The sequence below is a fragment of the Balaenoptera acutorostrata genome, chromosome X (assembly GCF_949987535.1).
Source record: "Balaenoptera acutorostrata chromosome X, mBalAcu1.1, whole genome shotgun sequence".
In the NCBI taxonomy this organism is placed as follows: domain Eukaryota; kingdom Metazoa; phylum Chordata; class Mammalia; order Artiodactyla; family Balaenopteridae; genus Balaenoptera; species Balaenoptera acutorostrata.
The window spans coordinates 99,414,458-99,558,636 of record NC_080085.1 but is presented as its reverse complement, the minus strand read 5'-3'; the positions used below and the strand labels follow the sequence as shown (position 1 = coordinate 99,558,636).

Genomic DNA, 144,179 nt, shown 5'->3' with positions numbered 1-144,179 from the left:
GTTATAGTTGTTACACTTTGAACATGGGACCGGCTCAGTCAGTGGGATAAGAAGGGTTTTAACTTTTTATTATCTACACTGATGTATTGTTTGAATTTTTTTCAAGGAACATATATTATTTTGTGTTAAAATTAATAAAAACTCACAATCTGTGATGGTAGTAGTAAAAGCTATTATTTTCCCAGATATATTCCTTTATCTTAAGATTTCATTACTTTGAAGAAAAGTTCACTTTAAAAGTATTATATTTTTGAACATTTATTTACTGTTTGCAGAGACTTACCATCTTGGTTCAAAAGATCTACTTTTTATGTATAATGAATGTAAAAAGTCTATGCTTGAGACTTCAAATCCAGAACAATTATTTTCAGTTTTAGGGAAATCACTAACTGTAGCCCACATATCATTTGAAGGCAGCAAACCAAATCACAAGGGCAGTTTTTGAAGAGTGGCATAACCTTATCTGCAGCCAGCACTAAAGAGATTGACCTCTAATAGGGGAAGCACCTGTGAGGTTAGTGAAATAAAGGGGATTTGTCTAAATGGGCACAGTAAGTGAGGCCAGTTTGAAAAGGGACAGAAAGTTTTAGGTTATAGACAGTGACCAAGGCCAAAACTAAACCAAACGTGAAAACGGAGCCATAGTCAGGCCAGGGCCACTGCTGGCCCATATAGTGCTTTTGTGCAAATTATTTAAAAGCTCCAATTCCTTCAAGGCAATAGAGCCCCATTCCAGACCCCATTTTTCCCGTCATCCTAGTGCTTTAATGCAGTTAACAATCTGTACCACTAAATAGGCAGTAATGGTGAGTCAGTCTCAGGAAAGCAAAAAAGAACTGGGGTGTGAGAGCTGGTACATGAAATTTAGATCAAATTAGGCTCTAATAGGGTTACCTACTTCTGATGTGACACTGTGCTAAGCCAGCCTGAAGCAAAGTCGGGGACAGACATAAGTCTGATAAAGGCCAAACACACCTGATACCCTGTATTAGTCAGGGCTGACACATAAAATTAACCATCATAGACCCTATCAGAATCTGTAAGATAATAATCATAAGGAGATAGTTTTGTTATATTTGTATAGAAATGATTATTAAAATGGATCAAATGAACTTATATTGAAACTAAAAATATACAGATATTTGAAATTTTATAAAAATAAAAATGAATAAAACCTATCCTGACAATAAAAAAATTCATTTGATAAGGTTTGATCACATTTTATTTTATAAATAAATAAATGTAAATATATATAAATATAAATATATATTACTGACACTTCTATGTTCTGAAAATAAAATTTTCTATTGCACTAACATTCATGCTGTATGTCTGCTTATCAACGATGAGAAGATGATGAATTAAAGTTTATCCATTAATCAGACATCTGAATGGCACATTCTTCAAGGCATCCAAGTGTTACATTTGTTTTCTCAAATTTGTACAAGGTCCATGTCGCTCTGAATCATTTTTCATCAAACCACATTATTAATCAATCAAGCACTTTCTACATGCCCAGAAGTATGCTAGATATTGTGGGGAATCATAGGAAGTTGAGAAAGAGAATCCTGTTATTGAGGCACTTGAAACCCAGCTGAGGAGACAAGGCTTACACTCATAAACTATATAAAGAATGTGTGGGCTTCCCTGGTGGCGCAGTGGTTGAGAATCTGCCTGCCAGTGCAGGGGACACGGGTTCGAGCCCTGGTCTGGGAGGATCCCACATGCCGCGGAGCAACTGGGCCCGTGAGCCACAACTACTGAGCCTGCGCGTCTGGAGCCTGTGCTCCGCAACAAGAGAGGCCGCGACAGTGGGGGGGCCCGCGCACCGCGATGAAGAGTGGCCCCCGCTTGCCACAACTAGAGAAAGCCCGTGCACAGAAATGAAGACCCAACACAGCCAAAAATAAATAAATTAATTTAAAAAAAAAAAAGAATGTGTAAGTATAAAGGGCTAAAGTCTCTGATATCAAAACTAAACAATAAGGTCTTATTTGTGACATATACAATAAATGCAAAAAAAAAAAAGAGTAAAGAAGGGAGAATTCATCAGAAAGAGTTTCACCACAGAGGATATAGGACTTGAATTGAGCCTTAAAGAATAGGCTGGGTAAGCTTAATTTTTCTGTGCTATAAGCCTTTTTGAAAGCACAAAAATTGCATGAAAAAGTATATTTTATCCTATGTAAACTAAATGTCAATGCAGGACTTCTAGAGAACACTAAATATGTTTCTGGCCCTCAGATGCTTTGCTAGGGAAAAGGGAAGGGGCAATGTCTCAGCTTTTGGCATAGAAACTTGCTTATCCCTTGTTGAGGGAGACAGTCCTAGCTTCCACCTTGCTTGGTCATTCAGACTTTAGATCAGTTCTGTTTCATTGTGATGAATTTTTTAAGTAATTAGAACATTCAAAATCTCCATTTCCTTGTGACCAAGTTCTTTCTGCCATTTCTAAGGTTATGTCACACTTTTATTAAAAGCCTTTGGAATGATTTGAAAATTCAGTATGCATTCTCTTCTATCTGTAATAATAGCTCTTCTTCATTGTTTTCTTAAAGAGGAAAATAAGACACAATTATAAGAGGCTGATCAGGGTATTCCATTCTTCAATTACCTTAGCAATAATTAATTATCCCAATTCTCATACCTGACAACTTTGCAGTAGGAGGCATGCTCCCTAATTACCACGGGGCATTTATGCCTGATTATTAAAGCAGCAGTATAACTAAAGAGATATGCATGTACTGAAGATAGACATCATTTACTGAAATGACTACAAAGGACAATGATAAGTTTCTGACTTCTTATGATGTCCCACTTCTTCAGCCATGGGTTTCCATTTTCAGTTTTCTTTAGTTCTAATTGTAAATGCCATGAAAATATATTAAAAAACTAGTATCTTTCTAGGACTAAATATATACTCATAGGATCAGAGAATATCATTGTTTGAGGACATATTGGAGACTATCCCTCATTTTATTGAAGAAATAGCCAAAGAGGAGATAAGTAGCTATTGAAAGAGTCAGAAATGGAATTAATGTCTCTCGATATGAGTTAATCTAGAGTATTTTTTTTTGGTTTGTTTTTAAAGAGGGTGGTTAAATTGAAAGTGTTGGCAACCTAGAAAGCACTGTCATAGTTCTCCTACACATCATCAATGGTTATAAGCTCTTCAAAACTCTAAAAACCTTGAGGCCAACTTAAGGCTGATCTTCTGCCAGAGTCAAGACACCATGAAACAGTTCTTGGGATAGGTCTACAGCTGAGCCCAGTAGTAGACTCCATAGGAGACACCTACATACTCACCAGTTTCTATAGGTCATTTTTAAATATGCTGTGCTTCCTCCCCGTTGCAGCCCCAAACTCAGGCCTGAATTGACACACTGCTGACACTCTAAAACTCTTTTCCTGACTCATGGTTGTTGATTAATTATTGGCATATACCATATACATATTGAAAAAGAAATCTCGGCAAGGAAATTTCTAGTAGCTAAAAGAAGATCAGTATGGGTGATTGGCCCAGAAAAGCATTAAAGTGTTGACCCAAAAGCCATATTGAAAAAGACTCAGTAATGGAAGACCAAAACTCATGCTCTTTTCTCAGGATCCAGCATCAAGCACTGTGCTCTGTATGTAACAGGTGCCCAATAAATAATTTTAGAATGAATAGACTCTAGTGAGCCATGTCTACAGGGATGTTGGATTGGAGTATACACTAGATTTTGGAGTTATAATGACTCAGGAGAGAAAGAGTTTGTAAGGAGTAGGGCATAAAGGTAAAATGGTAAGAGAAGCACCCGTTATATTAAATAAATAGAACTGAGGACTTCTCTTGAATGGCAGTTAGAATCAACTAATAAACTAGATTTATGATGCCATGAAAGCATAACAACAATTACTAGTAATTGGTTGAAATAGGTCAAGGTACAAAAGCACAGGTTATAGTAATCTGAACTTCAAAGTAAAGCACGATCCCTAAGGATTATATTTTAAAATAATCATAATAGTAACTGTTCTAGATCAGCTAATATTTAGCACATATGAGGTATAATCTTTGTCTTTCACACTTACCCATGGTGTGTGACATTTAATAAGCAATTCAACCAGAGCAGTAAAACCTCATTATCCATTTTCTCCTCCGACTGTCCCAGGGGATCCTTCTGGAATGACCAGAGATTCATGGGATGTGCAGGAAATTTCTCATCATTCATTCCTATGTGGAATAACAACCTGATTCCTGGATATAACTATCCTAAGAGTCAAAAATAAAAGTGGCATCAAAAGTCATGGGGCCTATGACTTCCTAATATAATATCTCAACATTACAGAGGAAAAAATAAGTCAAAAGTAAATGAAAGATTTGCAAACTGTGAAATAAGGGACATAGTGCTATTTGTTCTGTGATTGTCACAAAATTTTTCGTTAACATAGAAAATACAAACAAATCATAAGAGAACTATCTCATGGAAAGACCTACTCTTACTATACCTACATTATCTTTTCTCTTCCAACCATTTTCTAGCATGGTCAGGAATTGCCTTAGTTGAAGGAAACTGCATATTTCTCCACAGCAAGGCTTTGGGAAGGTTTTTAGAGGGAAAATAAAGTTCATAATGCAAACTGTGACAAGTCATGAAATCTGACATTTCCCCTTGGTTGACAAGGTTCATTATCCTACCTCCCAAAACATAGGATTCTGCACTAATATTGGAGGACAAAAGAGGTGGCCAAAGGATCCTAAATCAAGCCTTTTCCAAATCTCCGTGGCCTGACTCTCGTTCATTTCTCAATAAAATGTTATTGAACGCCTAGTATTTGCCAGTCACTGTGATAGATTTTGACAATTACAACAAATATCTGTATGGTACTTTAGAGCTATTAGTAACAAGATCAATAACAAAGGGGCAGCACCTACCCGGGGAAAGCTCTTTCCATGGCTCTATCAGGAAGGGCAAGAGTGCCTGACTGTGCAAACACATTTTAAGTCCTCTTGATTATATCTGCTTATAACCAACTGGCCAAATTAGTCATAACAATTCACCTAACAACAACAACAAAAAAAACAATTCATCTAGCCAAGCCCAACAACATTGGAGAAAGAAAATATACTCCTCCAGTGGAAGAGAAGTGGTAGAAAGTATTTGCTGAGCAATCATCTGATCTTCTGCATAGGATATTACAGTAGAGTATGACTATGGAGGCTTCTTTAGTTAGGATGGTTGGGGACAAATGCTCCAAGGAGGTAATATTTGAGTTGGATCCCCAATGTTGAAAAGGGAAACTATTTGGAGGAAGAGCATTCCAAACAGAAGAAAAAAAAATTCAAATACTCGGAAAATGAAAAGAGTTCTGTGTGTGTTCAAAAACGAAACAGTCAGCAGAGTAGCTGGAAGGTAGTGAATAGGGGAAAGGGTAGAGAGAGATTAGTCAGAGAAGTAGACAAATCATGTAAATCGTGTAAGGTCTCTATAAGGGGTTTGGATTTTATTATATGTGATTTTAGGAGCCATTGGAGATTTGTTTGCTTTTTAATGAAAAATTCCAAACACATACACAATAGAGAGAATGATATGATAAACTCCATATAACCATGACTCAAATTTTTTTTAACATCTTTATTGGAGTATAATTGCTTTACAATGGTGTGTTAGTTTCTGCTTCATAACAAAGTGAATCAGCTATACATATACATATATCCCCATATCTCTTCCCTCTTACATCTCCCTCCCTCCCACCCTCCCTATCCCACCCCTCTAGGTGGCCATGACTCAAATTTAATTATCAAAATTTTGCCATATTTGCTTCATATGTCCTATTTCTTTTTCTTTGCTTAAGTACTTAAAGCAAATTCCAAACTTCATGTTATTTCACCAGTATATACATAATTTAGTATACATCTCTGAAAATAATGAGTATTTTAAAATTGAAGTACAGTTTATTTAGAATATTATATTAGTTTCGGGTGTACAACATAGTGATTCAATATTTTTATAGATTATATACCATTTAAAGTTATTATAAAATATTGGCTACATTTCTTGTGCTGTACAATATATCCTTGTAGCTTATTTATTTTATACATAGTAGTTTGTACCACTTAATCCTCTACCCTTATCTTGCCACTGCCTCCCTCCCCTCTCCTCACTGGTAACCACTAGTTTGTTCTCTATATCTGTGAGTCTGTTTCTATTTTGTTATATTTATTCATTTTATTTTTTAGATTCCACATATGTGATAACATACAGTATTTGTTTCTCTGTCTGACTTATTTCACTAAGCACAATACCCTCCAGGTCCATCCATGTTGTTTAAAATGGGAAAATTTCATTCTTTTTTACGGCTGAGTAATATTCCATTGTGTGTGTGTGTGTGTGTGTGTGTGTGTGTGTGTGTGTGTGTGTACCACATCTTCTTTACCCGTTCATCTATTGATGGACACTTAGGTTGCTTCCATAGTTTCCATATTACTTAGGATACCTTGCATATCTGCATAATATTCCATTGTGTGTGTGTGTGTATGTATGTATATGTATATATCTTCCTTATTCATTCATCTGTTGATGGACACTTAGGTTGCTTCCATATCTCGGCTATTATAAATAATGCTGCTGTGAACTTTGGGGTGCATGAATCTTTTTGAATTAGTGTTTTCCTTTTCTTCAGATATATACCCAGGAGTGGAATTGCTGGATCATATGGTAGTTCTATTTTTAGTTTTTTGAGGAACCTCCATACTATTTTTCATAGTGGCTTTACCAATTTACATTCCCACCAACAGTGTAGGAGGGTTCCCTTTTCTCCACACCCTCTCCAGCATTTGTTATTTGTAGACATTTTGATCATAGCCATTCTGACAAGTATGAGGTGATATCTCATTGTGGTTTTGATTGGCATTTATCTGTTGATTAGTGATTTTGAGCACCTTTTCATATGCCTGTTGGTCATCTGTATGTCTTCGTTGGAAAAATGTTTATTCATGTCTTCTGCTCATTTTTTAATTGGACTGTTTGTTTTTTGATATTGAGTTGTATGAACTCTTTATATATTTTGGATATTAATCCCTTATCAGTCATATTATTTGCAAATATTTTCTCCCATTCAGTAGGTTGTCTTTTCATTTTATCAATGGTTTTGTTATACAAAAGCTTTTAAGTTGAATTAGGTCCCATTTGTTTATTTTTGCTTTTTTTAAAATTTTTATTTTATATTGTAGTAGAGTTGATTTACAATGTTGTGTTAGTTTCAGGTGCACAGCAAAGGGATTCAGTTATACATATACATGTAATCTATTCTTTTTAAAATTATTTTCCCATTTAGGTTATTACAGAATATCTAGCAGAGTTCCCTGTGCTATACAGTAGTTCCTTGCTTGTTATCTATTTTAAATATAGTAGTGTGTATATGTAAATCCCAAACTCACTATTGATCCCTCTCCCCAACCTTTCCCCTTTGGTAACTGTAAGTTTGTTTTCTAAGTCTGTGAGTCTGTTTCTGTCTTTTAGATAAGTTCATTTGTATCATTTTTTTTAGATTCTGCATATAAACAATATAATATGATATCTGCCTTTCTCTGTCTGACTTACTTCACTTAGTATGATAATTTCTAGGTCCATCCATGTTGCTGCAAATGGCATTATTTCATTCTTTCTAATGGCTGAGTAATATTCCTTTGTATATATGTACCACATCTTTATCCATTCCTCTGTCGATGGACATTTAGGTTGCTTCCATGTCTTGGCTATTGGAAACAGCACTGCAATGAACATTGTGGTGCATGTATCCTTTCTAGGTATGGTTTTCTCTGGATATATGCCCAGGAGTGGGATTGCTGGATAATACTGTAGCTCTGTTTTTAGTTTTTTAAGGAACCTTCATCCTGTTCTCCATAGTGGCTGTACCAATTTACATTCCCACCAATAGTGTAGGACGGTTCCCTTTTCTCCACACCCTCTCCAGCATTTATTGTTTGTACACTTTTTGATGATGGCCATTCTGACCAGTGTGAGGTGACATCTCATTGTAGCTTTGATTTGTATTTCTCTAATAATCAGCGATGTTGAGCATATGTTCATGTGCCTCTTGGCCATCTGCATGTCGTCTTTGGAGAAATGTCTATTAAGATCTTCTGCCCATATCTTGATTGGGTTCTTTTTTTTTATATTGAGCTGCATGAGCTGTTTGTATATTTTGGAGATTAATCCCTTGTCAGTCGCATGGTTTGCAAATATTTTCTCCCATTCTGTGGGTTGTCTTTTCGTTTTGTAAACCCACGCACCTATGGTCAATTAAGCTATGACAAAGGAGGCAACACTCTACAATGGAGAAAAGACAGTCTCTTCAATAAATGGTGCTGGGAAAACTGGACAGCTACATGTAAAAGAATGAAATCAGAACATTATTTAACACCATACACAAAAATAAACTCAAAATGGATTAAAGACATAAATGTAAGACCTGATTCTATAAAACTCTTAGAGGAAAACATAGGAAGAACATTTTTTGACATAAATTGCAGCAATATCTTTTTCAATCAGTCTCTTAGATTAATGGAAATAAAAACAAACAAATGGGACCTAATGAAACTCAAAAGCTTTTGCACAGCAAAGGAAACTCTAAGCAAGATGAAAAAACCCGCAGGATGGGAGAAAATATTTGCAAATGAATCAACGGACAAAGGATTAATCTCCAAAATATATAAATAGCTCATGCAGCTCAATATTAAAAAAACAAACAACCCAATACAAAAATGGGCAGAAGACCTAAATAGACATTTCTCCAAAGAAGACATACAGATGGCCAAGACGCACATGAAAAGCTGCTCAACATCACTAATTATTAGAGAAATGCAAATCAAAACTGCAATGAGGTATCACCTCACACCGGTTAGAATGTGCATCATCAGAAAATCCACAAACAACAAATGCTGGAGAGGGTGTGTAGAAAAGGGAACCTTCTTGCACTGTTGGTGGGAATGTAAATTGATACAGCCACTATGGAGAACAGGATGGAGGTTCCTTAAAAAACTAGAAGTAAAATTACCATATGACCTAGCAATCCCACTACTGGGCATATACCCAGAGAAAACCATAATTCAAACAGACACATGCACCCCAATGTTTATTGCAGCACTATTTACAATAGCCAGGTCATGGAAGCAACCTAAATGCCCATCGACAGACGAATGGATAAAGAAGATGTGGTACATATATACAATGGAATATTACTCAGCCATAAAATGGAAAAAAATGGGTCATTTGTAGAGACATGGATGGACCTAGAAACTGTCATACAGAGTGAAGTAAGTCAGAAAGAGAAAAATAAATATCGTATATTAGCACATTTATGTGGGATCTAGAAAAATGGTGCAGATGAACTGGTTTGCAAGGCAGAAATAGAGACACAGATGTAGAGAACAAACGTATGGACACCAAGGCGGGGAACATGGGGGGTGTGCGGGTGGGTGGTGGTGGTGGGATGAATTGGGAGATTGGGATTGACATATATACACTAATATGTATAAAATAGATAACTAATAAGAACGTGCTATATAAAAAAAAAATATTTAAAAAAATAAATAACTAAAAATAAAGTGGTCTCAGAACCACCCTCCAGAAGGACTCAGAGCCATGCAGTACACAATAAAGAGAAGGAGCCAAAGCAAGAAACACATCCCCATGCACGGTTTACAGCCTTTAATAAAAAGCAGCACAGGCCAAAAAGAGGACTCGACCCTCAACAACCCCCAAACCTAGACCAAGACCTTCCTTTAATAAAAGAGTGTTTATTTGACCCAGTTTCAGGGATAGAATTATGTGTTGTTATTTTCATTAAGTATCTAAAATTGATGACAACACTCAAGTATTAGAGAAAATATCTAGTCATTGTGTATGGAACATTTATGGAATTCAGTTGACAATACTTCTCTAATCTTATTTTATTGAATTTAAAATAAGGTTAAAAAGAACATTAGAACCAGAGTTTAAAAGGAGAGATACGTAAGAGCATTTATTTTCTATTCTTAAGTTATAAAAACTACAAAGTCCCAAATTCTTTACATATTATTTTATTTTTTGGAATATCTGTTGAAAAATAATCTTAAAGACAATTCTGAAAAGTTGTCATTATCCCATCATCCTAACCTATTGATTATTTTAACACATTTCTGTAAGTTGGTGAATGCATGAATGTAACAAGACAACTGCAGCCAATAAATAAAATTAATAAAGAAATTTTAAAAAAACAAAAAACAAAAAATAAATCTTTGCCTACTCCAAGGTAAAAATATATTTTCCCATGTTTTCCTCTAAAAGCCTTTATTAATTTAGCTTTCACATACAATACATCTGGAATTGATTTTTGTATGTGGTGTGAGGTAAGGGTCAAGATACAATTTTCCCTAATTGAATATCTGATTGAGCCAGCACCATTTATTCAAAAAAGCATCTAATGCACCATGGTATAATTTTGCCATGAATCGGATGACTTAGAATGTGTGTGTGAATATTCTACTCCATTCTTCTCCATTAGTCGGTTTGTCTACCCTTTCACCTGTTTTAATTACTACAGCTTTATAATAGGTTTTAGTATCCAGTTAGTATAATTCTCTAGCTTTGTTTTCTGTTTTTTATGATTGGCATGGCTATTCCTTGGAATTGTAAATTTGAGTCACTGGCTTTTAAATGATATTTAATGCTCTATGATTACTTGCAATGACCAAGGAGAGAGTGTAGATACAGAAGAGAAGAAGGCCCAGATATAGCTTAAGCGTTTCAACAATTAGAAGTCATATAAGAGAGGATAATCCAGAATCAGCTTCAGAAGATGCAGCTAATGAAGTAGAAAGAAACCAGGTAAGTGTAGTGTCATGGAAGCCAAGAAAAGAAAATGCTCCAAAAAGGAGGAAATGGTCAATAATGGCAAATACATTTGAAAAGTTAAGGGAATTCCCTGGCGAGCCAATGGTTAAGACTCAGCACTCTCACTGCTGGGGCCTGGGTTCGATCTCTGGTTGGGGAACTAAGATCCTGCAAGCTGCATGGTGAAGCCAAAATAAATATAAATAAAAAAGAAAAATTAAAAAAAGAAAAAAATAACATGACAGAGAATTGGCCACTGGCTTTGGCAATATGTAAGTCATTGCTGTCCTCGGTAAGAGCTGTTTCAGTGGAGTTCTGGCGAAAAAAATCCTACTAGAATTACTTAAAGTGAGAATGAGAAGTGGAATTTATATTGCTGATATTAAAATAATATAATATAAATATGAAATAGAAGAATAGTGCTAGTACCAAAACATAAAAATATGAAAGAGAACAGAAAGCTTAGAAACAGACCAGATATAAATATTTTGTTTAACTGTGAACAAATAATGGTGGCATTTCAAATCTGGGGTAGAAAAAAGGAAAGAGTATCAATAAATAGATCTAGGTTATTTAGAAAATAGACATTTTATGTTGTACAACAATTGGGTTAGGACCATTGGAGGTTACTGAGAACATTGCAGAGGGTTCACGAAATTAAAGACAATTTCCTTAAATACACCAAGGCACTATTTGCCAATTTTACTCTTTTTCTCTCATCTGTATGGTGGAGTTTTCCAGAGGCTACCTAATGTGTCTTCCATTAAGCTGGACATTATAAAGATTTGCAAAAGTGTAAAATAATAATACCCTTCTCACTAAGTTTATTTTCATTTCAGAAAAGATAGTAATTTTCCGTTAAATGTATATACTAATATTATTTTTAAATGACTAGATAAACGTTTTTTAAATTTCTCAGTTTTAATAATAATAAAAATCTCTAATATGGTAAATATTTATAGGTGTAACCTATATAAACGAAAGCTTTTAGGCATCCTCAATAATTTTTGAGTGTAAAGGTGTCCTGAGATCAAAAGTTTTGAGAATCATTGAGTTAAAAAGATTGAAATTGTAAAAAAATAAAAATAAAAAAAAAATAGGAGAAAACATAATATTGAGATAAGAAAGATCTTTTAACTAACAGCAACACAAAACAACAATAAGCATTGATCATTTACAATATGCTAAGTGTTTTACATACTTTCTCCTCAAATCTCATAACAATCTCATGACATAGGCATAATCGTTGTTTTCATCTAAAGATAGAAATACTAAAACTTAGAGCAGCTAATTTGCCCAGAGTTGATAAGTAAATGAGTGGGTTACGAACCCAGATCTACACTCTTAATTACTATTCTATATTGCCTTTCCCTGATTTACTATTGCTCCATCCAATACATTTTTCACATATACACGTTTTTAATTTAAATCTACAAAACATGTGAATTTGAAGAACATTCATTGACCTTTCTTAAATGATAAAAGCCAAGGGAGACCTCCCACCAATCCCTAAATACAGCATCCAACAAATGGATCTGGTTAAAGAGTAAAAAAAAACTCACTCAAGTGAATAACTCTCAGAGAAATGAGAAATCTCTTGCATCTGTGGATCTTTGTTGCTGTTGTTGTTATCCTTGGTATGGGGATATATGTGTACATATAGCTGATTCACTTTGTTATACAGCAGAAACTAACACAACATTGTAAAGCAATTACACTCCAATAAAGATGTTTAAAAAAAGTCTAAGAAAAGTGTGAGCCAAGGATAAATAAATAAATCTCTTATTAGATTAAAAAAAAAAGAACTCTAGCTTAGATAAGCTTCATCTGCTACGGACTCAAAAAAAAAAAAAAAGCTGAAATGAAGGAAAAAGACAAACTATATTCAATGAGAAAAAGACAAGTACCAATCCATTACCTAGGATAGGAAACACAAGAGGCTTGAATGATCTTGCAGGCAGGAGCAAAACTAAGGAAATTGACTCGAATACCTTAGCAAAGCATTCAGAGTGTGAATAGTCAGCTCAGTTCATTGACACTATTTTGATCAGAGGGTAAAGTCAAATTGTAAATTTAGCTCAGCTATTGACATTCAATGATGAACTACTACAGCAATTTCTTTTCTGAAACAGTGCTAAACAATATCAAACAATATACATAGTCTCCCCTTATCCTCAGGGAATACATTCCAAGCCCTCCAGTAAACGTCTGAAACCACAGATAGTACTGAAGCCTATATATACTATGTTTTTTTCCTATACATACCCACCTATTACAATTTCTAAATTAGGCACAGTGAGAGAATATCCAAATTGCCAACATCACTACTCCTGTGCTTTGGGCCAATATTAAATAAAACAAGGGTTATTTGAACATAAGTGCTGTGATGCCACAACAGTCAACCTGATAACCAAGATGGCTACTAAGTGACTAACTGGGGGGAAGGGGTGCTGGACTAAGAGATAATTCACATCCTGGGCAGAACAGAGTGGGACAGCGTGAGATTTCATCACACTACTCAGAATGTCATGCAATTTAAAACTTATAAATTGTCTATTTCTGGAATTTTCCATTTAATATTTTTGGACTGCAGTTGACCACAGGTAACTGAAACTTCAGAAATCGAAACCACAGATAAAGGGGCACTATTGTATATTCAAATAATCATGCTTTTGTGAATAACTATGGTCCTCTACCATGCCAAAATGATGAAGAAATCATCAAAGATGTCCAAACTGAACTCTGAAGATCCAATTAAGAATTTTGCATTTCCTACTAATGCATGAATAGCAGAAAGGATGGGGAAAAGCCTCTTACCAAGGCTCTTTGCTTTCCAAAGAGAGCTTTCTTAGATCATATCACTTAAGCCACATATATCGAGAGAGTAATATACAAAACAGAAACAGGGGAAGGAGGCATTGAAAGAGAAAGAAGGAAAAGGTGAATGAACAAAGGAGGAGAAGGAAGTCTTCTTTAACATCCATAGAAATGCTCTGAGTTCTCAAATGAAGAGTTTCAAACTTCTAAAGGGATGAAATAATTCATTTCAAAGTTTCACCCAAGAAAAATCTTCCCTTTGATTTACGGTAAGTCCCCTACATACAGACCTTCAAGTTGCGAACTTTCAAAGATGCAAACGTGCATCACTGGATCAGTTTTTCAAGAGGATAGATAGAATTGAATCCAGCAAGGAACCAGAACCTGTGCCATCAACATCAGGTGTGAGTGTAATTGCAGCTTGCCCTCCGTCTCCTATTGCTGATGATCCTTCAGCTCTACCATCTCCCACCTCCTCTCCCTCCTCCAGTCAGTAACTCTTCTTGCCTGTTCACTCGATGCCAGCCCCTCTGTGCCAGCTGTTGTACTGTACTACTGTACTTTTCAAGGTACTGTCCTGTAAGATTAAAAATGTTTATTTTTGTGTTTGTTTTTTATGTATTATTTGTATGAAAAGTATTATAAATCTCTTACAGTACAGTACTACATAGCTGATTGTGTTAGTTGGGTACCTAGGCTAATTTTGTTGGACTTATGAACAAATTGGACTTATAAACGTGCTCTCAGAATGGAACTCATTCATATAGAGGGGACTTACTGTATATCCTAGGAGCTTCTATAATCTCATGCTCTGCCCAGTGGCCTGGCATTCAGCCAACACAAAGAGTTAATTCAACCTGTTTCTATACACCTAGCTGCATTTCTAACTACTGTATCTATTACCTTCTCTCTTACCACCTCATCTAAAAACAAAGCAAAACAAAAAAGAACATTGAATGAGGCCAAAACTTTGGCCAGAACTTTAATACATCAAAATGATACGCTAAATTTCTTACTTTAATCTTTCATGCTGAATTATACATTTTAGGATTTTTTAAAAATCTCTAATAAATGGTTAAGTATCTGTCAAAAATAATGAGTTTGGGTATTAATTCAATTTCTGTTTCCTAATGCAAAGATTTAATACTATAGTTCAAGTGTGTTAAATCCCTATCTGGGGGAACTTTCCTAAATAGACTCACCAGAACATTCTTGATCATGCATATCTAGTATTTTATAATTTACCTAAAGAGAAACATTCAGTGTCCATGACCTTTGAGCAGAAGTACAGAATCAGGACAACTATTCCTTAATCTCCAATTGCCTTTTTCCTCTCTGATATACCTAGTACACCAGAAATCAGTGGGGAAAATCTCTCACAAAACGCACGGAAACCTAGTACCTTTAATCCTGTGGCACTGCCCTGGTTTACCTGTCTATTGGGATTGGATTGGATTGAGGCATACTGCTAAACGGAAACAACTTGTCTTTAAGCCCTTTCCATCTACCTTCATTTGTCCCTCTCTTGTTTCTTGATGACCGTTTTGAATCACCATACAGGACTCCCTGCCTTCATATTGCATTCTAAGTGCTTTAAAGACGTCTCATCACTACCAGTGCAGAATTTCACTTAGATTTTCTCCCTTCCCTAAGTACTCCACTACCAAAATTATCCCTTATCTCTGACTAAAGAATGCCATGTTCTCAAAACAGCTGCTCAGTATTATAAGTAAATTGATTCAATTGAAATTATTCACCTAAAAGTGGGAGTAAATAATCTAATACCCATTTTCCCAGTCTCACCAGGAGTATTTGCACTTGGCAATTTAGATAAATCTCAGTCTGGTATGATTTCAGACTATGGAGCAAAGTGAAGAAATTTCAGCAAGTTAGGGGATGAACCAAAGGTAATAAAATGGAGGAAGTGAGAATACAATGCTCTCTCAAGAAGTATGTTAGAGACGGGAAGGCTGCAGCCTATAGAAGAAGTTGGGCCAAGCCAATCTTTCTTTTTTGTTTGTTTCTTTTAGCTATTGGAGCCTGCAGAGCGAGCCAACTTGAACTTCTTTGTTGGTTGAAAGAAAGCAGCCAATAACGGGGAGTGGGTGGAGAAGTAAAGAGATTTGACAATTGATGGATCAAGATTCTGGAGAAGGGATAGAGTGACTGGATGGTGGAGAGAAGACAAAATCAAGGGCATAGATTGGCCTTGGAAAAGAATCAGGTATAAACAGGTAAAGCTATATATAAATTTGGAGGAGAAAAGAAAGAATCATTGAGGTACTTTGTCTTCTATGGCACAGGAGTTAAAATAATTTGCATATATTGAAGTGGTATGGATGGGAGAAAAGGAGGGTCTGAAAAAAGTGATACGGTTTGAAACAGCAACAGTGGAGACTGGAAAAGGAAAGTCATTAGGGATCATAAAAGGATTGGTAACCAATACTGACAGCTGCATCAAGGTGAGAAAAATACATATTTAATAGTGCCAAATTGTTATGCAATGTAGTCATCAAAAGCAACTCAACCAAGATGGGGAATTTGAGAGAAGAGGCAAAATAAATAGATAATTGGACTGATCTAGGTGTGAGAATGTGTAGGGTAGCTGAGGGAAACGATAAAAAGACACAGGGATAGGGCGCTGGTGGGAGTATCAACACTAGGTAAAGAATAATGTGAAATCGAAAGTAACTGATCTTTTGGCAGAATATGGAATAGCAAGGATTGGAGTGCTCAGTGAAGCTAAGGATCTGCTTAGATGAAGAGGTAGAAAAATTGAAACAAGGAGTCATAATTTAAAATTGCAGAGTTGGAGCAGAGTGGTTAAAGTGTACGGACTTTGGAATAGGTCAAATCTTGGTTCATGTCTTTAGTTTCTTCATCTACATGTCTGTGTTACTTTTGGGTAAATTTATTTGACCTCTCTAGCATCAGTTTCCTCATTTGGAAGACAGTGATAATACTAGTATTTACTCCAAGTGTTATCAGAAAGAATACATGAGTTATATAAATTGCTTAACACAGTGCCTGGTACATAGTATTATTTTTAAATTATTATAATTGCTAAAATGTTACAGATTATTTTTTGTTGAAGTATAGTTTACAATGCTCTGTTTCTGGTGTACAGCAAAGTGATTCAGTTATACATAAATATACATTCTTTTTCATATTCTTTTCCATTATGGTTTATCACAGGATATTAGATCTAGTTCCCTGTGCTATACAGTAGGACCTTGTTTTTTATCTATTTTATATATAGTAGTGTGTATCTGTTAATCCCAAGCTCCTAATTTATCCCTCCACCACCCTCATTATAAAGATTATTGTAAGTATTGTTTTAGGGGGCAAAGATGGGTGTGACCTTTAAATTGGGTTGCTGCAGTGGAGTAAAGGTGGTTAACTGCAAACTGAGTGAGGTGTTGAGTGAATCATCTGTATGGCTGCTTAAATTGTATAATTTAGCCTCATATCATAAAACATCGGTATCAACTATTGACTTCAAACAAGTAGATGAGTATTATTTTAATATAGCCAGAATTTTCGACCTATTACATTGCATAAAAACAGGAAATTAAATGAGGGAAAGAAAACATGACTCTCTGTCATAAATTTCTTTTTCCCTTTGAACCAAGCAGAAATCCTTTTCAATTCTTCCTCAAACTGAGCTACTCACACATGTGAACATTATCATATCATAATTCTATTAATGTGGACTTATAATTAAAATCATCTTGAATTTAACCATTTAGCTGTACTCATATACATTCATCATAGAAGCAGTGTCTAGGCACTTAAAAGACACATGCTTGCACTTAGAAGAAAAGTTGATCTTTTATCTTCAGAGTAATAACAGCTTTTCAGAAGAGAAAGAATGGATGTAGACAGGAAAAGGCAGTTTTTAGTGATAAAAATTCTGTTACTCCTACTACTTCCCTTGACTTAATGACTAGTACATGTTATGTGCAGAGAGAGCTGATGTAGGTATTCAATTAAAGGAACATCTGCTCTGTTTTATGCCTGACAGGTAGTCATGACAACAAGAATATGGAATCACTATAAAAGTCCAAAAAATGTACTCCAAACATGCACTTACTCCTTTCTCATATCTACATACGCAATGAGAAAGCATCAACTGACAAATAAAAATTCAGTCAAGCCAGCTATTTGTCATCACATAGACCATCGGACACATCTGAAATGAGCCATTTCATTTTTCTTAATTCGCAGCCTTCATTTAAAACTGAATGCTCAACTATTATGTATTATTAGTGTACTAAGAGTAGATTTAAATATGTCACTCATGAGATTTTATTGGACCTCTTTAATGAAAGAAAAATAATAATCTCACTTAATATTTGCAGGCTATGGGCCATATTCATATCAAGCATTTGTCTTCTAATTACTGGATCCAGATACCATTACACAGATTCAAAAAAGATAAAAAATAAAAAAGACTTCTCACATCCTCATCACTATATCTTTGCTCATGGCATGCCATCTTTATTAAATCCCCTCTCTCATTTTTGCAGATTGAATCCTATTCTTCCTTCAAGTTACAGGTTCAATGCAATCGTCTCAGTGATCTCCCCACCAGTAGATATGCATTCCTCTTCCTCTGAAGCTCCATTAATGTGCTTCAACGTCTTTTATGGCACTTATACTTTCTAGCTAATGTATTATGACATTTTGGAGAGATGCCTTTTTCTCCCTACTGGATTTTAAATTTTTTTGATAAATAATACATATTAATAATGTTTTACCCCACAGCATCTAGCTCAGTGCTTTACACATAGTACGTCCTCAATAATTATTCACTGATGAGACAATGAAGCAATAAAAATTTCATTCTGCAATAAAAATTTTCGCTCTTTTTGTTTTTTAAAAATATTCTCTAGATTATTAATTTACAGTTTGTAGTTATGACAGATATAGTTCAGTCTTTTTTTTTAATAATACAATTTAAGCTGGATACCTATCTCTGTCTCCTTTTCAGTGGTCCTCTAGCCTTTTCATTTATCAAGCTGCCAAAAACCACTGCTTGAATTTTCAAGATGCCTATCATAGATGTTTTGTGTGTGATCGAAGAGGAGAAAGCATGAAGCGATATTTCATACATATAAGACCTTGTGTCACACGTCAGGATATTTGGTTAGTCACCTCCTGTCTATCCATGAAACCACTAAATGAGATGATTTGGTTTACCTGTGGTCAAAGTGACAGAAAAGAGATAAATAGCTTTATATATTGTCAACTCAATATTTTATCACTGATAATTACCCAACCATCACTTTGTAAAATGTCAGCATATGAATACTGAAATAAAATAACAATGAGCTAATATCCTATAATTTTATGCTCCATATTTTGTTTACCCTTTTTCCTGTCTGAAATATATTTATTTCTAAACCATATCCAAATATTTACCCACCATGTGTCAAACACTCTCTTGCCTATGATGTCTACTCTCGTGCCATCAGCCAAAAATGTTTTCCCCCTTTTAATGCTCATAGTACTTTATATGTATCCTTTTTTCTGAATTTTTAATTTTTACCTTGTATTAAAGTTATTTTTATGCATATACTATCTTCCCCACTAAATGGTTCCTTGAGGGCAGACATGACATGGCCACATACGATTTATTTTGTATGCCCCAGGTGCTTAGTACAATATCTTACATATAGAAACAGCTCAATAAGTTTTTGCTCATTGAAAGAAGAAATGCTCTGCTTTCAAATAACTCATTTTAGGCCTAAAAGTATTTAGCATATTATTTCATTCATTCATCCACTCATTCATTCATTCATTCATTCAACTAGTATTTATTAAGTACCTATTATGTTCTGGGCAATGTTTTAGGAACTCTGAATGTGGCAGTAAGCAAAGCAAAGTCCTTGTTCTCATAGATGTTAAACTTTAGTGAGGAGAGGCAAAAAATAAAGAAATAAATATATAATATGCCAGGTTGTAATAAGTGATGTGAAGAAAAATAAACCAGGGTAAAGGGAGAGAGAGGGCTGGTAAGGTACTACTAAAAATAAATTGGTCAGGTAATGAACCATGGTGACTATAATTAATAATCCTCTATTGTGTATTTGAAAGTTGCTACGAGAGTAGATCTTAAAAGTTCTCATTATAAGAAAAAAATTACAACTATGTGTGGGGAGGTATGTTAACTAGACTTATTGTGGTGACCATTTAGCAATAAATACAAATATTGAATCATTATGTTGTATACCTGAAACTAATATAATGTTATGTTAATTATATCTCAATAAAAATAAAAATAAAAAATATATATCTTAATAATATTCCTTAAAGATATCATATCAAAAGTAGAGGTTTGAATTAGAACTAAGAAAGCAGATTTGGATTCATCAGTTCCAACGAAGTAAAACTTAGATTGAAAAAGTTTAAGAACCTTCATTTAATAGCATTCAGAAAAAATTTAGAAAATATATTCCTGGAATAAGGCAATCCAAAATCCAATTATTAGATTTGAAATATTCTCTTGGAGCTTACAATCTCATTAAGAGAAAAAACATTTTTTGATAATAGGTACATTAAAAACTCAATATGATGGCCTACAAACTAATTTCACACTATTTTAATGAGTTAGAGCTAAAGAAAGATAAATGCCAATTTAAGAAAAGTTTTGCTTCTCTGTTGAGGAATACCTTTCCTCCAATGAGTTCAAAGGACTCCCTCTACATTTCGAAATGTAAGGACTAGAAAACTTGGATTAATGGCCAAGAACAGGGGTCACCTCTAGTACTTGAATTTAAGAAGACCATGTTTATAGTTCTATGGAAAAATATTTTATCAGAAAAAAAAAAATTGGGGAAAGGAGGAAGATTCTGCTTTCATGACAATACTTAATCTATAAATTACTAAATTTCTGTTAGGAAATACAAAGTCAATGTAATTCAAACATGAGCCTTAATAATGTGAATTGCACAGGTCATTTAACAAATATTGACAGACATTGGTGACTCTAATAATGAACAGAGACCTTAATTTAAATCGATATATGTTTTGTATGTTTTTGTTACTCTTTGTTAAATCCTGCTTTTATCCTAATTTAATCCTTTAATCAACAGCCTTTAAACTATTATACTTGGCATTCAAAGATTTCTGTAATCTGATACCACTCTAACTACCAACTTTAGTTATTTCTATTCCTCAGCATCCATTATTTTCCCTGACCATTTCATTAACATGCCAGGATAATGCTTAGCTCTGTCTTCATTTAAAGTGTTTACCTTATACAAATCCTACTTATCTTTCAAATTCTAGTTCAAGACCTACCTTCTCTATGAAACTTCCCTTTATTATTCCAGTCCTCTTTGATACCATTTTTTGAAATCTTATAGCACTTAGTATGCAATATATAATTCAGGCTTTATTTATATATTAGCTTGTATTGGGATAATGATTTCATGTATATTCATGCAATGAACATTAACTGAATATACCCCTAAAATACCTGGCATTATGCTAGGCATTCATGATAGGAAAGTGCATAAGATGTGGCCCCTTCCCTAAGGAAGCTCCTAGTTTACCAGGAGAAGAGGCAGACACACAAAATGTGAGAAGGAATATTAAAGGGTAATACAAGCAAAGTTTTATGATGACATAGATAAACAATTAATTTTGCCTTAGGGAAAAGTGTATGGTGTGACAGAGAAGGTATTATAGGAGATTAAACATGAGCTGGAAAGAATATACAAATCAATTTTCACTGCAAAGTAAAGGAGCTGTTACAGTGGAGGATTACTGGACTGAATGTCAATATTATGACATAGTATGAGTGTGTTTCATGTTTGGTAATTGCAATCATTGTTGCTTTTTTTGTGGTCATCCATGTACAATGCTTGGTGTCAGTCTATTTATCTCTTGTAAAAATAAAATACAGTGTGTGTGTGTGAAAAAAAAAAGAATATATAATAATATCTTTCCACATCAGTACATGTAGATCCACCTCATTCATTTAATGGCTTCTTCATAGGATTGTAAAATTTTGAAAAGTTTTTTTAGGACTTGTTTTCAATTGTTCAGTGTTAGACATAATATGGTAATAAATATCACTGTGTGTCTAAAAAAAAAAAACATGAGCTGGGCTTTGAAGGATAAGTAAGATTTCTGTGTTGGTAAGAAAAGAAAAGGCCTTGTAGGGTTTCCACTTCCAGATGAATCTCCCCCACCCCATGCTAAAAATTGAAAAACGTGGTTATTCAGGAAACTGCAAATAGTCCCACATGACAGAGCAGCATTTCTCAAAACCTGTTCTATGAGAGAGTTTTATGCTTTTTAAGAAGTGTTCTTCAAAAATTGGTTCCATGGTCAAATAAACGGGGAAACAACTGATTAATGTTAAATAGCCCTCTTTGTTACATTATTTTTTCAGAGCTCTTAACATATTAATATATTGCATGCATTTCTAAGAAAAGAATATATTATACAGTACTTCCCAAAATTATATAACCATGGAAACTTTTTTACCCCAGAGTTAATGGAATTAAAGTTCTATAGAAAATTCTTTGGAAAAAAATTAGACTACAACATAATTTGCATTGTGAAGGGGGTGAGGGTGTAAGTCACAGAGACTAGAGTCAGATTTTGAAGATCTTAAACTTTTTAAAGATATTAGATTTGTTTTTTCTATAGGCAATAAAGAAACATCAAATATTTTATAAAAGGGGGTTGTATAATCAGACCTATAAAAGGATACTTCGGGAAGCAAAATAAAGATTGGATTCAAGGGAACAATGTCTGGAACCAAGGATATCAGTTGAGACATTATTGCAATGGAAAATAAGATGGAGGCCTGCACTGGATTAATAGTAATGACCGAAATGTTGGTATTGTCTCAACTGATGGTGATTTATTTGAAAACTAACGCTATGTTGAATGTTACTTTTCTTACACCCCTCTCTGCCAACCATAGGATCTAGCACAATGCAGAGAATGTCAGAAGTGTCTGAGTGTTTTTTTTTTTTATTCATTGTTCATTAAATATCTTCTGAGATGTAACTGAGCGTGACAACTCCGGGCTCCTGGGGAACACTGGGCAGAAAAGAAACTATTCTTTAAATTAAAACTTCTAAGTATAAACTTCATTTTTCAGGTGGCTATTCTAAGACTACTGTAGGATCCAGCCTCCAAGCTAGCCCCAATTACCACCATCTCCTAGCATTCATACGTGTAGAGTCTCAAATTACACCAGCGTTCATCTGGGTGACCAACAGAACATAGCAGAAATTATGGTTATGTCACACTTCAGCTTAGGTTTTTGAAATCTATCTTGGTCAATCATACTCTTTTTCTCTTGGATCACTCACTCTGGGGGAAGGCAGCTGGCATATCATGAGCAGCCCTATAGAGAGGTCCACATGGTGAGGAACAGGAGCCTTAGCCAACAGCCATATGATTAAGCTAGGAAGTGGGATCCATGCAAACAGTGAGCTTAAGAAGCCTAGAGTACCTATACTAATACCCAATAAAATACATTTTAAAACAAAATGTATTACAATTACTAGAGATGATAATATTACCATAATAATGTGTCAATTCAATAGGACAAAACAATCACAAGTGTGTTCCCCCAATAACAAAGCTCCAAAATACATGAACAAAAACGGCAAAATTACAGGAAAAACAGACCATTCTTCAATCATAGTTGGGGATCTTAACACTCTTCTCTCAGAAATTGATAGAACAACCAGACAAAAACTCAGCAAAAAATTAGATCTGAACAAAACTATCATCACTTCAATTTAATTGATATTTATAGAACACACACCAAAAATGGCAGAATACACATTTCTTTCAAGTACACATAGTACCTTTCCATACTTTTATTCAATTGTTATTTGACAAATGTGTTAAGGTAATTTCATGGAGGAAAGATACTCTTTTCAACAAATGATGTTGGAACAACTATATAACTGTATAGGAGAAAAAGAACCTTGACTCATTGCACACCAAACACAAAAATTAACCCAAAATGGATAATATATCTAAATGTAAGAGCCAAAACTACTAAACTCCTAGAGAAAAACATAGGAGAAAATTTTTGTGACATTAAGTTAGGTAAAATTTCTTAAACAGGATACCAAAACACAAAATATAGAAGAAAAAAGTGATGAAATGGACTTCATTAATATTAAGAAAGTTTTCTCTTTGAAAAACATAATTAAGAAAACCAAAAAATAAGCCACAGACTGGGAGTAAGTATTTGCAAAACATGTATCTCACAAAACACTCTTGCATGAAGACTATTTAAAGAACTCTTACAACTCAACAACAAAAATACAAAAAACTCAACGTAAAAAGAGGCAAAGCAAAGCAATCTTGAGAACGAAAAATGGAGCTGGGGGAATCAGGCTCCCTGACTTCAGACTATATTACAAAGCTTCAGTAATCAAGACAGTTTGGTACTGGCACAAAAACAGAAATATAGATCAATGGAACAGGATAGAAAGCCCAGAGATAAACCCACACACATATGGTCACCTTATCTTTGATAAAGGAGGCAAGTATATACAGTGGAGAAAAGACAGCCTCTTCAATAAGTGGTGCTGGGAAAATTGGACAGGTACATGTAAAAGTATGAAATTAGAACACTCCCTGACACCATGCACAAAAATAAACTCAAAATGGATTAAAGACCTAAGTGTAAGGCCAGACACTATCAAACTCTTAGAGGAAAACATAGGCAGAACACTCTATGACATACATCACAGCAAGATTCTTTTTGACCCAGCTCCCAGAGAAATGGAAATAAGAACACAAATAAACAAATGGGACCTAATGAAACTTAAAAGCTTTTGCACAGCAAAGGAAACCATAAACAAGACCAAAAGACAACCCTCAGAATGGGAGAAAATATTTGCAAATGAAGCAACTGACAAAGGATTAATCTCCAAGATTTACAAGCAGCTCACGCAGCTCAATAACAAAAAAACGAACAACCCAATCCAAAAATGGGCAGAAGATCTAAATAGACATTTCTCCAAAGGAGATATACAGATGGCCTACAGACACATGAAAGAATGCTCAACATCATTAATCATTAGAGAAATGCAAATCAAAACTACAATGAGATATCATCTCACACCGGTCAGAATGGCCATCATCAAAAAATCTAGAAACAATAAATGCTGGAGAGGGTGTGGAGGAAAGGGAACACTCTTGCACTGCTGGTGGGAATGTAAATTGATACAGCCACTATGGAGAACAGTATGGAGGTTCCTTAAAAAACTACAAATAGAACTACCATACGACCCAGCAATCCCACTACTGGGCATATACCCTGAGAAAACCATAGGTCAAAAAGAGTCATGTACCAAAATGTTCATTGCAGCTCTATTTACAATAGCCAGGACATGGAAGCAACCTAAATGTCCATCGACAGATGAATGGATAAAGAAGATGTGGCACATATATACAATGGAATATTACTCAGCCATAAAAAGAAATGAAATGGAGGTATTTGTAATGAGGTGGATGGAGTTAGAGTCTGTCATACAGAGTGAAGTAAGTCAGAAAGAGAAAAACAAATACAGTATGCTAACACATATATACGGAATCTAAGGGGAAAAAAAAAAAAAAAAGGCCATGAAGAACCTAGTGGCAAGACGGGAAGAAAGACACAGACCTACTATAGAATGGACTTGAGGATATGGGGAGGGGGTGGGGTGAGATGTGACAGGGTAAGAGAGTGTCATGGACATATATACACTACCAAATGGAAAATAGATAACTAGTGGGAAGCAGCCGCATAGCACAGGGAGATCAACTCGGTGCTTTGTGACCACCCAGAGGGGTGGGATGGGGAGGGTGGGAGGGAGGGAGATGCAAGAGGGAAGAGAAATGGGAACATATTGTATATGTATAACTGATTCACTTTGTTAAAAAGCAGAAGCTAACACACTATTGTAAGGCAATTATACTTCAATAAAGATGTTAAAAAAAAAAAAAAAGAGGCAAAGGATTTCAATAAACATTTCTCCAAAGAAGATATACAGTTGGCCAATAAGTACATGAAAATGCTCAGCATTATTAGTCATTAGGGAAATGTAAATCAAAACTGCAATGAGATACCACTATGCACCCACGAGGATGGCTATAATCGAAGTGATGGTCAATACCAAGTGCTGGTGAGTATTTGGAGCATTACTGGTGGGAATGTAAAATGGTGTATCCACTTTGGAAAACAGTCTGGCTTTTCCTCAAAAGGTTAAGCACAGAGTTACCATATAACCTAGCAATTCCACTCCTAGGTATTTACCCAAGAGAAAGGGAAACATTTATCCACACAAAATATATATGTGAATGTTTATAGTAGCTTTATTTGTAATATTCCAAAACTTGAAATAACCCAATGCCCATCAACATTTGAATAAAAAATAAACTGTGGAATATCCATAAATTGGAATACTATTCATCAATAAAAGAGAGTGAACTATTGGTACATATAACAACATGAATAAATCTCAAAAACATTCTGGGAAATCTATAGTTCTCAACCAGGAAAGATTTTGGCCCCCAGGGAATAATTGGTTATATCTGGAAACATTTTGATTGTCACAACTGGGGATGGAACGGGCATCTAGTAGGTAGAGATCAGCAGTGCTGCTCAGCATACTAAAAATCACAAGGTAGCACCACACAACAGAGAACTACACAGCCCAAATGCCAATAGCGTCAAGGTTGAGAAACCCTGTGCTAAGAGAAAAAAACTCAAACACAAAATATCACATACTGTATGATTCTACTCATATGAAATTCTAGAAAAGGAAAACTATAAATGACATAAAAGAGATAAATGGTTACCTGGGGCCAGGGATGGGGAGAGGGGGTCAAGTTAAAGGGACATGAAGAAATTTTTTAAGGTGATGGACTGACCATTCTATACATTGATTGTGGTGGTGCTCACACAATCATATACAACTACCAAATTCATCAGAATGTGAACTTAAATTGATTGTAAAAATATTGCATGCATATTAGTCACACTTTAACATAAAGGTACCACAATGGGGAAAAAAGCATTAAAAGAAAAGGTAAGGGAACTCCAAAGATGAGCTTTGCCAACCTCACCTATGTGATTGAGAACTGACCTCAAACTTCATTGACACTTCCGGATCACTGACGTATTATCCAGTAGAACATCACACTGAAGGCACCTTGGTATCCTGAAAAGAGAGTTAAATCAGTTTCTTACCAGGTTCTACAAGGGACAGTGAATAATGAAGAGATTTTATTCTCTTCTAGTTTGTTTAATTCTTCAAAGAATATTCCCATTAACAAAATCTGATTCAATATTATTCCACCAAGTGAGAATTTTTGAGAGAGCATTCACTATGGCAAGTAGAGTGTTACACATAGTACTTTTGTGAATTTTTTTTAACTTTTACTATAGTTTCCTCGATAAATGAATGAAACCTTTCCTGGAGCTCCTGAGTTGAAATTATTCTTTTGAAATTCTAGGAACACTGAAGCTCTCTTCATAATAGAGGCTTACATTTGCTCAATGTCCCCTCCCCCACAAAAAACAACCATCTATTACACTTCCTTAAACAAATGCTGCTTTGAGAAGTAAAGGAGGTAGAATTACAGCCGATGAAATGTGATCAACAAGGAGTCAGTTACTTCTCTCCTGGGGTTAAATCAGAAGTTTTCCTTCATTTTGAGTCTTGTTGAGACAGTTATATAGGAATAGCCTCTTATCTCTGCTACTCTGAAAAAGGTTATTTCTCCCATATGTCTCATTAAATCCTTGGGAAAATCATCTTAGAAGTAACAAAAATCATTACATTCAGCTCTGTGTAGAAGATTTCTTATGAAGACAGAGAAACACATAGCCAGGTTGCCTTCAGAGTCCCTGGAGGTTCCAGAGTTCTATGTGAAACCTGGCAATCCTACTACAACTATTAAGAAAAGGAAAAACAAGAAGATGCAGAAAGCTCTTTTCTAGAGATGACGAAATGTTGAAAAATAAGTTTTTAAAGCTGACAGAAAATTACTTAGATCTACCACATTCATTTAAGTGAAAGCCTTTCAATGTCAACAACTTACCCTTGCATATCCCTCAGGTGCCCTGCCTGACCTTCTAGGTCTCATTTCTGTTGATATGACTCTAAGGGTTTTTAATTTGGGGCTTCCAAATAACCACTCTAGGATGATGCCACAGCTAAGAATGCTATCAAATAGTCCAAGATGGCCAGTCTAATGATATGGAGTCTCTCTATGTCTACTTGGCATACAAAGCATGGTTGGGGGAAGCAGAAAAAGAGCTTATCGTTAGGATGTGGAAGGGGGCTTGATTTGGTATGGTAGAAAATGAGAGTTTGGGGGAAGGGTATTCAGAACTATTCAAAATTAGAATTCTTTCAAAATATTATTACTTAATAACTAGGTTATAAATGAATGTGTTTTATGCACCAAATTGCCTAGCTACCCTTAAAGGTATCTTGCTACAGAGAAAGTATAGGAATTGCCTATGTCATCATATATAATATAGTTACTAAGCAATACATTTTCAAAAATATTCAATTGTTTTTGAATTACACTATTTTCATACCTTGAGTAGATCCAACTACTCCAATCTTGCAATAGCAAGAATGAATACAGCTCTGGAACAGTCTCCTTTCCTGTGATTTCAATGAATTATATGTGGCAGACATGGAAAAGGAGGAAAGGTCTTTGGAGAATCAAACAACATTTTATATGTCTAGATGATGCAGTTTTATTTGTCAGTCATGTCCTCTACCCACACTCTCTGTCCTTTGAACAATCATTCTCCTGAAACACCAAGAATACGTTGCTCTATTGCCTTGTCAATGATCCAAACCCAAGTATGTGCAACTCTCTCTCCCATTCTGTCATTAATTCATATTATTCCTTTCTCTGTTTCTCTCTCTTCTTTTCTTTTCCTTTTCTTCTCTTGTAAGTCTCATCATCCCCTAGATCTTCTTCCCTCAGGCCCTTGCTCTCAACCAGGCAACATACACAGAATACACTGAGCTAATCTTAATGTGTACTTATAGGTTGATAGGCCAGACAACCTAAGGCATTTTAACACTATTCATGAACCAGATCTTCTTTCTATCCCAGCACATTTCCTTCACCGTCAGAAAAATGATTCCAAAGCACAGTTTCCCTTTACAAAGTTACTCCAATTTATCCCACCCATTCTCAAATCTGCCAACAAAAACTCAGCATCCTCAAGATATTTCTGTGAGCATAGGCACATATTTATTGGCACAGAAAGCAAACTTCATCGCCAGATGTGACTGCAGCACCATGAGAGATTCCAATTCTGTCTCATTAATCTACAGATGGAGTAAGCACATTCACTTCCTGCATAACCCTACAGTCTAGACTTCAAACCAAAATGAAGTTGCTGTATGTATGCACTCAGATAGTATTTTTTAGCGAAAAACAAATCCCCTTAATTGTAAGAAAAAAAATGGCACTTAATGAAAGGACAGCTCAGCTACTTGGAAAAAAATGTTATAAAGGCAGAACTCAAAAATAGGAAGAAAAAGCCCATTTGGGAATGATATTTTGATATTGAATCCATTAACTGTCAGTTCTCATTTGTGCTCATACCAGATCTGAGAAACTCATAGATAAGATACAGAAAGTTGATTTAATGTCCATACATGCACACTACCGTGGGGCTTTGGGTTCTGTTTTATAATGTTGAGTAATTATTTCAGTCAATTCTTACAATTGTCTGGGCCACCTATTTTAGCACCTAATCATACACATCCCATATTGCATTTAACAGCTCAATATGGTTTGTTCATTTATTGTGTTTATATGTTTATGTCATATGGATAAGGCTTTGTGCCTATGCAGTCCATAAATCCCTGATGGGTGTGTTCAATAAATAATCATTGAACTGACCTCAATTGAATTGAGGAGACAGTAACAGATATTATTCCCAGTTCATCCCTATTTGGCATTTTTGATGTGTGTTTGTATTTCCATTTCAGTAAGGATCTGTCTCGGATATTAGGACTTTGCATAATTTCAGATAATGAAGTCAAACTAAGAAGAGGTGATTTTGAAGAAAATGGCAAGAAACCCAGTTTACACTCATGCTGAGGACTGAAGCAAGGCACCAAGCCCAGACTTAGGGGCTTTTGACAATTACAGGCTGAATGACTCACATCTTCCCCAGGGAACAGAAGAATGAATCACAAGTCTGTTTTAAAGATCTCTCCTGACCACTGAGCATGGATGGAGTGGGGGTGGGGGGGCAAGAAGGTAGGGGGAGCAGTACAAACACCCTGAAAGTCTCTCCAACTCCCCCTGAGCAGCATGCTGAATTAGAAAAGGGGAGAATTAAAATAAATTATGATAATGCCAACAAAGAAATTGGAAAAAAAACCAAAAAGAAAAACAGCGTGGCTTCTTCGTTCCCTATTCCAATCACTTAGCAGAGAATTTAAAGATTTGCTTCTGATAAGCCTTAATACAATAACTAAGAGTTAACTCTTTCACTGATCCCACACCCATCCATCACTTGCCACACACAGACAAACAAATCCTTCCTGAAAAACCACTGCTGGATTAATCTTCTTAAGGTGCTGCTTTCAGCATGTCATTCCCCTACAAGGGCATCCACTTGCCTGTAGGATCAAGTCAAAACTAATCAACCTGACATTCCAGATCTTCCATTAACTGGCTCCACCCTACCTATTCATCCAGCTCCCCCCCCCCCCGCTAATCCCCCACATGATCACTGACCCCAATTCTGTCAAACTGCCCTCCTTAAAATCACGTAGCATATTCCTGCCTCCATACCTTCACTCATTCCTCTTCCCTATATCTAAAATGCCTTCTCTTATCTCTCCACCATTCAAAACCCAAAATTTAATTTTTTCAAAGCTCTAAGTTCAAGAATAATCCTCTCTATAGAGCTGCCCAGTCTAACCCCGTCCCTCAGTGACCATTCCCTTACTTGAAATGCCTATAGCATGATATGTACATCTGTATCAAGTGACTTCCACATACCTTTATACCCTCAGTACATGACTTGCTTCCATAATTAGATTCAAATCAGAGAACAAAGGATCTTTTTGTCATCACCAACATCCCTTAACACAGTGTTCAAGATATATATGTATTTTAATATTAATAATCAATAAATAGAAGCCTGTGGTTTTATTAGTCAATTTAGTGTTAATTTGACATGGGAATGCAGGCTTGTTAGAACTTTCTTTTCTTTTCATAGTTATATAGCCATTTTTAAATGCCCAAATCCTCTTACTTGCTTCATTTTTCTAAATTGAACTCATTTTCATTTTACTTTCTTTTTAAAAAGAACCTGTTCTTCATGTTCTATTTTTAAAGCTCTGTTTTTCAGTAAGGCATGAACAACCATCAGGCTTTAAATGCTCCAACTGAGGTACTGTAATTTAACCTTTACACATATCTTGGTCAGTAACCTGGACTGATGAAAGAGGAAGATCAGTAGCTCAGTAACCTGGACTGATAAGAGAGGAATATCTATCCCACCAAGAAGCCTTGAGGAAAAGATTTTGTTCTTTAGAATTGAGTTTCACGGGGAGAATGACTTTCTCTCCCAATTGGATATAAACTCTTCTTGGAGCCTGGAGGATGATTTCATGACTCAAAACAGATGAATTTTTTTTCCCTTTATGTATTATTCTTTACTTAGACAGGTAAAGAACAGCTGCTTCAATTCTTGTTTTTTAAACTATTTTCTAAATCACACTACTTCTTTTATCTCTTCTGGGTATTTGGAATTCCAATCGGGGGAATGATTATTTTATATTCTTAAAAACTAAATTCATTCATTTTCTTGCCCCTTTTAGACAAAGTACTGCAGGGAGAATTTAAAATCCGCTAGGGCAGTGAGTAGACATGGCAGACAGAGACCATGATGGTATGATTTTTAAGGGCAGGAAAGCTTTCTAGGAACTCTTCAGTTGAAGTCTGATCTATTTGCCCATGTCAAAATTCTGCTAGCTAATGCATTTTCCTCTCTAGGCAGCCTCCTATAAAATTTAAATGTCTCTGAGAGCAATAACAAAGGGGTCATGCACACTGTAATTTAGACTGGTTTATCAAATTTCCCTCTTAGTTAGCTGTCATTGTGGGAATGGAATTTGCAATGATGTATTCTCCTTTATTTTTTTAATAGATCTTTATTGGAGTAAAATTGCTTCACAATACTGTGTTAGTTTCTGTTGTACACCAAAGTGTATCAGCCATATGCACACATATGTCCCCATATCCCCTCCCTCTTGAGCCTCCCTCCCATCCTGCCTATCTCACCCCTAGGTCATCGCAAAGCACCGAGCTGATCTCCCTGTGCTATGCTGCTGCTTCCCACTAGCTAACTATTTTACATTTGGTAGTGTATATATGTCAATGCTACTTTCACTTAGTCCCAGCTTCCCCCGCTCTCTCCGTGTCCTCAAGTCCATTCTCTATGCCTATATCTTTATTCCTGCACTGCAACTAGGTTCATCAGTACCATTTTATTTTTTTTACATTCCATATATATGTGTTAGAATATGATATTTGTTTTTCTCTTTCTGACTTACTTCTCTCTGTATGACAGACTCTAGGTCCATCCACCTCACTACAAATAACTCAATATTGTTTCTTTTTATGGCTGAGTAATATTCCATTGTATATATGTGCCACATATATACATATATATATATACATATATATTTAGGTTGCTTCCATGTCCTGGCTATTGTAAATACTGCTGCAATGAACACTGTGGTACATGTCTCTTTTTGAATTATGGTATTCTCAGGGTATATGCCCAGTAGTGGGATTGCTGGGTCATATGGTAGTTCTATTTTTAGTTTTTTAAGGAAACTCCATACTGCTTTCCATAGTGGTTATATCAATTTACATTCTCACTAACAGTGCAGGAGGGTTCCCTTTTCACCACACCCTTTCCAGCATTTATTGTTTCTAGATTTTTTGACAATAGCCCTTCTGACCAGCGTGAGGGGATACCTCATTGTAGTTTTGATTTTCATTACTCTAATAATTAGTGATGTTGAGCATTTTTCATGTGCCTCTGGGCCATGTGTATGTCTTCCTTGGTGAAATGTCTATTTAGGTCTTCCACCCATTTTTTAATTGGATTGTTTGTTTTTTTTGATATTGAGCTCCATGAGCTGTTTGTATATTTTGGAGATTAATCCTTTGCCTGTTGTTTCATTTGCAAATATTTTCTCCCATTCTGAGGGTTGTCTTTTTTATGGTTTCCTTTGCTGTGCAAAAGCTTTTAAGTTTACTTAAATCCCATTTTTTACTTTTGTTTTTATTTCTGTTACTCTAGGAGGTGGGTCAAAAATGATCTTGCTGTAGTTTATGTCAAAGTATTCTTCCTATGTTTTCCTCTAAGAGTTTTATAGTGTCTGGTCTTACATTTAGGTCTTGAATCCATTTGGAGTTTATTTTTGTTCATGGTGTTAGGTGGTGTTCTAATTTCATTCTTTTACATGTAGCTGTCCAGTTTTCCCAGCACCACTTATTGAAGAGGCTGTCCTCTCTCCATTGTATGTTCTTGCCTCCCTTGTTGTAAATTAGGTGACCATATGTAGGTGGTTTTATCTCTGTGCATTCTATCCTGTACCATTGATCTATATTTCTGTTTTTGTGCCAGTACCATACTGTCTTGATTACTGTAGCTTTGTGGTATAGTTTGAAGTTGGGGAGCCTGATTCCTCCAACTCCGTTTTTCTTTCTCAAGATTGCTTTGGCAGGCTTCCCTAGTGGCACAGTGGTTAAGAATCTGCCTGCTAATGCAAAGGACACAGGTTCAATCCCTGGTCCGGGAAGATCCCACATGCTGCAAAGCAACTAAGCCCATGTGCCACAACTACTGAGCCTGCACTCTAGAGCCCTTGAGCCACAACTACTGAAGCCCGCATGCCTAGAGCCCATGCTCCACAATGAGAGATGCCACCGCAATGAGAAGCCTGCGCACCACAAAGAAGAGTAGCCCGTGAGCAGCAACAAAGACCCAATGCAGCCAAAAATAAATAAAATAAATAAATTTAAAACAAAAACAAAAAAAAAGACTGCTTTGGCTATTCAGGGTCTTTTAAGTTTCCACATGAATTGTAAAATTTTTTGTTCTAATTCTGTGAAGAATGCCATAGCAGTTGGTTAGGGATTGCATTGAATCTGTAGATCGCTTTGGGTAGTATAGTCATTTTCACAATATTGATTCTTCCAATCCAAGAACATGGTATATCTCTACATCTGTGTATGTCATCTTTGATTTCTTTCACCAGTGTTTTATAGTTTTCTGAGTACAAGTCTTTCACAACCTTAGGCAAGTTTATTCCTAGGTATTTTATTCTTTTTGTTGCAATGGTAAATGGGAGTGTTTCCTTAATTTCTCTTTCAGATTTTTCATTTTGGTGTATAAGAATGCCAGAGATTTCTGTGCATTAATTTTGTATCATGAAACCTTACTAAATTCATTTATTAGTTCTAGTAGTTTTCTGGTGGCATATTTAGGATTTTCTACATATGGTATCATGTCATCTGCAAACAGTGACAGTTCTACTTCTTCTTTTCCAATTTGGACCCCTTTTGTTTCTTTTTCTTCTCTGATTGCCATGGCTAGGACTCCCAAAACTACGTTGAATAATAGTGGTGAGAGTGGACATCTTTGTCTCGTTCCTGATCTTAGTGGAAATGCTTTCAGTTTTTCACCATTGAGTATGATGCTTGCTGTGGGTTTGTCTTATATGGCCTTTATTATGTTGAGGTAGGTTCCCTCTATGCCCATTTTCTGTAGAGTTTTTATCATAAATGGGTATTGAATTTTGCCAAAAGCGTTTTCTGCATCTATTGAGATGATCATGTGGTTTTTATTCCTTAATTTGTTAATGTGGTGTATCACATTGATTGATTTGCATATATTGAAGAATCCTTGCATTCCTGGGATAAACCCCACTTGATCATGGTGTATGATCCTTTTAATGTGCTGTTGGATTCTGTTTGCTAGTATTTTTTGAGGAATTTTGCATCTATTTTCATCAGTGATATTGGCCTGTAGTTTTCATTTTTGTGACATATTTGTCTGGTTTTGGTATCAGGATGATGGTGGCCTCGTAGAATGAGTTTGGGAGTGTCCCTCCCTCTGCTATATTTTGGAAGAGTTAGAGAAAAATAGGTGTTAGCTCTTCTCTAAATGTTTGATAGAATTCGCCTGTGAAGCCATCTGGTCCTGGGCTTTTGTTTGGGGGATACTGGCCTGGGAGCTCAGCAGGCTCCCTGGGCCGAGTGGACCGGGCGATCTCCCTCCGCTCCTCTCCCGCTCTTCCTGGAGGGCCCCTCCCGCCTACCTCTCCTGATCTCCCTGGCCTCAGGGATGCCGATCCTGTCTGGCCTCCACTTTTCCTCCTCCCTCTGTCCCCCCACGTCCTACCGGTTCACTTGGGGGTTCCTCCTGTCTCCTTGGGCATCAGCGTCCCCCACCAGTGGCCAGCAGGCACCCTAGTTGTGGTGAGACACTAACTCAGGATCTTCCCACACAGCCATCTTGACTCTGCCATCTGTTCGTAATGATGTATTCTTTTAATTAGTCACTCTGGTAATCTCAAAATCAGCTTCGATTAGCTAGATTAGTCTTATCTTCCACTTCTCCCAATATACTCACATTATTTGCAATCATTCAAACAAACCATGTTTTTTTTTTTTAAATCATGTGTCTCTGTGTCTTGCCCATGCTATGTCCTCCTCCATAGATTCCTTTTTATACAATCGTACCTTTTTCTATGGCCCAGCTCATGCACCACATCCTTCAATAAAACTTCTCTGCATATTTTGTCTGGCAATGTGACTCATTCATCCTTCATCTATCATATCAAATTCTACCTCCTCTATGAAGCATTCTCTGACTTTTTCAGGTAGCTGTAGACACTTTTTCCCTAGAGTCCGACACTGCACCTTGAATTACATGCTAGCATCACATTGTATTGAAATTATCCTATTATGTGCCCGTCCCCATAAGACTGAGTTTCTCAGTGGCATGGACTGGACCTTATTCGTCCTTATTTCCAGCCTATTTTCCCCTAAATATTTAGTATTTGTTAAATGAATAAAGCACAAGGTTAGCCTAAATAGAAAATTAAACAAAATCCAAATTCATTTCTATGGGTATCAGATGGTTACTTCATCATAAACAATGAGGACTTCCTAACCACTAGCATGTACTTTGTCAGGGTAAAAGAGCAGAGCAGTTAGCTGAGTGTGGAAACAGCAAATTTAAAAGGTTGTTATTCTGTTATACTAAAAATGAGTTCCCAAATATATTTCTCTTTTTTGACCTTTAAAATCACTCCAAGTCATCCTTTCCTTGCTTTAAACTTTCAGAGTTAAACAAAAGAGCCAGATAGTGAGCAGTGATTGTGAGATCAAACTCATTTATTTATTCACTGACTATTTATCAAATATCTGCTACATACAAATCTACAATAGTGAGGAAAACAGACATAGTCACCCCTTACCCTAATGAAACTTATCATCTAGTGGAGGAAAAGATAATAAATTAGAGAGGTAGATAGATAATATCAGTTAATGATAAGTTTATAAAGAAAAATCATCAGGATAAGAGGATAAAATGTAATGGGGTAAAGATGTGGCTATTTTAGATAAAAAGGCATCTTTGAGAAGTTTATATTTGAGAAAAATCTAAAGGTAGAAAGTGAGTAATGCCACTGTTGGGAAGAAGAGGGGCAGGGTCAGCAAGTGCAAAATCTGAGGATGGAGGAAGAATTTGTGGTAACCTAACAACAGCAAAGTAGCCAGAGTGGCTGGAATGCAGTGAGCCAGGGGGAGCCTGGTAAGAAATATCAGAGAAATAGCAGGGATCCAGATCATATTGAATCTTATAGGTCATGGTAAAATCTTTGGACTTTATTCTAGAATTTACATATTTTTGGAAACTATCTTAGTTATCTCAGGCTGCCATAACAAAATACCATAGATTGGGTGGCTTAAACAACAAGAATCTATTTCTCACACTTCTGGAGATGGGAAATCCAAGATTAAGTTGCCAGTAGGGTAGGTGTCTAGTGAGAGCTCTCTCCTTGGATTTCAGACAGCCACCTTCTTTTTGTGTCTTTATATGGCCTTTCCTCAATGCATGCAGGTAGAGGGAGAGAGAGAGAGGAAAGAAGAAAGAAGAAGAAAGAAGAAGAAGAAGAAGAAAAGGAGGAGGAGGAGGAGAAGAAGAAGAAGAAGTAGAAGCAGCAAGCTCTCTGGTGTCAGTTTTTATAAGTTCTTATCCCATTATATGGGCCCCATCCTCATGACCTCATCTAAGCCTGATCACCTCCCAAAGTCCTCATCCAAATACCATCACATTGGGGGTTAGGGCTTCAACATATGGATTTTAGGAGGACACAATTCAGTTAATAGCAGAAAGCTTAATCTGGATGTTGTGTGAAGAATAGACTCTCAGGGAATAAGAGTGGAAACAAGAGAACTAGCCAGAAATCTATTGTAATAATCTAGGTAAGAGATAATAGTGGCTTGGACATGAGTAAACACTGGGAAAAGACAGTTTGGGTTGCAGGGGTAGAATCAGGAGCTCAATTTTGAGTGTGTTAGGTTTAAGCTGCCAAGTGGGTAGTGGAATATATCAATCTGGAGCCGACGGAACAGGTCTAGAATGAACATACAAATTTAGGAGCCATTAGTGTTCAGATGATGTTTAAAAATCAAGGGATGATATCACCTATGGAACAAATGTAGATAGAGAAGAAAATAGGAGTAAGGATAAGCCCTAGGACACTCCAGCATTTTAGGGAGGTGGGAGTAGAGAAAGAGAATCTACAAAATAAGACAGAACAGCTAATGAGGTAACAGAAAAAAGGGGAAAAACAGATTAATGTAGTTTACTGAAAGCCAAGTGAATAAAGGATATCAGCTTGGAAGTAGTAGTCATCTCTGCCAGTGCTGCTGAGAGGTCAAGTAAATGACAGCTAAAAATTTACCATTGGAATTGAAAACATAAGCCCCATGCCCTTTATTAATAACAGTTGTCAGAATGTAAATGAACTTGATGAGCAGTAGCCACCTTCGGGGAGAATTTAAATGGAAAAAGGATAAAACTGCAGGTTAGGTAGAAAAGAGAATTTTATCCTGACAATAGTTTATGGGACATTAAACATTAACACTGCAAGGTTGTCTCAAAAGCCTTCTCCAGAGATCTATAAAACATGATACATAATGATTTAAGGCTGCTTGTGGCAGAATTATTCAAAGGTAATCCTGCAAGGAGGTGTAGGCTAGATTGTCTACAGATCATTTTCAGCTTTCAGGAACCATTACTATCCTTTATGCAAACCAATGGTTTTTACAAAGCTGCCAATTAAGACTGTAGTTCACTTTTATAGATCTTGTGCATGGAAATGTTCATGAGGCTTACCTCACATTTTTCAAAAGGGATAAGTTCAGTGTTAAAAGCAAATAAAAGATTGAGCAGTAGTGTAACAGAAAGAAGATAACTCTTCTTGTAAATGTAAATATATAGATACTGGGGAGTATATTCCTGATAACTGCTTATAATGAGATGATGCCAAGTGTGGAGTGACTACTTTTGACTCCTACTAATGGTAAATGCATTTGCAATTTCTTGGTCCAGGGATGATAACAGAGTTGACAAAATTTTTAATGAAAATCAAAATTCTCTGTTATACTTGATTGAATGTTAGTCAAATCTATTGCTTTTGATCAGTATAACACAGTTGGGGTTAGACACAGACCAGATTCTTTTACTCATATACCAAGGACGAAAGAAACTTAAGGTCATAAAGTCACAGAATGTGTTTATAGTTGTATGCCTTCTTACTAAGAGACAAAGTTCCAGGGGAATTACTCAATAAAACTTGTTTAAATAAATGTCCATCATTTTCTGAAGACTTGAAAGGTATTTTTGCTGGTGAAATGAATTTCTCTTAATTGCAAATTTTCTGTGCTGATCATATTTTTCACTCAAGAATGAATTCTGTCCAAAAAATGCCCTGTTTTACATTTGTTTTTGTAAATAAAACATTATTAAGGAATTTTACTTAATGTCAGACATCCAGCTTTTATGTGTGTCTCCTGTGAAATCTTAGGTTCTGGCTAGATGATTCATCAAATAAGAAATGTAAATGACTAACAAATATGTGTTTAAAAAAGTTAAACATCACTACACACCTATTAGAATGGCTAAGATTAAAAAAAAAACTGACAATACCAAATGCTGGTGAGGATGTGGAGTAATAGGAACTCTCATTCATTACTGGTGGGAATGCAAAAATGATACAGCCACTTTGGAGGACACTTTGGTAGTTTCTTACAAAACTAAACATAGACATCACATGATCCAGCAATTTTGTTCCCTGATATTTACCCAAATGAATTGAAAACATGTCTACATAAAACCTGCACACGAATGTTTAAAGCAACTTTATTCATAATTGCCAAAACTTGGAAACAACCAAGGTGTACTTCACCAGGTGAAAGGATAAATAGTCAAACATCCATACAAAGGAATATTATTCAATGATAAAAAAAGAAATGAGTTATTAAGCCACAAAAGACATGGAGGAATTTTAAATGTATATTCCTAAGTGAAAGAAGCCAATCTGAAAAGGCTACATACTGTATGATTCCAACCATATGACATTCTGGAAAAGACAAAACTATGGAGATAGTAAAAAGAACAGTGGTTTCCAGGGGTTAGGGAATAGGGAGGGATGGCAAGGCAGAGTGCAGAAGATTCTAGGGCAATGAGAATACTATGTATGATACTATAATTGTGGATATATGTCATTATACATTTGTCAAAACTCATAGAATATATAACACAGAGAGTGAACCCTAATGTAAACTATGGACTTTAGTTAACAATAATGTATCAATATTAGTACATCATTGTAACAAATATATCATATTAATGTAAGATGTTAATAATAGGAGAAATTGTGAAGGAGGGGATGTGACGGGGTTACAGAAACTGTACTATCCACTCAATTTTTCTGTTAACCTAAATTTGTTCTAAAACATAAAGCATATTAATTTAAAAAAAAACTTCTGAAACTGACTCAGTAAGACACAGAAAATCTGAATAGACCTATAACAAACAAAAACATGAAATTGTTCATTTAAAACCTTCCCAGAAAGAAAAATCCAGGTTCAATAGCATCACTGATGAATTATCCCAAATACTTAAAGCAGAATTAATACAAAGCCTTCACATAATCTTCCAAAAATAGAACACTTCTCACATCATTCTACAATGCTCTGACAAAACTAGACAAAATTATGCCAAGAAAATAAAATACCAGCCAATATCTCTTATGAATATAGACACAAAATCCTCAACAAAATGTGAGCAAAGAAAACATAGCAATATATAAATGGTGTTGTGCTTTTAATTCCAAATTCCAATTTTCATTGCTGCAATATAGTAAAGCAATTTATCATTGTATATTAACCTTTTATACTACAACCTTGCTATAATTGCTTATTAGTTCCAGGAGGGTCTTTTTGTTAATTCTTTGGAATTTTCTACATAGACAAGCATATCATTTGCAAGCAAAAACAGCTTTATTTCTTCCTTCCAAATCCGTATACCTTTAATTTCCTTTTCTTGTCTTATTGCATTAGTGAAGACTTCCAGGACAATGCTGACTAAGAGTGGTGAGAAAGGACAACATTGCCTTGTTCCTGATATTCTCAGGAAATCACCTGGTTTCTTATCAAGTATGATATTAGCTGAAGGCTTTCTGTAGATGTTGTTTATCAAGTTGGGGAAGATCCCCTTTATTAATAATTTACTGAGAAGTTTTAAAATCATGAATGGGTGTTGGATTTTGTCAATGCTTTTTCTGTATCTATTGATATTATATGATTTTTCTTCCTTAGTCTGCTGATGTGAAGGATTATATTAGTCTAATTTCAAATGATGAACCATCTTGCATATACAGAATTAATCTCACTTATTCATGTTATGCAAATTTTTAACACATTGTTGGATTTCATTTGCTAATATTTCTGTACTTATGTTTATAAGAGATATTGGTGTATAGTTTTCCTTTCCTGTAATGACTTTACCTGATTTTGGTACTACTAGTTTCACAGAATGAGTTAGAAGTATTCCCTCTGTTATCTTCTAAAAGATATTCTCTAATTTTTATTATTCCTTTTCTTCTGCTTACTTAGATTTAATTTGCTCTTCTTTTTCCAGTTTCCTAAGGTGGAAGCTTAGATTATTAATTTTAGATCTTTCCTCCTTTCTAGTATATGCATGAAATGTTACAGAATTACCTTTAAGCATTGTTTTTGCTGCATCCCACAAAGTTGCTAAGTTGTATTTTCATTTTCACTTACCTCAAAATATTTTTTAATTTCTCTTGAGGCTTCTTTGACCCATGTGTTATTTGGAAGTGTGTTGTTTAATCTCCAGGCTTAGTGTTTTTCAACTATCTTTTCATTATTGATTTCTTGTTCAATTCCATTGTGGTCTGAGAGCATATTTTGTGTGATTAATAATCTTTTAAATTTATTAAGTTGTGTTTTATGGTCCAGAACATGGTTTATCTTGGTAAATGCTCTATGAGCTTGATAAAAACATTCATTCTGTTGCTATTGGATGAAGTGGGGTATTTTTAAAATTTTATTTATTTTTTATACAGCACGTTCTTATTAGTTATCTATTTTATACATATTAGCGTATATATGTCAATCCCAATCTCCCAATGGATGAAGTGTTTTGTAAATGTCAATTAGATCCAGTTGATTTATGGTGTTGTTCAGTTCAACTATGTCCTTATTATTTTTGTACTGGCAGGATCTGTCAATTACTGATAGAGGGGTGTTGAAGTCTCCAACTATAATAGTGGATTCATTTACTTCTCTTTGCAGCTCTATTTGTTTTGGCCTCACATATGTTGATACTCTGTTGTTAGGTGCACACACATTCAAGATCACTATGTCTTCTCGGAGAATTGACCCCTTTATCATTATGTAATGCCCCTCTGTATCCCGGACACTTTTCCTTACTCTAAAGTCTGCTTTGTCTGGATATAATATAAATATTAACTTAACTACCCTACTTTTCTTTTGATTATTATTAAAATGGTTTATCTTTCTCCATCCTTACACTTTTTTCTGTGTATGTATATTTAATGGAGGTTTCTTGTAGACAGCATATAGTTTTGTTTTGTTTTTTTTTTTGGCTGTGTTGGGTCTCTGTTGCTGCACACGGGCTTTCTCTAGTTGCAGCGAGCGGGGGCTACTCATCGTTGTGGTGCGCAGGCTTCTCATCGTGGTGGCTTCTCTTGCTGCAGAGCCCGGGCTCTAGGTGTGTGTGCTTCAGTAGTTGCAGCATGCAAGCTCAGTAGTTGCATCACGTGGGCCCTAGAGTGCGTGGGCTTCAGTAGTTGCAGCGTACAGACTCTAGGGCATGTAGGCTTCAGTAGTTGTGGCACGCAGGCTCAGTAGTTGTGGCTCGCAGGCTCTAGAGTGCAGGCTCAGTAGTTGTGGCACACGAGCTTAGTTGTTCCACTGCATGTGGATCTTCCTGGACCGGGGATTGAACCCATGTCCCCTGCATTGGCAGGCAGATTCTTAACCACTGCACCACCAGGTAAGTCCAACATATAGTTTCTTATAGAAAATATATAAAGACTTGTTTTCATATCCACTCAGGGAGTCTCTGTCTTTTAATTTGTGTATTTAGACCATTGATGTTTAAAGTGACTATTGACATAGTCAGATTAATATCTTAATCTACTGTTTTTATTTGCTACTGTTTTTATTTCTTGACCTTGTTCTTCATTTCTTTTCATTATCTGTTTTTTTATTTTTATTTTTATTTATTTATTTAGCCATGCCACACAGCTTGTGGGATTTTATCAATAGTTCCCTGACGACCAGGTATTGAACCCAGGCTCTCAGCAGTGAGAGTGATGTCCTAACCACTGGACCACCGGGGAATTCCCATTTGCTTCTTTTTTGTCTCTATTATTTTCTGCCTTATATAGTTTTAATTGAGCATTTTATATGATTTTAATTTTTCTCCTCTCTTAGTATATCAACTGTATTTCTAGCATTTCCTTTTGATTCTTAGAGTTTCCATCTCTCTGCTTACATTATCCATCTCTTCTTACATGTTTCCACTTTTTCCATTAGAGCCCTTAGCAAATTCATCATAGTTGTTTTAAATTTACTTGTCTGATAATTCCAACATTTCTATGATATCTGAGTTTAGGTTATGATGATAGCTCTGTCTCTCCAAACTGTATGTTTTTGTCTTTTAGCATGCCTTTTAATATCTTGTTGACTGGTAGACATAATGTGCTGGGTAAAAGGAACTGAGCTCAACAGGCCTTTAAGGTGAAGTTTTATGTTTATCTGGCTAGGAGTTAGGCTGTGCTTACTGTTTGCTATAGCTGTATATGTCAGAGACTAAAATTTCCTCTGTTTTACTTGTTTTTGTCTCCTCTATTGTCTTTGGACTTCCATAGAGACTTCTTAATAAGGTCTGAAATGTGCAGTTCTTTCCATTGTATTTCTCTGTTATACAGGAGCCCTATTGATATGGTGGCAATGTGTGTGGGGGGGGGAGGGAAAGGGTACTATAGTCCAACGATTAGGTTTCAGTCTTTTAATAAACCTGTGTCTCTGGGCTTGACCTTCACAAGTGCTTCTCAGTTTTTTCCCCCGGTTAGGTAAAACAGAAGGCTAGAGGATGCTGTATTGGTATTATCCTTCCTCTAGGTGGAAGGCTAGATGGGGCGGAGTTGGTGATTTCCCTTTCTCCAGGTTGGTAAAAACCCCAGTAAATTAAGCTCTGGAAATAGTTTCCCCTTGAAGGCAGGACTTGTTAACAAGAACAGAATGCTCTGGGTATATTTCAAAATGTCTACTTTTCCCCTCTTCCTACCAGAAGCATGAGGGAATGTTTACCTAGTTTTCACTGTGAGAACCTGGTAAGCCTCCTGGAGGTAAAACTCACAAAATGTGAACCTTCACACTCCGCCAAGGCTTATATTCCCTGGAGTTCTTAACTCTCAAATTTGTTCACATTGAGCCTCCAGAAATTTGTTGATTGAGATTTCTGCTCCTGGGCTATGGTTGCAGTAAACTGTGACTCTCTGTATTCACCTGTCTCTCTCTCCAATTTGGAGGGGCAGCAGGTTTGAACTATGATCTCAATTCTCTGATGGATTAAAAAAGAGTTGCTGATTTTCAGTTTGTTCAGCTTTTTTCTTATTTTTAAGATGAGAGTGGTGACTTCCAAGCTCCTTACTGAACCAGGAAGCAAAAGTAATCATTTTTATTGGCTAGGAACTTTTGCATTTTATCTTAGTTATCTACTTCTTAGCATAAAATTGTTCACCATATTCCCTTATAATCCTTTTTATCTCTCTAAGGCCAATAGTGATGTCTCCCCTTTTATTTCTGATTTTGATTCTTCTCTCAAAAACTTTTTTGATCAGTCTAGATATGTTTGTCAATTTTGTTTATTTTTTCAAAGAGCCAACTTTTGGTTACCTTAATTCTCTCTATTACTTTTCTGTTTATTATTTCATTAGTCTCTTCCCTAATCTCCATTATTTTCTTCATTCTTCTTGCTTTGGGTTTAGTTTGATTTCATTTTTTCCAGTGTCTTAGATGGGAGGTATGGTTACTGATTTGAGAACTTTATTGTGTTTTAATATGGACATTTAAAGTTATAAATTTCCCTGAGCACTAGCTATAACCCATAACTTTTTGTACATTGTATTCTTATTTTCATTCCTCCCAAAAGGATTTTCTAATTTTCTTTGTAATTTTTTTGACTCACTGGTTATTTACAAATATATTTTTAAATTTCCACATATTCGTGAATTTCCAAAATTGCTTTTACTTGTTTCCAATATTATTTCATTGCAATTAACAAACATATGTTGCATGATTTTAATATTTTTAATGTATTGATGTATATTTTAAGGCATAGCATGCAGTCTATCCTGGGCAATCTTCCATGTGCACTGAAGAATGTGTATTCTACTGTTTGAAAGGTAGAATATTCTATAGATACCTTTTAGGTCTAGTTGATTTATAGTATTATTCATGTCCTCTATTTCCTTGTTGATCTTCTGCATAACTGTTCTATCTACTACTGAAAGTGAGGTATTAAAGTCTAAAACTATCATTGGTAAATTTTCTATTTTTCTCTTCAATTCTTTCAGTATTTTCTTCATGTATCTTAGGACTCTCTTGTTAGGTAAAAATATGTATCTTTGTCTGATAGTGCTGCTGTGACAAAATACCACAGAGCGGATTAAACAATACAAATTTATTTTCTCCATTTCTCCATTTATCTGTTGATGGGCACTTGGGTGGTTTATCCCTTTTGGCTGTTGTAAATAAAGCTGCAAGTAACACTGACGTACAAATATTTGTTTGGATCCATGCTTTCAGTTCCTTTAGATATATCCCTAGATTGGAACTGCAAAGTTACATGGTAATCCTATACTTGGCTTTTTGAGGAACCCCCCCCAAACTATTTGCCATAAAAACTGCAACATTTTACATTCCCACCAGCAATATATGAGGGTTTCAATTTCCCCACATCCTCAACATGTTAGTTTGCTAGGGCTACCATGACAAAATGCCACAGACTGGGTGACTTAAACAACAGAAATTAATTTTCTTACAGTTCTGGAGGCTAAAAGTCCAAGACTTAAGTATTGGCTGTTTGGTTTCTCATAAGGCCTCTCTCCTTGCCTTGAAGAAGGTCACCTTCTCACTGTGTCCTCAACATGACCTTTTATCTATGCACAGGCATCCATGGTATCTCTTCCTGTTCTTATAAGGACACCAATCATATTGGATTAGGGCCCCAACCTTATGACCTCATAACCTTAATTACCACTGTAAAGGCTCTATGTCCAAATATAATTACACTGGGGATAAGGGCTTCAACATATGAATTGGGGAGGGGGTCCATTTCAGTCCATAACACTCCATCATCTGGATCCTCAAAATTCATGTCCTTGTCACATGCAAAATACATTCGCCCCCATCCCAACATGCCCAAAAGTCTTAATCCATTCCAGCATCAACTCTTAGTCCGAAGTTTCATCTAAATAATCATCTAAATGAGGTATGGGTGAAACTTGAGGTACGATTCATCCTGATGCAAAATTCTTCTTCATCTGGAGCCCTATGAACCCAGACAAGTTATCTGCTTTCAAAATGCCATGGTTGGGATGGTTATAGGATAGACACTCCCATTACAAAAGGGAGAACTAGGACAGAAGAAAGAGGTGATGGGTTCCAAGCTAGTCCAAATTCCACTAGCAAAGCAAATTCCACTAGATTTTTAATGCTCAAGAATAATCCTCTTTGGATTATTAAGAAGACCTAAATAGACATTTCTCCAAAGAAGACATACAGATGGCCAATAGGCACATGAAAAGATGCTCAGCTTCACCAATTATTAGAGAAATGCAAATCAAAACTACAGTGAGGTATCACTTCACACAAGTCAGAATGTCCATCATTAAAAAGTCTATAAATAATAAATGCTGGAGAGAGTGTGCAGAAAAGGGAACCCTTCTACATTGTTGGAGGGAACATAAATTGGTGCAGCCACTATGGAAAACAGTATGCAGGTTCCTTAGAAAATTAAAAATAAAGTTGCCATATGATCCAGCAATCCCACCCCTGGGCATATATCCAGAGAAAATTCTAATTTGAAAAGATACATTCACCCCAATGTTCATAGCAGCACTATTTACAATAGCCAAGACATGGAAGCAACCTAAATGTCCATCGACAGATGAATGGATAAAGAAGATGTGGTATATATATATACATATATATAAACAGATAAATTAGGAGTTTATATTTCTTCTTGAGACACTTCATATGTTATGTTTTTCTAGGGATCTTTCCAAGTACGTAAGGTATCAAATGTACTGACATAAAATTGTTCATTATACCCTCTTATCGTTTTAAGAACAGGTGCAGTTTTTTATATATATCCTTCTGCTTCCCTAAATACTGTACATTTGTACCATGCCTTTTACTTTTCTATCCCTTGCTCACTTTTTGACAGTGATTTGTCCATTTTATTTTTCTTCCTAAAAAACTGTTGGCTGTGTTGATCCTCTCTATTCTATGTTTATTTTGTATTTCACTAATCTCTAGTTTTGTTCTTTCCTTACTTGTCACTTCTTTACATTTATTTTTCTATTCTTTTTCTGGAATTCTTGATATATATTCTTGTCACTAACTTCCAGCCTTTTCTTTTCTTTAAATACACACATTTAAAGCTATTATAGGGGGCTTCCCTGGTGGCGCAGTGGTTGAGAATCTGCCTGCTAATGCAGGGGACACGGGTTCGAGCCCTGGTCTGGGAAGATCCCACATGCCGCGGAGCGGCTGGGCCCGTGAGCCACAATTGCTGAGCCTGCGCGTCTGGAGCCTGTGCCCCGCGACGGGAGGGGCTGCGATAGAGAGAGGCCCGCGCACCGCGATGAAGAGCGGTCCCCGCACCGCGATGAAGAGTGGCCCCCGCTTGCCGCAACTGGAGAAAGCCCTCGCACGAACCGAAGACCCAACACAGCCAAAAATAAAATAAATAAATAAATAAAATCAAGTAAAACTTTAAAAAAAAAAAGCTATTATAATTTCCCTTTACTGATTTAGCTGGCTCTAAATTTTATGTTACATTTTTTTAAATTTCCAAATATTTCATAAGGTCCATTTTTGTTTCTCCTTTGATTTGGTAATTACTGAAGAGTGTATCTTCATTTTGAGGTATGTGGGGCTTTTGTAGTTACCTGCTGATTTCTACCTTAGTCACTTTGTGGTCAGATACTGTTGCCTGTATGATAACAATCACTTGAAATTCAAAGTTAATCAGTATACTTACCCTCCAAGTGAATAATATAAGAACCTTAGAACACTAAGCCTGATCCATTTTAACAAACCTCCTCTTGACTTATATGTTATCATTATCTAGTATTTAGTTTTATCCTTCTTACTCCTCAAGACATCATCATTATTATTTTAAATATTCTGTGTATGTTTATGTTTACCCATATACTTGCGATTTTATTTCTTCAGCACACCTTCCTGCTTTTCAAATCTTCCTTCTTGGATCATATTTTCTGCCTCAAAGATATTTTTGTTGGTTATAGAACTCTAGCTTGCCAGGTGTTTTCAGATCGCTTTGTCTTTGGTATTCTATAGTTTCAACATAATGTCTCTAGGTGTTGATTTATTTCTTTAAATCTTGCTTGGGATTAGTTAGGCTTCTTGAATCCATGGATTGATGTCTTCTAATAGTTTTACAGAAAGTTCAATCATTATAACTTCAAATATTTCCCCTGTTTCACTCTCAATTTCTTTTGCTTTTGGATCTCTGATAAATGTGTGTTAGATCTTCTCAATCTATCTTACAAGTCTGTTAACCCCTCTTTCATATTTCTCTTCGGGTTGTGTTCTGTATATTTCCTTCAGTTCTTTATTATAGCTCTCTAAAACTCTAATTGTGTGTAATCATTGTTAAACACATCCATAAAGTTTTCAATTTCAATTCTAATATATTCTATTACAATGGGTTCTGTATGATTTATTTTAATAGCTACTTACACCACCAGGGAAGTCCCTCTACTTATATTTTTAATTCTCTCTTTAATTCATTGAAATATAGAAAACAAACTTATTTTATACCCTGAGTCTGATAGGTACAAAAATACCTATCAGATCTTATTCTATTTTCTTTTGTTCCTACTGGCTCTCACTCATGGTTACTTCTTCATAAGTTTATTTTTTTCTCATTTTCCTTTGATCTCTATCTATGGCAATTATTTTGAGCTTGGGATAAAGGTGAGTTCACTCAAAAAAGGATTTGAGTTTGGTTCTGTTAGGCACTTGGAGAAACCACCAGTCTGGATTTGCTTTAAACTAAATACTCAGCTTTAGGTTTTCCAGGCTACGCAGGTGGTATTTGGACTGTAAACCTATGTAAAGACTAGCTTGCTATTTCAAAATCTCAAGAGAAGATTACCTCACATTCCTACCAAGGTTCAAAGCAGGTAGTACAGTTTTCCTTGCAGTCTCCTGGATAACAGATTTATTTCTAGTTAACCCTTAAACTGTAGGTGTGGCTCTCTGGGGACCAAGATTTGTAGAAGGATCTCCTGTTAGATTCTCCATCTTAGGTGGATTATGGGCTTTGTCTCCTATTCCCTGAACTCCACAGGACTGTGAAAAACAAAGTTTGTTAGGCTCAGCATATGCTCTTAAAGTAAAAGTTGGCTTTGGAGAGCTGCTTAGCCCTTTTGGATCTCTGCCTTCATTTGGTCACTGAATAATAATTTCTTCTTTTCTTTTCAGCTTATAGATGTATTCAAAAAGGTTTATAAAGTGTTTTTATTCATTTTGTTTTGTTTTTCATGGGAGAGTCAATATGGGCACCTGGTTTGCCAGTTTACTAGAACCAAAAATGATTGCCTTTTTTTTTTTTTTTTCATGTGATACTGTTCAATTCTGGTGAGAATACAGTGAGAAAGATATTCTCATATATATACTGCTGGATGTGTAGATAGGTATAATCTTTCTGGATAATAAAATATATAAAGGGCTTTATAGATATTCATATATTTGGGCATAATAACTACAAATATAGGTTTTTATCCTAGGGATATGATCAGAAATGCAGAAAAGTGAGTTTTGTTTATGGGGTTAAAGCATGGTACACATCCATATGATATAACATTATATAGCAATTATAACTGTATTTTAGAAAAATATATAGGGACACGTGGAAATGCTTACCCTATAATAGTATATAAATTATTAGGATACAAAATTATATACAAAGCATTGTACTATGCACAGAAAAAAGTGTTGAAATGAAGTAATTACTAGACTTTTTTGGTGTCTGTTGTACAAATATGAGTGCTTCTAGTTAACATTAAATTTTTTCCTGTATCTTCAAAGTACTTTTTACGATAAACTATTATATTTATAAAAGAAAAATAAAGGTGTTCTTTTTCTTCGTTTTTAAACAGAAGTCTTAGACAATAAAATGGTCTTAAATATTGGTACTCCCGGACTTCCCTGGTGGCGCACTGGTTAAGAATCCGCCTGCCAATGCAGGGGACATGGGTTCGAGCCCAGGTCCGGGAAGATTCCCACATGCCACGGAGCAACTAAGCCCGTGTGCCACAACTACTGAGTCTGCGCTCTAGAGCCTGCGAGCCACAACTACTGAAGCCTGCGCGCCTAGAACCAGTGCTATGCAGCGACAACCTACCACAATGAGAGGCCTGTGCACCGCAATGAAGATTAGCCCCTGCTTGCCGAAACTAGAAAAAGCCTGTGTGCAGCAACGAAGACCCAATGCAGGCAAATAAATAAATAAATACATTAAAAAAAATTGATCCTTTAAAAAAAAATATATTGGTACTCTGAAAAATTGACCTCCCCTAGTGTTTCAATAACACACTTCATTTTGCCAGTGTTTAATGATTAAGAATGTCCTCTATGTAAAAGATAGCACTTTTAATGAATGATTTGAAAAATTATACCTGATTAAAGGTAATTAAGAAACAGCCTGAAAAATAGTCAGTCTGGTGTTTTCAGACATTTTAACAAGCAGAAAGGATTTACTGCAAAGGTGATCCCATTGATTATGCAAAAGTGCAATCATTAAGAGGTCTGGAAAAAACAACTTGACCTAAAAAATCTTCTCTAGCCACCAGTAAACTTGGACCAACTTTGCATGCTTTTAACATTCTCTTTCTCTCTCTTTCCCTCCCTCCCTCTCTCTCCTTTTAACCAAGCTCAAAACCTTGATACAATGATTACCATGACATGGCCTCAAATATCACTAAATCTTGATGGATCTGTCACATGTGGCACAACTTAGATTTGGGAAGTGTTTAAAACTAGAGCATGCAAAGCTTGTAACTGAAAGTAGCAAGAAGTAAATAGGTTCAATTTACAGAGAGAATAGGTTTTACAGTAGGCCACAAGAGCCATGGAGGACATGCCAAAAGGGATAGTTTACAGAATGAAAGGAAAAAAGAAATTAGAAATTCAGAAGATAATCAAGGGGTGGCCCAATTAATTCCACATATTTATTGTCCAGGAGAACATTTTTAGTGTCACAACTTTATGCAGGCTGTCTTTTCCCTCATGACACCCTGGCACCAAACATATCCTTTACAAATTTAAGAGCTCCATGAAGGCACAGACTGTTTTGTTCACTGCTTTATCTGGGACTGATAGTCAGTAAACACTGGTAAAACCTAATGGACTTCATGAGTTCTGACTGGTGGAAGCCTAGGATGCCCATGTTGTACCGATTCTTAAATATCTTGTATATCAGCCCTAGATGTACCTTCAATGCCTAGTACATTGCCTGGAACATATTTGGCATTTTATATATATATATATATATAAAATTAATACATACATAGTAATATATACATATATATACATAATTGGATGTTGTAGTTAACCATCTGTGGACTACAAGTTCACCATCTGTCCTTTCTTGTATGTTCCCACTGTCATGGCATAATTCCATGCATGACTTTCAGTGGCCTGTATTTTCAACACCCTCATAATTTACTCAGTCATCATCAATGCCAACCTCCATCTGCCTGTTGATAGCTAGTCTATTACCAGAATATGTCTAAAATGTTATTTTTGTCATGTCTCTCCCCTGCTAAAAACCAACAAACCGCAAAACACACAAATGCCTCTCTTTCATCCATAAGATAAAATTCAAAGGTCAAACACTTTAATTTCAAACACTTTAATTTGCATCAAAAACTCTCCAAAATCTTGCCCAAACCTATTTTTTCAAGTTTAGCTCCCAAAATTCCTCTGCATCCATGCTCATAATGTTCTTCCTTATTGGATTATTCTCCCTATTTCTTCCATCTGCTCAAGTTCCACTTCCTCCATGAAATCTTTCCTGGTTATTCCAACCCATTGTAAGCTCTTCATCTTATGAAATGAAGTATCATTTAAGTTTTATATTTTTGATAAAAATTTTAACCTACCTTGCATTTTTAAATATAAACATATCTATACATCTTGAAATTATAAATTCTCAGAGTATAAGAACCATACTTGTTATTTATTTGCTTCTTTGCCCACAATTCTAGAATAATATGTGAAAACAATAGATAAAAACACAATCCTAGAATAATATTTGAAAACAGTAGATGAGAAGACAGATAACAATTGCCGGTTAATTGGCTCACATTTTACTCCTTCCCTCCCTTTCATTTATTCAACAAATACTTCTTTTTATTGGAGTATAATTGCTTTACAATGTTGTATTAGTTTCTGCTGTACAATGAAGTGAATCAGCTATATGTATACATATATCCCTTCCCTCTTGGACCTCTCTCCCCACCCCCATCCCACCCACCTAGGTCACCACAGAGCACCGAGCTGAGCTCCCTGAACTATATAGCAGGTTCCCACTAGCTATCTATTTTACAAATGGTAGTGTATTTATGTCAAACCTAATCTCCCAATTCATCCCACCCTCCCCTTCCCCCACCATGTCCACACATCCTTTTGAGTGTCTATTCTGTATGTCTGACAGTAAGGATATAAAAATGACAAAATACATTCCCTGATTTCAAGGACGCTACAGTCCAGATTTCAATCACCAAAGAATATTAAATAATCCACTGATCATCCAGTGGAAGAGGTCTGAATTATAGTTTCTTGACCTGATAACCATTATTGCTTTTTCAAAATTCTATTTTTATCTGAAATCTTTCATTGTTGCATTTTTTAAGGATACATTTGCTGTTAAACAGAGAGCTTAGAGGCTAAAGCAAGATAAGAGCCACGTAGAAAAGTCTAGGCCAGTGGTTCTCAAACCTAGCTTCACATAACAATCCCCAGGAGAGTCCTTAAAAGATGCACCAATATAGATCAGTTCAATCAGAATGGAGGGAGGAGGCACATCTAGGCATCTACTTTTTAAGTTTCCCAGGTGGTTCTGATGTGCAACAAAAGGTGAAAAACCCTGCTCTAGGCTAGAATAAAATTGCATTTCTATATGTTAATTACAATTATGTTGAAATAATAGTAACAAACATGTATAATTTACATATTCATATGAAAATGAAATCATGCCATCATATCCATGGTTTAAACAACTAAATTAGGTAATGTCCTCTAAGAAAACCATTTCAAAATTCTTTACTATTTTTAACCAGTGTGGAAAAAGAAATCACCAGCTTTTTACACACATTGGCTCTCTATTTTTATTTTGCTAAATTAAATTATGAGGTAAGTCTCTCTCCACTCCTGTTTTTAAAATACTGGTTTGGACTGAGAGGATCTAATAGCAAATGTGAAGGTCAACTATGTTACACAAAGCTCATACTAGTCTAGAGGACTGGTTCTCAAACTCCTCAGGCATCAAAATCATATAGAAGGCTTGCTTAAACCAGATCGCTGAACCCCTACTTCAGAGTTTCTGACTCAGTAGGTCTGAGGTAGAGCCCCATAATTTACATTTCTGACAGATTCTCAAGTGATGCTGATGGTGCTGGTCCAGAGATTACACTTTGAGAGCCACTGTTTTAATATAGAAAAACAGCTCATAATAGAGGTTTGATAAATACTTGATCAACTTAATTGAGTCAAATGGTATTTTTTGGGTATAGAACCCACAGTACGTTCCAATATGTATAAGGATAGACTATATATATTTTTTAATTTTTGGCCACACTGCATGGCATGTGGATCCCTGACCAGGAATCGAACCCACGCTCCCTGCAGTGGAAGCACAGAGTCTTGACCACTGGACTGTCAGGGAAGTCCCTGGATAGACTATATTTTTATCAGTTTACTATTTTTCAAGGTCTTGTTCATGAATAGCTATGTAAAAATCACCTTAAATAATTATTAAAAATACAGCTCCCTGGGTTCCATTCCAGACCAATCTAATCAGAATCTCTCTAGGTGTGGCCCAGGAATCTGCATTCTTAACAAAATCCTCAGGCATTTCTTGTGCACACTAAACTTTGAGAACCAATGCTTTATTCTCTTACGCTATTGCTTTTTTCTGGAATACCCTTTCTCTCCATCTCTGCAGAAATCCTATCCCTTTCATCAAAGCCCAGCCCAAATACAGCTTCCTTTCAAGCAGTCTCCCCTGATTTCATAATTACCACACACAACAGACAGAATACAGGGAAATGTTGAATGCTGTGGGATAGGGCAGTGGGACAGTAGTAACAAAGGTGTAGGATTGGCTCTGGGTTTTGTATACAGAGGTTATACACTTGAGTTTGTGCACATGAATGGGAAATTACAAGAGCTGTAAGGAGGGTAAATTTAAAACGTATTTAACACTGAATCTCTTGATACATAATAACTATATTTGAGGCAGAGGTATGGTAGGCATGCCTGCACTGGAGAGGAAACATGGAGGAGAAAAGGAGACAAAATGGCCACACATTGGATAACTTAAACTGCATATTAAGGAAAATGGATAATAACATTCACTGAGGGGCCTTTCCTTACCCAAGAGGAGAACAAAATAGGTAACCAACTCAGTTGATCTTGAGCCTATGATGGGGGATGAACAACACAGAGGAGTTAGATCAGGTAGTTAGCAGTGGCATCCAAGAGGGTTGAGGTTAAATGCAGAGCTAATAAGTGACAGAGTTAGAAGTTGAACTCAAGAACTTCTTTAACATCTATGGTAGTTTTCTCTAAGTATGGTACCTGTCTTACTAATCAAAATTTGCATTTCTTGCAAGCTCTCCAGATGATTTTGGTAAAGACTAAGAGAGGGGTGGGATAGGGAAGGTGGGAGGAAGATGCAAGAGGAAGGAAATATGGGGATATATGTATATTTATAGCTGATTCACTGTTATAAAGCAGAAACTAACACACCATTGTAAAGCAATTATTCTCCAATAAAGATGTTAAAAAATAAATAAATAAAAACTACTGATCCACTACTCTGGAAATGTATATGTGGTGATTATCTAAACTTGGACAAATCCTTGTAGCCTCCTCCCATTCAGCAGCCAGTAGAAAATATATAAAAACAGATGATACACATTTGGAAAAACAAAAAGGGCCCTAAAACTGGTATTAGGCACTTTACTTTTCATCCTCAACAGTTTACATAAGATAATCAGCCAGCACATCAACAAATACTGAATACTTCTGATGTATTTGCCACCACAGGATAATGGTGTTTATAATTTGTTGTCTTAAATATCTCTTACAGTTAAAGAAAAAATTGCTAAGACAAATTTTTTTCTGTAATGAGAGAACCACAGATGGAACTTAATGATGATTTAATCCAATCATCTAATTTTAGACACATGGAAATGAATGAAGCCCAGAGAGATCAACAATTAATTTGTTCCTAGTCCCTAAACTATTGAGTGACACAGCCAGTGACTATATTTCTGGTCTCCTGTCAGTCTTGTGCTCTTTCTTACACGTGTCAAGATTTAGTGGATATTTTGGTTCAAGATGGCGGAGTAGAAGGACGTGCGCTCACTCCTTCTTGCAAGAGCACCAGAGTCACAACTAACAATCATCAACAGGAAGACACTGGAACTCACCAAAAATGATACTCCACATCCAAAGACAAAGGAGAAGCCACAATGAGACGGTAGGAGGGGCGCAATCACAATAAAATCAAATCCCATAACTTCTAGGTGGGTGACTCACAAACTGGAGAACACTTATACCACAGAAGTCCACCCACTGGAGTGAAGGTTCTGAGCCCCACGTCAGGCTTCCCAACCTGGGGGTCCGGCAACGGGAGGAGGAATTCCTACAGAATCAGACTTTGAAGGCTAGTGAGATTTGATTACAGGACTTCGACAGGACTGGGGGAAACAGACTCCACTCTTGGAGGACACACACAAAGTAGTGTGCACATCAGGACCCAGGGGAAGGAGCAGTGACCCCATAGGAGACTGAACCAGACCTACCTGCTAGTGTTGGAGGGTCTCCTGCAGAGGCGGGGGTGGTTGTGGCTCACCGTGAGGACAAGGACCCTGGCAGCAGAAGTTCTGGGAAGTACTCCTTGGTGTGAGCCCTCCCAGAGTCTGCCATTAGCCCCACCAAAGAGCTGAGTAGGCTCCAGTGTTGGGTTGCCTCAGGCCAAACAACAAACAGGGAGGGAACCCAGCCCCACCCATCAGCAGACAAGTGGATTAAAGTTTTAATGAGCTCTGCCCACCAGTGCAACACCCAGCTATACCCACTACCAGGCCCTCCCATCAGAAAACTTGCACAATCCTCTTAGATAGCCTCATCCACCAGAGGGCAGACAGCAGAAACAAGAAGAACTACAATCCTGCAGCATGTGGAACAAAAACCACATTCACAGAAAGATAGACAAGATGAAAAGGCAGAGGGCTATGTACCAGATAAAGGAAAAAGATAAAACCCCACAAAAACAACTGAATGCCGTGGAGATAGGAAACCTTCCAAAAAAAGAATTCAGAATAATGATAGTGAAGATGATCCAGGACCTCGGAAAAAGAATGGAGGCAAATATCAAGAAGATACAAGAAATGTTAAACAAAGACCTAGAAGAATTACAGAATACCTACAAGAATTGAAGAACAAACAAACAGAGATGAACAATACAATAACTGAAATGAAAAATACACTAGAAGGAATCAATAGCAGAATAACTGAGGCAGAAGAACGGATAAGTGACCTGGAAAACACAATGGTGGAATTCACTGCCGCAGAACACGATAAAGAAAAAGAATGAAAAGAAATGAAGACAGCCTAAGAGACCTCTGGGACAACATTAAACGCAACAACATTCGGATTATAGGGGTCCCAGAAGGAGAAGAGAGAGAGAAAGGACCCAAGAAAATATTTGAAGATATTATAGTCAAAAACTTCCCTAACAAGGGAAAGGAAATAGTCACCCAAGTCCAGGAAGTGCAGAGAGTCCCAGGCAGGATAAACCCAAGGAGAAATGCGCCGAGACACATAGTAATCAAATTGGCGAAAATTAAAGACAAAACAATTGAAAGCAACAAGAGAAAAATGACAAATAACATACAAGGGAACTCCCATAAGGTTAACAGCTGATTTCTCAGCAGAAACTCTACAAGCCAGAAGGGCATGATATATTTAAAGTGATGAAAGGGAAAAACCTACAACCAAGATTACTCTACCCAGCAAGGATCTCATTCAGATTTGATGGAGAAATCAAAAGCTTTACAGACAAGCAAAAGCTAAGAGAATTCAGCGCCACCAAACCAGCTTTACAACAAATGCTAAAGGAACTTCTCTAGGCAAGAAACACAGGACAAGGAAAAGACCTACAAAAACAAACCCAAAACATTAAGAAAACGGTAATAGGAACATACATATTGATAATTACCTTAAATGTAAATGGATTAAATGTTCCAGCCAAAAGACATAGACTGGCTGAATGGATACAAAAACAAGACCCATATGAATGCTGCCTACAAGAGACACACTTCAGACCTAGGAACACACACAGACTGAAAGTGAGGCAATGGAAAAAGATATTCCATGCAAATGGAAATCAAAAGAAAGCTGGAGCAGCAATACTCATATCAGATAAAATAGACTTTAAAATAAAGAATGTTACAAGAGACAAGGAAGGACACTACATAATGATCAAGGAATCAATCCAAGAAGATATAACAATTATAAATATGTATGCACCCAACATAGGAGAACCTCAATACATAAGGCAACTACTAACAGCTATAAAAGAGGAAATTGACAGTAACACAATAATAGTTGGGGAATTAAACACCTCACTTACACCAACGGACAGATCATCCAAATGGAAAATTAATAAGGAAACACAAGGTTTAAATGACAAAACAGACGACATAGATTTAATTGATATTTATAGGACATTCCATCCAAAAACAGCAGATTACACTTTCTTTTCAAGTGCACATGGAACATACTCCAGGATACATCACATCCTGGGTCACAAATAAAGCCTCAGTAAATTTAAGAAACTTGAAATCATATCAAGTATCTTTTCTGACCACAACAATATGAGATTAGAAATCAATTACAGGGAAAAAACCGTAAAAAACACAAATACATGGAGGCTAAACAATACATTACTAAATAACCAAGGGATCACTGAAGAAATCAAAGAGGAAATCAAAAAATACCTAGAGACAAATGACAATGAAAACAGGACGATCCAAAACCTATGGGATGCAGCAAAAGCAGTTCTAAGAGGGAAGTTTAAAGCAATACAAGCCTACCTCAAGGAACAAGAAAAATGTCAAATAAACAATCTAACCTTACACCTAAAGGAACTAGAAAAAGAAGAACAAACAAAACCCAAAGCTAGTAGAAGGAAAGAAATCATAATGATCAGAGCAGAAATAAATGAAATTGAAACAAAGAAAACAATAGCAAAGATCAATAAAACTAAAAGCTGGTTCTTTGAGAAGATAAACAAAATTGACAAACCATTAGCCAGACTCATCAAGAAAAAGAGGGAGAGGACTCAAATCAATAAAATTAGAAATGAAAAAGAAGTTACAAACAGACACTGCAGAAATACAAGGTATCCTAAGATACTACTACAAGCAACTCTGTGTCAAAAAAATGGACAACCTGGAAGAAATGGACAAATTCTTAGAAAGGTATAACCTTCCAAGGCTGAACCAGGAAGAAAGAGAAAATATGAACAGACCAATCACAAGTAATGAAATTGAAACTGTGATTAAAAATCTTCCAACAAACAAAAGTCCAGGACCAGATGGCTTCACAGGTGAATTCTATCAAACATTTAGAGAAGAGCTAACACCCATCCTTCTCGAACTCTTCCAAAAAATTGCAGAGGAAGGAACACTCCCAAACTCATTCTATGAGGCCACTATCACCCAGATACCAAAGCCAAACAAAGATACTACAAAAAAAGAATATTACAGACCAATATCACTGATGAACACAGATGCAAAAATCCTCAACAAAATACTAGCGAACAGAATCCAACAACACATTAAAAGGATCATACACCTCGATCAAGTGGGATTTATCCCGTGGATGCAAGGATTCTTCAATATACGCAAATCAACAATGTGATACACCATTTTAACAAATTGAAGAAGAAAACCCATATGATCATCTCAATAGATGCAGAAAAAGCTTTTGACAAAATTCAACACCCATTTATGATAAAAACTCTCCAGAAAGTGGGCATGGAGGGAACCTACTTCAACATAGTAAAGGCCATATACAACAAACCCACAGGAAACATCATTCTCAATGGTGAAAAATTGAAAGCATTTCCTCTAAGATCAGGGACAATACAAGGATGTCCACTCTCGCCACTATTATTCAACATAGTTTTGGAAGTCCTAGCCACAGCAATCAGAGAAAAAAAAGAAATAAGAGGAATACAAATTGGAAAAGAAGAAGTAAAACTGTCACTGTTCGCAGATGGCATGATACTATACATAGAGAATCCTAAAAATGCCACCAGAAAACTACTAGAGCTAATCAATGAATTTGGTAAAGTTGCAGGATACAAAATTAATGCACAGAAATCTCTTGCATTCCTAAACACTAATGACGAAAAATCTGAAAGAGAAATTAAGGAAACACTCCCATTTATCATTGCAATGAAAAGAATAAAATACCTAGGAATAAACCTACCTAGGGAGACAAAAGACCTGTATGCAGAAAACTATAAGACACTGATGAAAGAAATTAAAGTTGATAGAAACAGATGGAGAGATATACCATGTCCTTGGATTGGAAGAATCAACATTGTGAAAATAACTCTACTACCCAAAGCAATCTACAGATTCAATGCAATCCCTATCAAACTACCACTGGCATTTTTCACAGAACTAGAACAAAAAATTTCACAATTTGTATAGAAACACAAAAGACCCCGAATAGCCAAAGTAATCTTGAGAAAGAAAAACAGCGCTGGAGGAATCAGGCTCCCTGACTTCAGACTATCCTACAGAGCTACAGTAATCAAGACAATATGGTACTGGCACAAAAACAGAAACAGAGATCAATGGAACAGGATAGAAAGCCCAGAGATAAACCCACGCACATATGGTCACCTAATGTATGACAAAGGAGGCAAGGATATACAATGGAGAAAAGACAGCCTCTTCAATAAGTGGTGCTGGGGAAGCTGGACAGCTACATGTAAAAGAATGAAATTAGAACACTCCCTAACACCATACACAAAAATAAACTCAAAATGGATTAAAGACCTAAATGTAAGACCGGACACTATAAAACTCTTAGAGGAAAACATAGGAAGAACACTCTTTGACATCAATCACAGCAAGATCTTTTTTGATCCACCTCCTAGAGTAATGGAAAGAAAAACAAAAATAAACAAATGGGACCTAATGAAGCAAAAGCTTTTGCACAGCAAAGGAAAACGTAAACAAGATGAAAAGACAACCCTCAGAATGGGAGAAAGTATTTGCAAATGAAGCAACTGTCAAAGGATTAATCTCCAAGATTTACAAGCAGCTCATGCAGCTCAATAACAAAAAAACAAACAACCCAATCCAAAAATGGGCAGAAGACCTAAATAGACATTTCTCCAAAGAAGATATACAGATTGCCAACAAACACATGAGAGGATGCTCAACATCACTAATCATTAGAGAAATGCAAACAAAACTACAATGAGGTATCACCTCATACCAGTCAGAATGGCCATCATCAAAAAATCTACAAACAATAAATGCTGGAGAGGGTGCGGAGAAAAGGGAACCCTCTTGCACTGTTGGTGGGAATGTAAATTGATACAGCCACTATGGTGAACAGTATGGAGGTTCCTTAAAAAACTAAAAATAGAACTACAATAGGACCCAGCAATCCCACTACTGGGCATATACCCTGAGAAAACCATAATTCAAAAAGAGTCATGTACCACAATGTTCATTGCAGCTCTATTTACAATAGCAGGACATAGAAGCAACCTAAGTGTCCATCAACAGATTAATGGATATAGAAGATGTGGCACATATATACAATCGAATATTATTCAGCCATAAAAAGAAACGAAATTAAGTTATTTGTAGTGATGTGGATGGACCTAGAAACTGTCATACAGAGTGAAGTAAGTCAGACAGGAAAAACAAATACCATATATTAACGCATATATGTGGAACCTAGAAAAATGGTACAGATGAACCTGTTTGCAGGGCAGAAATAGAGACACAGATGTAGAGAACAAACGTATGGACACCAAGGGGGGAAAGTGGCGGGGGTGGTGGTGGTGGTGTGATGAATTGGGAGATTGGGATTGACATATATACACTAATATGTATTAAATGGATAACTAATAAGAACGTGTATAAAAAAATAGATAAAATAAAATTCAAAAATTCAAAAAAAAAAAAAAGATTTAGTGAATATTCTAGCAGCCCAAGTCAGTGGTTGACTTCAGTTCCATTTACTTTTATACACAGTAGTGCTGGGATGGGGTGTGGCTTCAGAAATTGATATCAATGTTTATTTTGCAAAGCCTTCACATAAAGGCTAAAAATAGGAAATGCTATAGCAAATTTTGCCATATACTTTTATAATAGCATGTGCTCTCTAGGTATAAAATTTACTACCACACCGTCAAAAATTGATTGCTAGATTATCTTGCAAGCTAAGAAAAATAAACCATTAAGTTTAGATTAGTACACTCTCCAGGTGCTATTTATTCTTTTCATTTGACAATTGACTGGTCACACCTGCTTTCTTTTCCATACTATGCACATGGAATTATAAAGAAAAAGGCCTACCAGATGTTCCATTAACCCAGCTGTCACACATCTGTTGCTGTCTCTATAAATGTAGCAATTTGCTGGTAATTACTCTCCTGATAACAATCAAAAACTTCACACCTCTCTTTAATTGTGATAATCTATTTTCCATCGAAACTGTTTCAATGACTTTGTGATCCAAAGATTCCAGAACGTATCCAACTATTTCTGATCCTCCAAATGGACTTGTAAATAAGTCTGGTGTCCACATAGTGATTTGAAAGCTTACAGATGTGGTCTCAGTATATTCCACAGAGTTTCAAAATAAGAACCCAGACTAGCTAATAAAGGTCTACTCCAAACATGGCTATAAGCTTGCTGCGAGAGTGTACGCAAATTGTATAACTACTTTGTACCTAAATTTTCCAATCTGTAATATGTGCAGGAAGACTGGGCTCTCCATTCTACCTAAAAAATCTTTTGGAGCATAGTTCATGGTTGTTGTCTGAATGTTTGTGCCCCCCCCCCACCCCAGAATTCTTATGTTGAAAACCTAATGCCCAAGGTGATGGTACTAAGAGGAGGGGTTTGGGGGAGGTGATTAAGTCATGCAAGCCAAGTCTTCATGAATGGGATTAGTTCCCTTATAAAAGAGGCCCCAGAAAGCTAGCTCGCCCCATCCACCATGTGAGAATACAACAAGAAGTTTGCAGCCCAGAAGCGGGCCTCCACCCAACCATGCTGCACTCTGATCTGGGTCTTCCAGTCTTGAGAACCATGAGAAATGTTTGCTGTTTAAAAGTCACCCAGTCTGTGATATTTTGTTATAACAGCTGGAACTAACTAAGACAATGGTATATAAATTTCCTGGGGCATCAGCTGTGTTGTGGTAATAGCGTCTCTTGGTAATTTGAAATTTACAAATCTACTAGCACAGCTGTTTTTCTTAATAAATTAAATAATAAATATTTCCATTTATTTATGTAGCACTTTATATTATTCAAAAGAGTTTCAACCATAAGGCATTAATTTAAGTACCTTCTATGTGCCAGACACTGTACTAAGTGCTAGAACTAGAAAAATGACGAAAACCTAGTCCCTTGCTTTTGGAGTCTTTGAGGCAGCCCTATAAATAAAATAATCTCTTTTCAAGTTCTGAGCCAGTTGAGATGTATCACATAGTAGCAAGTTAGACAACAAAATATTAGCTTCATATCTCATAAAACTGATATTCAAGAATATGATGGGCTTCCCTGGTGGCGCAGTGGTTGAGAATCTGCCTGCCAATGCAGGGGACACGGGTTCGAGCCCTGGTCTGGGAAGATCCCACATGCCGCGGAGCAACTAGGCCCATGAGCCACAACTACTGAGCCTGCGCGTCTGGAGCCTGTGCTCCGCAGCAAGAGAGGCCGCGATAGTGAGAGGCCTGCGCACCGCGATGAAGAGTGGCCCCTGCTCGCCGCAACTGGAGAAAGCCCTCTCACAGAAACGAAGACCCAACACAGCCAAAAATAAATAAATAAATAAATAAATAAATAAATAAATAAATAAATAAATAAATAAATAAATAAAATGAGTAGGAGTAGGCCAGCTAGTAAAAAAAAAAAAAAGAATATGGTACTTCTAAAGCCAAGTGAATTTCATAATCTGAATCCCAGAATTAATTATAGACTTAACCATTTAGCAGGATTAGACTTGAAAAAAATGGAGCCAGTCCCTGGAGAAGAGAAGCAGGGGACAGGAAATTGCTACACTATGCGTGCGTAATTTCTGCATCCAAAGTCACCAATCAAGTAATTCATTCCTCTTCCATCCCCAGTTAAGGATGAGTAAGGAATAGTGGCCAGGTGTGTTATACTAGTTGATGTCTTCCCACCTGGAAGGCAACATCTGCCCCCTAGGTAAATAAGAAATGATTATTTTACATGTTTTACGTAACAGGAATCTGATATCTAGAGGAGTCACATAACTAGGTTGAAATCAAGAGAATAATATCTCATTTCTTTATGGTATGAGTTTGGATGTTGTTACCAATGAAATTAGATCATGGACTTGTCTATACAATGTTACATTTTTTCTTTTGCAAGTGAAACATAGTCATAAAACCATTTGCAATCAAAGCTCAGCTAAGGTTTTGACAAAAGCACCTATCATCTTGTGCATAGATGGGCTTATTTGCAAATTTGAATCTTCTGCCATATGAGTAGATAAGCTTTAAAAATTGAATGCCACTATAGTAAAGTTTTTATAGGGAAAGCAGCCAGGCAAAGGTGAGATAAACATGTAAGACAAATGAAAACCAGGAAGTTATCCAATGCTCAATATGAGAAAGAATGCTTAATTTGGTCAACTGGCACTGTGTTTCTATAATAGTTATGAGTCATAAATACTTATTGAGCTTCTGATAGTTTTAGGTTCTAGCTAAGCACCATTTATGTGCACCAATTTTCACAACAAATATACAAGGAAGTTATTTTTTTTCAGATGGGAAAACAGACTTATTTAGACCAAGTGACTTATCTATTTTCACATAATATTAATATGTGGTAGTGTCAGTATTTGAACCCAACTTCTGACCCCAGAGCCCATGCCCTTAACTAGGACATTAAGAACATAAACTGAGTTACTTCTGAATGCAGCACATTCCAGCAGGGGACAATTAAACACATTTAAGACAACCCCCCTTTTTTTTTTCAAGCTTGTAATACAATTAGATACACATGACACAAACATTTAAAAGGCTGAAAAAATGTTGACAGTGTACAAGTGAGCACAAATAAACATATTAACAAGTCCATGAGCCCTGAGAAGAGCTGGGATGAAAAAGTGATTAGAGCAAGAGTTAAGCTGACAAGCAAGTGCTACCAGTCTGAGCTATTTAAAGATGTGATAACCTGCTTCAGGAAGTAGTAAATTCTCATCATGGGAGAGGCTTCCAACACAGGCTGGATGGACAAACACTTGGCAGATCAATTTGGGTTGTTTTAAATGGCTTCTAAAGTCCCACCAACCCTGAGATTCTGTGATTTAGTCAACATTTTGAATAGCCACTATGTGCCTAGTACTAGGACAAGCTCCTTTCACAAAGAGAAATAAGACACACCGTCAAGGAGGACACAGTCTAGTGGGGCAGTTAGCACAAACCCAGAAATGTACAATGAAGTGTAATCAGTGCTCATATGGCATGGGAGCAAAGAAGACCTACACCTAACTCAAACTGGGAAGGGGAATTAAAAAGGTAAATCGGGCGTTTCTTAGAGGTAATACTTAAACTAACCCTTGAAGGAAGAGCAAAAATTAGCCAGGTGTTCCAGTTATCTATTGAAATGTAACAAACTATCTCTAAAACTTAAAACAACAGGTATTTTATTATTTCATAATTTAGGTACCTACTTAGTAGCTGGGCTGGTTGGTAGGCTGCAAGACAGTTTCACTCACATGCCTGGTACCTTGGAGGAGATGGCTTTAAAGACAGGTCTCAGCTAGAATCCTCCCTCTCTCTGTGAAGTTTCAGAGCTTCTCCATAAGATCTATCCAACAGGGTAAGTGGAGCCTTACAAGGTGACTCTGTGCTCCAAGAACGAGTGCTCTAAGAGATCAAGGTGGAGGCTGCAAGGCTTTTTATAGCTTAGCCTTGGAAGTCAGGCAGTATCACGTCCAACACAATTTATTGGTTACACATGGGTCACTGTGGGTGGAAACACACAAGTATGTATCAATAAATACTCGGGAGGCATGATTTATTGGAGGCCAGCACAGAGTCTGGTTACCACACCAGGCTAAGAGGTTTGGGAAATTGAGAGGATGCAATTTTCAGCTAGAATGGATATCATGCACAAAGGCAGAGGCATATAAGACTAAATCATGAGAAACAGCAGGCTGCCACCATTACCAGCTCAGCGGTGCATGAGCAGAGGGGACACCCGGGCCACGCCCCATTGCTTTGTCTTCCTGCCACCGGCTCCCACATCCTAGGTCCCACGTAGATGACCTTAAAAGCAGAAACGCATGCTCCTTTCAACAGCCCGTCAAAACGTGGTGGACTCCTATGAAGTTCTAGGCGTGCAGAGACATCACTCAGCCTTTTAAGGATATAAAAAAGGCATATCGGAAACTAGCACTAAAGTGGCATCCAGATAAAATCCTGAGAATAAAGAATAAGCAGAGAGAAAAATTCAAACAAGTAGCTGAGGCTTATGAGGTGTTATCAGATGCTTAAAAACGGGATATCTATGACAAATATGGCAAGGAAGGGTTAAATGGTGAAGGTGCAGGTGGAAGTCATTTTAACAGTCCCTTTCAGTTTGGTTAAACGTTCCATAACCCAGATGACGTCTTCAGGGAATTTTTTGGTGGAAGGGGTCCGTTTTCATTGGACTTCTTCAAAGACACATCTGAGGCCTTTTTTGGGGATCTAGGAAGCAGAAGTTGAGGCACAGAGTCTTTTTTCTGCCTTCAGTGGCTTTCCATATTTTGGGGGGGGGGGGTTCTTTTGATACCGGATTTACTTCTTTTGCCTCCCTGAATCACGAGGGCCTCACTTCATTCTCTTCCACATCACTTGGCGGTAGTGGAACGGACAATTTCAAATCTATATCAACTTCTAAAATTGTTAATGGCAGAAAAATCACTACAAAGAGAATTGTCGAGAATGGTCAAGAAAGAGTAGATGTTGAAGATGACCAATTAAAGTCCTTAAGGCTAAATTGTAAGGAGCAGCTGCTATGCTTGGATAACAAGTAATTCAATGCGTGCACTTAACAGAAACGTTAACTATAACAAGTTCCATCTGAAGATTGATAGGAACTTTTTTTTAAGATGCCAAATGAACTATCTTTCAGTATAACTGTACCTAAAGTATTTGTAAACAGCTCATCCAAACCACTATTGGTCATAAACTTTCAGTTTATTGTTGGGACCACATAATAGGACCATTTTTTTGGTCTTTAAAATTGTTGTGAATCTCTGCATGCACTTTGTTTTCTATTAAATGTAACCCAGGGTGCCTGTGGCTCTTTCCTACACTAACACTAGCATAGACCTGCCTTTCTATTGTGTTTGAAATGTGAGCTAAGTAGTGTCAGCCTGCTGTGAAGTTAACATTGCCAGGATGAATCTTCCACAAAAATAATCTCAATTTTTTCAGTATTTAGTAGTGGAAGATATTAATGCATTAATAGTAATGCATTTCTGGTTTAATTAATATAAATTGAGGATATTTTCTAGTGTGCATGAATGCTGGCAACTTAGTAAGTTTTGACAATTGTTTATTTTATTGAAGTATAATTGACTTACAATATTATATGTTTCATACATAAAATATAGTGATTTGATATTTTATAAATTATATTTCATATAAATTTATTATAAAATATTGCCTATATACCTTGTACTATACATTACATCCTTGTATCTTATGTATTTTATACCTACTAGTTTGTACCTCTTAATCCCCTTCAACTTTTTTGCCCCTCCCTCTCCCCTTCCCCCCACTGATAGCCACTAATTTGTTCTCTGTATCTGTAAGACTGCTTCTGTTTTATTATATTCATTTGTTTTGTTTTATTTTTTAGAGTCCACAAATAAGTGAAAACATACAGTATTTGTCTTTCTCTGACTTACTTCACTAAGCATAATACCCTCCAGGTCCATGCATGTTGCAAAGGGTAAATTTTCATTTTTTAATGGATGAGTAATATTCCATTGTGTATATACATCATCTATATATAGATATAGATGATATATACATATATCACATCTTTATCCATTCATCTGTTGATGCACAGTTAGGTTGCTTCCACATCTTGGCTATTATAAGTAACTCAGCTATGAATGTTAGGGTGCATATATCTTCTCAAATGAGGGTTTTCATTTTCTTTGGCTATATACCCAGGAGTGGAATTGCTGGGTTATATGGTAGTTATATTTTTAGTTTTATGAGGAACCTCCATACTGTTTTCCATAGTGGCTATAGCGATTTACATTCCCACCAACAGTGTCCTAGGGTTTTCTTTTCTCCACACACTTGCCACCACTTGTTATTTCTCATCTTTTTGATGATGGCCCTTCTCACAGGTATGAGGTGATAGCTCATTGTGGTTTTTATTTGCATTTCCCTAATGATTAGTGATGCTGAGCATTTTTTCATGTGCCTATTGGCCATCAGTATGTCTTCTTTGGAAAAATGGCTATTCAGGTCCTCTGCCCATTTTTTAAATAGCTTTTTTTTAAAAATATTGAACTGTGTGTTATTTATGTATTTTGGATGTTAACCCCTTGTCATTTGCAAATATCTTCTCCCACTAGGTGGGTTGCCCTTTTGTTTTGTTGATGGTTTCCTTCAATGTGCAAAAGCTTTTAACTTTGATTAGGTTCCACTTGTTTATTTTTGCTCTTGCTTCCCTTGCCTGAAGAGACAGATCCAAAAGATATTGCTGAGACCTATGTAAAAGAGTGTACTACCTACGTTTTCTTTTAGGAGTTTTATGGTTTCTAATCCATTTAGGTCTTTAATCCATTTTTAGTTTATTTTTGTATATGGTGTGATAAAAATGTTTTAATTTCATTCTTTTACATGTAGCTGTCCAGTTTTCCCAACACCATTTATTAAAGAGACTGTATTTTCCCATTGTATTTTGGTGCCTCCTCTGTTGTAGAGTAATTGACCATAGGTACATGGGTTTATTTCTGCGATCTCTATTTTGTTTCATTGATCTATGTGTTTATTTTTGAGTCAGTACCATACTGTTTTGATTACTGTAGGTTTGTAGTATAGTCTGAAGTCAGGGAGTGTGGTGCCTCTAACTTTTTTCTTGTTTCTCAAGAGTGCTTTGGCTATTTGGGGTCTTGTGGTTTTATGCAGATGATTGTTTAAATATGTAATGTTAATCTTAGGTTTTAAAAAGTTAAGTTGGTAAACTGGGTCTTTGTCATTTGCTTAAAAAAATAAAATAAATGTGAATACGTTTGATGCATTAAAAAAAAATCCTGAGAAACACCAGATCAGGAAGCAGCATAGTGTTGTGGTTAAAGGTGCAGGCTCTGGAGTCAGACTCTGGAACCAGTTATTCCCCAGGGTAGATTTTGTATCCTAGAACTGAGCTGTCCTAGAAGGTTATGAATTAAATTAAATTCATTAGTTAAATTAAGAATTCAGTTCTGCAGTCTCATGGAAGCCACATTTCAAGTGCTCAATAGCCACATGTGGTTAATGGCTACTCTATTGCACAATGTAGATATAGAACATGTCCATCATCACAGAAAGTTCTATTGGACAGCAATGTGCTAGAAGCTCTTTTAATTGAACATTATTTAACTAATTTGCCATGTTAACTCTGTAAAACATATCAACTGATGCCCAAGATATTTTGAAACTTATGGGTAACCACATATTTCTTCACTCTCCAGTTTAACTGTTTGTTTATAAAAAGTCAGTTGTGTTTGTTCCCAGAATTGTGTATTCCAGTCTACTTATATTGTAATTATATAACTTAGTTATATTTGTCAATAGATAAAATGTGGATGGGAAAAGTCTTACTTCTATGTAAATTGAATTGAATGCCTTATTAAGAGATTATAAGATATTAGAAGTAGAAACATTCAGAATTCTACTTCAAGAATTTCACTTCAAGATCTCCACTTTAAAGAACATGAAACTGAAATGTCTTAGACAATACAATTATGGATGTGATTTATTAAAGAAAGATGAAGCTGAACTCCAATAAATAGAACCATTTATCAAATAATGGATAAATAAGCACACAAGATATCCTAAGTTAATATAAATATATTTAGAGAGACAATCAGACATCGTATGCTTCCTAATGGAAGAAGACAACACCACATATAAAGTAAGTCTGGAAAAAATAAAAATTAAACCTGTAGATCCAATCAAGGCTCTAGATCCAATTGACAATTTATAGGAAACACAGAGGACAAAGGAACTTGTTAATCTACACATGAGAATGCAATCCTCAAAGTCCATACTCTAGGAAACTGTACAAGACAAACAATCTGGTTTCTTCAACATATTGCCAAGAAAAAGAAGAGAGATGGTGGGGTATGTGGTAGATTAAAAGAGACTTAAAACAGCAACCAATCACAAGATGTAGACCTTATTTGGATCCTAATTCATATATAGTATATAAAATAAATACTATTTATGAGACAACTGGAAATGTGTACACTGACAGGATATTTGACATTATTAAAGGAATTATTGTTAATATTATAGGTGAAATAATTGTATTGTCATTATGTTAAAAAATGGTCCTGTTCTTTTAGAGGTACATACCAAAATATTTACACATGATATATAACATGATGAATGGGACTTGCTTAAATATGGGAGCGGGTAGTGGATGGAGGTATGGATGACACAGGATGAATTGATTATTATTGAGGCTGGGTATGCTGAGTACATAGGTATTCATTATACTATTCTATCTACTTTGTATACATTCTAAACTCTTCATAACACAAAGTTTAAAAAAGATAAAATAATGTTATCTAACATTTTTCTCACCAAATATTTCTATTGAGACCAAGTTCAATAGCATAAAATGAGGAGAATGAAAACAAAGTAAAATAATAAAGATTAAGAAAGTGCTAATTATTTTCCATAATGTCCTCCCTTAGTATCAAACCAAATTTTTTTAAAACGTATTTTTTATGTCCCTGCTTTAAACACAGGCTGATGGCACTACAGTCTGCCTACTGAATATTCAGCACTAATTCTGGAATCAACACTGATTCTAATCCCATGTTTACCACTAACTAATTGCATTACCCTTAGACCAAGTTCTTATTGTCAATAAACCTCAGTATCCTCATCTATGAAGTGGGATTAATAATAAAAGTATATATACATCATAAGGTCATTGTGAAGATTCAAGAAGATAATCCAATGTAACATGTTTAGCTTGTTTGCAGCAGAGCCCATATTGGGAGCTAATAGGAGAATACAGTATGGAAATTGCAAATGAGAACAATATGGAGAGTAGTTTTGAAGGTCATACCAATGAATTTGGATTTGCTGTATTACGTGAATTGTAAACGTTCTAAGAACTTGAGTAAGAAAAAATGATGTTTGAGAAAATTGACTTAACTACTCTCTCTATAGGATGGGCCTGGTGGGACAAAAATAGTAGAGAAATCGCTTAGTTGTTGCAATTTTTGTACAAAGTCCTACACTTATCTGGTGGTTATAGAAACAGAAAATAGTGGACGTCCAGATATTATTGTGAATAGGTACTAAAGTTACAGATTGCAAGGTGTCCATTTGAGTCCTGAAGAGACTACTGATTATTGGGGAGCACCATCTTCAAACTACTCACCTCAAATGGCTAGAGACACAGAGGAAAAAAGATGGAAAGAAAGGTGGAAGAAATAAAGCAGACATCAGTCTCAGGTTTTTAATTCTGTTTCCTATTTACTCACTTTATTCAATGGTAATGCTAAAGATGTCAGAGGCTTAATGTAGAACTGGATGAGTGTGTAAAGTATCATTGAGATTTAATACAACCTGATTGCTTGAGATAGAGGTAAGGTTCAGGAAAATGTCCAATACAGTTTCCTGTTGATGCCTGAACAAATTTTTCTCTTGCCACTCTCAGCTTGCTTATAACTCCCAGCTGTGAACCAAAAAAGTAAGGTAGCAAATTGCTCGCAAAGGGAACTACAAGAAAGTCTAAAAGTCACAGCTTTCACTGTTACTCAAAAACCTAGACTTTTTTTTCAGGGAAGTAGCATTCTTTATAAATTCATAATTTCTTAAGCAAACTTTCTCGGACCAGAGCAGTAAGAAATGTAGTTAAGGCTCTCATTCCTTCCTAACTGCAATCATCCCCAATGTTATTTTTCACTGTAAAACTAAGCAACTTTAGCTTTTCTTAGTCCATAGAGCCAGTCTTCTAATGTTCAATTGGGTAGCTTGGAGGTTTCCCTTGGGCTACTTCATCACTGCTTCCTCCGACCAGCTAATTAAAATGAAGCTCAAAAAAGACAAGCTTTCCACATCTGACTCCCAAGAGAAGTGAGCCGGAGATTGGGTGTTCAGTCTCTGCCAACCTTCCTGACTTTAGGTGATTGGAACAGATCACTTATGTTTGTACCACCAGTATACTTATTTTCAATGGAATGTGTATTAATCTTGAAAGCATCATGGGGCTTGATTTTTCAAACTGATTTCTTCGAGTAAAATGAATTCTGGAAGCATTAAGCACTCTTACATGACACAGAAAAATATTGAACTACACAACAAAAGAAAAAGAACGTTTGATTTTGCTGAAAGCACTATAACCTTTAAAACGAGGAATTTAGAGCTTACAAAACGTCTCCTCTCAAATGCACTTCTTTTTGTATTTGATCACTTTCTCAGCTGTGTAAATTTACAGCATATTCAAGGGTAAACCAGACCACCAAGACAATGAATCCATTCACAATTCACGGGCTGTCCACATCCATGAAAAAAAATCCCCTTTTGCCAATAGTAAATAGGAACAGTCTCTGCATCACTCTGAATTCCATAAGGAAGTATTTTCAGAGGTTGCTTTCTGTCCTCTTTTTTAAAACAATGACACCTTATTAATTTATTAATTTAGACCTCTAACACTTCATCACTTTAGTTTTGCAAATTCTGCCCCCAAGTAGTTTTGTTTTGTTTTGTTTTGTTTTGAATGTATTAAATGCATAAGCCTGCTATGCGAACATACCAACACCAGATGGCAGTTGTATGCCACAGCCTCCAAGGTTTGAGCTACAAGGTGTAAACTGACTTGTTTGATTACGATAAAGAGACATTCTTTTGAACGTTGTTCGTATCTAAAGCATATTATAAACTTAAATTATAACTAAATCTTAAAATAACATTTTAGAGCAAATGTCAAACAACTGAAGTCCAGGATGCAATTTTATTCATCTCCCAACATATTTTACTCCAACAGCCAACCATATGGTAGTGTTTGATTAGAATGCTAATCCTCATATCTAGTATCACCTGCACCTTCCTGACTTTTTCACCTTCAATTCAGTCTTGTTTTGCACCTTCCCATTAACTTAGTCAGGCATGATATAGCTACCCTGCCTGGCTATCCCAACTAATTAAAGAAACAGCAATTCCTGTGGTCTCTTCATCTCCCTGCAGCTTTCTGGATTTCCCATTTGTTCTCCCTTTCTTCCTCTTTACTTAAGAAACATAATTTACTCTCCACAATTCTTAGATGGTTTCTCTTCACGTTTTTTCCCTGATTTTTACAATTAGTTTTATTTTTCTTGTTGAGAAGAATTAGCTCGGCTCCATTGCTGGAGCTGACTGAAGCTTAGCAAAAATAGCAATTAAAAATAGGCAAACAACCCAGTTCCAAAATAGGCAAAGGATTTAAACAGATATTTCTCTAAAGAAAATATAAAATGGCCAATAAGCACATGAAAAGATACTCAACATCGTTAGTCATTAGAGAAATACAAATTAAAACCACAATGAGGTACCACTTCACATTCATTAGGATGGCCGTAACTTCTTAAAAATGGAAAGTAAGCCTTGTCAAGGGTGTTGAGAAATTGGAACTCTCATGCACTGCTCCTGGGAATGTAAAATAGTGTAACCACTGTAGAAGATAGTTCGGTGGTTTCTCAAAAAGTTAAACACAGAATTACCTATGATCCAGAAATTCTACACCTAGGTTTATACCCCCAAAACATTGAAAGCAGGGACTCAAACAGATACTTATACACACATTTTTATAGCAGCATTATTCACAATAGCCAAAAGGTGATTCTACCAAAGTTTCCATCAACAGATGAATGAATAAACAAAATAAGGTCTGTATGAATATTGTTGAACCATAAAACATAATGAAATTCTGATACATACTACAACATGGATGAATCTTGAAGACATTATGCTAAGTGAAATAAGCCAGACATAAAAGGACAAATACTGTACGATTCCATCTATATAAGGTACCTAGACTAGTCAAATTCATAGAGACAGAGAGTAGAATGGTGGTTGTCAGGGGCTGGGGGGAGGGAGAATAAGGAATTAGTGTTTAATAAAATTTTAGATTGGGAAGATGAACAAGTCTAGAAATGAATGGTGGTGGTGGTAGCAATGTGAATGTACACTGGTTACAATGGTAAGTTTTAATGGTAATGTTGTATAGATTTTACCACAGTAAAAATCATTCTGTCTAGCCCTAAACCCCAACATAAAAGAAACATAAAACCTTTCTTGTTAGTTACTGACTCTCCAGTAATTTTGCAAGACTGATATCTGCATATATGTGAAAAACCTTTCAGATACGATAACAATGTGAGAAAATTGCTGTTTTTCCACCATGAACGAAACATCTGTAAACTCAGGAAATTTGGCATAATGTGTATTTTCTATAAATAACAACCAAAAAAAAAACTTTTTAAAAAAAGTGTCCATTGGCCACCCGCTGATAATGAAAGCCTAAATAAAAATTGCCTCAATTTAAAGGACAGTACGCCATCAAATGGGAAATTTGGAATAAAGGAAAAACAAGCAGAACTTTACCTGGCTGTATCACAAATCCATTAATTCAGAGCTTGAGATAATTCAACCCACGTTAGGCCAATGTTGACATTTAAGTGTCTAGTAAACGATTTCTTCTTATCAATGTAAATAAGAGAGAATTAATCAATGTAAGAGAACAACCGATTTATAAGGTTTTTTTAGCACATTTATGGTCTACATGGAAAAGTGTTACTAATCATAAGTGATTGTCCCACAGTTGAATTTTCCATAAATGCCAGTATTTAGGGTTGCTCATTTTGTAATGTAACTGTTTATCCTGTGTTTTCTTCTCATTTATCAGAAACTTTTGCTGTTTCTCTAGCACAATGAAATATCTCTTACTTCTCTGATAATTATCTAACCATTGCAGAGGAACCGGTGTACCCACTTCCTCAGTTGCAACTTCTCTAGCCCATCTCCCAGGCAGAGGAAGGAATCTGAATTATCTCCACATCATGAATATTGTATTAATATTGCCTGCTACTGTTTGGGCACCTAGTTTATGAGAGCACTGTGCTAGTGCTTTTTCTGTGTTATTTCTAATTCTAAAAACCCTGGGAGATAGACACTGGAATCTCAATTTTAGAGATTGGCGAACTGAGGCAATAACATTGATGTAGCTTTGATCAAGGCCACACAGCTATTAAGTGGTACAGCCAGGTTTCTAACACAAGTCTTTTAGCACCAAAGACTGTGTGTGACCTTTCTGATACTGTGCTACCTTCAAAACACTGATTTGTTACCATCAGACAAGGCATATGAGGGTTTGTACCAGTCCTGAGGGAACAAAGACGCATTCTTCAGAATATATAATTTGAGCTTTTCCCTTCAAGCGGCCTTGTGTTTTTCTTTTTTTTTTTTCTCCCTGATTTAGTGCAGTGTGACTGTGAAAGCCTTATAGCTCAAGGGTCCCTCTGCATCCGTAATCTTTAGTTCCCAGGTTAATGTTAGCATCTCTCAGGGGACACTTTTCTTCCTGATGACCTTGGCAGGAAAAGTTAACCCCCTCATCAACCCAGTCTGCACACAACACCAAAACATGAGAGGGCCTCCATTTTTGCTCCAAAATATCTCTTTATATAAATCCCCAGAGCCCAGCCAAGGCAGCTTAGAGGGTAAAGCAAATATCTTCTGTGACTGCAGAGAAGAGAAGTTTTTCCAGGAAGCCAGGGCAGCCCTACTGTCAATGAACAAGCAAAGGAATCAAGAACAGATAAGGAACTAGCAGATAAGGGAATTTCCAGCGTGCTCTAAAACAAAGTAACAAAGAAGAGATAAGGTGTTTGCAGGAAAAATAACCTTTGGATGTCCAAAAGGCTAGCCTTTGACAAAATTGTGAAGGAGTTTGTTTTCTCTTTCACTCCCTCTGCACTCACTTCTCTTCCTATCATTCTACTCCTCCACCCCATGTAGTGCCACAGCTCATAAATACTTGTTGAATAAATGCATGTCCAAGCCTCCTACCATGGGGCTGCCTCCTCTCTGCCACCCGCTTAACATATTTCATGTTCCATAGCATTCTCCCTACCCAAGTTAAAACTTGCTCTGTCTTTTAACTTATTCTCATTTAGGAGCTCTAATTAAACTCACTTGGTCAATTTATCTAGCAAGGATGTTGATGGCTAGTTGTAATTTAATGCATTACCCCTACCAGATTACACACTTGAATTTTGATAGGACTTTCAAAACCTTAGGGCTGTCTTTCACCCTAAGCTATCTCTCCTGCTTCTTCCACTTGTGAACCTATAAATTCTATTATGGTGTTTTTACAACCTCTCCAACAGTAGCAATCAGAAAGTTTTGACTGTACAAGATAAAGGACTAATGTGCATAAGAGATGTGGCATTTGTTTGTAAACATTGCTTATAAGCCTAGTACTCCCTAACTTAAAGGAGCTTACAATTTAGCTGGGGAGACAAAATTAACACATATGAAAAGGCAAACAACATAACCAAAATATGATGGCCTTCCTGGGTTTGATTATCTAGAACACCTGCTAATTCCAGTGATCCGACACTAGCAGAGGTAGGAGGGATGAGAGAAAAAACCAAAAGCAGTATCCTCAGAGTATATGGCAACAACAACTAAATGCTGGAGGGTAAATGAAGCAGTGACAGGGTCACAAATACATTGTGAAAACAAGGCCATAGCCCAGGCATATACACCCATCAATCCCAATGTGTGCTAGATTGCTCCAGTGGTGAGGGTACAGGCTCTGGGGAATACATGGATAAAACACTGTTTGGTAAATACCTCCTGAAAACTGCCTTCCATCATTTCCCTGTGAGCACACTGAGAATAGAATTTATGGCATTTTAATTAATTCTGTGTTTAATATCCAGATGGTAAGTTCAACAATTGCACAAAACAACTTCCTTAGGTCAAAGCTCTAAAATTAGGATTTAGCTACAGATTCAATGCAATCCCTATCAAATTACCAGTGGCATTTTTCACAGAACTAGAACAAAAAATCTTAAAATTTGTATGGAGACACAAAAGACCCCGAATAGCCAAAGCAGTCTTGAGGGAAAAAAACGGAGCTGGAGGAATCAGACTCCCTGACTTCAGACTATACTACAAAGCTACAGTAATCAAGACAGTATGGTACTGGCACAGAAATGGAAATATAGATCAATGGAACAGGAGAGAAAGCCCAGAGATAAACTCACACACATATGGTCAACTAATCTATGACAAAGGAGGCAAGGAAATACAATGGAGAAAAGACAGTGTCTTCAATAAGTGGTGCTGGGAAAACTGGACAGCTACATGTAAAGGAATGAAATTAGAACACTCCCTAACACCATACACAAAAATAAGCTCAAAATGGATTAGAGACCTAAATATAAGACCAGACACTATAAAACTCTCAGAGGAAAACATAGGAAGAACACTCTTTGACATAAATCACAGCAAGATCTTTTTTGATCCACCTCCTAGAGTAATGGAAATAAAAACAAAAATAAACAGATGGGACCTAATGAAACTTAAAAGCTTTTGCAAAGCAAAGGAAAGTACAAACAAGACAAAAAGACAACCCTCATAATGGGAGAAAATATTTGCAAATGAATCAAGGGACAAAAGATTAATCTCCAAAATATATAATCAGCTCACGCAGCTCAATATTAAACAAACAACCCAATCCAAAAATGGGCAGAAGGCCTAAATAGACATTTCTCCAAAGAAGACATACAGATGGCCAAGAAGCACATGAAAAGCTTCTGAACATCATTAATTATTAGAGAAATGCAAATCAAAACTGCAATGAGGTATCACCTCACACCAGTTAGAATGGGCATCAACAGAAAATCTACAAACAATAAATGCTGGAGAGGGTGTGGAGAAAAGGGAAACCTCTTGCACTGTTGGTGGGAGTGTAAATTGATACAGCCACTATGGAGAACAGTATGGAGGTTCCTTAAAAAACTAAAAATAGAATTACCATATGACCCAGCAATCCCACTACTGGACATATACCCAGAGAAAACCATAATTCAAAAAGACACATGCATCCCAATGTTCCTTGCAGCACTATTTACAATAGCCAGGTCATGGAAGCAACCCAAATGCCCATCAACAGACGAATGGATAAAGAAGATGTAGTACATATGTACAGCGGAATATTAGTCATAAAATGAAGAAAACTGGGTCATTTGTAGAGACATGGATGGATCTAGAGACTGTCATACAGAGTGAAGTAAGTCAGAAAGAGAAAAACAAATATCGTATATTAACGCATATATGTGGAACCTAGAAAAATGGTACAGATGAACCAGTTTCCAGGGCAGAATTAGAGACACAGATGTAGAGAAAAAAACGTATGGACACCAAGGGGAGAAAGTGGTGGGTGGTGGTGGTGGTGGTGGTGTGATGAATTGGGAGATTGGGATTGACATATATACACTAATGTGTATAAAATAGATAACTAATAAGAACCTGCTGTATAAAAAATAAGTAAAATAAAAAACCACAAAAAATAAAATAAAATAAAATTAGGATTTAGGAATTGAATTTTCAAAAAGTTATTTAAAATCAGTATTTAGAGCAGTGGTTCTCAATCAGGGCCAAAGGAGTTGGAGGTTGCTGGGGAAAGGGACACAAAAAGAATTATCTATTATGTTTTTCTGTATATCTCCAAGCTATGGGCATAGAAAGAACAGCTGCTTGCATCTTCCTAAATATGGAAATGGTAGTAAAATCCTTCTAATTATCTGTTTTCAAATAACTTGAATTTCTGTCAAATTTAGCTTAAATATGTATTTCTTTAGTACTTTCCTCTTTCTGTGCCCCTTACAGCACCAATGCCATTCACATGAAGAAAAAACTCAACACATACTTTCCCACTGATTGGTTTGTTCTGGGAGAGATCCCAAGCTTTTAGGAAAATTTCTGGTATAAACTGAAAATTTCCTAACTCCGAGCTCTGTTTCAGAAAACTGTCTCTGAAGTGACTTTGCCACGCTTACTAAGAGGTTCATTGGATGTAAACCACAATTCCCATTAGATGAAGATAAGATATTGATCAGAAGGGAGGGGGATATGGTTGGAGTAGGTTTCCCTGAGAGAGCAAAGAAGAGTAGGATAACAAACTCTTTCTACCCCCATGAACATACATAGGTTGTGACTAGGAAAATTTATACGATTATTTATTTAATTGCAACCTCACCTCATACCACCCACCCCCACACCCTATACCATTTCCCTGTTGTATTCTCTTCCTCAGCACTTATCAATACATACTTTGTAATACATACGTACTTATTTGTTTGGTTTATTATCTGTTTGTCCCACTAGGATGTAAGTTCCATGAGGACAAAGGTCATGTTTGTCAAATTAACCACTATTAAAAGATAATTTTCCCTAAAATGGCAAAATCATGACTCTCATACAAAGATAAAAATGAATACATGTTAAGGATTTTATTTAACTCACTAATAAGGAAACTGGTAAAGTTTTACAACCAGTTGAAAGTAGAATTCAAAGAATAGACACATTTATAGATCAGGAATATTGAAATGAATGTGCAAATAGAGGCAAGACCGGTTTTCCCACAGGGGGAAGAATTATTCCTTCACCTGAGAGAATTAGATTTGTTTGTCTATAGACAAACATCATTGTCTATAGACAAGAAATATGTTGCATTGCTATCCGTTATCTCCAATCTACAGAGCTGTAAAATAGCTGCCACCCAAGCAGGATTAGATAACCCTGAAGGTGTGCTATGGACAATGCATAGTTTTCCACTGAAACACAGAATTCTCCCTACACCACAGCAGTGCCGAGCAGAGTGCCTGGCACATAAAACACTTTAGAGGGCTGTGCGAGGGCCAGTGTTACCAACGTGAACCTAATTCTCCAAATCAGAAATGTGTTCATTATTCCTGATTGCCCTCTCTCCTGCTATCCTCCCTCCATATCCCATCAGTCACTGCATTCTGTCATTTCTACTCTCTGAAAATATTTCTTTATTTCGCTGCATGAAAAAAAATCTGTTCTAATATATAAATCTTTCATCATGTGTTTTTATGCTTAAAACTCATGCCCTCAGAATAAATTACTCTGAAGTAATTTAGAACCTAAGGCCCTTTACTACTGGGTACCTCTAACAAAGGAGAAAAGTGCAAAAAGGCCATAGACAAATCACCAATTTAGCATAGTTGCTGGCTCCTAATGGATGCTCAGTAATCATTTGATAAATGAATTAATTCACAGAATTATTCAAAGTGATCCTATAACTTATCTTTCCCCTAAAATTTGTTTTCTGATTATAATTTATTCTATAAATACACCTTCTTTTACCTTTTCCATTTGGAACTCATACTTCATTTAAAAAATAAATAATAATTGGATCCTATGAAAAGTTTTATCCTGAATCTAAGGCACAAGAGTTTAAAATTATAGTTAACTTCTCCAGTCTAATAGTCTTACCTAATTATATGCACCACTTCCATGCCCAAGGGAGTCTCTAGATGGTATTGTCAAAGCTCAGACTGTTGCAAGAAAAATTAAAAGCCAATATAATAGTTCTGTAGATGAAGAAACTATTTCTAAACTAACTGGAGCTGGCTGGAACGGATGGCCTCTCTGCCTTCACTATGTTTTGTGGTATTTTATTCTCTTTGAAGGAAGGCTGATGTCTAAAGAAACCTTCAGAATCAAAGGCTAAGGTGCATCTTGGCTCTGTTCTCTGTGGATATGTTCTCTCCAAGAGCTTATGTTTTTTGTCAGTGGCAGCTCCTTATAGTTAGCATATATTAGATTGGCCGAAAAGTTTGTTAGGGTTTTTCTGTAACATCTTATGGAAAAATCTGAACGAACTTTTTGGCCAACCCAATATAAGAGCTCACCAGGAAAAGAAAATGTCAATTCAAAATATATTTCTCAAAACAAAACAAAATGAAACAAAAAACAAACAAAAAAATGTATTTCTCAGATGTCCATCACTATGAATTATTATAATGAAACGCAGTAATTTACACTTGGCAAAATAAAATGTTTAAGAAACTACAGAAAGCACTATAGTAGGACCCTTTTTAAATGCTGAGAGTGAAAGTAAGGCTGACCTTAGAAAAACTGGGAGGTAAATCAAATTTGCTTTGGTATCCTTCCAGCCTTCCCTTCATTGCCTTATCCCCAAAGATACTTCTCCTACTTCCCCACTAGATAACCAGGGTCCTTCCGGTAGTAGCCATAAAGGGTCTGCTCTCCTTGCGATATATAAAAGAGCATACAAATGCAAGGAATAAGCCTACTCATTGGAACAGCCTATAATTAACAACTACATCTATATTATACTCGCTTTGAATTTGTCTTGTTCTTTTAAAATTCAAGTACAAGGGAAAAAACCTGTTATTTGAAGGTTCAGGTTAGTTAGATTCAGGTCAATCAAGGTTTTGCTCTAATAGAATAACATAATGTGATGACTTTCAGCTGTGAAAAAAAATTTGGGACTATTCAGTTCAGTGAGCCTGTAATATTGATTTAATGACCTGTTTGAATGGGTCACACTAATTGAACTAAACTGTATTGTTTACAAGAGCAGCTGGTAGTGAAAATAATGTGTCCTATATCCTTCTACCAAAGTAGACAACACAGCTCATTTTACTGCTTAAAATTGGCTTGCATGAACTCCATTTTGAATATACATTAATTTTTTATTTTACTTCATTTCGTATTTGTATGCCCTTTTGTATATCACAATGTGAACTAATTTCATATGGAACACTAGCATAATAAATAAAAAGGTTACAGGGTAAAGTCTTTCTTATCTTGATCACTCCAAAAGTTTAGTTTTAATTTCTGTGATAGTTGGGGGAAAAAGTGCTTTTTTGTGCTAACATAAAATCATATTTTGGCAAGCATCATATTGAAGATATATACTAATTGCTTAAGGTATACTATGGGGATATTTTTGAATGTGGAGGAAGACGGTAAGTACATCCTTTCTGAGGTTCTAATTGTAGACATTTGAACTATGCCAAAAAACCATTTTAAATGTGTTGTTTTGGCCTAAATAAAATTAGCTGACAAATTAAAACATTAGAGTATTAAGGTCATGTCACTATAACTTAATAGTCTTTAACCATTTATTGTTCTGCTTAAAATGTTTTTCTCCCTCCCAGCCTCATCTGCAAGATACTATGAAAATACAGAAGCATATTTTGCATATCAATCAGTAAATATTTATTATCAACCCATGCTGTGAGCATTACCCATATAAAGCATTTCCTAGTTAAAGAACTTAAAAGCTATTTGAGGAGGTGAAATAAATACCCATAAGCAATAAACTTCAGTATAAAACAAAGGATAATAGGAGATCAGAGAAAGGCAAAAGGGAAGTCTTCAGAGAAGAGATGGGAACCTCAGTTAGACCTTGAAAGGCCCAATTGTTAATAGATAGAGGAAAGTAAGGGTCATTCCAAAGCAAGAGAAGAGCATAAGCAAAAGGGCTGAGAACAAGTTGGCATGGAATGTATTTGAATGGGGAGAAGAACAACGAGCTTGACATGCCTCTAATGGCTGTATCATACACAGTGAGAAAGAAGGCTGCTTGAGTAATATTTTTTGTCTCATACATGAGACAGTCTGCTCCTCAAGAATAGGAACTGGTTCTACTACATATTTATTCATAGTTTTAAACACCTACTTCAGTTAAATATATGCAATAGGTGCTCAATAAAACCTGGTTGAATAAATTAACCTGAAAGGATGTAATGACAGATACTAGAGAAGTTGGCCTAAGAAAGAATATCTGGTATTATGATACAGTGAAAAAGCAATAGACCAGGCTTGCCAACTTGGAAATTTTCCCAGTAACTCACACTAGTAGAGGGTTTGTAAATATTTGGCTGATGAGAAGGTACAAGATCTGCCTAACAAGCTTCTACTTGCTCTTACCCACATGATTTAGCCCTCCATCCACTTAACCTTCCTAGCCTGGTACTGATTCTGATCCCCACACATTCCATATCAAAGCTTGAAAACTGGGTATTTACTGCATTCATGGGTCTATACATGTTAGGACAACATTTCCCAAGGTGTCCTACAGATTAGTCATTCTGAGAGATGTTAAAAGGTATGTAAAAATGTGCCACACAATCAAGTAAGTTTGGAACCATGGCCTACTCTATCACCATCTTGGAGATTTCCAATGAATATTTATCCATATATCAAAATGTTCTGAAAGGTTCTACAGTAATCTGTTTTAAATTGTTTACACTGTTTAATGCAATATTTCTCAACCTTATTTCATAGAAATCTTTTTATTTTAATCGACCACCTATTAAACATCATTCTGTAGAAGACTAGCATCCCAGCTTGTGAAAACCTTCATTAGGAATACCAAGAGAGTTGCTGGAAAAAAATTGACCATTCCCATTTTAAATCTGCAGCCGCCTGTGCCTCGTTGTCATCTCAAAGATTTGCCCTAAAGGAAAGGGTCATGACTCCCTACCTCCACATACTGTAGTTTGTTAATCAGAGAGCCTTTGTATTATCTGCCTACTTGTGAAATGATCGAGGAGTCCTCAGGAATAAAATAGTTACAGCAATCTGTGATAGTAATAAACATAGTCTTCCCACTTATGTAACAATGCATAGCACAATTCCAAAATTTGGGTTTCCAGGGAGTCTTCTAGTTTTGTGTATTTGATTATGGTCCCATGAACATCGGCTCTAAGCGAGTGGAATATAATTTCTATATGGATCAAAACTCTTACATACTAACAAGCAAAACCTGAAAATTGTTTTAAGATAGTACTTTATAATGTATCACATGTTTTTGTAGCTTTTATCACCCTAGTTTCCAGTCTTAAGGAATTTTGGTCACTGCCTTTCTTTGCCGGAGCTTTGAATGGGATTGATCAGATTATCCTTGTGGGTTAATTAAGGAATTTAATCATTTTTACAGCATTGCTTCCATTGGAAAATGCGTTTGGCACTTCATGAAAGGCAGCATATGTGATAATAAGGAGTTTGACCTCTGGAAACAGACATACCTGGGTCCAAACTCTGGATTATCTCAGGTAACACATGAGATTACATGTAAGGAAGGTACTTTTATTTTTACCACTTAATAGAAAATTTACTGCCAATGAGTTCAAGAATTGGAATTTTCTTCTAGGCAGTCTGCATCCAAAATTCATTGCCTTTTTCCCACACCTCTGCATTCCAAAGCACTGCTCTGAAAGAGATCAGGGCTAATGACAGTAACAGTGAAACTAATCACAAAAATGAGGACTGTATGTGTAAATGACACAAGTATGTACACTCCTAAGCTATAAAACAGAGCTAGGGGCCTCTACTAGTCAAAGACTCAGCAACGTGGTTTACTCTGAGAGTGATCAGGCAGATACATGATACATACCAATAGGGACAACCAAAGAGAAAGTAAAGAAAAAGGAAGTAAAATGTAGGTTTTTTTCCTCTATATTTTCACTTTTCAAAAATGTTGCAGAATTTTTATTTTAAAATACAGAAGAAATCACAATTATTTTTAAAAGTTATTATACCATTTAAACAAGTTTCAGAAATTATAGAAAGTGAGTAGAGAAACTTCTCTATACCATCAATTCCAGCACTGTAAATCTTAACTACAGTTAAGAGATTGGTACGTTTCAAGACATTTTTCTATGCTTCCACAAATAATACCTATATGTAGAAAACACGTTCCTTAATCTCTATTTTTATAATCATAATTATGTCTAAAATTTTTGTGATATGTGCAACCTATTTTTCTAACACTGAGCTACTTATTAAATATATATACATATATATGTGATTTTATTTTTAATTTACAAATGGCAGCTAAGATGATGCTTACTTTAAAAATGAAAAAAAAATCACGTTCTAGTTTCAAAGGGTATGCTTCTAGAGTTGAAAATGTATAGAATTATCTCTTATTTTAGAGAAGGAAAAGGCATTCCCTTTTTTTTGCATGTGTTCACTATTTGTCATACATATTTAAAATGTATAGGTCATTTTCTTTTTATATTTATTTTTTAATCTACATATTGTAAAATCCACCCTTTTGATGTACATATTTGTAAGTTCTGACAAATGCAGATGATTGTATAATTACCATCACAATCAAGATACATATAGTTTCATCACCCCCAAAATGCATAAAGTATTCTGGGTTGATGGTTATTTTCTTTCAGCACTTTAAAGATATCATTCCACTGTCTTCTGTCTTCCATTGTTTGTGATGACAAATTTGCAGTCATTCAAATCATTATTTCCCCCATATGTAATATATTCTTTTGCTCTGGTATGTTCAAGAATTTTCCTTTTCTTTGGTTTTAAGTATTTAAATTATGATGTATCTGACCATGATTTATATTTATTCTTTTTGGAGTTTGCTGAGTTTCTTGAATCTGTAAATTTATATCTTTCACCATTTTGGGGAAGATTCCAGCCAATCTCTTTCTCCTCTCTTTTTGGGACTTCAATCACACAAATGTTAAACTTTTTTTGATAGTGATAATAATGCTATTTTAAAATATTTAAAATAATTAGTAGTAATGATGATAATATATTTTTATCCGCTCTATTGAGATGTTATTCACATAACATACAATTCACTCACTTATAGTATACAATTCAAATACTAAAACTTTTGATATTTTCTCACACAAGTCCCTGAGGATCTTTTTTTTTTTCAATCTCTTTTATCTCTGTTCTTCAGACAGGATAATTTGTATTGATCTATCTCTAAGTTCACTGACTCTTTTCTCTGCCATCTCCATTCTGCTATTGAGCCTCTCCAATATTTTTTTTTTTAATTTCACTTACTGTATTTTTCTGCCCTAAATTTTTAGTTAGTTCTTTTATATAGCTTGTATTTATTGGCTGAAAACTTCTATCTTTCCATTCATTTCAAGAGTATCCATCCTTAACCACATGGAGCATTAGAAAATATCTGTCTTAAGGTCTTTGTCTGATAATTCCAATATCTGGATTATCTAAGGTTTAGCATCTGTTTATTATCTATTAACTTAGACATTTATCTTGGACATTCTGAGTATTCTATTTTTACTTCAGATCCTTTTAAAGTCCTCTGGCAAATGATGAGCTCGTTTGTTTGGTTGGTTGGTTGTTTGGTTTAGTAGGCAATCAATTCATTTAGGTTCATATTGCAAGTTTTACCTTCCTTTCTGTGAGCAATGGCTCTAATATCAGTTTAGTTTTCCAAATCATTGTTATGTTGTTTGGGTCCACCCCACATATGCAACACTCAGGACTTACTCTGGTCTTGGGCAATAGTTTATATCATATTTCAGTTTTCAAAGCTTTTTCTGTGCTTCATGCATCTATGCCCTGCATGCACAGCTTGGGTGTAAGCCCAGAACTTGTGTCAGTTTAAATGCAGAAACCCCCTCTTCAACCCTTTACTATCTTGGATTTTCCCACAGTCTCTGGCTCCAAAAGTCCTCTTTTCCCAACTCCTCTGGCTAGAATATATGGGTTTCTCTCATAGGTTTAGACCTGTGTGATGTTGCAAAATTCCATGAAACTGGTGCCAAAATTGGAGTGAAGCAAGAAAAGCCGTGAAAAAAATAATCAGGATTCCCCATACATACTTTGGTTCACCAAGGTCACTTTCCTTGGTGCCTCTAAAAAGAAATATGGGAATTTTTTGCCTCAGGGTTTTAGGTGAGTGCCGCATCATTACAGCACTGCAGATCTGTAACTAGTGATGATCTCAGGCAAGGACTGGAGAGAAAAAATAAAGAAAAGATAAGGATTTCCCTTGCATTCTTCAGACCATTTTCTCAGTCTTCTGGCTAGAAACAGGAATTTCTCAGAGTTTTTGCTGTCCATACCCACTGCACAGGGTGGAACATTCACTACTCTTGAGTCAAAGCCAAACAAAAGAAATAGTAAACTCATCATTTTACTGGCCATTCTTCAAGTTTTTACTTCTCTCCCCAATCTACCTGCTATTGTATTTTGTGTTCCGTCCATAGTTTTTGGTTATAATTAATGGGTGAAATAGGCTGTAGTGGGCTTACTCTGTTTAGTCCAGCACTGCAAGTCCCAGACAATCTCTTTTGGTTGAGGAAAAGACAAATATAGGGAAATCACACATATTAGATATACTTGGCTACCATCTCATGTATCTCATTCCCAAGGATATAAAAACATCAAATAAAAGAAGGAAGGATTATGTAGTTAAAAATAAAATAGATCAAAAGAATCAATATTAATACCAAAGTACAATTCAAGGAAAAGAGACATTATTTAATAGAGAAGATAATTTGTTTTGATTAAAATGTGTAACTTACAATGAGGCTATAACAGTAATGAACCATTACCAAATAACATAGGGTCTCTACCACTGCGTGTACATATAAGCAAAATCTGTTATAAATTCAAGAAGAAATTGAGATAAACATAATTGCAATGAAAGATTGATGTATCATATTACTAAATCTTTGATAGAGGAAAGTATAAAAAACACTTAATACTAGAGAAAACTTGAAAATATAATTTATGCATTTTAATTATTAGGTATATATCTAATAAAATGTCCTAAAAAGAGAATACACATTCTTTTACAAAGCTCATAAGCATCTCCAAAAATTGATCATAATCTAGACCAGGGGCTCTATAAACTTTCTCTCTAAAGGGCTGGAGAGTAAATATTTTAGGCTTCATAAAGTCTTTTAGTCTCTGTCACACGTATACAACTCTGTCATTGCAATGAGAAAGCAACCATGAACAATACATAAACAAATAAGCATGGCTCTGTTCCAATGAAACTTTGTTTACAAAAATAGGTGGTGAGGGGACTTCCCTGGTGGCACAGTGGTTAAGAATCCACCTGCCAATGCAGGGGACATGGGTTCGAGCCCTGGTCCAGGAAGATCTCACATGCCACGAGGCAACTAAGCCCGTGTGCCACAACTACTGAGCCTGCACTCTAGAGCCTGCGAGCCACTACTGAGCCTGCATGCCACAACTACTGAAACCCACGTGCCTAGAGCCCATGTTCTGCAACAAGAGAACAGCCCCCCACAATAAGAAGCCCATGCACCGCAACGAAGAGTAGCCCCCGCTCACCGCAACTAGAGAAAGCCCACGCACATCAACAGAGACCCAACACAGCCAAAAATAAATAAACTAATTAATTAATTAATTAATTTTAAAAAATAGGTGGTGAGCCATATTTGACTCCCAGGCTGTAGTTTGCCAACCTCTGGTCTAAACTAATCAGAGGAACTGGAAGCTCTGAAGATTTCTTCAGTAGGAAGCTGTGAGATAGGTCAAGTAAGAGAGATGAGGTTTAAATCAGGTACAAACTCAAATATTCCCAGGTGTCTTGACAGATGAAGAGTACAGCAGCCTGACACAAGAAGAGGCGGTGGTATTTTGACCTTGATCAATGAGAAAGGTGAGAATTGAGGAGTCATGGCACTATTAGGAAAATTATATTACATCTGACTCTCAATCTAAGAGATTTCTTGTGAGTTGAAAAATGTATTCTACTAGTTCTTAGACAAAATGAAAGCTAACTTCAATAAAATTTGCTAGTGGTTAAAATGACTATTTATGTTTATAAAGATGGAGAAAGGTTTTCATGGAAAGCCACAGGATTAAGAATGGATTTAATTGGGGGTTCTGTCACTAATTAGCTGCATGTCCTTAGGCAAGTCATTTAGTCTCTTTTGGCCTCAATTTCTTCAACAGGTAATAAGGGGCTTGTAGTGAATAGATACACGCCTTACAGTTTGAAAATTCTATGATTTATTTAAATCTTAGTGTGTTATCACTTTAAAATTTATTAGTAATACTTGTTAGTATTAATGGTCTACTTAGCTATTTTTATGAATTACCTATCACCCTTAAAGGATAATTACCTGGAAAAGTGATCTATCCATTAAACAAGTCATCAACCAATTCACTTCAACTGTAAACAAACTAATGGAAGTAAAGTAAATGGCTTCTTGAGGACCTATCTTAAAATCCCACATCTGAAAAGTAACAGTAAATATCACAGAGGATAAAAGCAAAGGAGTGAAGAAAATAAATAAAAATAAGTAACTGGATACAGTCGGAAATGATGTAGAGAAAATATATCAGTGATTGTTTCTAGCACCAAAGGTTGTCTAGAGAACTGTGGAGTCCTGATTACAGACAGTGACTATATTTTTTTGAGGAATAAATTCACTACACATGTAAAAATTAGACGCTGAATAAGGTTTTTTAAAGGATAAAATAAATTTTATTCTCTCCAATACTTTTTGCCTTTATTGTTTTCTCTATGCCAACTACTTACAAGCATTACAACTTTGAATTCTTACAATAAACTTATGAAATAGGTACTAGTCTTTTCCCCTTTTTTACAGAAGAAAAACAGAGGCATACATAGAACAAGAAATTTGCCCAAACTCACAGCTAGCTCACACACAAAATAATTGCATCAACAAATCAAGTACTTGCAGAGTACCTTCTTTGTAACTAGCATTACTGGATTCAGTGGTAGATCCAAAAATAAGTTTACAATCTATTGGGCAAATAATGGAATATTTTGAATAAGAGAATGACCACTAAACAATAATTTCTTTGGGGAATATATGAGGATATGAAAATCACTGCACCAGTATTGGATTTTAAACTTTTTCTGAGCTTTATTGAGGTATAATTTATATACAATAAAATTCTAAAACTTCAATGACAAATGTATCCAGTCATGTAACCACCACCATCACGATAGTTAATGTAAAACATTTCCATCACTCCAGAGCGTTTCCTTTTAGCCTTTGGTACTCAGTATCCTGTCCCCACCTCAGACCCTGGCAACCACTAATCTGCTTTCTGTCATTGTAGTTTTGCCTTTTCTTGAATGTAATATAAATTGAACTGTGCAGTATGCAGTCTTCAGTGTCTGGCTTCTTTCATTTAGCATAATACTTTTGAGAATCATCTACCTTGTGTGTATCAGTAGTTTTTTCATTTTTATTCCTGAGTAGTTTTCCATTTTATGAATGTACCACAGTTTGTTTATCCATTCACCTATTAAAGGACACTTGAGTTGAATCTAGGTTTTGACTCTTGTTAATAAATCCCCATAAACATTCAACTACAGATCATTGTACAGATAAATGCTTTCAATTCACCATGCAAAAGTTGACACTATACAGCAGAAGTTAATGTAGGAGGGCACCTAAAGGTAAGAGGAAGCCCATAATAGAGAAGTTCCCCCATATAAAGAGAAAAGAATTTTAAGAAGGATGTGGTAATTAACATGTCTTAAGTACATATGTCTTAGAGAGTCATATACCTTAGAGGAGGACTAAAGAGGACAAGAATTGGAAGTCATTATATGAAACTATTATCAGAACATTGGAACTTGGGGAAAGAATTATCAGTACAGTTGTGAGAATAGAAGCCAGATTTCAAGGAGTATAAAGAAGCAGTAAGGAATGCAAACTGCAAGTATAGCCTACCCTTTTTAAAGTACTGGCAGTAAAGAGTGTGGAAGAGAAGAGAAACGGCGATTTTAAGAGATATCCAATTTCAAGGAAGATTGTGGAAGATTTTGGTGGAGGCTGATCTTATTTGTGGGAAGAAAAGAGAGATTGACATTGCAGAGAGGAGATCGTTGATGCAGCAAGGTTCCAGAAGAGTGTGGAAAGGATAGGAACAAGAGGCACCTGCCTTGAAAAAGGGTCTCTTACAAAACAAAGACAGGATGTTAGATTATATATTGGTGGTGAGGAGAGTTTGGCAATAAAAATCTCCTTAGAATGAAACCAGGGAAGGTCAGGGAGCCATATCAAACGACCTTAATCTTACCCAAGTAGTTAAGAACCATATTTAGAGCTGAGATACTAGAACCTGTATAACGTTTGGGCATCTACCATAGGAAAAGATCAAAAAAGGTCAAGAAAAGATGCAAAAACTAGCAAGCAAAGTGAAAAATCCAGCTGAAGTTCAGTAGCACAAATTTATTGTGAACTTGATCATTGTTTTGTGACTTTCCTCAGAAATCAAGGTCTAGGAGGAAAATCAGATGACCAGAATAAGAAGACATTTCTTTCCTGGGTTAAGAATGGGTTTTTCAGATTTAACAAAAGACTGCAATGAGGGATTGCAGAGGGATTATTTGAGTTAATGATGAGATATGTTAAAATCATGGGTCCGACCATTAGTAAGCAAGCAAGTAAAAAAATAAACTAAATGAAAAATTAATCAGGAGTGCTAAATTATCACGAGATTATTTGTGGGGTGGGAGCAAAAGGAGAGAAGTCTATAGGTATAAAGGAGTAGGGCTAAGGAAGGAAATATTATTGTGGTCAGAGAGTAGTGATAGCTGGTCTTTAGAATTGACTTACTGAAGAAACAGTTAAATGGGCTAAATAAAGAACATGTTGGGGAGCAATTTACAGGAAACGGAATTGCTACAGATCACTTGTAAAAGACAAACTACTGCAAGACATGGTGAAAGACAAAATGTGGCGATAACTAAAGATCTATTAAGATAGTTTTATCTTTTTCTGCAACAACACAGATTGCCTCCAGAAAGACTGAGGCTCTATCACCAGCACCACATCAAATCAAAGAGCAGAGACAAGCAGTTACCGGTTCTTTGATTGTGTACTGTTTTTTCTTTACAATCCATTTATCAGTTTTAGTGCATACTGCTGCCATGCTTACCCTTTCATTTGCTACCACAGTCATAAAACTGTTGTTGTACAGTACATTTCAACTATCTGTCGCATCCCCCAAGTGTACACTGGCAACTTAAATAGAAAAGATTTGATTTTGTTAAACTCAAAGATTTGATTTTGGTAATACTTTTTATAAGCAACACCAATATACTCTTGCTGAACATAACAGAAACAAAAATATGAGGATAAAATAATAAAAGCACCCCGTTACAAAATTGGGGGGTACAGGATGGGAGCTTGGAACCAAGTTAAAGACAAAGCCCAGTTATATGAATCTAGGAATTAGTTATAACGTCCAACCCAGAACCATGGCAGCAGTTGTAAGATATGCTTGATACAATGAAAAGACATGGATACACCAAATTTCCTACAGAGGTTATCACTGGAGAGTGGAGCAGGGAGGAGGAGAAAGATATATTCATTTTAACTCTTTATACTTTTGTAATGTTTAGGTTTTTAATGTCAAGTATGTATAACTTTTGAAAATTTTTTCAGACTGAAAAAAGAAAAAAAGGAAGGGAAGGAGGAAGGAAAGAAGAGATTTACCACCTGTCTAACTTTGGGCATATATTTAACTTATCTATCTGAGCATCAATTTCTTCATTTATAAAATGGGAATATCAAGAACTACATTGCCTGTTTGTTCCGTCAACAAGTATTTATTGAGTTTATTGTCTTAGCTGCTGTGAGTTGGCAATAATGTTGTGAGGAATTGAATGAAATGATTCAGATGATGTGTCTGGCACAGAGGAAACGCTCAATAGATGCCATCATTTTCCTTCCATTTTTCTGTATAAAAGCAGAATTAGTCTCAGAACTTGAGGTGAATTAAAACAGTCTAAGCTGTAGAGATCGGTGAATGAGAAAGCAGAACACGGGCAGATCCTGTGTAAATCAGTCTACCTCCATGTCGCCTGAGGGAGTAGACTCCTCAGAAGCCTGAAAAGTCCCAGAGTCCTTGCATCTACTCTGACTCCATTCTTGCACCAATAAGGTTGAGCTGCAAGCCTGAAGTCTTCTTTTCATCCTTAATAACTTGCATTTTGGAGTAGATTAATCTTAATTTCATCCTGTCAAAAACTGTACCCTACAAGTAAATTTATAGTTTCTTGAAGTATCTCACTTACTTGTTGCATGAAGGCTCTCCAAATATTGGCTGTTCATGTCTAATCTTAAAGATTAAGTGATAGTAAAAAGCTAAAGTGTGATATTAAAAAATGCAAATGTCTCTAAAAATTGAATCCTGGTGATGAAAAAAAAAAGCATGATTTTTCTTCAAGGTTGATCTCCTGCGGAATGTCTTTAGGGAGGAAGGGGTGGTGGTGCTGAGGGCAGCCAACTCATGATCTATCAATCTCCTCATTAAATAAGGTTGTTGTGAAGAATCAAATGAGATGATTTGGGTTATGTGTCTGGCACACCGATTATTACAAAGCTGCCATATTCAGTCACCTAAATACAGTTTCCTCATCAGTTACCTTATGATTCTGTAATAAACAACCATTAAAAGACATTTTTTTTTGCAATCTCATATAAGTATCTACTCATGACTACATTCTGAAAAGCTATCAACCCAATCACTTATACTCATTATAATGAGACTCCATTATCCTGATTTTCAAGGCATCGGAGAGGACAAAATTATGAACTGGAAATCCTTACATGTAGGAACAACTTAATATGAGGATTAGATTTGAGCTTTAGATAGATATAGTTGAGAGGAAATCTATTAAATAAAATTGTTATAAGAGAATCAGAGTCTTTGAGAGAAATTATGTTTTCTTACTTATGAGAGTACACATTTTACTAATGCTGTTCTATCGGAATCAGAATGCCTTGATCTCTGATTTGTGGATACTAGCTCTGCCATAGATTATATTAACTTGCCATATCATCTTGAACAACTCATAGACTCATATTTTCCACTTGTGAAATGAGAATAGTGCTAACGGACTTGCCTAACTCATGGGGATGTGATAAAATCTTAAATGAGATAATGTATGTAAATGCATTTGGAAGTGTGTAAAGTGCTATATAAATATAAAGGGATATTCTTTAATTTCCCTCTATTCAATTCAAGCATTATTCTCCAATTTAACACATACCGTTTGGCCCTTCCATCAGTCTGTGTGTATACAATATGAAGAATGATCTGAAGTAATTGTGCTGTATTTATATTTATCCACCAGTCTTTGATTAAATAAAAAGGAAAACGATAATGTTAAAAAAACAGTAGTTTTCAAATATTTGTGTTTATTTTTAATCAATGGCATTCTTTATTCAAGTGGAATAATGGAAAGACCAAGGAAATCCTAAATGTAATATAAGTAAAGGAAGAGCTGCTCCATTTAAGTTGGAATATGACCTCTGCTGGCTAAGCCCAACCACCCCTCCCCATTCCTCCTCACCCACCATCTGTAGACCCCCGAGGCAAGCCCACCAAACACAACCAGAAAACTCTTAATCTAATGATTGGAAAATGATTCCCACCTGATTTAGTTTCAAATTATTCAAAATATTCATGCACATTTTACTTCCCATTTACTGCCTTACTTTCAAAGGCAGGTACCATGTTCTCAACTGATTCTGTATCTACAATGCGAGGCAAATTGACAGGCAGCCCAAATACCATGCCTTATCAGATCTTAAATGTCATCAATTATAAGATGCACATTATTTTATGTACCACTAAGAAAGAAAACAAGTTCTGTCCTGGCCATCTTTTCATAGTTTCTCATCATGATATATTATTTTGTAACCCACAGATTAGCAAAGTTGAAAAACATCCATAATATTCATTGTTGGCAAGGGTATGGGAAAACGGACTCTCTCAGACACTGCTGGTAGGAATGGAAATCATTAAAAGCGTACTGAAAATTGGCCTCATTAACTTATTTATTCACTGAATGTCTGCTATGTATAATAACAAAGAAAATGGAAACAAGTCTTACCCCCAGCAGAGCCTACATTCTTATGAAACAAAATAAACAAATTAACAAACAAATATACAGTGTCAGTTATTGATAAATGTTATGACAGAAAAGATTAAGCAAGATAAGAGGGAAAAGAGTGGCAGGAGGTGGTATCTTAGATAGAGTGGTCAGAGAGGCTCTTCCTGAAGAGGTAACAGCTAAACATAAAATTGAATGAAGTAAGAAAACAAAGGTACCTGTAAGAGCTAAGGGGGCATTCAAGAGATGACGAGGAGCCCAGTGTGTATGGAACAGAGAACTATGGATTTCATAAGTGTACTGGGAAGCCATTAGAGGATTTCAATAAGGCATTGACATGGTCTTTGCATTTTTAAAGGATCATTCATTCTATGGTATGTAGAGTAGATCTTAAAGGGACAAGGGTGAGAGCACTTAGGAGACAGGGGCAATAGTTCAGCTGAGATGTGATGACGTCTTTGACTACAGTGGTTGAGCCAGAGACAGTGAAAGGCAGTCCGATTTGGGATATATTTTGAAGATAGACCTGAATGAATTAGCTGGTGGATAAGATGTGGATTATAGGAGAAAGAAAAGAATCAAGGATAGTTCTCAGTTTTTGGCTTAAGAAACTGAACAGGGGCAGATAATAAATGAAGAGCAGTTTGAGGAGTGGGGTAGGAATAAATGTATTGATTTGATACATGTTAACCTTGAAATGTCTATTAGATATCCAGATCGTCTGAAATTCAGGGAAAGGTTAGGCTAGAGATATAAATTTGGAAGTCATGGGACCAGCTGAGATCATGTAGGAAGCAATTCTAGGTAAAGAGTTCCAAGGACTGAGCTTTGGGGCATTGCAACATTTAGATGTTAGGAAGAGGAAAAGGATCCAGCAAAGGATACAGGAGTAGTCAATGGGTTAAAAGGAAAACCAAGAGAATAATAGTATCCCAAAAGCCAGGAAAATGGTGTTGCAAGAAGGATTTACCAAATTGCAAATTATATATCCAAAGTCTCAAGATTGTTTTTACCTATTGACCACGCTTTAGCAATCTATACTGAAGAAATATTCATGTATGTGCACAAGAATTTAGCTACAAGAATATTCATTAGACTGCTGTTTAGAGTAGTGCAATTATAAACTACCAAAATGTTAATAACAGAATTATTTTTAAAATAATTAGGGTTCCCCATTCAGTGACAAAATAATGTGAAAGCTAAAAACTAAACGAATGTTCTTTTATGTATCGCCTTGAAAAGATGCCCAAGATAAAAATGAAATAAAAATACGTCTTGCATTCACATCAAATTGGTATCTATAGTACAATGCCATTTTAGAAAATAAGCTATAATCTATGTGAGTTTATATATGTATAGGAAAAAGTCCTGAAGAATTTGCACCAAATTAACAGTGATTTTCTTTGGGCAATTTTTACTTCTTTAAATTTTCTACATTGTCTAAACCTATTTCCATTTTTTAAAAAAATCATATGCTCTATTGAGGCTTCACGAATTGTACTGAAATTGAGAAGCCAACATCCTTCCTTGAATCAACTCACAGATGTCACTTTTCACCACTCTAAGAATTTGCATCTAAGTCTAAATGCAATGCATGTATTATGTTCTTTCCCTGTACACCCCTGCCCCAGAAAAATTCAAATTACTATAAACTATATGAAATTCTGATACTCAATCCCTTCGGCCTATTAAGAGAGCAATTTCATGTAGTTCAACCTATTATTTGAAGTTTAACTTAATACTATGATTCAAGATCTGGGAGACCCTAACTCTAATAGATTACATCATAAATATTGATTCTTTCTCTCTGCCCACCACCCTTAGAGGTTCCATCCCAATTTGGAGAGGCAACTGTGGTGTAATGACAAGAACCCTAGACTGAGGGTCAAATAGACAACTTTTTAAAACTTTACTGAGGCCTAATTTAAATGAAACAAACTGCACATAATTGAACTGTGAAATTTGATTAGTTTTGACCTACATAAGCAATTATGGAAACATACCACAATCAAGATAACAAACATTTCAATCATCCTGTAGAAATCACCTATGCACCTTTCCATCCCTCCCTCCACCTCCATTCCCAGGCAACTACTCACTTACTTTCTGTCACTATAGATTGGTTTACATTTCTAGGTTTTTATATAAATGGAATCATACAGTGCGTACTCTTTGATGTCTAGCTTATTTCGATCACCACACTTATTTTAAATCCATCCTTGTTGTTTTGAGTATCAGTACTGAAAAATTTCAAAAATCAGAAGATCATTGCTCTTTATTGTTGATCATGCATATTAGTATGGACTCATGGATATTTATTTTATACCTTGTGTTATAATCTGACTACTTATTTATTTTGTTGCTCAAATTGTTCCAGCTTTGGCCACTGGGATCTCTTTCAGTTGGGTCCTGTGTCCCTTTGATGTAGCCCCATCACTGAGGGTTTTTTTGGTTTATTTGTTTGCTTGCTTGATTACATGTTTCCTTGCTTTCTGGCAGTACAAAATGTTCCAGGCTCATATTGTACATTTCCTTCCCTGGCCCTACAATCAGCCATTCCTCCAAGAGCCCTGATTCCTTTTATGGAAGAATGGTATTAGTAACCAATATATGAGCACTGGTTACACTCATTTTTTTTTGGCATTACTGTTCAATTTTTGAAAAGACTAATTTTTCCATTTAATTGCCTTTGGAACTTTGTCAAAATTCAATTTTCCAAAAGGAAGGAAATTCTGACATATGCTACAACATGGGTGAATCTTAAGGAGATTATGCTAAGTGAAATAAACCAGTCAAAAAAACACAAATATTGTATAATTCCACTTATGTGAAGTATCTAGAGTAGTCAAAATCATAGAAACAAAGTAGAAAGGTGGTTTCCAGGAGCTGGAGTGAGGGGGGAATTGGGAGCTGTTGTTTAATGGGTATAGTGTTTCAGTTTTGGAAGATGAAAAAGCTATGGAGATTAGTTACATGACAATGTGAATATACTTAACACTGCTAAACTGTATACATAGACATTGTTAGGATGGTAAATTTTATGTCACGCATCTTTACCACAATAAAAATATTTTTAAATGCATGAAATAAGAAAGAAATAAAGTAGACATAACTACAAAAAGTCAGTTGTTCGTATTTATGTGGGTCTAGTTCTGTACTCTAGATTCTTTACCAATAAGCTGTGCATCTATCCTTTGACCAATATCATTACATCTTGGTTAGCTTTATAGTAAGACTTGAAATCAGCTGGTGTGAGTCCTCCAACTTTTTCTTCATTTTCAAAATTGTTTTGGATATTTTAGTTCCTTTGCTTTTCCACATGCATTGTGAACAAGCTTTTCTATATCAACAAATATTCTGCTATGATTTAGATTGTGATTGAATTGAATGTATAGATTTGTTTGGAAAGAATTGAAATTTAGCCATATTGAGACATTTTATCATTGTTTAGTAATTTTCAGAAAACAGACACATATATTTTGTTAAATTTATACCTAGGTATTTCATGCTGTGTGTACATTGTAAATGGCATGGATTTTTAAATTTTGTTTTCCAATTGCTTATTGTCAGCATTTGGAAGTACAATTGATTTTTGTATTGACCTTGTATCATACATTGTTAATCTCACTTATTAGTTCTAGGAACAATATTTGTAGAGTCCTTGGAATTCTCTATTTAGAAAATCATGACATCTGTGAACAAAGACGAATTTATTTCTTCTTTTCCAATTTGTATGCATTTTATTTCTTTTTCTTGCCTCATTTCACTCAAGAAGACCTCAAGTATAAAGTTGAATAAGGGGCTTCCCTGGTGGCGCAGTGGTTGAGAGTCCGCCTGCCAATACAGGGGACACGGGTTCGAGCCCTGGTCTGGGAGGATCCCACGTGCCGCGGAGCAACTGGGCCCGTGAGCCACAGCTACTGAGCCTGCGCGTCTGGAGCCTGTGCTCTGCAACAAGAGAGGCCACGACGGTGAGGGGCCCGCGCACCGCGATGAAGAGTGGTCCCCGCTCACAGCAGCTGGAGAGAGCCCTCGCACAGAGGCGAAGACCCAACACAGCTAAAAATAAATAAATAAATTTATAAAAACAAAACAAAAAACAAACAAACAAAAAAAAAGTTGAATAAGAGGAGTGAAAGTAGACATCTCTTCTTGATTTCTACTGCAGGTAAAAAGTATTATCTTTCACCATTAAGTATGTTGTCACTTGAGAGATCTTGTTTCATTTTGTTTTGTTTTAGATGTTTGTTTTTGTAAATTCTCTTTATCAGATTAACTTCCCCTCCAATTCTTTGTTTGTTGATAATTTTTAAAATCATTAATTGATGTTGATTTTTGTCAATTTATTTTTCCTGCATCTTTTGATAGGATCATGTACTTTTTCTTCTTTAATCTGTTATTATGGTGGAGTAAATTGATTGATTTCCAGTGATGAACCATCCCTACATTTCTGAGATAAACCCTTTTTGGTCCTGATGTGTTATTTTCAGATATTATCGATTTTTATTTTCTAATATTTTGTTCAGGACTTTGTATCTATGTTCATGATGGCTATTGAGCTTCTAGTTTTCTTTAATGTCTTTCTCTGATTTTGATATCAGGGTGATGTTGACCTCTTTTTACTGGAAGAGATTGTATAGATTTAGAAGTATTCCTTCCTTAAATGTTTGATAGGATTCTCTGGTGGAGCCATCTGGACCTGGAGTCTTCTTTTTGGAAGTTTATTTAACTATGAAATCAAATTATTTAATAGATATATGACTATACAGTTACTTATTTCATCTTGAGAAAGATTTGATGGCTTATAGCTTTTAAGGATTAGTCCAATTTATCTAAGTTTCCAGATGTATATGCATACAATTGTCCTCAGTATTCCTGTATTATCCTTTTATATCTGTAGGTTCTGTAATGATATTCTCCCTTTCATTCCTGGTATTGGCAATTTGCATCTTCACTCTTATCTTTGTTAGTGTTGCTAGATATTTACCAATTTTATTGAAATTTTTCTAAGATGCAGCTTTTTGTTTCATTGACTTTCTCAATTGTTTTTCTGCTTTCATTTTCATTGATGTCTGCTCTTATCTTTGTTATTTCCTTCCTTCTGTATTCTTTGAATTTAATTTGCTCATGTTTACTATTTTCTTCAGATGGATGCTTAAACCCTTATTTTGAAAACTTTTTCTTTTCTAAAAGATACATTTAGTGCTACACACTTCCCTCAAAGAACTTCATTAGATGCATCTCACAAATGTTGCAATTTAAATTTAATTTAATTCAAAATATAATTTCCCTTGACTCTTCCTCTTTTATTCATTGGTTATTTAGTAATGCTTTCCAAATATTTGAGGGTTTTCCAGATATCTTATATCTCTGTTATTAATTCCTAGTTTAATTTCATTATAGTCAGCAAACATACTTTGTATGATTTCTATTCTTTTAGAGTACTAAGTTTTGTTTTATGACCCAGAATATGTTCCATGTGCACTTGATAAGAAGATGAACTCAGGCTGCTGCTAGTGTTGTTTACGTCTTCTATATACCCATATTCATCTCTTTTCTAAGTTTTCTATCAATTACTGAGATACCTGTTGATGTCACTATATACAATTGTGGATTTGTCTACTTCTTTCAGTTCTATTACTTTTTGTCAGGTGTTTTTTTAAGATCTGCTGTTAGCTTCATATACATTTAGGATTTATATGTCTTCTTGGTGAACTGATTCTTTTATAATTATGTAATTTTCTCTTTGTCCCTGGAAATATACCTTGCTCTGAAGTTTACTTTGTCTGATACTAATATAGCCACAATAGCATCTTTTGATTAGTATTTTCATGGTATATCTTCTTCCATAATTTTGCTTTTAACCTATATATGCCTTTATACTTAAAGTACATTTCATTTGGACAGCATATAATTAGGTCTTGCTTTTATGATTCAATTTTAAATTTATGTCTTTTAATTAGCATCTTTAGATTATTTACATTCAATGTAATTGGTGGCATGATTTGATTTTTAAAAATATTTATTTATTTATTTATTTATTTAGCTCTGCCAGGTCTTAGTTGCAGTACACTGGATCTTTGTTGCTCTGTGTGGGATCTTTAGTTGTGGCATGTGAACTCTTAGTCACGGCATGTGGGATCTAGTTCCCCGACCAGGGATTGAACCCGGGCCCCCTGCATTGGGAGTGCAGAGTCTTAACTACTGGACCACCAGGGAAGTCCCCACGATTTGATTTAGATATGACATTATTTGTTTCTGCTTGTCCCCTCTGTTTTTATTCTTTTCTTTTTATTTTTCTTTTTTTTTAAAGAGCCCTCCCAACTTTAGACGTTCTGGGATGGACACCTTTTTTTCTTTTTTTTTATTATTATTTATTTATTTATTTATTGGCTGCATCTGGTCTTAGTTGTAATACGTGGGATCGTTCGTTGTGTCGCATGTGCTCTTCATTGCAGCGCTTGGGCTTCTCTCCTCTCTAGTTGTGGCACATGGGCTCTAGAGTGCGTGAACTCTGTAGTTGTGGCACGCAGGCTCCAGAGCACATGGAGTCTCTAGTTGTGGTATGCGGGCTTAGTTGCCCCATGGCATGTGGGATCTTAGTTCCCCGACCAGGGATCGAACCTAAATCCCCTGCATTGGAAGGCGAATTCTTCACCACTTGACCACCAGGGAAGTCTCTTTTGTTCTTTTCTTACCCTTTTTCTACTTTCTTTTGGATTAGCTGAATATTTTTTTCTATTCTAAATCAACTTGTATATTGGATTTTTTGAATTTTTTCTTTGAATTATATTTTTAATAATTTCTCTAGGGATTACTATATATACAACTAACCTTTTGCAATCTATTTAAAGTTAGTATTGGACTTCCCTGGTGGCACAGTGGTTAAGAATACGCCTGCCAATGCAGGGGACCCGGGTTTGAGCCCTGGTCCAGGAAGATCCCACATGCCACGGAGCAACTAAGCCCGTGTGCCACAACTACTGAGCCTGTGCTCTAGAGCCCGCGAGCCACAACTACTGAAGCCTGCACGCCTAGAGCCCGTGCTCCACAACAAGAGAAGCCACCGCAATGAGAAGCCCACACACCGCAACAAAGAGTAGCCCCCACTCACCGCTACTAGAGAAAGCCCACGTGCAACAACGAAGACCCAATGAAGCCAAAAATAAAAAAAATAATAAAATAAATTTATAAAAAAAAAATAAAGTTAGTATTTTGTGACGTCAAGTAAAATATAAAAGTCATTTAACCAAATAGATCCTTGTACATTTTTATGTAATATTTTTCATAAATATAATATCTACTTACACTGAAAACTCCACAAGACAATATTACACCTTTGATTTCAATAATAATACATATTTTAAAGAACTTAGGAGAAAATCGTCTTTTGTATTTACCCATATATTTACCATCTCTGATGCTCTTCCTCCATTCCCGTGGATTCCAGTTTCCCTCTGATATAATTTTCCTTTATCTTGAAGAACTTTCTTTAGCATTTCTTGTAGAACATGTCTACTGTTGACACATTCTCTTAGTTTTCCTTTTTATGAGAATGTCTCAGACATTTTGCCTATGGTCTTGTTTAGACTCTGGGTCCTGGGACTTGTGGTCTTTTGGAGAATGTTGATGCTTTTGTTTTACCAGGTAATCATTCTGTGAGGTTCAGACCATAAATTCTGTCTTGCCTTAAATGGGTGGCAGTTCAAATTTTAGTTTAGAATGTGAAATAGCCATACAATGGAACACTTTTCATCCTTAAAAAAGAACAAAATACTCATATATAATACAATATGGACAGACTTCAAAAACATTATGCTAAGTGAAATAAGCCAGATGCAAAGACCACATATTGTATGATTCCATTCATGTGAAATGTCCAGAAAACATAAATCTATAGAGACAAAAAGTTGATTAGTGGTTTCCAGGGGTGAGAACAAAGGTTAACTGTAAACAGAAACAAGTGATCTTATTGGGCTGATGGAAATGATCAAAACAGAACTGTAGTGATGTTTGTACAACTCAGTAAATTTCCCCCAAATCATTGAATTATAAAATTAAAGCAGATGAATTTTACAGTATGTAAAGTATACCTCAGTAAAGTTGCTAAAATATTAAATCTTATTTTATTTCTCAAAGAATTTGCTCTGCTTATTTGGATCTGTCTCATGCAGGTTTTATTCAGGGTTAATCTGAAACTTGCACATAGAAGATTCTAACCTCACTTCAGTTCTAGAAGCCTTTGTTCTCATTAGGGTCTATCCTATGCAGGAATAGCTGAGGGGTTCAGCTGAGACTTGTACAGAATTAGAGGACCCCTTCTCCAGCTTTCTCCCTTCTGTGATCCCTCCCACACTATCCAGTATTGTGGCACTTCTTTTCCTTGTTCTTCTGGCCAGAAAGTTGATGAATTTTCTATCAGAGTTTTAGCCTCCAACATCACCACACCACTGTGTGACTGGGACCCACTCTAGACACAAAGCCGCACAAGGAACAAAAATGGGAAACTCACCCCCATGCTGGTCCCTTCTCCAAGGTTTGACTTCTCTCCATAATATTACTGCTTTTGTTAACTTTTTAGAGTCCTCAAGTCGCATTTTTTTGTATTTTTCCATATTTTTCAGTTTTAATCAGCCAGAAGGATGGGCTGTAGTCACCTTACATAGCCATAATGGAACTACAACTATGACAGACCTCGTTTTGAAGCCTAGCTCTGCCATTCACTAGCTGTATGACATTGAATAAATTACCTAACTTTTCTGAATCTATTTTATTTTTGTCTGTAAACTGAAAGCCATTTTTTTACTCAAAAAATGATAGAGCTTTCTTGGCTTTTAAAGCAACCCATCACTCATTTTAAAACTAGCTTGAATGGATTATTCCTTTTGAAGAAAAATCTACCTAATGGAACAAAACCTGTTTTTGAAAAGAATGATAGAAACCTAAAGGCTAAGTGTCAGACCAACCCTAATGCAAATCTTCTCTCTACCTACTACCTGTGTGATCTTCAAAAGGGAAAATTTATCTGTTTGAAATTGTATTTTTTATTTGTAAAATCAAGATAATAATGCCATTTAAAACTTTGTTACTGAATTTAATGACATACCTAAAATATCTACCATACTGTAGGTTCTAAATAATACTGTTTTCTCTTTTTTTTTTTCTGTTCTTATGAAAAAATATCATTCCAAATAACTAGGCTGCCCGTCTGCCCATGAGCTATCACTTTCTCATACGATCCCAGTAGAAATTCTCAGTCTAAGACTGAGTGAATAAATAACAAACTTGCTGTTTAATTGGACCACATTTATTTTTATGTCTAGGAAATTTATTTAAAAATAAATTGTATTATATTTCTATAAAAACATGCATAATTTAAATAATTCACCATCTTGACAATAAAAATACTTAAAGAAAAAAAATGATAGAAAAATGGGCAAGAGCAGGCCTCCTAAAAATAATACCATTATCATTAGCTACCAGAGAGGACAGACACTCTCTGTCTAAGTCTATTACTTTATTATAACTGTTTGTTTAGCTGTCTATCTTCTCTACTAGAACAGAAGTTCTATGAAGCCAGGAACTATGTCTTCCTCATTTATGGCTGTCTCTCCACAATACTTTCCACAGAATAGGCACTCCCTATTCATTCAATAAGTAAAGATCCTTATGGACAGTCGGTCCACTCAGTGCCCTACATTTTTAGTTCCTAAACCTTTAACTCCTGTGACATTCACCTTCACTTCATTCTACCCACTCACTGCCATTGAAGGCTTCCAGACCTTGCCATCTCCTAGGACTGCTCTACATCAGAAAGCCTTAACTGCAGTATCCCACTCTCTGGCCTCAATTCCTTATGCTTTCAGCAATCCCTTACCTTTCCCCTCAGTCTCAATATACATACTCCTGACTCATAGCGACTTGTTCTTTTTCTTCCAGTCTTTTGGTAAAAGGCTTGTAGCACCTTTGAGGCTATAAAACATCCTCAGAGAAATTTCTCAGGTTGCTTCTATTTCCTTTGGGCTCCATTTGATGAACAATGTGTGTTCAATAACACATATTTATAGTAATTTTATGTAATATTAAAGATACAAAATGTAACTAGAGATATATAAATGTAATCCATTTTAGATAATTCATCTCTTAGCTTGAAGTCCTATATACTCAATGTGCTACACAATGTGCCAAGCTCTAAAAAACTATGTTAGGTTACCGTTACATGACAAAACTACATTTCTTCAAAAACTGATTCTCATTATGGAAGATCTCTAATACCATATATTTTATATTTATATTGATTTGTACCTTGAAATGATTTCTATTGTCATGAAAAGCACAATTGAGGAATAATATAGACTTTTTGCTTTTTTTAAAAATGCAGAGCCTCTCAGCAGGGGAGTAAGGGTGACCCACTCCACTCAATCTTGATTCTTCCTTTCCCCTCCCAAGGAGGAGTGCTCAGCTTCCTCTCCAGGACTGTCATACCCTGAGGGTTGTGAGGAAAATCTGAAAAATGCAGGCTCTTTTCCTGTTCACCCTTATCCATGTGTTGACCTAAGGAATTCAGGATATCTCCCAAACATGTCACTGTCTGACCATTCCCATGAGGCTGTTTAAATATGGTGTTACTTTAGGACCCAAATTTCCCTAGATGTGGATGTCTTAATGAGGGGCTGCTGGAAGGAAGCAAGGGGATCATGTACCCGTTCTGCAGATTGAAAACCTCATGATCTTCTCCAAACTTCTCAGAGCCCATGAACTCACATAAGTTGTCAGGAATCTACCAAGAAGAGGTCTCTGGCCCCCACGTGTCCCCTCTCCTCCAGCTAAATGAATATTCTCTTTTTGTTCTTATGGTGGAGGCAACGTCTCCATGGGACTGCTCTACTTTGAATGAGTTTCTAGAAGCAAGAGAGAGTTGAGCCTTCTCAATGTTTCACAAGATCTGGAGCAGAGTCAAGAATGGATTGTGAACTGATACATGAAGGTTCATAGCAGCATTATTCACAATAGGCCCAAAGTGGAAACAACCCGAATGCCCATCAATGGATGAATGGATAAATAAAATAAAAGCAGAAAAAGGAGTGAAGTACTGACACATGCTACAACATGGAGGAACCTTGAGGACATTATGCTAAGTGAAAGAAACCAACACAAAAGACCACACATTATATGATTCCGCTTATATGAAATGTCCAGAGTAGGTCAATTTGTAGGGACAGAAGTAGATTAATGGTTGCTTAGGGCTGGGGGTGGGGAGTGGGAGCAGTGGTGAGTGACTGCTAATGGGTAGGGGGTTTCTTTTTGGGGTGATGAGAATATTCTAATATTGATTGTGATGATGGTTATACAACTCTGTGAATATATTAAAAAACCATTGAATTGTACACTTTAAATATGTGAATTGTATCTCAATAAAGAGATTCCTCAATACAATTCCTTTTCTGTTCAAAGGAAAAAAAAAGGGGGGCTTCCGTGGTGGCGCAGTGGTTGAGAATCTGCCTGCCAATTCAGGGGACACGGGTTCGAGCCCTGGTCTGGGAAGATCCCACGTGCCGCGGAGCAGCTGGGCCCATGAGCCACAACTACTGAGCCTGCACGTCTGGAGCCTGTGCTACGCAACAAGAGAGGCTGCGATAGTGAGAGGCTCGCGCACCGCGATGAAGAGTGGCCCCCGTTTGCCACAACTAGAGAAAGCCCTCGCACAGAAACGAAGACCCAACACAGCCATAAATAAATAAATAAACAAATACTTAAAAAAAAATGCATGGTGGGGAGATGCTTTTGAAGAAGTAATTTTCATTCATTCATTAGAAATGAATGTTTTTATAAAACTAGACAAATCAATATAGTCTGTCTTTTAATTCTGATTTGGTGATCAGGGAATAAATTCCTCATCAGTGTCTTATGGTTCTTTAATATCATTAACCTAGGGCACTGGCAGATTTGCAAGTAATTTATATTACTTGGTATAAACTTACATGTCTTTCTACTTTCATGTGTTAATAAAATTTTTACTTGTTTTTTTTTTTAAATAGCCAAGTCTCTGTGCTTAAGAGTAGCAATTTTTTATGATGACTTTGAATCATGAATTGTAATTGGTGATAAATTCCTTTTTGGGGAGGGTGTTTCCCTGGCATTTAGGGAGGTAAACGGGAGAGAAAGAATGAGGAAAGATACCTACTTCTGCTTATTGATAAATGCTGGCCCTGTTTTACCTAAGTCTTAATTTATTCCTGAACTAAAAATTCTTTTAGTTTCTCTTTCCCTCATCATCCTTAGCCTGCTAGAATATACTGAATCTTGTTTATCCTAACCAAGAACCTTTTGGTTTCTCAAGGCAAAGATCACAAACGTCACATACCCGAGACGGAAGCTACATATATTTAATATGTCTAGCCACCCTCAAAAGGAACCAGTTATGACTACTAAGATATCATATATTTAAAATTCACATCATATACACACAGCCACACTACCAACTTAGGCTGAAGTATGTGATCTAAAAACCATAAAATAATAGAACTGACAGCAGACAGAGATAATATAATCCAACCCCTCATTTATTTTACAGATGGGGAAACTGAGCTCCTGAGAGGTTAAGTGACATGACCAGGGTCACACCCAAGCTATATCATTCTTTTAAATTGTACACTCACTCAGTAACAGTAGAATATTTCATAATGCTATACATGTTACACTATCGCCATTGCAGTCACACAATGATGCATTTTCCTCCTCCAGCCTCATTTCACAAAATATAAAAATAATCACAGGGGCTTCCCTGGTGGCACAGTGGTTGAGAATCTGCCTGCCAATGCAGGGGACACGGGTTCGATCCCTGGTCCGGGAAGATCCCACATGCCTCGGAGCAACTAGGCCCATGCACCACAACTACTGAGCCTGCGCTCTAGAGCCCACAAGCTACAACTACTGAAGCCCACACGCCTAGAGCCCATGCTCTGCAACAAGAGAAGCCACTGCAGTGAGAAGTCCGTGCATCACAACGAAGAGTAGCCCCAGCTTGCCGCACCTAGAGAAAGCCCGCACGCAGCAACGAGGACCCAGAGCAGCCATAAATAAATAAATAAATAAATAATCACAAATACCAGTTCATTGTCAGAACACCTGGTCTGCTGTTTTAGATCACAAGCATGAAATTGCCTCCATTTGTTGTTTTGCTTTTCATTGCTGCAAAATGCAATTTCATTAAATATCATTGATTCATTTTTTTCAGCAAGCATTTGAAACCATGTGCTTGAGGCTAGATGCCAAAGGTGATATGGGAAGGGTGTTACAAAGTAAGAGATGCATGTTTCAGTGCCACTGAAGAGCTTTGCAACTAGCTGGAGGAGGGAGATAAATATATAGAAAATGACTTAAGAACCATGCAAAGCTATATATCTGCAGGTTCAGAGGATTATGCAAACAATTATGTGTGTGCTGAGAAGATGAACCAGAATAATGGTGAGACCTAAGTCAAATGGGGTTAATTAAGCAATTTCCTGGAAAAGGTGAGTTTTGTGCAAGATTATGAAACAAATTGAAATATTGTGGCATTGAAGAGTAAAGAGCACTCTGTGGGGGTAAGGACAACAGTGAAAGCTCGGAACTGAGAAGCTGAATAGTGCTTAGGGGCAGAAAGGAAATTAGTTTGGCTGTAACAAAGGGACAAATCCTAACTAGACTATAACAAACTAAGAGTATTGGTGCCTGGGATAAATACAGGAGCCAATTCCTGAATGATAGGATAAAGGATTTACATGGTACCTTCCAAGCACTAGATATCCATCCATTCATTAAATCAATATTTATTGAATGTCTATGCACTCTGTACTCTGTACTATGTACATACTAAGGCTTACCTCATGCCAGGCACTATGCTAAGAGCTTTAAACATTGTCTCATTTATCCTTCACAACAATACTATCAGTATTGTTGTACACATTCCCCTGCTTTGTTTATAAGGAAACTGAGCCTCAGAGGAAATAAACGACATTCCCAAAGTCATACAGCTAGCAAAAGGTAGAGACTCAGACCCAGAATTTCTGTCCCTAGAGCTCCCACTTGTACCCACTAAAGCTATAGGCATTCTTAATAGGATTTTGAGCAAGAGAAGAATATAATGAAAATACTATTCATAAGAGATTATACCAACAGGTACATGAAGGATGAACATAAATGCAAAGTTCATAATTTTTAAATGGCTCATATGAAATATTAACCATCCATTTAGTCACAATTAATATTAAAGTGTGTACAATTTCCCCACTGAATTTTTAAGAATCATATATATGAAGATTCTGATGTGAAAAGAGAACGATTAAAACTTAATACCACCTGTTTCCTATTCCCAGCTGTCCTGAACAATGAGAACAATACACACAAATTTCATTCTCTTCCCTGCAGGCTAGCATGCAAGGAGGTTTGATTTATGTACTTTTATGTATTTATTTAATTTTGGTAGGACACAAAATCCCAGGCAAAGAATTATTTTTTCTTTTCATATATCTACCAAAATTATCTAGAAGTCAAATATCCCTTGTGCAGAAGTTTTATGATAAAAATAAAAACTACCAAAATGAATTGTTCAATTAGTTTCTGTCTCAAGGAAGAGTTATAGGCTTGGGTCAAAGACATCTAGATTAGAAACATGAAAAAATAAATAAAAATCTATTTAATCTAAAAAATTTTAAAAATCAACACGTATATGTTGAGTGCCTGCAATGAGGCACTGAGCTAGGTGCTTTTGTTTAATTGGTTTGCTTCTTTCCACATTAGATACCCAAGATATATTAGAATTTGTTTAAGATTAAAGAAAAACATATGCTAGAAAATGTTATTTCTAGAATCTCAAGTACTAGATCAATTCTGTCCCCTTTATTTGAAATGCCACAAAAATTGTTGCCAATTTTACATTATCTGAACTCATTTTGGTATTTTAATAGTCAACTCCCTTTTCCCTGAGAGACTGAGCCACAGTAAATATAAACTTTGACCCTAGGCCTCGGCTGCCTCATTTGACAAATGAGCTATGATGGGTCTTGGAGATAACTAGTCTAACTCCCTAAGAGTGTAGGCTTGGAGATAACTAGTCTAACTCCCTAAGAGTGTAGGACAACAGCTAAGGAACTGCTAAAGTCCCTTCAAGCTCCAACATTCTCTAGCCTACAGAATGTCAGTTGGACTGTATTCTTTTCTCTTCCTGTGGTCATTCTTCTGGCTAATATATAACCATCTCTATTTACTTTGAGCTAAAAATGCAGCCTGGAAGAAACTCCAAAAGGAGGAAGTTTGAAGTTATTTCCTCTTAAGAAAACACTCTTACCCCCGAAGAAGTTGTAACATAGAGCATCAACAAAGTTAGAAAGAAAATGAGCACCTCTTAGATTAATGTCTAGCCTATTCATAAAGCCAATCCAGGAAGGAAATTCCTAAATTCTCCCGGGTAATCTTCTTGAGAAGCTAACAAATAGTGCCAAATATTTACATTCTTGCTTGAGACTGACTAAACCTTGGCTCCTTGAAAATGTTACCTGTCTTCAATATCCCTACAGTACTTCGTGCTGTTCCATATCCATGGTGAGAGCTCTTTACACCTATTTTTAGATGTTGATCGAGACTGTTGTTCAGTATAAGGCTCTGGTGACCTGGGAAACCAAAGCTCTTGAATAGAACTTGAAAAGAGTTTATCGTTTGCATGTGCTGGAGGTGACTGATCTAGTTCATTTTCATTCTTGTCAACATGTAGCTTCTCAAAAATATTCTTAGCTTACAGGATATGACTGAAAGAGTTTAAACAGTCATTTCAAATTCTAGCACAGGCAGAAATATTTTTAAGCTGCTCATTTTCCGAGGTCTGGCTAGTTTAGGGAATTAGATTATCAAAGCAATAAGGTCACTGTCCAGTTTTCAAACTTTTTAAGCTAAAATTGAATCTGACCTTTTGATTTTTCAAAATTCTCTAACATAAACTTACATATTCTGTAAATTCAAATGCAAATTTGTGTAAATGTGAAATATAGTGTAAATCTGTAAATTCTGGATATAAGGTAAATATACACATATTCAATGATATATATATGCAAATTACATATACATCTATGCTTATACACACAGATAATTATAGAACAGGGGTCTTAGATTATTTATTTTAAATATGTTTGTCCTTCCAAAATACTAGCAAAACCTTGGTTGCTTGATATTTCTTCTCCCTCTTTCTTCCCATTCTCAGTCATTATAGAAGATATTACTGATGATAGCAGTGATTTCTAGAACAAATTTGATAAGAATTAGAATATTCATTTGTATACAATCATTATTATGCATAACAAGAGCTTAAAGGAAGAGTAAAAAGAAAATCTACAAGTCATTGGTCCAGATCTAGTCCACATAGGTCTAGTCTGTGTTTTAATTGATCCAACATTTAAAAAGCAAGGGATACCACTTTTTTAAAAATCCAGATTTCTGACTTCTCTTGAAAAATCAAAAGCTCTGGCAATACCAGGCATAACACTCCAGTGTGACTACAATCGGTAGGAACCAAGTAGCTGCTGCTCTCTTCAGATAGGACTATATTCTTCAGTACATCACAGCCAAATAGGCCATCTCAATTATTTGTTACATGCTTGGCCCCTATACTCATTGAAGCTTTCAACCACTGATTGGTCCGACCTTCTCACATAATAGAGGTTGACTAATTCAGAAGTTAGGTGACTATCCTAAAGTTATTCAAGGGAAGAACACAATGAATAGATATAGTCTTTGCCCTCAAAGAGTTTATAATCTGCTGCAGGAGAATGGACATATTCATAATAAAGTACAGAATATGATCATCATCATAATAGAAGCATAAACAAAATGCAGAGAAAGCTACAAGAAGAGATCACATCTTGCTGGCCTACCAAGAAAGTCTTCACGAAAGAAAGAGCATCTCACAAAGCAGAAGATATCATCAGAAACCAGTTTTTCAGTTTTCTCAGCACAAATTCTAGCTCTGACACTTAGCATTGTGACTGATGCTGTTACTTAACCTCGCAGGGCCTCAGTTTTCTCATCTATAAAATGGGGATAATAACAGAATGTACTGAAAAGGATTGTTGTGAGAATTAAATGGGAAAATAGAGGTAACAAACATTGCACATAGTAAGCAACTACCAAAATATTCTTATTCTTATTATTTTTATGGATAAAGTAGACTATTTACAGATGGAGAAGGAAGAGATGATTCTACTCTGCAGGGTGAACATCTAGTTGGAAAAATATAGGGTATAGTCAAGGAATAGCAAGTACAAAATAGGGTTGAATTATAAATAAAGGTGAAAGCTAGGCACCTCCCCAAAGCGAGGGTAACATCCTCCCAGAGACAGTGTGAGGACATGAAGGGAGAGCAAAAGCTGGTCAATCCATCCAGCTGACACAGCACCTTTCATCCTGTCACCTCTCTGGCTGACTGGGAGCTCCTGCCCTCCCCAGCCACACACCCATGTGATAAGCGTAGTAAAGAGATGTACAATGGAATATGAGAATGTTAGGGACAGTGGATCAAGTCGAGGAAGTTATAAATGTCTTTCCTGAAGGAAAATAAGCTAAGATTTGAACGATGAGTGTGAGTTGACCAGAGAAAGTGGGGTAAGTGCATTCCTAGCTAAGAAAAGAGCATGTTCAAAGGCACTGTGGCAAGGAGCAGATAGAATAGGAATCAAAGGAAGGCCAGTGCAACTGGAGCACAAAGAGTAAGGCAAATGCAGGGTGAGATGACACTGGAGAGGGTGAGGAGGGTTCAAATCATTCAAAACTTTGTAGGTCTTGTTAAGACTTTTAAACTTTCCTCAAGATCAGTGGCAAGGAGAATTATGTGTTCATATCTATGTCTTGAAATGGCAGCACTGTGGAAACGGAATTGAACATGACTTAGAAGATTTCTGAAGTAGTCTCGGTGATAAAGAATAAACTGCACTAGGCTAGTGGTGGTGGAACTAGAGAATAAAAAAACCTGAGAGATATTTAGGAGGAGAAATGGAGAAAGCTAGTGAGGATTGAATGTAACAAGGAAAGGAGAAGAAAGCAGCATAAGAGATGACTTTGGCTTGCATACCAGAATACATGGTGGCATTTTTGGTAGAGACCATTATATGGAGAGATAAATTATAATTTTTATTTTTGAGCATGGTGAGTTTGAGTGCCTTTAGGATAAAAAGATATATTATGTAGGCAAGCTCTAAGAGGCTGGAAGTAGACGAATATCCTATGCTAGAGATAAAATGTTGAGTCAGCTGAACAAGGTGCTAATTCAAATGGTGGACATGAATGAGATCCCTTAAGGAAAGAGTACGGATTGAAAAAATAAGTGGTCCTAACACTGGCTAGGTAGTTTAAGATGAACCTGTACACAAGAGAGAAAGAAGGAAGCCAAAGATATAGATGGAAAACCTCAAGAGTCTTAGGAAAATTAAGACAATAGAGCATTTCAAGGAGTCAAAGTTTTAAACTACAGAATGCTGGCAACCAGAGTCAAAACAAAAACAAAAACAAAAAAAAGCCAGCATAGTTTTTCTTTTGGCTGTTAAATCATGCAAGCCCATTTCTAATTGTTGCATCAAGTTCCCTTCTTGTGTCTTGTTGTTTTACAACAGTGAAAGTGTCTTGTTGGTTTACAATGGTGAAAGTTTTAGTATGGAAACTCTTCCATTGCTCCTTCTTTATATAAAGAAGAGAATTCTGAAGTACAGGGGGGAAAAGTAGGAACCAAGAGGATAAACAAAAAGTACTGCAAGTTCTCCCATGTACACTTGAACATGGGTTTCTATATCCAAGTTTGCTATGAAAACAGCAACAACGACAACCTGAAGAAGCTGTATTCTTATGCAACTTGTTGGGAGCATTTTCACTTCTCCCATTTCTGTAATTGTGATTGCCTGTCCTCCAAATGGAGCCAACTAATCAAATGGTTGCATCTTAGAAAAAGTAAAACCTGCTGTGCACATTACAATAATCACCAATTAATGCTAACGCAAGCTTTGTGACTGGTTGATGTTCTCCCTTCTCCTTTCGTGATGTAGATTGAGATAAAGATATTAGTTAAAATCACCATCTATTTACAAAGGCAGTCTGATTTCTAGTTATGCCACTACATTCCAAAAGAAGAAAAGAAGAAAACAAAGAAACAACTGCTATCAGATGGCTCCAGATTTTGCATCTGTTGTTAAATAAAAGTAACAATAATTTTTTTAAATAACTTCATGTTTTGCCAACAATCCACGCTTCACTCCTCTTGTTTTGTAGGCTATCAGTTTTAGCAAATGTAACCATTGGTTCCCCAGACAATACCAGTCACAGGAAGCAATTAAGGGCCCAGATTATACTTAGGGCAATAGTGGTCTCAAATCTTCCATTCAATTTTCATTCTACTTTCATCTATTATTAATTGAGCATCTACTATGTGTCAGGTATTCTTCTGGGTGGTAACAATAAAGCAATGAAACAGACATAAATCCTTACCCTAATGGGGCTTACCTTTTCCTTTATTTTGATTTCGTGAGGCTTTCACCAATACCCCTTGCTAACTAGTTTACCTCTTTGCTTATATGAGATTTGGAAGAGAAAAATTCCTGAAGGACCCTTCCCTTTCCCTTTTCCTTTATTGATCCTGCTGCCAGGAAATATATCCTGAGTCCTTTAGGAATTGTGGCAGAAAATTATTTGTGTGGCTTGGCATTCTACATTTCTGCACTTTTATCCTCTTCCTCTATCCTTACTCTGTATACTCAGTATACTTGTCTTGTAATTCCTCAACATGACAAGGTGAGTGCCTTGACTTCCCCAAAGGGTTTTGTTTTCTTAGCATTTTTAGTTTTTTTGTTTTTGGTTTCCTGGAGGAAAAGCAGACTTCAGCTCCCTTTCTTTATTTGAAAGTCGTCAACCTCTCCAGCCCACAATTCTCTTCAGTCTTTTCTAAGCCTGTGGTGGCGTGCCCTCCAGCAGATGAGACTCCTGATAACCTGGCTTGACATTCCAGCACTCCCAAAATTAACCCTTTACTCCACTATAAAAAAACAAAGTAGGGCTTCCCTGGTGGCACAGTGGTTAAGAATCCGTCTGCCAATGCAGGGGACATGGGTTCGAGCCTTGGTCTGGGAGGATCCCACATGCCGCGGAGGAACTAAGCCTGTGCGCCACAACTACTGAGCCTATGCTCTAGATCCCATGAGCCACAACTACTGAGCCTGCGTGCCACAACTACTGAAGCCCACACACCTAGAGCGTGCTCCGCAACAAGAGAAGCCACCACAATGAGAAGCCCATGCACCACAACGAAGAGTAGCCCCCGCTCGCCGCAACTAGAGAAAGTCTGCACACAGCAATGAAGACCCAATGCAGATTAAAAAAAAAATTATTAAAAAATAAAATAAAATAACAGCAATAACAACAACAAAAATGCAGAACAAGAAAAATTTCCCCCTTTGGCACTCTTCTTGGTATTCTCAACTCCAAACAGCTATTATGTGGTGACAGTAGAGAACACAAAAACAAAAAGACATAATGAGGAACATGTTTTCCCCTCTCTGCCAAGGAGGAAATAGAATTGTGATATTAAAGGTATGCACATTTTAAAAATTTTTTGATATTGCCTAATTGCCTACAAAAATTATGTAAAGTGACACACCAATAGTGTGTGAACAGCAATGTATTAATTTTCTGTCTGCCAAATTGACTGACTAAAAATAGATATTTTATTTTGTATTTCTTTATTACTAATGAGATTGAACATCTTTGTTTCTTGACCCTTTGTATTTGTTTTGTAAATTGTGTGTTAATGTTCTTTTGCTTGATTCCTGTTATCATTTCACTTTCTACCCACTGGCAGACACCTTAGATGCCTCATCCAACACTCCATTCAAATTGCTCTCCACAAGGTCACTGTCAACCACCTTTTACTAAATCTAATAGATGCTCTTCAGTGCTATCTTACACAGCCTCTCAGCAACATTTGATACAGTAAACCATTTCCTTTTTCTTGAACAGTATCTACCCTTAGTTTCTACGGCACAAAACTACCCTGGCTTTCCTCTCACCTACCTCCAGGCCCTTCCTTCTCATCTTGAGGACTTTTCTTCCGTGGTACAATGGCAGAGTTCTACCTCAGAGTTCCATCCTAATCTTCTCTTCTCTTCATACAGTACTCACTGTCTCTAGATGACCTCATGACATAGATTATCATGTATATACTGATGATTCCCAAATCTCTATCTCCACAAGTTCTTTCTCCTGAGTTCCAGACTCATACAACTCATTGCCTTCCAGAAATTTCCATTTTTATGTCCTTTAGACACCTACAACTCAACATGTCCAGAACAGCATTCATCATCTTTCTCTTCAAAGCTGTTCTTACTTCTTTAAGCCACCACTCCTGGTATATCCTAATAGTCACCAAGGTCTGCCAATTCTACCTCCTAATTAAATTTCAAATCCATACACTTTTCCCTTACTCCCACTGATGCCCACCATCTTTCTTCTAGGTTACATAAAAATCCTCTTAAATAGACTTCTTGCCCACTCCAATCCATTCTCTACACTACAGTCATATTAGCTAAAGCCCAAATCTAATCATAGTTTCTCTTCCCTGCTTAGAACATCTTAACGGCTTCCTTAAGAAAATCCAAACTTCTTAACATAGTTTCCAAGGCTTACATGATCTGATTTCTCCCCTTGCACCCTGTGCTTCAGACACACTTAAATGTCTTCATTTCCCACAAATTCCAGGCCTTCACATACATTATTCACTATGACTACACTACACACCAACCCGTTCATCCTCTTCTATCCTCATCCTCTCACCAACCTACTCCTAGCTGTGTCTGTCTACATTCTACCCATTTTTCACCTTTAACATTAGAAACTCCTTCCTCAGGCAGATTTCTCTCACTCCCTATTATTTAGGTGCTTCTCCCATATGTTCTGAGCATGGCTTCATCGCACTAAATTGTGATTAGTCTAGTTACTTATCTGCAACTCCCACTAGCTTGCAAGCTCCATGAGGACAGGGAGTATATTGTTGTTGTTTTCATTGTTACTATTTTGTAAATATAATAAGTGTTCAATAAATATTTATATTAATATTTGTCCATTTTCCTACTGAGGTGTTCATCTTTTCTCATTGAATTATAAAAGCTCTTTATATATGAAGGGTTTCAATCCTGTGTCATTTTGTTGTAAATATCTTCCTACCAAAGAACCTACTTTTATGTTTCCTGAGCAAATTATTCCCTTTACTAACACCTTTCCTCTATATGTGCTATTCTCTCTGTTAGGAATGTACTCACTCCCTATGTATCATTTAATACCCACTCAAATGGCATTTCATCTGTGAAGGCTTTTCTGATTCCCTAATAATTCACTTCTTCCTCTGTATTCCCATAGGAACTTGTACATGTGTCAACTTCAAGAAATTAATGTTTTTATTTCTAGTGTAATTGTATTTTTGCATGACTTTATCCTCCATTAGACTGTCAATTTAAAACCAAGGATTTTCTTATTCATGTTTGTATTTCCTATGTCTATCACTATGCCTGAAATATAGTAGTATCTTTAAAATATTTTGCTAAAAGAATTAATTTGGGCTCACAAGTGAACTATGTTTAATAATAAAATATAAAGACAAAATATTTTCTGCAAATAATCATAAATTCAGAACTTCAGCAAAGTCCTGCCTGACTACTAACATCTCAGTTAATAGAAGCCTTAGCAATTGTAAACTGGAAAGTAAGGCGGCAACTAATGATGAGTCAAGGAAAGACCCTAATTATATACACTGTTTGTACTTCTGTATGAAATATTCAGATAAAACTGTAAACTCGGGTTGCAGGTTAAGCAAAGGTAATCCATATGTCCAATAGCTTTACCTGTAGTCCTCTAATACTTCTAGAATTTACTGCTTTTAACTTCTGTGGTTTTGAATGAAAGGAGAAAAATAATTGACAGAGATTTATCCTTGGTTACTAAATTGTACAAGGCAAAAACTTGAGATTTAAACTGTTTTGCTAATTACGTTTAAAAGCACTTTCTAATTGCCCCTTTTTAAGAAATTGTTTTTGCGTTTGTTTTGGGTTCCTTTTAGAATCACTTCTAGTTTCTTACATTTATAATTACACTTTACTGTTCAAAAACTGCCACTTCTAATTGGCTTCAGAAACTTTTAGCTATGTAACTCTTAAGAAGAAGAGTTTATTTTACTTTTTGCTCTAAGGACGTTTTTCTGCTTAAAGCCAAAGAGCATCTGAACTTGGCATTTTAGAACCAGAATGTAGAGCTAGATAAGACCAGTCACAGTTAAGGTTGTTCAACTGCCTTATTTCATAAGAGAAAAACAGATTAGGAAGGATGCTAAGTATCTTGATCAAGGTCAAACACCAAATAGCACAACCAGGGCTAGAACCAGATTTTCTGCCTTGCATTTTCCATTAAATAATAAGTGTCTTTTTAAAAGTTTGATCAACCATGTAACCAATGATTCAGTAATCAGTAAAGACTCATTCATGATTCAACAAATATATAATGAAGGCTTACAATGTGCCAGGTACTATGCAAAGAGCATGCATTAATTTTTAAAACTTTGCAATAGCTCTTGTTGTATGCATAGAGGACACAATGGGGAAATAAGACAGACAAGGTTCCTGGCCTAAAACTCTGATGGAGGTGGAGATATATCTTTTTCCTCCCCCCACCCCACCCCTAGCACTCACTTTCAGTAACCTCTCTTTTCACTAACACATTCCATTCTCCCCACAGGAGGAGGCATGGATAATCTGATTGGTCAGATTCAATCACTCACTGAATGATGTTACGCTATTGGCTGAGGTCCCTCTGCCTCCAAAAGCAGGAAAGAGACTCCACTTTGGCTCAGCCACAGTTTGCCTCACCCACAGGTAAGAAAGGCAGCACCAACACCACTTCGGGACTTCACTGTGTCAACAGACTCTGCTCTCTTTTCCTGCTTCTCACCAGGGTGGGTAGATTGGCCTGAATGGTACTAGAGCCTAGGAACCTTCAATCCAGGAGGCAAGGGAGTAGAAGGCCCATTTTAGCCTCAGGCCTAATGTGTGTCCTCTAACAATTGTCCCTGTACTTAAGAGTTATTGGCCCCTACTCTTCATCCTTTGTGTGCATATTCAATTGGTTAGAACCCAGGAGAGAAGGTAGTGAATGATGAGCATTTCCTCCAAGCCAGTTTAGTAGGAAAGACAGAATCAAACTAATAACTCAAAAAAAATTAACCACACTTATACTAAGTGCTACAAAGACAAGTTTGGAATGCTACCTGGACACATATATCAGAGAAGACTTCCTGAGGTAGTGACATTTAACTAGGACCTAAAAGATAATTAGGAGTTAAGATAAGCAAAGAGAAGGGGGAGGAGAAGCAAGAAGAACTACAATCCTGAAGCCTGTGGAACAAAAACCACATTCACAGAATGATAGACAAGATGAAAACGCAGAGGGCTATGTACCAGATGAAGGAAAAAGATAAAATACCAGAAAAACAACTAAATGAAGTTGAGATATGAAACTGTCCAGAAAAAGAATTCAGAATAATGATAGTGAAGATGATCCAGGACCATGGAGGCAAATATCGAGAAGATACAAGAAATGTTTAACAAAGACTTAGAAGAATTAAAGAACAAACACCTAGAAGAATTAAAGAACAAACAAATATAGATGAACAATACAATAGCTGCGATGAAAAATACACTAGAAGGATTGAATAGCAGAATAACTGAGGCAGAAGAATGGATAAGTGACCAGGAAGACAGAATGGTGGAATTCACTGCCATGGAACAAAATAAAGAAAAAAGAATGAAAAGAATTGAAGACAGCCTAAGAGACCTTTGGGACAACATTAAACACAACAACATTCTCATTGTAGGGGTCCCAGAAGGAGAAGAGAGAGAGAAAATACCTGAGAAAATATTTGAAGAGATTATAGTCGAAAACTTCCCTAACGTGGGAAAGGAAATAGCCACCCAAGTACAGGAAGCGCAGAGAGGTCCCAGGCAGGATAAACCCAAGGAGAAACACGCCAAGACACACAGTAATCAAACTGACAAAAATTAAAGACAAAGAAAAATTATTGAAAGTAACAAGGGAAAAACAACAAATAACATACAAGGGAACTCCCATAAGGTTAACAACTGATTTCTCAGCAGAAACTCTACAAGCCAGAAGGGAGTGGCATGATATATTTAAAGTGATGAAAGGGAAGAACCTACAACCAAGATTATGCTACCTGGCAAGGATCTCATTCAGATTCCATGGAGAAATCAAAAGCTTTACAGACAAGCAAAAGCTAAAACATATATACACTACCAAAATAGATAGCTAGTTGGAAGCAGCTGCATAGCACAGGGAGATCAGCTCGGTGCTTTGTGACCACCTAGAGGGGTGGGATAGGGAGGGTGGGAGGGAGGGAGATGCATGGGAAGAGATACGGGGACATATGTATATGTATAACTGATTCACTTTGTTATAAAGCAGAAACTGACACACCATTGTAAAGCAATTATACTCTAAGAAAGATGTTAAAAAAAAAAAGTGATCTGCCAAAAAGGTAAAAAAAAAAAAAGAAATTCAGCACCACCAAACCAGCTCTACAACAAATGCTAAAGGAACTTCTATAAGTGGGAAACACAAGATAAGAAAAGAACCTACAAAAAAAACCCCAGGGCTTCCCTGGTGGCACAGTGGTTGAGAATGTGCCTGCCAATGCAGGGGACACGGGTTCGAGCCCTGGTCTGGGAAGATCCCACATGCCGTGGAGCGACTAGGCCCGTGAGCCACAATTGCTGAGCCTGCACGTCTGCAGCCTGCGCTCTGCAACAAGAGAGGCCGCGACAGTGAGAGGCCCGCACACCGCGATGAAAAGTGGCCTCCACTTGCCGCAACTAGAGAAAGCCCTTGCACAGAAATGAAGACCCAACACAGCCATAAATAAATAAATAAATAAAATTTTTTTTAAAAAAACCCAAAATAATTAAGAAAATGGTCATAGGAACATACATATTGATAATTACCTTAAACGTGAATGGATTAAATGCTCCAACCAAAAGACACAGGCTTGCTGAATGGATACAAAAACAAGACCCATATATATGCTGTCTACAAGAGACCCACTTCAGACCTAGGGACACATACAGACTGAAAGTGAGATGATAGAAAAAGATATTCCATGCAAATGGAAATCAAAAGAAAACTGGGGTAGCAATACTCATATAAGATAAAATAGACTTTAAAATAAAGAATGTTCCAAGAGACAAGGAAGGACACTACATAATGATCAAGGGATCAATCCAAGAAGAAGATATAAAAGTTATAAATATATATGCATCCAACACAGGAGTACCTCAATACATAAGCAACTGCAAACAGCTATAAAAGAGGAAATTGACAGTAACACAATAATAGTGGGGGACTTTAACACCTCACTTACACCAATGGACAGATCATCCAAACGAAATATGAATAAGGAAACACAAGCTTTAAATGACACAAGAAACCAGATAGATTTAATTGATATATATAGGACATTCCATCCAAAAACAGCAGATTACACTTTCTTCTGAAGTGAGCACGGAACATTCTCCAGGATAGATCACATCTTGGATCACAAATCAAGCCTCAGTAAATTTAAGAAAATTCAAATCATGTCAAGCATCTTTTCTGACCACAACGCTATGAGATTAGAAATGAATTACAGGGAAAAAAACGTAAAAAACACAAACACATGGAGGCTAAACAATACGTTACTAAATAACCAAGAGATCACTGAAGAAATCAAAGAGGAAATCAAAAATACCTAGAGACAAATGACAACGATAACACAAATATCCAAAACCTATGGGATGCAGCAAAAGCAGTTCTAAGAGGGAAGTTTATAGCAATATAAGCCTACCTCAAGAAACAAGAAAAATCTCAAATAAACAATCTAACCTTACACCTAAAGGAACTACAGAAAGAAGAACAAACAAAACCCAAAGCTAGTAGAAGGAAAGAAATCATAAAGATCAGAGAAGAAATAAATGAAATAGAAACAAAGAAAACAATAGCAAAGATTAATAAAACTAAAAGCTGGTTCTGCCATATATGACAAACCCACAGCCAACATCATCCTCAATGGTGAAAAACTGAAACCATTTCCACTAAGATCAGGAGCAAGACAAGGTTGCCCACTCTCACCATTATTATTCAGCATAGTTTTGGAAGTTTTATCCACAGCAATCAGAGAAGAAAAAGAAATAAAAGGAATCCAAACCGGAAAAGAAGAAGTAAAGCTGTCACTGTTTGCAGATGACATGATACTATACACAGAGAATCCTAAAGATAGTACCAGAAAACTAGTAGAGCTAATCAATGAATTTGGTAAAGTAGCAGGATACAAAATGAATGCACAGAAATCTCTTGCATTCCTATACACTAATGATGAAAAATCTGAAAGTGAAATAAAGAAAACACTCCCATTTACCATTGCAACAAAAAGAATAAAATATCTAGGAATAAACCTACCTAAGGAGACAAAAGACCTGTAGGCAGAAAATTATAGGACACTGATGAAAGAAATTAAAGATGATACAAAAAGATGGAGAGATATACCATGTTCTTGGATTGGAAGAATCAACATTGTGAAAATGACTCTACTACCCAAAGCAATCTACAGATTCAATGCAATCCCTATCAAACTACCACTGGCATTTTTCAGAGAACTAGAACAAAAAATTTCACAATTTGTATGGAAACACAAAAGACCCCGAATAGCCAAAGCAATCTTGAGAACAAAAAACAGGGCTGGAGGAATCAGGCTCCCTGACTTCAGACTATACTACAAAGCTACAGTCATCAAGACAGTATGGTACTGGCACAAAAACAGAAATATAAATCAATGGAACAGGATAGAAAGCCCAGAGATAAACCTATGCGCCTATGGTCACCTTATCTTTGATAAAGGAGGCAAGAATATACAGTGGAGAAAAGGCAGCCTCTTCAATAACTGGTGCTGGGAAAACTGGACAGCTACATGTAAAAGAATGAAATTAGAACACTCCCTAACACCATACACAAAAAGAAACTCGAAATGGATTAAAGACCTAAATGTAAGGCCAGACACTATAAAACTCTTAGAGGAAAACATAGGCAGAACACTCTATGACATAAATCACAGCAAGATCCTTTTTAACCCACCTCCTAGAGAAATGGAAATAAAACCAGAAATAAACAAATGGGATCTAATAAAACTTCAAAGCTTTTGCACAGCAAAGGAAACCATAAACAAGACCAAAAGACAACCCTCAGAATGGGAGAAAATATTTGCAAATGAAGCAACTGACAAAGGATTAATCTCCAAAATTTACAAGCAGCTCATGCAGCTGAATATCAAAAAAACAAACAACCCAATCCAAAAACGGGCAGAAGACCTAAATAGACATTTCTCCAAAGAAGACATACAGATGGCCAAGAAACACATGAAAAGTTGCTCAGCATCACTATTTATTAGAGAAATGCAAATCAAAACTACAATGAGGTATCACCTCACACCAGTTAGAATGGCCATCATCAGAAAATCTACAAACAACAAATGCTGGAGAGGGTGTGGAGAAAAGGGAACCCTCTTGCACTGTTGGTGGGAATGCAAATTGATACAGCCACTATGGAGAACAGTATGGAAGTTCCTTAAAAAACTAAAAATAGAATTACCATATGACCCAGCAATCCCACTGCTGGGCATATACCCAGAGAAAACCATAATTCAAAAAGACACATGCACCACAATGTTCACTGCAGCACTATTTGCAATAGCCAGGACATGGAAGCAACCTAAATGCCCATCAACAGACGAATGGATAAAGACGGTGTGGTACATATATACAATGGAATATTACTCAGCCATAAAAGAATGAAATTGCGTCATTTGTAGAGACGTGGATGGATCTAGAGACTGTCATGCAGAGTGAAGTAAGTCAGGAAGAGAAAAACAAATATCGTATATTAACACATATATGTGGAACCTAGAAAATGGTACAGATGAACCGGTTTTCAGGGCAGAAATAGAGACACAGATGTAGAGAACAAATGTATAGACACCAAGGGGGGAAAGTGGTGGGGGGTGGTGGTGGTGTGATGAATTGGGAGATTGGGATTGACATATATACACTAATATGGATAAAATGGATAACTAATAAGAACCTGCTGTATAAAAAAATAAATAAAATAAAATAAAATAAAAGAGGAGGAGGAGGCAGAGCAGTCCAAGAAGAAGAACCAGCGTGTGTGAAGGCTCTGGGGCATAAAAGAGCAGGATACATTCCAGGAACTGAAAGGAGACCAATGGGTCTGGAGCAGAGTGTAGAAAGGTCCTGTATCATTCACTATTTTAAAAATAACACTTTATTATTACTACTTCTTAATGATACATAATCTTGAGTTGCACTAATACACTTACACACACATCAGTGAAAATGGAGAACTACTCTGCTTGTAGTGGTGTCCATATGTCAGGAGGCTTTGCTGCATAGATGAGTTAATAACACTCAATTAAAACAACAGTAACAAATCCAGGTAACCAAAATGCCGTTATCTCCAACCAAGCCAGCCAAGTGAGGTATGGGTGTAAGGTATCTGTAAAATACCCATAGAAGACATATTGATTTCATTATCACATAGCTAGAGTTACTAAAATTCTTTTCCAGCCCCGTGTTTAGCCAGCCCCATCTTCAAACATGAGAATCAGTGTTCAATTTAGTAACTTCTTAAGATTTGTTTTGACAGCCACTGGTTTTTCTTTCTTCAGCAAGACAAATCAAAATATCAAAAATAATATACCCTATTTCTCACTTACTAACCCTTGGAAACAGTGTCACTATGCAATTCTTTTTGCCTAGCAATGTGCTCTTCTCAGAGGCCTAGTAACAGCCTATCAGTTTGACTGCACTGGCCAGCCCTCATCCCTGAAGTGCTTGCTGAATTTCCATTTTTATTAGTAGCTTCTGTTTCTTTAGAAGCTCCATCATCATTCAGCTTTCGTTTATCTGAAACAACCTGCATTATGGTAGAATTTTAAATCAAGCCATTGCTCAGTCATCTACTTGTTTATCTGCACTGTTTGTCCCACATACCATTTTCTTTCTTTTAGAAGTTTAAATTTTCACTCAGGACTCTCTTAATTTATCTTCAGTGTTCCAGATAGTTGAGAAAGCTGGGGAAAGGGAAAATACACTTTTTGTTTCATTCCCCACAGCAACAAAGCACAGATTCATAGAATTTTTTGCTGAATGGTACCTTGGTGACTAGACCTTGTCTTTCATCTAAACCCCAATTCCCCCTCCTACCCCTACATTCTTGCTCTCAGGAAATGATCTATTTTCTTAAAGTGAAATCCCCCTAAAACGTTCTCCCTGATCTACTCTTAACATCTCATGTTTATTGCTATAGTTATTCTTTCTCTCTTCCTATAAATCTCAAAGGAATAGGCACCACTTTACTTTTTCTACTGCTAAAACATCTCTGATTCTAAATTTTATATGTTTCCATCTTCCTTTGGTTGTTAATTATGATGATGATGATAGTGATGAGGAGGATTATAACTAACATTTATTAAACACTTTCTCTGTGCCCAGTATCACCTTATTTTATCCTCACACCAGCCATATGATATAAGCACTATTATAATCCCCATTTTACAAATGCACAGACCATAATCCTCATAAATATCTGGATTTTAGGTGATTCATACTTTCTTCTTTGTATTTTCTGTACTGTTTGGATTGTTTACAGTGAACTACCATACAACTTTTAATACAAAACACAACAGATAAAATAGAGCTTTTTTTTTTTATAGAAGGGAGTAAATAGAGTCATGAGGGCAGTTTACCTCCACTCTTTGATTCTTTTTCCACTACAATCACAAATGTGCCATTCCATCCATCAAAAAGTATTCCAGTGATTAAGAGGAACAAATTACTATGTGTAAAATATGCTACAGGGATATATTGTACATCAGGGGATATAGCCAATATTTTATAACTTTAAATGGAATATAATCTATAAAAATATTGAATCACTATATTGTATACCTGACACTAATATAATATGTTAAATCAACTATACTTGAATTTAAAAAGAAATACTTGAGTGCCTACCATATGCAAAGCAGTGTGAGGGAAACAAAGCAACATAAGCAGCAGTTGAAGACAGTTTGTTTCAAAATGAGTGGTGTTCATTTGTACCCTTTTTTTAGATTCCAAGTATAAACGATATGATATGATGTAGAAAACAAACTTATGGTTACCAGGGGGTAAGGGGGGGGGAAATTGGGGGTTGGGATTGACATATACACACTACTATATATAAAATAGATAACTAATAAGGACCTACTGTATAGCACAGGGAACTCTACTCAGTATTCTATAATAACCTATATGCGAAAAGAATCTAAAAAAGAATGGATATATGTATATGTATAACTGATTCACTTTGCTGTACACCTGAAACTAACACAACATTGTAAATCAAATATACTCCAATAAAATTTTTTTAAAAAATGAGTGGTGTTCATGCCGCCAAGAGTTTAGAGGAAAAGGAATTCACTGTGATCAGAATGTGAGTAGGACTATAGTCCTAGTCTAAACTAATCCTAAACTAGGCCTTAAATGTGAAAGGTGCTCAGATATCAGGAAAGAGAAAGCAATTCTCAGAAAGAAAGGAAGGCATGTCCCTAGCCTGAGTCCCATTACCCTCTCTAGCCTCTCTCCTGCCATGATACTTTAATATCCTGATTGAGAAAACAATACCAAAAGCTAGCACTGAGGCATGAACATAATCAGGAGGAAGTCTGAGCCCTGGCTTGATTATTCTTCCCATCACTAGCTTTCCTCAAAGTTTCTAAGTCATGAAACTAAACCTTGTGATATTTCACAGTAAGCAAACGTCTAGCTCACTTTCAGACTTGTCTTTATTCACCTGCTTTAGGTTCAACTAAGAGCAAAATCTTTGAAGACACCTATACAAGAATGTATAACAGGAGATATAAAGTGGCATCTCCCTCAATCTTGTCTCCTCCAAATAAATTACAAATTACATTTAGTACAACTGCAAGCACAGTGCTGGGCACATTAAAGACACTTAATCACTTATAAGGTGATTAATAGCTAACTTCTGCACTTTAATTACCTTTGCTCCAACATTTCACAATAAATTACCAACTCCCACAAGAGTAGGGTTTCACAAAACTAAGGCAATTTATCTCCATTAAGACTTAGAGATTAAAAAAATAACATTTAAGCCCTTTTCAGTACCAAAATAAATTTCAAACCATAAATAAAGCCCATCAAGAAGCAGACAACCTCACTGTACTGATCCCTTGATATATATCTCTACAAAATCTAGATCAATTTAATAGATCAGAACATAAAAGTTTGTTCTCTTTTTTCATCAACTATATAAACTCTACAGTGTTAGTTGCCAAAGCAAAAGACATCTCAGAAATCCTTAGAGTTAGACTCTATGACATAAAGCACAGCAAGATCCTTTTTGACCCACCTCCTAGAGAAATGGAAATAAACCCAAAAATAAACAAATGGGACCTAATGAAACTTAAAAGCTTTTGCACAGCAAAGGAAAACATAAACAAGACGAAAAGACAACCCTCAGAATGGGAGAAAATATTTGCAAATGAAGCAACTGACAAAGGATTAATCTCCAAAATTTACAAGCAGCTCATGCAGCTGAATATCAAAAAAATAAACAACCCAATCCAAAAATGGGCAGAAGACCTAAATAGATATTTCTCCAAAGAAGATATACAGATTGCCAACAAACACATGAAAAGATGCTCAACATCATTAATCATTAAAGAAATGCAAATCAAAACTACAATGAGGTATCACCTCACACCAGTCAGAATGGCCATCATCAAAATATCTAGAAACAATAAATGCTGGAGAGGGTGTGGAGAAAAGGGAACCCTCTTGCACTGTTGGTGGGAATGTAAATTGATACAGCCACTATGGAGAACAGTATGGAGGTTCCTTAAGAAACTAAAAATAGAACTACCATATGAGCCAGCAATCCCACTACTGGGCATATACCCTGAGAAAACCATAATTCAAAAAGAGTCATGTACCACAATGTTCATTGCAGCTCTATATACAATAGCCAGGACATGGAAGCAACCTAAGTGCCCATCAACAGATGAATGGATAAAGAAGAGGTGGCATATATATACAATGGAATATTACTCAGCCATAAAAAGAAACAAAACTGAGTTATTTGTAGTGAGGTGGATGGATGTAGAGACTGTCATACAGAGTGAACTAAGTCAGAAAGAGAAAAACAAATACCGTATGCTAACACGTATATATGGAATCTAAAAAAAAATGGTTCTGATGAACCTAGGGGCAGGACAGGAATAAAGACGCAGACGTAGAGAATGGACTTGAGAACACGGGGACGGGGAAGGGTAAGCTGGGATGAAGTGAGAGAGTGGCATGGACTTATATATACTACCAAATGTAAAATGGATAGCTAGTGGGAAGCAGCCGCATAGCACAGGGAGATCAGCTCAGTGCTTTGTGACCACCTAGAGGGGTGGGATAGAGTGGGTGGGAGGGAGACGCAAGAGGGAGGAGATACGGGGATATATGTATATGTATAGCTGATTCACTTTGTTATAAAGCAGAAACTAACACGCCATTGTAAAGCAATTATACTCCAATAAAGATGTTAAAAAAAGAAAGAAAGAAAGAAATCCTTAGAGTTAGAAGTTACTTCAATTCCATCATATCCGAAGACCAAAAGGTGGCTTCACTCTTTCTTCAGTATTGATCTTCTGTCTCATTTTTTCCCTCAAAACCGGCACTCTCTTCTATTTTGGAGCACTGATATCTGAAGTGAACTTTCCTGGAATGTCAACATCTAACTGTATCTTTCACATTAGGTAAGTTAATTTTCTTCACAAAGACCATAATTTACAGGAGAGAACAGTAAAGTTTGTTCTTATAAGAAGACCTTTCTAAAAATAAAAAGGCATACAATTACTTATTACACCAGCCGTCGGATTTGCTTTTATTTTTAAGCCCCCCCCCCACACCACACCAGATAGATGCAAGTCTAAAAGGAAAGTGGCTCTAGTTTTAACATATCAATTTATTTATTGAAGAATTTTGAAGGAAAGATGCATGATGTATAGGATTATGATCCCGACATTACAAAATTATTATTAATTTGAGCAAAGTCATTTTTTCACCTTGGCAAATAAAGAGTGCCATATGATGCTTTTCCAGATTGTATGATAAAGTTAGTAAGTAGAGAAATGTATAGTGAAGTTTAAGATACTCAAGGAAGAGCCTTAGCCAAAGAAGATTCATCCACACAGACTGAAATTATCCTTTTCTTATTCACTGTGGGTTAGGCATAAAGCCTGATGGGATCATATCAGCACAGGCACAAGAGGAGTGTGAGGAATAAACACCAGGACAGGGTGTGGATACCTCATACTCATTCCAACTGGCCTCATTAGCCAGGAGAGTAAATCTTCTGTGTGAAGCATACCAGCAGGAGGTTCCAATCAGGTGATACTTGAAACCAGGAAGGTAGAAACACCATAGTCTGGGGTGAGTGATTTACTCAGAACAGACCTCTTGAGCCAGTAAATGGTTAGTCTAAGGACTAGGATTCAATGCTTTGTGGGAAGAGACTATCAGGGACTGTCCACAGCCAGGCAGAGCATCAAAGCCTCAGGATAATATAGTTTGGATGTAGAGCAGAGACCCAGGACTAGTAGGAATTGGGGTGCCTCGAGACAAAGGCTCAGGTTTGCTGATCAGGGGAAGTTACAATTCAGCAGGTATATCAAATGATGTTAGATATGCCTCTCTGAGCTTCAGTTTTCCTCATCTGTAAAAGGGAGATATAAATGTTCCTGTTTAATTGGGGTAAGGGGACTTACCCCACCCAAGGGCAGAGGCAAATAGCTATCTCCCTAATGGAGTACATGCAGTTATGGAGACAGTTATATACCAGGGAAGCAAGGTGTTGAGGGGAGAGAACATAAGAGCAATAAATTTTCAATGATAATCAAAAGGAATGGGGATCCCTAGTATAACCAGTAAGAAGCATCACTGAGAATTGAAGTCAGGTCCATATCCATATGATTCAGATGTCCATAATTATGTATTCCTATATATCGATGTCTACATAGCTACCATTTAGTGAGTGCTTACCATGAGTCAGGCACTGTGCTAAACACTGTCCCTGAATTTCTTATTTAATTTCACCCATACCCTGTGACTTAGGTACAGTCATCATTCTCATGTTACCAATGGGGAAACCAAAGCTAATGTAGAGCAAACTAAAGTAAGGGGTAAATGGATCAAACTAACACTATTAGATGAATTACTATTGAATAGCATGTGCATTGAATATGTATTTGTTCCCTGAAAACTAAATTGATTATGACATAAATTGTAAATTGAATCTAGGGACTTCCCTTGTGGCACAGTGGCTAAGAATCCGCCTGCCGGGCTTCCCTGGTGGCGCAGTGGTTGAGAATCTGCCTGCTAATGCAGGAGACACGGGTTCGAGCCCTGGTCTGGGAGGATCCCACATGCCGCGGAGCGGCTGGGCCCGTGAGCCACGGCTGCTGAGCCTGCGCTTCTGGAGCCTGTGCCCCGCGACGGGAGGGGCCGCGATAGTGAAAGGCCCGCGCACCGCGATGAAGAGCGGTCCCCGCACCGCGATGAAGAGTGGCCCCCACTTGCCGCAACTGGAGAAAGCCCTCGCACGAACCAAAGACCCAGCACAGCCAAAAATAAATAAATAAATATAAATAAATAAAATAAAAAAAAAAAAAATCTGAGACTCAAATTTCAAAAAAAAAAAAAAAAAAAAAAGAATCCGCCTGCCAATGCAGGGGACACGAGTTCGAGCCCTGGTCCAGGAAGATTCCATATGTCGCGGAGCAACTAAGCCCGTGTGCCACAACTACTGAGCCTGCGCTCCAGAGCCTGCAAGCCACAAGTACTGAAGCCTGCATGCCTAGAGCCCGTGCTCCGCAACAAGAGAAGCCACCGCAATGAGAAGCCAGCGCACTGCAAGAAGAGTAGCTCCCGCTCACCGCAACTAGAGAAAGCCCGCGTGCAGCAACAAAGACCCAATGCGGCCAAAATAAATTATAAATAAATAAATAAATAGAATCTAGATCAAGGTGGCACTACAATGGGAGAATGCCAAATATCAAGTAATTCAGCATAACTAGTGGCCATTCAAAGGCAGCAAATTGCCAAGAACTGCCAAAGAATGGATATAAGGTTGGTAACTTGAGAGGGGCAGCTCAGCTGGCCAGAAGGCCAGGCTGGAGGAGAGATCCTGTTTTGAGCATCATACTCCAAGAAGAATCCTCATTTTCCTTACAGATAACACAACCAGGTTGGGGTAGCATGAAAACACTGATAAAGGAAGAAGATTTGAATTTATTGAGCCTTTACTATATGTCATGCTCTTTGTTAGCTGTACATATACTTTCCCAGTCAATCTACCCAACAGTGAAAGACAATACGTGAAAATAATTATTCCTGTTTTACTAAAAAGGACATTGAGATTGGAGAAAGTGACCCCTATTCCAATGTTACAGAGCCAGTAAATGTCAGAGTTAAGACTTAAACTCAGGTCTGCACAACTTCCCTCCAAGAGTTGCCACAGGAATTGATGCAAAAGAAGTAAATAGAAAAAAAAAACAGTTAAGAAACTCTAACACTGAATCTGAGAATAGACGTTGCAAGGCTGTCATACTGAAGTGGTACAAAGGAGGTATAGAACCTGAAGCTCATGCCCAAAATATAATATAATATTAATAATAATAATAACAGTAGCTAACATTTATTGAACACTTTCTATGTGACAGGCATTGTTCAAAGCATTTTATATGTTTAACTCATTAAATCCTCACAACCACTCCATGAGATAGATATTATTGTCTCCATTATACAGTTGAGTAAATGGACACAGAGAGGTTAAAATCTTTATCCAAGATAGTAAATGGCTGAGCTAGTATGGGATACTGGAATTCAAGATATGGTTCAAGGAAACTCTCAAAAAGACAATTTGAACTATACAATTGTAAATTATACTGATGTAACAGAAAAAAATAGAAGTGAGTACCTAAATAAACCAGAGAGCTGTCCAGGGTGATGGATAACATAAGGAAAGTAGACGCCTTTAAATCCTTTTTTGTTTCTATCTCCTGTGTCAAAGATAATTATTTTCAGGCTGAAAAGTGTAAAAAACAACCATTGCTAAGAAATAACTTAAGCCTAAAATGGTTGAAAAGATTGTAAAATGCACACACACACACACACACACACACACACACGCAAAAACCTACTGTTCTAGCGTTTTAAATGCCTTTCAGTTTCCTGGGATGTATGAATTAAATCCAAGAATGTATACAATTGGTCAAGCTATATTCATTATCTTTGAGGAATCACAGAGAAGAGGTGAAATCATGGATGAGTGCTGGAGATGCATTCCTTATTTTTTTTTCTTATTTTTTTTAAGACGAGAAGGACGGTAGATTCCAAAATTAAATATAGGCAAATTGTCTCCATTCTCTCCTTGCTCCCTTAAAATTCATTCTCTGCACACGGCAGTTAGACTCTTTGAATAATGTAAATCAGATCATGAAACACTGCTCCTTCCTACAATCCTCCTTGCTCTTAGAACAAAGTCTACACTCTTTACCATTACTCTTACCATGTTGTCTCCTTCTTAAACTCCATTACTTATTGTTGCTCCATTGTTCACTCTGCTTCAGCCACTTTGATCTTCTGTCCCTTGGACACTCCAAGATTGTTCTTGCCCCAGGGCCTTTGCATTGCTGTTATCTTTGCCTCAAGGATTCTCTCCCTACATATTTGCAAACTAAATCCTTGTCAACCAGATCTCAGCTAAAATATCATTCTCTAATAGATGCCTTCCCTAACCTATCTAGTGTTACTGCCCTGCCCCTACTCCAGTCACTTTCTATCCCATTTCCTTATTTTATTTTCCTCGCAGTATTCACCATTACCTGAAATGATCTTACTTGTGTGTTTATTGCCTGACTCCCTCACTAGTAAGCAATCTCCATGGGAGACAAGATCTTGTCTGTCTTGCTCTCTGTTTTAGCCCCAGTACTTAGAATAGTTCCTGACACAGAGCAGGAGCTGAACAACTACTTGTTGAATGAATGATTGACTACTTGAGTCATGGGAAAGATTCTAGAGCAGATTGTTAAAATAATTGTTCATGAGCAAATAAGAATGCAAGTGATGGTCAGCTTAGACTAATTTCATTTCATTCTCTGACATGGCCAATAGCCTTGAAAATCAGAGACGTATGGTATGCAGAATATCCACATACAAAGACATTTAACAAAGTCTTTCATGACACCCATGCATTGAAGATGGATAACCATTGGCTGGAAACCATTCAAATTGGTTTTTTTTTTAAAGATTGAATGACTTTAGCCAGAGTGTTTTGATGCCATTCTAGAATATGAGTTCCTAATTTCCTTGGACCACGAATAGCTTTAAGAATATGATGAAAGCTATGGAGCTTTGTTGCAGAAAAAAATACATGTATGCATACATTTTGCATAAAATTCATCAAGCTCCTATTGATTCATGGATCCCAAGTTAAGAAGTGCTCTACTAGAATATTTCCAGTGGAAAACTTCCTGGTTTTTTCTTTTATTTTTCCTTCTTTCTTTCCTTCATCTATCTATCTTTCTTTCTTCCTCAGGGAAGGCTGATCTGTCATGTTTGGAGATGGCAGAAGATGGTAGATATATAAGATACATTAGAAAACATGACCAAAATTTTTAAAAGAGTATGAAGGACTGGTTATGATGGATGGCATATAACAGGAAATTTAAATTAGAGTTTTAATCAATTGTAAGTTTGATACAGAATAATATTGATGTGGCCACGAAAAGCAGCTAATCTGATTTTATGTTGCATTGATAGAACAAGGTAGGTGATAACATAGACTATTCTGCATGCGTTGCAGCATACTGTGAGTATACACAGCATTCTAGGTGCTAACCTTTAAGAAGTATATGGACAGGTGTATACAAATGCACTTCATAGGGATTGTAAAGAAACATGAACTCGGTTCTTATAGGCAACCACTGATTGAATGGAAATGTTGTGCTGAGAGTAAAGAAGATTCTGGTGGGGGAGGGAATTTGTCAAATGTTAGTTGGTTCCAAACATTTGAGAGGTCTAGAGGTGAAAAAAGTGATAGGACTTATTCAATATGACTATAAGTCATAAACCTGGAACCAAAGGTTATAAAAAGATATTTTAGTTTAATATCAGGAATCATCTTCCAAATAGTAGAAGCAGTCCAAAGATGGAACGTGCTGCCTTAAGCAAGAAAGGATGTCCATCACATCACTGAATCTGGTAAAGCAGAGGTTCCATAATTAATTGGCAACAATGCTATAGAGGGGACTCAAGCATAAAACAGAAGGTTGGAAACTAGATAACTGATCTACTTTCTTCTTACTCTAGGAACCAAGCAAGTTAGTTGATTGTGAAGAATAATGCCCCAGAGTCATCTATGTGAACGCCACACCCAACTTATACAGGAGCAGTGAGAATCTAATAATAACTCTAGTTCAGAATATTATGGAAACTCATTCTCTTCAAGCCTTTTAAGCTCCTTATCTTCTTGAGGTTTTTTTTTTTTTTAACCCAAATACAGTATATTGGAAATGACCTTTTCTTTTAAACATATGAAATTGTTCAGATATCTTCATAGCCCAAGCAGAAGAACTGCATGTGGTAACACTGGGAAAAACATACAGCAAAACAATGTCTAGTTTTTTCCAAAAGGCAGGCTGCTGACAGTTTGATAGGTTTGGGGAGAGAGAGAGTGCAAGAATGAATTCAACCCTACCACAGCTGCAACAGTTTTGTTAGGTAAAGTTCTGATTACAAATTGAGAAACTGCTTTATGTTTCATGTCTATGACAGGATTATTTAAATATGTCACCCAGCAACAGCAAGCAGATCCAATCAATTGTGGACATTGCAGTGGTCTGGTACATTTACTACTATGAGAACAAAGCTTGCACAAAATTGTTTTCTAAATGTCATCCACTTAATAAACAAGAATGTGAAGCCACACAAGACACCCACCATTTCTGTAAACCCAGCAAATCTCCAGATGGAGAGAAGGAAGGAAGGATTAGTCAGGATGCAAATGGAAGAAGGTAAAGAAGAAATGGAGGGAGAATAAAAGATGAACATCCACTGATTATCTGCTAGTTCTATGCTCGGCAATTTCACATATACTATTAACTCTTCTCCACAAACGAAGCAGAAATAATCATCCTCACTTTTAAAGGTAAAGCAGCATACTTAAAGCAGTTAAGTAATTTGCCCAAGGTTCACAGTTTATAAATGATTGCATATAGATCTGTCTGACTCCAAAGACCATGATCTTTTCACTACAGCACACTGCCCACTACAATGTGTTGAGTTTAAGAATATTTTGAAGGTATAATATTCAGTAGCCTTCACTGACTTTCAACCATCTTCAGCATACAAAGCCCTTGCCCCTGCTTATTTCTCCAGATTCTTCTTTCACTATCCCACCCTTCAAACTCTACAGGCCAGACAGACTGAATACCTTGTGGGAACCCAGAATTTGTCAGGCTATCTCAGCTTACTTCTCTTTGTACATTCTGTTCTCTCTGATTTCTTCCTTCACCTACTGCCCAGCTCCTACTTTTCTTTCAAGATTAACTCAAGCCTAACCTTTCCAGAAAGCCTTTCTTGTCCATCTCAGATAGATAATTGCCATTCCATAGTACCTTGAGGATATTTATATCACATCCTTTTTCAGACTCTATTTATTGTTTTTACTTATCTCTCTCCACACTAGACTGCAGCCTCTCCAAAGCAAGAAATTGGACTTGTTTCCACATTGTATCTTTAACATCTGGAATAGTGCTTAGGATGTAGTAAGCACTTATAAATACTGAAAGAAAGAAAGGAAGGAAGGAAGGAAGGAAGGAAGGAAGGAAGGAAGGAAGGAAGAAAGAAAGAAAGAAAGAAAGAAAGAAAGAAAGAAAGAAAGAAGGAAAGAAAGAAAGAAAGAACAACAGCAGCAAAATGAAAAAAACGAGGTTGGCTGGTCCAATTTAGTAATAGACAGACTGATTGCATGTGATCCCAAGTAAAAGATCTCAGATGAACAATTTCACAATAAATCAGGGAGCATTCCATTAAACCATGAATTAGCATTTTCCCTTTGTTAAAAGAAGAGCTGTATCCTCCAACTAGACTTGGATGTCTTCCAAGCTGTCCTTCTTTCTTAGTACCTACGTTGGTTCACTTAATAAGGAGTGGTTCACTCCCTTTAGAGTCAGCAACCATATCTTCTAGGCTCTGAGCAATTTAGAAGCAGAGATCCTGATAGCTACAATGTTGGTTCATCTTTCTACTGAGACAGGTAGATGTGATTGCCTGTTTTCACTCCAACAATGAGCAGATGTTTGTTTACTTTCCCTAGTGTATGTGCCCTCTGCTCCATGGAAGCATTTGGATTACCTTGTCTTGCTTCCAACTATTCTCCTAGCTTCCTTTGGCTCTTGATCCAGAGAGAAAAACAGAAAGGAACAAAGAAATAAGTCACATATATCATTTTTCAATTTTCTTGTGTAAAACCCTGTGACTGCCTCATTTCAATCAGAAGGAAATTAGTTCTATGCCCTTTGAAGTGAGCTGAGTCACTCATAATTTGAAAACAATGCAACTGTGGAGAGACAGAGTAGTGCCTAAAAAGGAATGCATGTAAGATGACCTGGGTTCTTTCTAGTCCTAGCTGTACCACTAGCCAATTATGTGACCTTGGACAAGCCACTTAACCTCTCCAGGCTTTGGTTTCTTCATCTGTAAAATTAGGAGATTGGGCTATATGATCCCTAAAGTCCCTTTTTGCTCTTAAATTATGTCTTGAACACACAAGCATGGATGTAAAGTGGTTTCACCGTAGCACAGAACCCTACATTTTAAGGAATTACTGACTCACTCTAAATACAAACCTATAAGCCTACTTCCACTGTTCCATCTGTCTGTTTTTCTGGCTGAATGCATGTTTGATACATGTGATTCATATTCAAATATGATATTTTCAGCCTGCCAAAAGGACATTGCTGGAGACCGCAGCCTTGCTACTCTGGTCTAAATGCCTCAGACTGGCTTCTGAAGACCCTGATTTCTTTGGTAGATGCCATCGTGTTGACTCTAAGGGACAGGCCACATCCATCATTCACCTGACCCCATGCCCACCTCCTAATTCACCTGACTGGGGTTTTTGTCAACATTGGGCAGCTGTGCGTTACGGAGAGAGGGTGGGGAACTGGAACTAAGGGTTTTCACAAGATGTGAAATTCACAGTCTATAACAAGTAATGGGTTAAAGGTTGCATGAGGCAATGAGTCATAAGTGAGGAATTTATAGTTATCAGTAGAGAGCAGTGGGCCAGAAACTAAGTAGATATAGAAATAAAAACCTGGAGAGCATATATATCAATGCTTAAGGAAAGAAAATGGAGAGCCAAAGTCTGGATAGGTAACAAGAACTTGACGTGGTCAAATTCCAAATGACAGGACAGCTGGTAAAGCTTTGGGCCAGTGGTTCGGGCCTAAGAGATCCACCAGAATCAAAAGTATAGGACAAGGTGAACAGGAAACAGATACGAGTCTTTGGCCACCAAAGAGATCAATTCCGATCTAAGCAGATGCTTGCTGCTAGGAAAAGAATCATTCCAAAGCACATTCAAAGCAAGTAAATGAGTGAGGACATCTGACTAATCTGGGGAGTTAAATTTAACTGACAGTTAAAGATAGAGACTGAGTATCCACCTGGCTCATAGAATGTTGTGGCACCCTGGTGTCAGAAGCTAGTCTCACAATACAGTGAACCTCAGAAGAAAAGGACAATATGACCACATTCCCATCTAACTTTCAAGGGGTGATCCCATCATCAGGCAGAAAAGCAGGTACACCAGTTTCAAAGGCCAGATTCCCCTCAAAGTCTTCATAAATTTGATGGGAAAAAATGACCCTGGTCATAGCTTACTAAGGTGAGGGAACTTTGTTAAACATCAGTGAGGAACTGGCTAGGCAAGATAGGACTGAGCCTAAGAGACAGCAGCAACTCCCAGTCGAGGAATGGCAATCACCTGGCAAATCTGCACCCACTTCTTACTCTCAGGTTTATGATCTCAACACTCCTTCCACATAAGCCTGGGAATCCTTCTCAACACACAGCTCTTGATAGCCACTATTAATTGACAGATCAACGTTTGGCACATTAGATTTAAATGTATTTTTCATCTATTTTGCAATTAATTGTTAGAGCAACTATAGTCCCAGACTTCATGAGGCCTGAGAGAACTTTTTCTGTGTTGACTTTACAACCTCAATCCTCAATGTCAATCTATAGTCCACCGATGCTACCCAGAGCCCTGGGATTAATGACAAAAATCATCTTACTCCTGTTAAGACTGCTACATAGATTCACAGTGATTGACAGAGCCTACCCAACCATGCTTCTGCCTTGCATTTTGTGGTTAACCCCTCATGACCCGTAACAATGACCTTAAGGTAATGTAACACAGAGCCAGCACCACTGCCCTGCTGACCCAGGCACAGTGGATAGAGTCTTAGGTTTTAATTTTGCAGAACAAGTCCACATGCCATTCATAATATTTTCCATTTTTCTAAAGTGATCCAATTTCCTGGGGAAATCCTTCTTGAAAAAGTTATTACCTTCTTAGGTATTCTTCAGGTAAAATAATTCCAGAGGCTGGTTGCAATGGCACCTTTCCAACTGAATGTATAAATCAGGTTTGCCTTACTTTAAAAGATTTCCTCCTGTGGGGTAAAGCGAAGGGGGGCAGTGCGTGGTGGGATGAATTGGGAGGTTGGGATTGACATATATACACTAATTTGTATAAAATAGATAATAAGAACCTGCTGTATAAAAAATAAAATAAAATAAAATAAAAGATTAAAAAAAAAGATTTTCTCCTATCAAATAAAACTCTTCCTCTGGAGAAGATTTGTTTCTGATCACCTGGCCTGATTTACAACCAATGTAACGGACTGGAATATACCCCCTTTCTCATTTGAGGACCCTTGAACAAATGAAAACAGCTTGTTAAATAGAGCAGTGATTGGGCCATTTTGCATAATTGTTCTGAAGAAAATCCATTAGTGATAAAGCAGTCTTATATTTTCTAATAAATTTTAAAGCACAAAAAGAACCTATTTTTTCCCACCTTTAACTTAGATGGACCTCGATAATGTTTCTCAGGTCCTCAGAAAGACATCATATATATTTCTTTTTAATCTAAGAAAAAAAGATTATGAATTTTAGTATTTGAAAGCAAGTTTTAAAGGGGAATAATTTTATTAAGAACTATTTGTATCTATAAATGTAAGCAGTTTTACTTTAGGGAAAGAAACTTCTGTTTCAAAGAATCAGAGTTAGTGTTTCATTTTGTTATTTTGCTTTTAAACAAAGTCCTACTACTTCTCAAATAGATCCTGAGTGCTACAAGACTCTCTTCAAAAGTTAATGGTCCTTTTACAATGATGTGTTAGTTTCAGGGAAATCAACTATACTCCAATAAAAAAGTTTTTTTAAAAAGTTAATGGTCCTTACAGATTTACCTCTGTACTAGCTTGAGAATGATTCAAAAATTTTCTAAAGAAGTATATCAAACATTAACTGAAGCCCATTAAATTATTTTTTTTAATGCTGTTTTAAATTTCTAGAGTGACTGTAACAACAATTTAAAAAATAATATCATCTGACAATCAAGGACTTACATAATTTTTTATTAAGACTTTATGTGGGACTTTACTTCTGGGCTCTCTATTCTGTTCCATTGGTGTATGTGCCTATTTTTATACCAGTGTTATACTGTTTTAATTACTATAGCTTTGAGTATAGTTTGAAATCAGGAAGTGTGATGCCTCTAGCTTTGTTCTTCTTTTTCAGGATTGCTTTGGCTATTCTGGATCTTTTGTGGTTCCATATGCATTTTAGAATTGCTTTTTCTTTTTGTGAAAAATGCCATCAGAATTTTGATAAAAATTGCATTTAATCTATAGATGCAGTCAACTAATATCTGACAAGGGAGACAAGAATACTCAATGTAAAAAGGATAATCTCTTCAATAACAGTGTTGGGAAAACTATCTTATTGCATGTAAGATAATTAAATTGGACCTGCATCTTACACCTCACACAAAAATTAACTCAAAGCAGATCAAAAATGTAAACATACAACATGAAACCATAAAACCCCTAGAAGAAAACATAAAGAAAAAGAACCTTGACATTGGTCTTGGCAACTTTTTTTTTTTATATGACACCAAAAGCACAATCAACAAAAGCAAAACAAATAAGTGGGACAACATCAAACTAAAAATCTTCTGCAGAGCAAATAAACAATCAACAAAATGAAAAAGTAACCTACAGAATGGGAGAAAATATTTGTAAACCATATATCTGAAAAGGAGTCAATATAAAAAATAGTTATAAAACTCATATAATTCAATAATAAAAAATCCAATTAAGAAATGGGCAGAGGAACTGAATAGAAATTTCTCCAAAGAAGACCTACAAATGCCTAACATGTACATGAAAACATGTACAATGTCACTAATCATCAGGGAAATGTAAATCAAAACCACAATGAGATATTACCTCACACCCATTACAATGGCTATCATCAAGAAGACTAAAGATAATAAGCATTGGTAAGGATGTGAAGAAAAGGGAACCCCTGTGCATTGTTGATATGAATGAAATTTGGTACAGTCACTATGGAAAACAATATGGAGTTTCCTCAAAAAGTTAAAAATAGAACTACCAGCAATCTCACTTCTGGTTATACATCCAAAGAAAATGAAAACAGGATATCAAAGGATACCCACATGCCTATGTTTATTGAACTATTATTCACAATAGCCAAGATAAGGAAACAACCTAAATGCCCATCAGTGGATGAATGGATAAAAGAAGATGTGTTCTGTAGATACACAATGGAATATTATTCAGCCAACAGAAAGAAGGAAATCTCGCCATTTGTGATAACATGGATGGACCTTGAGGGCATTATGCTAAGTGAGATAAGTGAGAAAGAAAAAGAGAAATACTGTATGATCTCACTTGTATGTAGAATCTAAAAAAGCCAAACTCATAGAAACAGAGTAGAATGAAGGCTACCAGGGGCTGACGGTGGGGGAATCGAGGAGATGTTGGTCAAAGGCTACAGACTCGCAGTTAGATGATGAATAAGTTCTGGAGATCTAATGCACAATGTTGTGATTGTGGTCAGCAATACTGTATTATAAACTTCAAAGTTGTTAAATGACTAGATATTAAATGCTCTAACCACAAAATTAAGTAATAATTGCATGACATGATGGAGGTACTGGCTAACACTAAGGTGGTAATCATATTGCAATATATAAATGTGTCAAATCAACACACTGTACACCTTAAACTTACACTATGTTATATGTCAATTATATCTCAATTAAAAAAAAGACTTTTTTGTTTTAAAGCGATTTTAGGTTCACAGCGAAACTGAGGGGAAGACACACACACACACACACAAAGATTCTGCATATACTCTCTGACCCCACACATGCATAGCCTCCCCCAATATCAACACCCCCTCATCAGAGTACTACATTTGTTACAATTGATGAACCTACATCAACACATTCTTATCATTCAAAGTACATACTTTACATTAGGGCTCAGTCCTGGTGTTATATAATCTATGGGTTTGGACAAATGTATAATGACATGTATCCATCATTATGGTATCAGACCTAATATTTTCACTGCCCTAAAAATCACCTTTGCTCCACCTATTCATCCCTCCTCCCCATCTCCCAAACCCTGGTAACTACTGATCTCCATAGTTTTGCCTTTTCCAGAATGTCACATAGTTGGAATTGTACAGTATGTAGCCTTTTCAGATTGGCTTCTTTCACTTAGTAATATGCATTTAAAGCTCCTCCATGTCTTTTCATGGCTTGATAGGTCATTTCTTTCTCACACTGAATGATATTGTCAGTGTCTGGATGTACCACAGTTTATTTACCCATTCATCTACTGAAGGCCATCTCGGTTGCTTTTAAGTTTTAGCAATTATGAATAAAGCTGATATAAATATCCATGTGCAGATTTTTTTTGGAGGGGGATAGAAATTTTCAGAACTTACATATTTTTAAAATGGAAAATAGTTGAAAGACTAGATTATTTAACATATAAACATTTGGTATGTTAGGTTGCTATTATATGCCTATTGCAATAATTAAGTTTAAAAGTATCACAACTTAGACTTTCCAAAGTTAAATGCCTGAATTAAGCTTTCTATTCTAGAAATAAAATAGAGCTGAGGTTTTCCAGATTTAGATATCTAATAATCTCAGCTATTCAAAGCAAATAAGAATCCCAAATAAGAGAAATTATGAAAATAGCTAAGAAGTAAAAGTGCATAGTTTATAGGTCTTCTCGTTAATATTTTCACTGGCCAGAGAAAAGGAGTAAAATTTTACACAAGGCCCCCTCTCCTCCACCTTGCCCAGGGAAAAGGAATAGTTGATGGATTAGCCTAGATAGCAAAATCCTGTCCCATTACAGCAAAACAGAGAAGAATAGGAAGGGAGGAGAGAGATCACTGATAAACAATGGAAAGAAAGAAAATCAGAGGGGAAAGAGGATCTATGTTATAAAAAACAAGAAGAGCAGCAAGCAAGAGACCTCTGACATCTGTGATCAGAGACAGCAGATCACAAGGAAGGAGACAAGAAGCACGTACTAATGGTCTGGGGGCTTAAGGACAAAGGAGAAGCTAAGCCCTCACTAACAACTGAGAGAATCACTGAGTCGGGGAGTGAGGAAGAAAGAAAGAAAGAAAAGAAAGAAAGAGAGGAAAGAAAGAAAGAAAGAAAGAAAGAAAGAAAGAAAGAAAGAAAGGAAGGAAGGAAGGAAGGAAGGAAGGAAGGAAGAAAGAAGGAAAGAAAGAAAAAGAAAGAAAGAAGCAAGGGAGGGAGGGAAGGAGGGAAGAAAGAAAGAAAGAGAAAGAAAGGGAGAGAGAAAGAGAGAAAGAAAGGGAGAGAGAAAGGAAGAAAGAAAGAAAGGAAGAAAGAAATCACTATAGGTTCATATTGTACTCCAAACCTTAATAGTTTCCGAAGATCTAGTTTCCAAAGTAAAAGAATTGACATTTATAAAACCCCTGAATTGATCATATTCAAGAAAACTCTTTACAAAAGCAGTGAAGCTTACAGTATATTTTAGTAAGTTTCCACTATAAATGATCTTTTTAAACAAATGCTTGAGGGATAGATCTTCAGTTCTCTGAAAAATAAATCACAAATTCAAGACATTTAATACCCAAATCATGTAAGACAACTGAATAATTATCCTACATAGAAAATCCCCAAATTGTCAAATATTCTTTGAAGTAATGCTAATGGGTGAATATGGATGGCACTTTGAGGAGCTGTTGACTGACCTTAGAGACAGTACACCACGGTATTTAAGCATGAGGGTTCTGGAGTCAGTCTGGGTCAAATCCTGGCTCTGCCACTTACTCAGCTCTTCTTTGGTGAGCTCATACTAAGTAACGGCTTAAGTAAATTTTTAAATTGCTCTGTGCCTCAATTTCTTCATCTGTAAAATGTAGACAACAAATATTACCTACTTCATAGAGTGGCTGAAGGAATTAAATGAGATGAGACAAAAAAAGGATTAGCACAGTGCCCAGCATATAGAAAACACTCAATAAATGTTAGCAATTTTTATCATAACACATCATTTGGGCAGGTCAAATAATCTGCACCTTTAGTTTCTCCTGCTACCCGTTACCATCATACCAATTTTCTTTAAACTAACCTGCTAAAAAAGTCTGATGGAGCCCTGTTGTATAACAAATAAAGCCTACATTTCTTTTCTTGAAATTGAAGACAATTAAGGTCCTCCCACAACTTGATATCTTTCTCCAATAATTAATACTAATTATGTATTAGTATTATCATCCCCATTTCATAGACTAGGAAACTGAGGCTTATTCAGTTAAGAAAAATTATTGCCCTGTGAAAAAGTTTTACAGCTTTACTTCTGGCTCAGCAACCTGTAATAAACCTTGAAGTTAAATGTAGACAGTAACTTTATTTTTGTCCCCAGATACTACTGCTTCTTTTCAGTCTGCAATAACTTCAAGTCATGGAGATGAATATGAAAATAGTCTAAAGACCCAAGTAATTCTTTTCCATTATCTCTGTTTTCTTGGTGGGAAGTGGGAAAAACTTCAAATCCTTCATAACCAGCTTCATGCTTCTATATATTTATTAAGATAAAGGAGGAGAACGATTTGAGGTAGAGAAGGGAGAGTGCATGGAGAGGAAATGAAAAGGGACACCAAATAAAAACAAAAAGGAAAAGGAAGAAGGAGAAAGGGATGGGCCAAAGATGCTTCAATCACTGTCTGATCTATGCTTTCTCTTGTTTTTCTGAGAAGAAACAGGCGAAATGGATACAAGTGTGGACCCATAACAGTATCTTTCACAAGAGGGCACTGGTACACAGGATGACAAGATGAATATTAGCGAATGTACCTCAGAGCAACAGAAAAAAGGTAATCTCACTGTTCGGTGCTTGCTATGGAGTGATTCTCTTTATGCTCCAGGGCACTTGGAGAGTAAAAAGCCTTATTTGTCACTATATCGAGATGAAGATCAGGCCTTTTTAGCCCCAAATAGAAAATAAAACAAAAAACATAAATACTGCATCATCCAAAAAGCTGGGCACCCTAAACTACTGGTGAAATGAGTGATGTTTTAGAACAATTTTACAAAACCCTTTCTTTTACTTCTATTTTTTATGTTAGGCAAGAGCTTCACAGATACCTAACCAA

The 144,179-nt window shown here is 36.4% G+C and overlaps 1 pseudogene; it reads left to right on the top strand.

Moving 5' to 3' along the window:
* Window positions 1-65,485: 65,485 nt before the first annotated feature.
* On the top strand, window positions 65,486-66,220 carry LOC103014206 (dnaJ homolog subfamily B member 6-like; annotated as a pseudogene).
* The last annotated feature ends 77,959 nt before the right edge of the window (window positions 66,221-144,179 follow it).